The 126,458-nt window shown below is 40.6% G+C and overlaps 4 protein-coding genes and 1 long non-coding RNA gene across 8 annotated transcripts; 1 reads left to right on the forward strand and 4 right to left on the reverse strand.

Annotated features, from left to right (window-relative positions):
• Window positions 1-421: 421 nt before the first annotated feature.
• Window positions 422-31,135, reverse strand: LOC115576906 (complement C3-like). Of its 2 annotated transcripts, XM_030409536.1 has the most exons (40): window positions 31,027-31,135; window positions 29,874-30,069; window positions 29,512-29,674; window positions 29,233-29,327; window positions 28,949-29,037; window positions 26,141-26,223; window positions 25,960-26,047; window positions 24,689-24,791; window positions 24,334-24,454; window positions 24,030-24,145; window positions 23,622-23,768; window positions 21,312-21,411; window positions 21,092-21,180; window positions 20,769-20,960; window positions 20,456-20,611; window positions 20,208-20,334; window positions 18,960-19,007; window positions 17,249-17,369; window positions 16,314-16,402; window positions 16,041-16,180; window positions 14,956-15,174; window positions 14,196-14,259; window positions 14,001-14,090; window positions 13,652-13,858; window positions 13,436-13,511; window positions 13,143-13,299; window positions 12,445-12,540; window positions 11,671-11,821; window positions 9,601-9,686; window positions 9,092-9,169; window positions 8,833-8,988; window positions 8,633-8,695; window positions 5,383-5,464; window positions 4,977-5,025; window positions 4,661-4,751; window positions 4,455-4,544; window positions 4,261-4,363; window positions 1,939-2,028; window positions 695-784; window positions 422-585 (listed from the first exon to the last, which is right to left on the reverse strand). In XM_030409536.1, the coding sequence occupies exons 1-40, from the start codon at window positions 31,101-31,103 to the stop codon at window positions 440-442; spliced, it is 4,524 nt and encodes a 1,507-aa protein (XP_030265396.1). In that variant the 5' UTR covers window positions 31,104-31,135; the 3' UTR covers window positions 422-439. The 2 variants fall into 2 exon arrangements, with proteins under 2 accessions (XP_030265396.1, XP_030265397.1); XM_030409537.1 differs by lacking the exons at window positions 422-585; window positions 695-784; window positions 1,939-2,028 and having other exon boundaries at window positions 4,253-4,363; window positions 8,624-8,695.
• A 3,982-nt stretch (window positions 31,136-35,117) lies between these two features.
• Window positions 35,118-37,330, reverse strand: LOC115576909 (L-rhamnose-binding lectin CSL3-like). The gene is made up of 5 exons (XM_030409542.1): window positions 37,244-37,330; window positions 37,085-37,135; window positions 35,627-35,750; window positions 35,264-35,372; window positions 35,118-35,161 (listed from the first exon to the last, which is right to left on the reverse strand). Exons 1-5 carry the CDS (start codon window positions 37,317-37,319, stop codon window positions 35,147-35,149), a joined length of 375 nt encoding a protein of 124 aa, XP_030265402.1. The 5' UTR covers window positions 37,320-37,330; the 3' UTR covers window positions 35,118-35,146.
• A 7,033-nt stretch (window positions 37,331-44,363) lies between these two features.
• Window positions 44,364-91,419, reverse strand: LOC115576905 (complement C3-like). The gene is made up of 43 exons (XM_030409535.1): window positions 91,307-91,419; window positions 90,154-90,349; window positions 89,787-89,949; window positions 89,506-89,600; window positions 89,103-89,191; window positions 87,795-87,877; window positions 87,603-87,690; window positions 87,325-87,427; window positions 86,968-87,088; window positions 86,664-86,779; window positions 86,253-86,399; window positions 83,246-83,345; window positions 83,029-83,114; window positions 82,705-82,896; window positions 82,396-82,551; window positions 82,157-82,286; window positions 78,205-78,279; window positions 71,904-72,101; window positions 71,667-71,784; window positions 68,792-68,880; window positions 67,703-67,842; window positions 67,191-67,409; window positions 63,844-63,904; window positions 61,420-61,509; window positions 61,069-61,275; window positions 59,706-59,781; window positions 59,410-59,569; window positions 58,858-58,953; window positions 54,979-55,129; window positions 52,181-52,266; window positions 51,850-51,927; window positions 51,591-51,746; window positions 51,383-51,445; window positions 50,938-51,019; window positions 50,501-50,549; window positions 50,137-50,224; window positions 49,934-50,023; window positions 49,740-49,842; window positions 47,843-47,932; window positions 46,565-46,657; window positions 46,365-46,448; window positions 45,427-45,580; window positions 44,364-45,003 (listed from the first exon to the last, which is right to left on the reverse strand). Exons 1-43 carry the CDS (start codon window positions 91,381-91,383, stop codon window positions 44,865-44,867), a joined length of 4,977 nt encoding a protein of 1,658 aa, XP_030265395.1. The 5' UTR covers window positions 91,384-91,419; the 3' UTR covers window positions 44,364-44,864.
• Window positions 91,420-91,905: 486 nt separating this feature from the next.
• LOC115576910 (uncharacterized) lies at window positions 91,906-102,174 on the forward strand. 2 transcript variants are annotated; one of them, XR_003982968.1, is made up of 3 exons: window positions 91,906-93,067; window positions 99,980-100,274; window positions 101,802-102,174. It is a non-coding gene; the product is annotated as an uncharacterized LOC115576910 (long non-coding RNA). The 2 variants fall into 2 exon arrangements; XR_003982967.1 differs by having other exon boundaries at window positions 101,805-102,174.
• A 1,632-nt stretch (window positions 102,175-103,806) lies between these two features.
• Window positions 103,807-107,454, reverse strand: LOC115576908 (L-rhamnose-binding lectin CSL3-like). Of its 2 annotated transcripts, XM_030409540.1 has the most exons (9): window positions 107,322-107,451; window positions 107,199-107,231; window positions 106,910-106,960; window positions 106,613-106,751; window positions 106,002-106,123; window positions 105,843-105,893; window positions 104,404-104,527; window positions 104,041-104,149; window positions 103,807-103,931 (listed from the first exon to the last, which is right to left on the reverse strand). In XM_030409540.1, exons 1-9 carry the CDS (start codon window positions 107,350-107,352, stop codon window positions 103,917-103,919), a joined length of 675 nt encoding a protein of 224 aa, XP_030265400.1. In that variant the 5' UTR covers window positions 107,353-107,451; the 3' UTR covers window positions 103,807-103,916. The 2 variants fall into 2 exon arrangements, with proteins under 2 accessions (XP_030265400.1, XP_030265401.1); XM_030409541.1 differs by lacking the exon at window positions 106,910-106,960 and having other exon boundaries at window positions 107,322-107,454.
• Between the last annotated feature and the right edge of the window lie 19,004 nt (window positions 107,455-126,458).

Raw genomic sequence — 126,458 nt, forward strand, 5'->3', positions numbered from 1 at the left:
TATTATATTAATTATATGTATATGGTGTTATATATATTATTAAGTTGTGTGTATATATATGTGTATATATATATATGTTGTGTATATATATATATATATGTGTGTATATATATATATATATTTGTGTATATATATATATATATATATGTATATATAGCCACAGTTTCAACAGAGGTCCAACACCAATATGCATGATTTAACGAGAGAAATTGCAATTTCCGGGTGATGACTCCTTTAATGTAGTTAATGTAAAATATGTGAATGGTGTCATCTTCTCATCTATAGTATCTTTCTGCAAGAAAGGAAAAAATGTGTTTTCTAATGTCAAACATTTCCTTTGAATGACCAAGAATTTTTATGTCGAAATGGAAACAGTGTTGGCCATAAAATTTCAGAAAGAGACCTAAAATTGAGACGTCCCCTTCCTCTTCATGGCACCTTAGACACACTTAAGGGAAAACACAAGGGGATAATACAGACAGTTCAAACATGAATACCCACCTTTCTTGATGACTTCCAGTACCTGCATGGTGTAAATGTCAGTGGACTGACTGACTGTTAATTCTTCCATCCTCACTTTGTACACTGAAGACAGACAAGTTGCAGACTGTTAGCTCCCTTGCTTAACTCTCTGAAGCTTTGTTTTTGTATAATAGTACTCAATAAAATAAATGCAGATCATTTACGCTCTTACCAAAATCTGTTTTGCTGGTCTCTGTTCTCTCATAGACCTTAGCATTGCGATCTGCATTGCTCCTGTCCTTCTTCAGCTTTGTGCAGTTCTCTGGAAGTATACAACAGGGTTAGGGTTAATATAATTAATATAGTAATAATTAATAATGATTGAATAAGCATATTTGGATGTGATGTTGATGGATGGGGCGGCTTAATATTTTACATTTGGGTATGGTAAATGGACTTTCACAGACACATTCATACACTGATGGCAGAGGCTGCCATGCAAAGTGCCTATTGCACATCAGGAGCAATTTGGGGTTCAGTAACTTGCTCAAGGACACTTTGACATGCAGCTCAGCTCAGCCACGGGGAGCTGGGATTCGAAACAGCAACCTTCCAGTCACAGACGACCTGCCCCCTATGAGTTGTGAGTTATCCTTTAGCTCAACACAGTTCCATGACAATCTCCGTCACCAGACGGTAAACTGGTGCTTTACTGGTGGCATATCGTAAGATAAAATTAGTTTACCCATCACACGGAGCTCTATTTCTGAGAATACAGCTGTGTATTACCCTCTGAAGGCAGCTTTCAAGACTGAGAGAATGTAATCCTGGGGATGTCATCATGTCTGACCATTATTTTTAGCGATACCAGCTGCTTGGCTCTAATGACTCTAATAACTAATTGGCCAACCTGAGGCCGCAGGTGAGAGCCCTGCTAGACCCTCTGCAATTTTCTAATAATTTCTAATAATTTAGGTAATGCCCTGACTTTTCCTATTGCGCAACCAACAGGTTGACAACTTTTATTTAAATGACCAGTCTCTATTTGATGGATAGCAATAGTATTCAGTTCAGACATTAATGTTCACGGTACTTTGTAATCATCTCTGACTTTTGTCATGCCATCATGGTTTAAAAAACTTAATTTGGGCATTGTTTTAAAATAAAATGGTGACACGATACTGTCAAGTTGTTTGTAATGCCATAACACATTTAGCTTAAAGTGCTGCTGTGCATAGGTACAGACTCTCAGACTTAGTTCGTTCAGCTTTAGGTCACCCAATATTAATAAGGTACATTAATAAACTGCTGCAGTTTAGAGACAGTGCAGGACAATACACTTAACAACCAATTCTTTACCTCTATGAAGTACAATGTTGGTATTCTGATTATGTGTTTGTTAAAAAATTTCAGAAGTAACGCATTTATGTTAGCAGAAGATACATTAGGTCATCAGATAGACATCATCCTGTTTACCTTCAGCACATGTGCATTCATCACCTCTACACAGCCGCAGGAGCTTTCCAGCTACCCTCTCTGGACGGTAGAATTTCACACAAGGTGTCTCTGAAATTGTGAAAAACAGATATTAGAAAAACATCTAACTAATATGGAATGAATCTCTTCCTGCATATGTCTTTCCCTTGATCTTTCTAGACAGTTGCTCTACCTGTTGACTTCATATTTGATGGGTGTAATGCTTATGACCCAGGGAAATGCAGTGTTGAGTGTAAAACTGTTTGGATGAACAGTTCTTGAAAAAGCTGAGATTGGAAATACAGTCAGCTGCCAATAACACGTCACCTGACAGCATGGTTAGAATGCAGCAAACGTATGCAAATATGTTACATTGGAATACATTGAATTGATCTGTTTAATGGACCAAAAGTACCAGGATAGTTTTAGGTTAAGATCATGATTAATTAGCATGTTTATTATGGAGTACAATAATTCTGTAAATAATGTAGGTAAGTACTTGTTGTCAATGGACGATTGTAGGTTGAAGAACGACAAAGTCCAAGTAGGAAGGAGACTTTGGTTTGTTTCCCATGTGAAACCAAGCCTTTTTAACCAAAACCACAGTCTGTGTTTGACTTTCCTCAAGAAATAGAAATGTACTGTTGAGTGAGTGCTTAGCTGAAAAGATATTGTGTTTACATATCATCTGAGAACACTGTGTCATAAAAAAACTTCTCTGTAAGTAATTTTGATCAAAAGCTCGATTCAGAGGCTGTTCTGTAAATTGACCATATTCACACAGCAGCCATTTTCCTCTGAGACAGCTGTTTAAACAAGGAGTCTGAAAAATTGTTTCAATTTCACTACTTCCAGATTGATCAGCAACTAAAAAGAGATGTGTGTGTATATGTGTGTATATATATATAAACTCCCATTCTAGATCCAGCCCTATGAGCTATAAGTAACACCACATTAACAGCGTTGGTTCGCCAATTCTCCACCGTTGGGCGTTTACACAGAGGAAGCACTGCTGGAGTAAAGACGAACCGCTGTGTAATTCACACAGAAAGCCGGTGCTGCAGCTCCTAAAGAGACGTGATGGTACACATCATGATGATGTGTGTTCAAGGTGCTTCACAGGTGTCCCCCTGTCAATCTAAACCCGCGGATAGTTTATAATCACATGGATGCTATTTTAATGCGTCGTGATTGAGATCCTGACCCACTGAAGTTACGTTTTTTGTCCTAAATGACATAATTACATAATCGCCATCAGTGAGCAGGTCGCTGTCTTACTCTGTCACTCGCGAGGACAGAGGCTGTTTTCCGGGGAAAGTTCCCTGAAGTCTCAGTCAGGAGGGCTGACCGTCACGGTGATTTATTTTCATTACAAACACTCTGTGAGTTTAAGTTTTTTGCCGGTGACAGACGCTGTTTTTCGAGCAGAAATGTGACATGGAGTCTGTAGGACAGGTGTGAGGACAGATGCTTCGTACTCGTTGCCAAAGACAGTTACAGTTACTACGTTACCTTAGTTTGGTTCTGTAATGTTGCTTTGTGGGACATTTATCTGTATTAAGTTGAGTGAAGGACCTGTGTAGTTAACAGGCCATCCAGTAGACACGCCCTCCATACGCACAGCCAGCTCATCCTTTCACAGTGGTTCAGTTTCCCAATACTGCGCCTCTGATACTATCAGACGAGTATTATATACAGAAGTTATTGAAATGTTACATAAATAAAATGTTTGATTTAAAAAAATTATATAATATATTTGTATCGAACCATGGGTCAAAAATGTTGACCCAAGCAGAGAGTTGAACAGCGAACGGGATGTGAGATTATTCGCGTATCAGTAAGTTTAGAGGGGAAGTGTACTTTCTGCAGCTTGTGTGTTACAGTTGCCATCCTGTGGTGTACAGAGGATAAGACACTGAAGGACTGACAGACTGCACTCAGTCCTGGAAATAACATATTCAGATTTGATATGCCAGCTAGCGCATTGATTTACAGTGGTGAACAGACAATTTGACTGGAACTGCTTAGTAGGTGTCCATATTTCAGGGGTTAATGGACACCCTGCAGCCAATCACAATCGAGTATTCCCCCAGACCATGGTATAAATGCTAGTATTGGCTGTGCATTAGCCTGTGCATACAATGTAGAGGTACATAATAAATATTCCTAATGGCCTTAATTTTAACCTTAAAAATATGGATATTATTTTAATATAAAAGAAATGATGAATGAAATTTGAATGGGATTACAGAGAAAGATAGACAGCACTACAATTTATCCACTACCTTCATCTGTTATCCATTCTACTCTCACGTCACTCACGGTCATAGTACTCATAGACAGACACAGCAGCTGGTTGTAAGACGCCCACGTTAAACTGCTGATGGACCCTAAATGTAATCTCTTCTGGTCGTGTGTGAGAAACCTGCAGAGAAGCGTAAAGAAAAGGTGAGATAAAGAGAGAAGGAACACGGCAGAGAGAACAAATATAAAGGAAGCAGACACTGATGTCTTACCTTGTCCAGGTAGATGATGAGAGAGCCTCTTTCTGATAGGACTGTGTTCATCTCATAATTTGCAATTGTGCGAGCACGTCCTTTGGACAACTACACACACACACACACACACACACAAACATAAACAGACACACATCAGAAAACACGTCTCATTTCTTCACTTTTGAACCACATGTCAGTATGCCTGCATTAGTAAGAGCTCTTACTAAGTTCAGGTCTTCTGTGTTCGCGGTGAAGCCAGTTAACAAACCAATATCCAAGATAGACATGGTTGCATCACGCTCCTCGTCCTTATACCTGCACAGAAAATGGACAGCATAATGGGTATAAAAGCTCAATCAGAAGAAGATTATACAAGCATATTTTTCAGATTCAAAAAAGTATGACATGGGGGTGGATAACAGGGCAGGACAATTAAAAAGAACGTGAATAACAACAATAAGAAACAGAAAGGTTCAACAGCATTGGGCCTCATGCGCAACATTTTCTATCCAGATAGTTAGACTTATTGATTGTACTCACAAAACATCTATTCTCAGTTTATAGCTCTTCATGTCATCATCATTTCTATCTGCAGGAGAAAAAGATTTGATCCGTATTTAGTTTGTTTTTATCATAAAGCAAAAAACAAATACATGGCAGGTCGATGGATAGGCAGCAGGAAAAACATGCGTAGAGACAAGCAAACAAAATGACCAGGCTTCCTTGGAGGTCCAAGTCTGACACTTAGTTAGAGATCCCACAAATGTCACTTTAACCTTAAACAGGATAAACAGTGGTTTTTAGTTTAATGTTTTGAAATCAGTTTTTTACACCATAACCATCTGTTAGGCCCAGTCTGCCAATTTTGGCCTGCAGGCAACACCTTTGACAGAAAAAGACAGGCAATCAGACAAGCCGTTGAAATGACGACAAACAACAAAGTTACCTGGGATGAGCTGCACCGACACGTTAAACTTCTGACAGTCACTTTCCTTTTCAGTAGGCAGGGTGTAATAAAGAGACACCATCTATGACATAGATAAAGTGCATTTTATCATGTGAAAAGCTAACATTAGGGCCCGTAAAATAATAATACGATCATCTAAGCTTTAGGGCGATGCACAATATACATTTATATATGTATAAATCTCCTAAAAATCACTTTATAAATTCTAGGACTGAATGCCAAAATTTAATATCACAACATTTTTGAACAAATGATTTTAAGTCAATACCGACAATATTGTACGGATGGCTGTCGGTACTTTCACAAAGTATTAACACAATGACTTTTCGTTTTTTTTAAACATCTCATTATTGTATTTCAAGATAAGTAATATACATTGGCAGACATGATGGACAAAAAAGATAAATAAATAAATAAATACGCAAATAAGATATTAAATAAATAATGAAAAAGAAAACAAGACACACATCCAAAAACGCAACAAAACAAAAACAAAAAACAGCCATTTGCTCTCAATTCAGTTTGTCATTCCAAGCATCTATTTGTGTCTCATTCTGTTCCAAATAATTGTAAAAAATATGCCACATTTTCCTAAACTTATTCCACCGATAGATTGATTCTTCCATGAGCGTGCAATACACCTTTTGGCTTCAAGTAAGCAAATATTTAGCAGGGATCTTACATTGTTTGAAATAACGAAATCATCTGGGTAAATATTTAGAATGCATGTTCTAGGGTTACAGGGTACCTCTTTACCCATAATGAGACTCATAAGATCTAAAAACCTTTCCCCAAAAACCAATAATCTGAGGGCATTCCCACATACAATGGATCAGTGACCCCTTCTGATGATTACATTTAACACATGTGTCAGGAATATTGGGGTTAAAGTGATGTAATCTAGCCGGAGTAATGTACTGTCCACTTAACCACTTATATTGTAGCAATTTGGAGTAGTGATCCACCGATACATCGGCCGGCCTATTTTTTCCGCTGATTTTAGCGTTTTTTACGTGTAGCGGCAGATGTGGGCTGCTGTGTTCGCCGATCCGGCATTATTTACAGACAGGTGTCCAAAGGCAGCTCCGTGTTGCTGGAGACGCTGCAGTGAACGTGCAGACCATGCATAGCCCATCCCCCACTAGGAGAGTGCTGGAAGCCTGCTCTTCAACACAATGGTAAGTTTTAAACTTTCAAACTGTTTGGCAATATTTCAGCTAACTTAAACACGTTGAAAGTGGAAACACGAATGCCAAATGCAGGCTCTGTATGTTTTTGGTTTTTTTTGAAACTATAGCTAAGCAAGTTTGTGGGTCCAAATGGTAAACAGGAATGCCGAATGCCTCGTCTATAAAACTGCTTGCCATTGTGGCTATATGTATTCATACGGTAGCTGTTAGGAACATTGGTCATAGGATTAAGTAATGCTGATGTGGTTCTGTGGTTCCGTGGTGTTGTAGCAGTTTTATTTAGTGACCACCTAGCTGGAGGTTTGGACGCATGTGTGTGTGTGTTTCTCTCTCCCTCTCTCCCTGATTGGAGCGGGGCGGAGTTCCCTTGCCATCGCGGTGATATCATAGCACAACCCCCCCTCAAGAAGAGCTTTAATGATGAAAGACATGTTTTACACGTAGTTGAATATTAATTTGTGTTAACGTTTATCATGTACCAAACAAGTGCACTAGTGTACTAGTGTTTGAAGCCGTTTGCACACGTTAGCATTAGCAATCCAGTTCAATGGTGGTTAAGTTTTTCAGTCAGTGTCAGCTACCAAACAGAAGTTTGTGTGTGTGTGTTTGTGCGCGCGTCTCACTCAGTGGGATCACGCATCGCATCACAGCGATATATGAGAGTGCTGTGCCGACTGAAGGAGAGCTTTTAAAACTTTGAGAAGCAGTTTTATAGTTGGTTGAATATTTATTCCTGTTAACATTGATGCAGAAGAGAACCATGTACAGTTTGTTGCTTAATGCGCATCTGACATCACACTATTTACCTCTGCTAATTTATGTTCTGGGGTTGCCATTCTGGCAGCTTCTTTTACATTTTTGTTTAGACCTACTAGTGTGTTGACTTTGCATATTAGGTGACATAGTAGCATTAGACATGCCTATTTTATTTTATGTAGAGAAATCGAAACCATGGCAGTCTTAAATTACAAATCAAGCACTGTATTGCAATGGCTACTTATTTATTTGTTGTTTATTGTTTTCTTAAATTATCTAAATGTGTTAACAAAAGACATTTTGTGATGACTTGATTATATCTGTCTTATAATATGTCAGCAAGCAATGCATCATCAAGTCTGTGTTGTAGATGTGGAAGCCTTTTACCCTTGCACAGTTAACCAGATGCACACATAATGTGGGTGGTATGAGTGTAAGATGATTGCACAAGACTGACACTGATCTGTGTTTTTGTTTATTCATTTTAAAGAAATGGCGGAGCAGAAAACCAATCCAGTGTGGCAGCATTTCACAGAGCCTACTCCTGGAAATGCTCGTTCTACCTCACCTTTTTTCAATATTTGTTAAATATTGTTTACTTGTTCTTGTTCTACCTCACCTGTTTTCAATATTTGTTAAATAGTGTTTACTTGTTCTTGTTCTACCTCACCTGTTTTTAATATTTGTTAAATATTGTTTACTTGTTCTGGTTCAACCTCACCTTTTTTGATTTCAATAAATGTTCCTATTTTTAAAATTGAGACTCATTAACATTTGTTATCATCGTGTAATTTTTTTGATGTAAATTGAGGGAGCAAAAGTAGTAGGTTATCGGCTCAAGAAAATCGGCAGTCCGTAATAAGTCATCGGCTACGGCTGATGAAAAAAAAATCGGTATCGGCATCGGCCCTAAAAAGTCCATATCGGTCGATCCCTAATTTGGAGTGTGTGATCACAGTTTGGGCTGGACTAAGAGCAAGCCTCTGTCCATTCCTCTTCTGTTATATTCTCTGTTAAGTCCATCCTCCAGGCCTGTAGGATATTGTTTGAAGATTCTTTGCACTTGCTGACAAATAAATTATAATATTATCATATTACCATATGGTCACCTGCCCCCTGTTTTCAACACAACGAAATTTTTTGATCAGTGATGCCCAGCCCTAATCTGTCTTATACAGTCCACGCACAAGGTAAAAAATGCTTTCGACTTAATTTGTGATTTAAAGAGGACACATCAATAAATAACAAATAATAAATCTCAGAATAAAACATACATTACTTACTGTCACTGTTGCTTCTCCTGTGCCCGTGGCAGTCACTGTCACATTCTCATTGATACTATCGATCTGTGGGAATTTGAATACACACATAAACACAAACACACACACACACCCGGGTCAGTAGAAGAAAGATACGGAAAACAACAGGATTGATCAGATTAATGAACTGTTTTCTTTGTGTGCGAGAGTGTGTGTGTTCTCACTCTAGATGTTCTCGTGGTGTAGTGGTTGTCCCTGTTGAAGTTGTACTTTTCAGCTTTTGGCTTGCCTGGCAATAAAATGTCCACATTCAGATTATACTCTAGTTCTTCAGCATAAGCCCAGTACTCAGCTACAGCCTGGTACACCATTATAGTAGCCTGGAGAGAAAAACAGTGACATGGACTTAGGTTAACAGGTTATCAGCCCAGATGAACTAAAACGATCTGTGCTAAAAACAGCTAGAGGTGCAGTGTCTGTTACCTGAGTTGATCCATAGCCTCCTCCCACCTTCTGCTGCTTGATCAACCATCTTACGACAGGCTTAGCATCTTCCAATGCCTGTATTAACAGGAAACAAGTACATGTGTAAAATGTTGTGGGAAGTTGTGAATTTGTTAGTTTTACTTAGATCACAGCCTGTCAGTTTCTAAAAGCTATACTTTAAACTTCTACTGTAAATGAGTTTTCCATGATGGCACAGTTAAACTACAAATATTTGACACTTGTCTGATACAAGCCAGCTAGATGGTCAAACCTTTCTCTGGTTTGTAAACCTCAAGTCTAAGTCTTTGCAACCTTTGGGATTGGATGGTCCATAATGTTCTGAATGCGTCAAGCAGCTAGAAGGAATTAGCTCATTTAAAAAAGTGTACCACTTCACTGACATTTAGAGGAAGTACCATTTATAGACAAATGTTCTAAACCCCCCCCATCATGAATGATGTTCTGTAGCACGACATCCTGGTGAAACTCAAGAGGGACATGCTCACCTTGACCTTGACCAGAGCAAGAAGAGCGTAAGCTGTGGCCTCTAGTGTGTAAATATGTCCCTTTGGTACTGGCCAGTGGGACGACTCTTAGAAGGACACAAATAACTTCACATTAGTATGCTTTGGCTGGAACAATCTTAATTCACTACTAAGTCCCCACTCCCTTAATCTTAAAATATGAATCCTTAAGAAAAACAAAAGTTTTTCACGAAATACTCATTTGTGGCCACGAAATAGGTATAATATGCTCACGAAATACCTATTAATGATATCATTCCTGGACAGCTGGGTAAGAAAATCGGGTGCACCTTCTCTACAACCTGCAATAGCCTACGTGATGTCCTTAAGGTGAATGTCTTTTCTTATTCTGGTCAAGTCAATATCTTCTTATCCCGCATTTAGCCAGTTATTTAGTTATGCCTATAATATAGTGAACTTTTAATCTTCTGTGATTTTATTGAAGGACAAATGTCCAGAGAACACTACATACACCTTCAGTAGTTCAGTCAGAGCCACAACAACCTGCAAACCAATATCAACTAGATTCTGACCACTGATAGGCTACAGGTTCCTTGGCAACCCTATACATATAGTGAGTGCTACTGTAACCGCACGACTGCGTTCGGTGCCATCATTAAATGCTTCGGCTCATATAGCCTCTGTATTCCCTGAGCTGAGAGTCTGACACACACGATGCTACTTTCAAAGGAGATGATCAGTGAAAGGCACTGCCTAAATGCAGGATAACAAGATATTGACTAGAAGAGAATAAGACGCTCAACTTCAGGACATCACGTAGGCAGGTTGTAGAGAAGGTGCGCTCGATTTGCTTGCCCCGCTGTCCAGGAATGATATTAATACTATTAATCGGTATTTCGTGTGTATGTTATACTTATTTTGTGGCCACAAATTAGTATTTTGTGGCCACAAGTATTTTACTAATTAGTATTTTGTGGCCACAAATTAGTATTTTGTGGCCACAAATTAGTATTTTGTGGCCATGAATTGGTATTTTGTGCGCACGTTATAGCTATATTGTGGCCACAATTAATTTTTTTTTTGACCATGTCATGTCTGGGGATCCGCACATTTGTATTAACACGAGAGCCCAACTAATAAATTATTTCATGGCCAAAAAAAGATACGATACAGAAATAAAAAAATAAAAAAAAATGTTTCAACATAAGCACTTAACATAAACAAGCATTTCTGATAACATCCCTTATAGTACTACTTTAGTTGTACAAAAGTTGTTGGCAACTGAACAGGTTGAGAAAGGCTGGACAATCTAAATGAGAAAAGGTCCATGTGTTGAGGTTGGTCAGGTCACATGCAATAATACTGTAATATTCAAAACAAACTGTCCTTTTCATTCAAAACAACAAAAATACGAACTGAAATAATTTTGACCGATTAAAATAGTTGAATAATTTCAAGTCTCTGAGCACTTTGTTTTTTGTTGTTGTGTCATAGATGTGACAAGAATCCTGCTTGCAGCTTGATATGACGATTTCAGCGCATTTATTTTTGTTATTCTTACCTCTGAATTTTGAGGAAATGTCTCTTCAAAATTCCTATGCTTCATCTCATAATGCCGTTTCAAATTGGAAATCTTCATCACAGCTATAGTCTCCTGGCGTATTAAGCACATGGGTCTTGTGCTGGTTGGATGGAGAATGACTGCACATTTTCAGTCCATTCTTCTTTGAATTGCTGATTTTCACTGTCCACTTTTCTTTGAGCAATGAACTTGGAACATGCCATTTTCATGCAATCTAGGGGCTCCTATAGCTGGAAAATGTAAAAATGCGAACTGCTCCAAAAAACGAAAGTGAAAGTTAAAAATTGTGCTCGCAGCAGTGAGTAACCCAACTGTCTGTGTATCGATGGCATGGAGACAAGTCCCGGTATACATGTGCTGACCCAACCAAAACACATGGTGAAGGAATAACAGTTCGGGTGCTACAACTAGGAGAACCATTGCACTATAGTAATTAATCACAGATTCTGAATCTTTACACCTTTGGACCATTACTGAATTAGTTTGAGAATATTTATGTGTGACAACACCTGGGGAAACAAAGTTTTTGAGGATCTCTAGGTTCAGTTTGTTTTCATTGGCCAGAGCGTATGAAGTCATGGCAACAGCATATGGGTTGGTGAGGGCAGGCAGACGCCTCTCCAGGTAGGCCACTGCTCTGTCTATACTGGCTTGCAGACGCTGGACAGAAGGGGAAAAAATATGGGAGAGTGGGAATGAGTGGGAGAGAACAGTGTTACCATAAAAGATAAATGTCATATTTGTATGGTGATTGTAATCCATCTGTTTTGAATATACACTTCTGTTCAGGAATGCTGTAGAATTTATGAGCTGAATCGATCTGTGTATGGTGACAGCATTTTGTTCGTGGTTTCAAAGTTCCTAAAAGGTGTTCCCCCAGAAATGTTGAAAATGAAAACATGTCCAAAAATCTGAACAAATGTAGCTAAAGCAGCAGATTAGAATGAAACAGGTACATTGCACTACAGTATCCTTTTCAACCAGAACATGGAACATGTTAGCTTAATTAGGTATCAAGCAACAGCTGACAAATCACTGATTCAAAAATTCTTAAGAACTTCAAGTATTAAATCTGCTTCTGTTACTGTTGTAAATTGCATTTTCTGCCCTGAATGAACGGACAGCTTGATGGTAGCAGCCACACGGGGGGCAGGATCAGCAAATCAGTTGCTTCATTGGTTCGGTGTTACACAAAGCTTTGTTTCGCCCATTACTAGTTGAAGTCATTGCATAAAGAAATAAAAGGGGAGGGATAAAATGAAATAATAAGGTTAGGTACTTACATTAACGGTGGCTTCACATAGTGAACGTGACTCCTGCATGGCAATGAGGCAGAAGGCCGTCATGGAGGCGCCTGAATCTGTGCCCCGCACATCACCCTACATGTGCACACACATGAACATGTTTTGGAACACATGACAGTTAATGACCTGTTACTGTATTCAACTCAAGTTGCTACTTTATCAGCATTTACTTAAAGGGGCAGTAGTTTTGAGGAGGAAATTCTCAGAGTTTTAATATTTACAATATGAATAAGGTAATAATATGAACTTATAGATGTTCTCAGAGGGAAACTGTGTTACCCTGTAAAACAAAATTCTCGCCAAAATGCAACCTAGGCTTTTTTTGTGAATGTACCCGAGTCAAACCTTCATATAAAAGCATAATTACGACGAAAGAGCCACTTTTAAGATTTGCCATATTTTCATTTTTGGGTCACACTCATTTTCAATGGGAGTGCTACGGGCAACTTTCATGATATCATCAAAATCTCTATTTTTAAAACACTAAGAGGGCTCGACACAACATGAACAGCAACACTAGAGCGGTCCGGGGGCATTTTGGCGTGAGTTTAAGGTCAGTTTGTTTCGAATTAAAAAATCAGTCAATGAAAAATCGTTCTTTTCTAATTAAACTTTCTTCCCTAAAACTACAGATTGCACCTTTAATGAAGTGATATTGACGAAATCAGTGCACATACAGTCATCTCTCCGTGGATGACAACTCCAACTTCTCTAAACATGCCATCATCTTGCTGTGCGTTGATCAGAAACTTGACAGCGTCACAGATGAGGTCAGGTTGCACTGCCACCAGATTGTTGGCCATGGCAAACACCTTGGCAACATAAGCTGTCAGCCTTTGAGAGAAGAAGAGAGGCTGTCATAGTATAATTTCATTTATTTGCACATGAAATACACCCATAGTCAGGATCTAAGTTAGAGGATGATGTGCAAATATTAATCTGTGAATTCATGAAGGTCTTGGTGCCTCACCAGGTGCTGCTATCGTGATGGGCCCACTGAGCAAAAGACCCGTCATCTTTACGGTACTTAAGCTGATTCACGTAACCTGGGCAAGAACAAAACACTCATTTTTATGGACTACCATTAAACTGAATCTTTATTTTTTTTTTTACAATTTACAATCCATACAGAGGGCCATTAAGATTCATGTTATTTGTCCTAATGAATACATCTTGGTGTGCTTACCGGTCTTGATGTTATCCAAGGCTTCGCCACGTTTCTGAGGGCCCACAGCTTCCCACTGATTGGTTTTGTCCAAATATGTGACTGCAATGACAGGTAGCGTCATGCCGATCATGTTTTGCTCTCCACAGCCTCCGGGCTGTTGGATCAGAGTACCCATTGATTGTCCACTAATGGCGTTCTCCACCAGTGCAGATACGTGTTCTCTCCCTGCATGTACACACAGAAACAGAGAAATTAAATTGTTGTAAAACTAATGTAAAGAAACAACTAAACTAACAGGCAAAGATCATTTTTTAAGGCTTAGAGCCATATTTCACCTAACAAGCCTAAATATAACATTATATCTCACCTGTCACAGAGATCTCTGTGTTCCTGGGCGTTTTGGGAGCCATTAATTTTCTAGAAATTCCACTGTTCATGACTACTTTTTGGATACCACCTAAAGGAATAAACAGTGGACACATTAAGAGATCAGTTAACAAGTGATAAATACATAGTATTTTCAAGTTGTGCAAAAACTTAGCAATGTAATGGGTGTGCTCACCTACTCCTTCCTTAGCTGGGTCAAGATTTACAATCTGAGCATCATTAACCAGCACACCTGGAGGCTGGTGAATGAACAGTTAGGACACAACTTTAGAAAACAAATCTATGTCATTTGCGTCAAAGTTAAGCCCCGATAGATGGCTTTTTATCTACTAGTGCAGTGCCTGTAAGAAAAATGTATGTATATGTATATTTAGTATTTTTATTTATATATATCTATATATATAGATATATATAAAAAAACATTTATAAACATATATGTAAACATACATAAACACACACACATACACACACATATATATATATATATATATATATATATATATATATATATATATATAGCCTTAATTACATTGTTGTATATGTGTTTTCCTCATAATAGCGATCGAGGGTAATGTAATCAAAATGTAAAACTTTCAGACATGAGACTGATTCATTTGATGATAGGATTTCTCCTCCTAATTAATTCAATCAATGGGGGTCATGAACCTTCTACTAAATTCTGGAATTTCCTAGCTCAACTGAAGCATTTGGCCTTAATGTTTACTCTCATGAGAAGTGGTGAAAAAATATAACACTCGTCCTCTGAGCTGACTACAAGACTTGCATTCTTAATTCAGCAATCTCAGTATCTGTGATGAAGTTGCTTCTCTAATTCTTTGTGAACTAAGATTGATGTGTTGATTTTCTGATGGTGTGGTCATGCTTTGGATACAACTGATTCTCTGCACTGCCCCCTTAGTAACTTTTATTCTTACCACCACCCGCAGCATCTTCCTGATCCCATCACTGAGTGCAGAGTCTTTAACAACTGCTTTGACCTCTATGGGGTGTTGTCCTTGCTTCATTGGAATAATGATGTAGGGTACAGATCGTGTAGTTTCAGGCCCAACGTTGACTTCCTGACGGTACTTTCCACGTTTAGATGCTGAACTGCACACAGCTGACTGTGGAGTCTCAATCAGATCCACCCGCACCTTTAAAACAACATGAGAAAAAAGATAGAGAAAGTGACTGAGGAGGAATGTGTAGCTGATCAAAGATGAAGACCCCTCATAGAGTGGATAGTGTGGATCACAATCATCAGTTTTGCTTTAGGTCATCTAATGATTTACTTTGAAGAAATGCAATGTTGTACATTGTTTCCTAGAGAGTGATGGAATGTCACTAAGTACATTAACTCAAATATTGTACTTAGGTGTATTTTTGAGATACTTATACTGCATTCTATTTCAATTTTATTTTCATTTTCTGCTACTTTACAGTAGCAGATTGAATAATGCATTCGAGCCATTGTTTTGTTAATTGATTTATATTATTGACAGTTGGATTGAAACAAACACTGATAACAATAATCGGAGAAAAACTGCATTTTAAAATTAACTATGTGTCCTTTGGATGCTGAAGTACATTTTTTGCCAGGAAATTTGTGTTTTTAAACTAATGTACGAGTGCTTGCATAGCGAGTGACCCATGTAACTGTCAAATAAACGCTAAACAGCACAAATATAATCTTGAAAAATAAAAATTGAAAAGTAAAAAGTACATTTATTATTAGATGCTAAAACTTACTCATGTGTACTCACTTACTCACGCATTTGTATGGGTGACTTTCTCTAATACCAATTGACTTTAAAGTCCTTTAGATAACTTGAATGGAAAGGAACATGTTGTAGTAAGGTTACCGCAGTTCTGGGGCCGCTCTCGATTTGAGCTGCTATTAAGCTTATCAAAGCCTGGAGAAAGGATTTAATTTCTTCTCTTTTCTGCGACAATTTGTATGTCAGTACAGTCTTATAGGTTCTGCCCTAAAACATAGTAAAAAAATATCACCCGAACTTACAGTGACAGGATCAGGGCTGTAGTTGTGGAGGATTGCCTTGATTTCTATCTGCTCTCCTCGGACAGCTGAGTAGGGCAGTCTGAGATCAATGAAGAATTCCTTCCGGACAATTACCTCTAATGGTTCGCCCACACATATACCTTAAAGACGACAGAGATATAAAGAGTGATGAAAAGAGAAGGAAAAATAAAAGGTGTGGTGTGGTTTTAATCAGTAGCCCAATTCACACTACCCCTTCAGCGCAAGCCTTCACTGAGGCTACTGAACCCTCACCGTTAGTTTGTGACAGACTAATTCCAGTGAACTGCCAGGTTGTGATTGAGTCTTTCAAAGGAAAAGATTGCTGTACTGTCGTTGTGTCACTGAAACAAAAGAAAAGAGTTGGCAAAATGAAATGCGTGATATGTAATTTCTGTCACTAAAGGTCTCTCTATTAATAAAAAAAAAAAAGATGTTTTCACAGTGATGTGCAGGGAGGGCGAGGAGGAGTGGGTGGGCAGATACACTGCTAAGCTGGTCAGAGCCAACCAACATTGGAAGAGAGAGTTGGGTGCAGAGCTAGAACTTTGTGAGGAATAAACACTTGGAGTTACACTGCATCCTGCTATGATCTGGAGCTACTTAGAGGAGAGCTCAGAGACCACTTTTTCAACTTTTTGGATTAAGGAGCAGAAAATTTGCTCCTGTTTATCAACCTGACTGCAGCAGTAATCTGTGGATCCATCCATCAGACAGTCAAATCAGTGTTCATGTTCTGTAATGCTGAATGCCGACTGGAGCGGAAAGAAAAATGTTCTTCACATCATGAATGTAACATTACAGCAAGGAAGGGGAGAAACAAGGGAGAGAACCAGAGTCTCTGGTGAGTGCTAAGTTTAGTGAGAGGTTGACCTGAATTCACACACATACACATATCCTCAGTGTGTTGTGTTACTTACTAGCTAACGGCTAATGTACAGTCAAGAAATAAAGAATGTGGGGGCTAGTAAACATGTCTGAGTAACACAAATACACCCAACTGATCCCATGGCCATTATTCATTTAAATTAAATGAATAATGGCTCCCTGCTGGTTAGCAAACCAATAAACAACCACCATTGCTGATTAAAATTTGAATCTGAATGTTCACAGACGAGGTCATTTTACATCATTGTGTCTTTAAATGATAGTGGCATCATTAATGTGCATACAGGTTTCAGTTATCTCACCAGTTTGGTGTTTGTTGAGGGCAAGCAGGCAGTCTGATATCTGACCACAGCCAACTTTCAGGGAACTGGGTGCGAGAAGTGACATCCCCACTGTCAGCGTAACTGTCGTCATCTTCTTCACCTTTAGTGTCATTAATAAGGTTATGATATTACATTGGAAGGCAGTGATTATTTACTAACTACTAGTATGACCATGGGTAGAAACCACCCTCCCTCTGTCCCTTGTCCCCATCTCTTACTTCGGGCCAGTTTGAGGCTTTCCTCATGTCTGTCAGCTAGCTGGCTTTCCATCTCCTTAATATTAACGATAATTGCAAAAACAGGAAGTGTTGCATATCTCCACATTGGTGTGTGTGATTGACACAAAACTTCAATCAATACTTCCCCATGACTGCCTCGAAGCTCTGTGCAAAATTCTGTGCAACTCGGCCTCAAGGGGGTGCTTTTATTGCAAAATAACCCAAAAAACACTCTGCTGGCATTTCACCGAAATCAGTGAGCACGTACATCATGACCAGATGCACAAATGTCCTATTGGACCAACAACCCAAAGCCAACAGGAAGTCAGATATTGTCAATTTAGTGGTGACTTTTAGTGATTAGCAAAAAATCACACAAAAATGCCAAAGTAGCGAGAAACAAGCTGGGTTGGAGTTCTCTCTAAGTTAGCATACTTTGTCTCAAACAAAAGAGGACAATTGTCATCTACAAAAGCCTCCTTATTCAGGGTTCTCACTTGATTCACAATCTATGTAAAACAGGTTTACAAATTTCTACAATGGCCTTTTTGCCCAGCCACACAAGTGCCCTCTCACAGGGTTTGTTGGGAACAGCAAAGTGACAAAAGAATTTCCCATGCCATCACTGTAATTAAGACAAAGTACACGCACACACCGCACAGCACGCAGCAGGCCACAATTGCTGCACACCGTGACAGCAGTACTCGCTCACACGTGTGGACTGCAAGGGCCCGTTCATCACTGCTTGCAGCTTTAATTATTATTATTACTTGCTGTAGTCTACTCCTTTGCTACAGCTGCTTCCCCATACAGTTCTGGCAAATCAATCATTGCTGGCTGAGTTAAAACACATCACCACCCATGCACCAGCATGGTAATGTCACCACGGACACCACATTTAAAATATCTGTTACTGCAAACTACAATATCATTATTATACAGGACAGGCTTATCCAGCACAGCTTGTTGTTGGGCAAGGGCTTGAATGTAACCATGTTCATTCATTTGAATAGTTTCACAGTCCAGCTTTAAAAGAGGAAACTGAGAAATATAATTTTTTCGTCTTGTTAAAGCTCACATTTGTTAGACAGTTGATTTTTGAGTCTCCTTCCAAACTCCTCGCATTTGGTTGGCAGCCGATCCAAATTACAATTCCAAAAATCAACTTAGACTCAATAATCAACTAAATCTTACAAATAGGAGCCATAAGTCAAGTCAATTTTAGTAACCTCCCCGTTAACATAGAAAGAACAGAAATATACAGAGTAAGAACTGCTGAAGGACGAGAAAAGAAAGATCCCTCTTGTTAGAAACTGAATAAGGAAAATTTCAGCTCATTTGTATCTTTTCAATAATATATGGCACTGGAAAGAAATCCTTGAAGAAGTCAAAACATTTCCAGAGAGAGAGCATGTACTGTGAGGAAGAATATGACTGAATATGTGGTTATTGGCTAGAGCTGTGGTTCTTACCTAAGGATCGTTTCCTCCTGCTCCCGCTGGGGGTCGGACATTTAAATTCTGGAAACACAACAGAGACTGGATCTTAAACAGAACCCAACAAGTTTATACCCAGACTTTGGTTTTGCATAGTATAGTTGATGCGTGGCTCTTAAATGTCCAGTATAAAGAATGTTGTCAGTATCTATAGGCAGAAATGGAATATAATATTTAGAATGATGTTTACACTTGTTTCTCGGAAAAACTACGTCTCGTTGTGCTTTCAGGATGAACGGACTCCTAGATAACATCCACAAGGACAACTTGATACTTAAAGGGTAACTCCACCAATTTGACACATTAACACAACATTATGAAGCTTGGTGATAGTCTGACAACTTCAGAGTTAACTCCCACATTCCGGCCAGTGCATTGCTGTCAGCTCCAGGGAATGGCTGGCCCTTGGAGTCGAGTGATTTGATGGTGGGTCCAGTGAGTGGAGAAGATAGAGTTGAATAATAATCAAATCCTGTAAAAACGGGTATTCTATGAATTACAGATCTTTTGACTTTTTGCCGGGGGATGGCAAACTAATCGACAATCACCCTCAGGATTGTCTGGACCTCTTTCAGTGATAACTAAAGACGCATTTTCTGAATTTATCAATATTCTACCGACTAGATGGTAAATTTGGCAGGCTGGGAGACAGTGTTGTGAGGCGAGGGGTATTCAATTGGTTGCGATCCGAACACACTGGACCTTTTATAATCAAATCAGGTCATTTATCTGGTTGTTCACCTGGACCTAGTGTGGGTAGGAAGAAAAATGGATGTACAATAGCACACTTCATTTGTTGAAATTGCAGTACATTGTGTTTTTGCAACATTTACATGTTAGTTCAGAAAAAATGTTAGAGCTTTCGTCATCACACCCCTCACAAAATGGTCAGTTCATTATCTCACATAACTCTTAGTGGTATTTTGCAGATTTTTTCATTTCAGTGTGCCCAAAGTATATTGTTTCTGGCCCCCAAAACAAAAGAGCCAATGGAACTTTGTTTGTGGTACTCACAATACTGAAACATTACACTAAAAGATTGAACAGTTATAAGTCATTTCAGGAACAGTGTCCCTGACACTATCTGAATGACATTATGTCAGCCATTAGACGCTTATACCTGGAAAAAAAGGGAAAAAAATAATTCAACAGCTCCTTCTCCTTACAAGTTATATTTCAAAGCCTAAAGAACGGTACGTTCAGTGGAGGGAAGGGTGAAGTCACCTTGTCTGATGGGAGTCCCAGAGGCCTCAGACTCAAACATCAGCCCAGCATCGTAGAATACACTCATAGCGTCTCTTCCTCCACCTGGTGTGCAGCCTGTATCAGACTTCTCTACAATGTCCCACACCTGAGCAAAGAAATAGAAAAAGACAGCAAATAGTTACCCTACAAACAGACACATCTGTAAACTCACATGATTGATTTGATATGAATTTAGAAACATGAAAATAAAAATAAAAATAAAATGCCTTTTTCTGAGTGAGGCGGTGTTTGTTGTTTAGGATGTAGACGCCTTTGTCAACTGCAACCAGTCCCACTGTGGCCTCTGGGTCTCCTGTGACCTTCAGACGAAACATTCTGCGAGGTTCATACGATGGAGCAGGTCTGGCTGGTTCCAGCTTCAACTAGATGTGAAGGGGAGACAATGAATGAGACGCGCAATTTTTAAATTATTAAAAGCAGATTTATGCGTAGAAACTACATGTCAAAGAAATATACAAATAACTTTATTGTGCATGGGTGTATCGAATGCTCAAACTTGGCTACATCAGTGTGTCTCACCGAGCCCATGCAAGAGTCCTTGACATCCACCCAAACAGAGTCTGATACCACTTCGTTGTCATCTGTGTGGTAGTAGGCTATGATGCGGAATGATGGCAGCATTTCTTTGGTAATGGGAACCATCAGGGGATTGAGTGCTTGGCCTCTTGTGCGGTATCTGCCTTTTTTCACCAGCTGACCTCTGCTCAGGATCTGGGGACAACGAATCATACATCAGCCCCTTACCAATATTAGCATATCTTTATAATCACCTGCTGAAAGCAACACAAACATTCCTTCATGTGCACAAATACACACATATACAAATGTTAAACATGTCTCACCAAGTATGTGATGTCTTGATGTAACTGCTTTTTGAAGTAAAGGTGGACTTTCAGGTTGTCTCCTAATGCCAACACACTCGTACCCACACCTGCAAAAATGACATGTTGCTATGAGTGCTAGACACTGAAAAGATCTAGTGCATGGCACATGCCGTACTTTGCCACTTCCACCACCATCACAACTTTTTATTATATGCTGTCATGTCAGGATGTCCCTCACCTATGTGGATGTAGTTGTTGCTACCAGAGGTATATGGGAGAGCTGTCATGGATGTTGATGCTTGCCTCTCAGGTGTAATAAGGGGATCATTGGTCCTTGCCTGCAATCAAGGACACACACAGGAAAGCATGCACAAAGAGGTCTCAAGTCTATTATATACTCAATTTCACAGTATCTTGCAAAGTACAACAAATAGCTGGTCATCATTGCCAAAAGCTTAATTACATTGCTGTATTAGATGTATTTGTTTTATTTAAATTGAGGTAAGGCAATTAAAATGAACATCTATTAGGCTGCATTCAGACCAAATCCTGCAGTGCGGCACACCACAGTGTTGTGCAGCAGTGTGAGAGTGTCTCCATGGTGGTCCGTGTGTGTGAAGTGTTGTGAATTTTAACCATCCCCACGAGCTGTTTGCCAGGACTAAGTTGTTATGTTTTTATGCTACCCTTTGAGTGATTGTCTGTCCACAACGGATCAGAAATAACAATAAACAACCAGGATGTTAGGCAGATCATTACTGTATTACTAAATAGCATGCCTTGCTACTGACATTTTCTGCTCTGCTTATTATCTCTATTCATGCCTCATGTCAGTAGGTTAAACCTGCCACTGTTAAAATGATCGTTCACATCAACATGTAAAAAAAAAAGTGTTTTAAACAGGTGCACAATGCCAAACTGAGCGAATACACATGACATGACTAAAACATATTTGAGTGAAGAATGGCATTGACTGCAGTGATAAACCTGCATTATAGTAGTTCCGACCAAGCAATCTGATTGGTCAACAAGACATTTTGACCGTGCTCAAATCAGCATGACAGCACGCCTGACTCATTACTCAAAATATTACTCCGCCAAGTCTGTGGCAATAGTTTATCCATCTCCATGGCAACATAATAACTGTCAGAGCTGGAGCAAAAAAAAAAAAAATTACGGCTTGAAATTAAAACTTTGTGACGTAAAATATGCAGAGGAAAAGTCGGGAGAAGCAGCCGCTAGACATTTCTCTGTCGACCCAAAGAGAGTGAGAGATTGGCGATAAAAAAGAAATAAACAGAGCTGTCCGAGGAGGACATCAACAGGGCCAGGCTGCCTGCTGGAGGGAGGAAGAAGGCTAGTGAGGAGCTTGAGATAAACATGCGGGGATGAGTTATCAGCAAACGGCCACGCCACGAGAGAGTGTCTCGCAAAATGATCAGGGCGATGGAGAAACAAATGTACGCCACCGTGAGTGACAGCAGAGATGAGGAATTATCTGCGAGTGCTGGTCAGCTGAATCTTTTCCTCCGCCGCAACAACTTCACCTGCAGAAGACAACTATTGCCCAATTCACCGAGAAGCTGGCGAAGTTTGTGACATTTTCATCAAGGATTTTTGAGAGGAAGGAATTAAACGCCTGTCCCAAATTGCCCCCTGGTCCCAAATAAACGCCTGGTCTGTTCAGTGATTGAAACAAATAAACACCCCGGCTATTATTTATTTTCCCTTAAGTGTGAGAGACACTATTGTGACTGCGGTGCAAACGTTTTATAAAAAGTATAAAAGAAAAAAAAAATCTTTGTTATAACTTAGGCGATTTTATTTGTGTTGGTATTAGTTGTATAATCGCAATATTACCCTCGAGGGTGTGCTTTAACATCATTTGAGCACTTCAGTGCTGCTTGCGGACCGCATCACTGTCATGCTCAAATGACGTTAAAGCACACCCTCAAGGGTAATATTGCTTAATTATTTGATTTCTGGCTACCAGGGGGCAAAAAAAAAGAATATACAGAGCATACACTGTGTCAGTGGCTGACATCTTCTTCTTTCCTCTCACTGACTTATGTCTAATGACCACCTGACAAACTGGTGGTGAAATCCAAAATTCACTCTTTTTTTAGTTTAGTTTTGGTATCCACTGACTTTTCAGTGAGATATCTTGTATTTTGACTCAAAGGAACACTATGTAGTTTTGGAAAAGACATTTTAACTTTGAATATTCAAATATTTAAATGTATGGTGGCCTAATATATCTTTACAGGTAATAACACAAGTTCTGAATTTTTTTTCTTTCCATCACTAAATAAACAAGCTGTTCTCAGAGGAACAGAAGATTCTCAGAACACCGATCGAAGCTCTAAATGTGGCAGGACAGAACCATCTTTCTGAACCACAATAATCAGCTAAGGAAACTAACAACCTGCAGTGGAACCACTGCCTGATTTCATCTCTACAAACTAATATCAAAAACGCTGATTAAGATTTAAGCTTCCACTTACCAATGGATGATAATGCAAAAAGACAAACGATGTCACTGACTCACAGTGATTGTAAGGCTGTCAATGTTTTCCTCCGTAGAGATGGTAAGCTTAATCATGCCATTGTCATCAGTCAAACCCTCCACCTGGCCAGGATCGACCGCCACTAGAACACCTTTAGCAGGAGTGTCATCAGGATTCACGACTTCAACCTGCCATCAGAGATACAAACAGATGAACTATCAGAGTGCCTTTGCATCATAATGAAAATACATGAAAACATTGCACAAATCAATTAGTTTTTAAAGGAGCATTAAACAGCATGTCTCTAATACATAATACAGATATACAGTTAACAAAGAGTGACTGTACTTCAGTATAGTGGAATCTTTTCTGTAAAGGATCTTTTGTCAGTGTAGAAATGTAGCTATACTTTTTGCTGTCAGTTATGTAAATGTGAATAAGTACTTTACCACAACAGTAAAGGGCATTCCTGGTTTGAAGTGTCTGGCTGTTTTCCTTAAGTGGATAGTATACGGTGAGGTGACTATCTTGATTCCTCTTGACTCAGCCTCCACCATTTCACTACCTGTGTGTTGATGCAGAAACATGAATGCGTTCACACACAAACTGATGATGCAAAGTTATATGCTTGTATTGAAAAAGTTACATTTTTGTCTCTTCCTCTCGTTTTTGTAAGGGAAATGTTACACCCATTGAATTTGTATGAATCACATATGACTAAACACACACAAACACACATTTTTTCTCTCTTACCGCTCTCCGTCAACACACTGACAGATACATATATGGAGCTCCCAACCAGGTCGAGGATGTTTTGGAAGGTCTCTGTAATGTGCTCTCGCTTCAGAGTGACCTGCCCATCACCTTTTGCAATCTAATGTGATATGATACAAAAAAGTGCCTTGTGAACACCTGCAGGTACTTTAATCAATGTGTAAATTTCTCGCTCATTCTGGTTGGCCTAAGAAGTACAATATAATTATCAATTGTAAATAGAAACGAAACATTTAACAAAAATAACTCGGAATGAATGAGACATTAATCATGTTTCAAGTGTCTTGCAGACTTTGTGGCACAGAGCTGCTAATGAGTGTATGTAACAACTCACCTGCACTCTCTGAAGAGAACCTGGAAAGCTCCTTTTGGTACCATCTTGAACAACCCCAAATACCACGTATGCCACCCCATTCACCTCTTCACCAAAAATATACCTAAGACCACAGCGACATTTTTGAGCCAACAACGAAGTAAAACAGGACAATCAAAAACACAAAACAGACTAAAAGAGCCCCAACACAACCTCTGAATAACAGCTTCTGTTTTCTGCTCAGTCTACCAGTGAAACCTGGGCTCGTATTCCTAAAGATTCTGAGAATCCTCTCAGAGAGCTCCTAACTTAACCTAAAAATTCCTAGCAAGGAGTCTTAGCTTAGGAGTGATTCCAGAACATTCTCAGAGAACTCTGAGCAAGGAATGGACAGAAACTCCTATCTTAGTGAGGAGGTGTGGTTGACCCCGTTGCTAGGTATGAGTCATCATTTCAAAAGCTGTGATTGGTTGATCAAAAAAGCTTGATAAAAAATATACTTTTGGTGATAATGGGCAAAGGATAGACCCTCGATAAACCTTAATCATAGAATCTAATCTCATGAAGACTGTGTAATTGTAAGTAATATTATATATTAAATAATAATAATCAGTTAAATGAATAGTAAGCTATATTTTAAAATTATCCTACAAAATGTGTGAAAACTTAGGCCCAGTTGCACAGAATTCACAGAGTGAAGTAATTTATTTGCTTATATTAATTGCCATGCTGGTAATTTTTGCACTTTCAACAATTCAACTCAATTTGGTATTAACGAGGGTAAAATGGCTCAGCTTTCATCAATGTCTGTGATTGCTGACCCGCCTATAAGAAGCAGTGTTGTGATGACTTTCATTATGGGTGGTATTGCATTGTGGCTTTGTTTTGGAGAAGTAAGTGCATCTCTAATGAGATAAACCACAAACATGATTCCTGCACAATCCAATCTGTAGCGTTAATTCACTGTCATCCAGTGTTTGGAGAATATCTCTCCTGCCTCTTCCGTCTGCGATTTTGTCCTCTGCTTAGGGAACTCCTAAGCCGCTTAAAAGTCCTCTTCCCTGCTCTTAACAGATCTCACCTTAGGAGCTCTCTTAAGAGCTAGGATTCTTTAGGAATAGCTTTTATCTTTACTAGAATCTAATCTTCACTTTTAGGGGAAATTCTAAGAAAACGTCATGATTCTAAGAATTTTCTTAGAATTCGGCCACTAGGAGCAACTCTTTGCACTAATAATCTTTAGGAATACGGCCCCTGATCTCTTGAGCCACAAAATAAAAACCTTCACATACGTAGCTCTGATGTTGACGGTGAGCTCTGGACTGTCCACGTAGAAGAAGGGCCTCTCAGGTGTCAGCTTCACCTCTAAACTGGGCAGCACTGAAAATTTTAAAAAGTTTTATTGCATTTTCAATAAAGGTAAAAGTATATGAATATAGAAGGTTTGGAAGAAGAAAAAAACGAGGGATTTACCATGTTCTCTGACTTCGAACTCTGCAGAGAAGCTCTGCTGTGGGACGTTGGAGAACTTGGCCACCACCTTCCACAGTCCGAAACTAAAACACAGACACACACAGAAAGCATATTCCAGTAATCAAGTAATCAATTCAAATATTCATAATATTTTGAGAATGAAGGTGACACATGACTCAGACTTCAGATTTCATGAAGTTAATTACATCTTACTTGATTGAGCCTGAAAGCAATTGTTTAATTATCCCATAGAAAGCAGTAACTACAGAAAGGGGTTAAAACTGTCAGGTTGGCCAGCAAACTGTACAATAGTTATAATGGTTGTACCTTTATTGTAAGCCTTTTAAGTCTGATCAATTCAGTTTATTGACGTATATATTTTAACATGTCCGTCTGTCAATTTAGAATTAAAGTTTATATCTAAACAGAGACGCTCTAGATTAATCTATGTAGCTATCAGGCTTATACACTTTAGTTTCTTTGTTTAGAATTTCTGAATTAGATTGTGTGTCTATGAATGAACGCTTACATCATCTAGTTTGTAAGTCTGGCCCTATTAAGTGTTGGGCATCGCATTACACAAGGCCTGGTTAAGGAGTGTTTAACAACAATAAAAGGGGGATTTAGGTAAGATTTGGCTATCAATAATAGTAATATAATAATGATTATTTGGGATAATTATTAATTATGATAAATAATATGATCCAATTTGGATTAGATTTCCCTGGGGCACCACCCATGGAGAAGGGAAAATATATAAATTTTACTAAATCAGTCTTATAAAAATGTACTGAACTGTTATAACTCTGGTTAATAATTAACTTAATAACTACAACCAAACTTACCATAACAGCTAGTAATGGTTGAAGGATTTTGGAGTTCTTGACAGTGTAGAGGCAACATTCACTCTTGTACAATATTAGATAGACAGCAAGAAGGTTCAAAAGTCTTTATTCAACACAAAGGTGTGTGTGTGTGTCTGTGTCTGTGTCCCTGTGTGTGTGTGTGTGTGTGTGTGATGTGGTGGCAAACTACCAATAACTTGACTTCACGATAACACCAAAACATTGAACAAACACATAAATTAAACACATTACATCAACCAGAGTTCAAAATCCTGTGCTTAGCCGTGCTATGGTTTGCTATCTAAGCCCAATCAACGTTACCAGTGAAAATGAAGGCAGAGTTAAAAACAGCAACCTAGTAACCTAGCTCAAACCTGAATTTTGCACCTAGGTGTGAAGAATGGGGAATTCTGGGACACTGAGTTCAGTTCAGAGTCCATTTTGAAAATCCACAATGAATGACTTCATCTGTGGGTCCCAACATAAGCAGACTTGCCAACCTGTACGCATTTTGCGTAGCAAGTACGCAATTTGACATCTAAATACGCTGGTACGACTTGCCCCTCTAAACTACGCAAAAAGCTGCGGACATGTGAGTTCTGTGGCAAATGTGCACGTGCGGTACTCATGTCTGAAAACACGATGCAGAAGCGTGGTGAAGCAGTTTCAGCCAATCATTGTAGAAAAGCGGAGAATGAAGAGTCTACTGCAGCTATAGCGTAACATCCCCGCCCCCCTCCTCCCTGCCTCCTCCTGCCCTCTGCCTCCCTCTCTGTCCTCCGTTCCCAGTCGCTGCAGTTGCCGCTTAAAAAGGTTAAGTGTGTGTGTGTGTGTGTGTCTGCGGACATGCCAGCTTTTGGTAAATGTGTTACTAAATGTGTTATTAAATGTGTAATGTTACTTTCACTGTGGAAACATTCGAGCCGAAGTCTAAGTGAAAAAAAGAAACAAAAAAAAAGATTTGCGAGGTGTTTTGTTCTTGGCAAATCTATCGATCTTGTTCCCCTAATGACCCCAATGCATCGTCATAGAAAAAAGAGAAAGAAGAGGCAGCGGTTCATCTGTGTGTGTGTGTGTCTGTGTGTGTGTGTGTGTGTATTTTAGCCTTTATACATATCCATTGCAGATAGAGTAGGCCTGTATATAAGGAGCAATGTAATTATTTATACAGTTTAAACATGTAGCCAACAAATCTTTTGCAGCAAGTTTTGCAACCACTGTCATGGCAGATGAGGGAGACGAAAACAGGGAGGGACAGGGCAGCAGACCTGCCAAAAAGAAGAGGGTCCATGTCCCCTAGAAGTTTTTAATGAATATCAACAACAGTGGCCATGCTTGCAACCTGTGTCTATATTTTCTTTATTAAAAGTATTGTAATCAAAAATATAGGTTTTATTGTTTTTTTTTAAGACCGATTTCCAGCCAGTGAATGGGGAAATTACTGCATGCAAAGGTTGGCAGGTCTGCATAAGTTACAGCGTAGCCAACAAACAGCTGTGCTTATGATTCGTCATTTCATTACAACTATAATGTATTGTCTTATATTTCTCAGCTAAACAAGCAGATAGTTTAAGGATTGTAACACTTTGGTTCACTGAAATGTGCACAGGGTTCCCTTTATGCCTTGGAGAAATAATTATACTACAGTGGGACATTTCCCAATGAATTGTTCAAGAGTTTACATTGCGTGATTTTAAATGATTCAAGGTATTATTACCAGCCAGTAATGTTTTCAGTTAGTGAGTCTGTGCGCGTGTGTGTGTCATCATCGCAAAATGCAGTCCTGGTGACACCTGCTGTCGCTGGGAATATCACAGAAGCAATTAATATTTTGCCAGGTGTTCATATGTCTGTCTTTCTGTGGACTGATTTTTGTCAGTGAAATAGTGTCATGAGACCTCAGAGGTCTGATGAAAAATCAAATGAAAATGAAAGCAGAGTTAAAAAAACAGCAACGACTCACCTGACAACTTCACCAAGTCTGTAACTTCCAGAGTGGATCCCCAATCTCAGAGTGACTGCATCAAGTGGTAAAATGATGCCTTCAGGGGTCTACAAAGAAACAATATTGAACCACCATCAACAGTGACCTCTGCCAGTTTAGAAAATTAATTTGGCAAAGCAATGCTTTGAATTTGTCTGCAATCCGTGAGCCACTATGACCCACTATTAAGCAGTTGTGGTGTCATCTCATTAAGAGGCTTTTTGCTTATTAATTCTGTACTTATTAAAGATAAAACACAATACCACAATCTCAATGGCAAAAGAAGCCTCCAAATTGGTTTCCTCATCCCTCTCGACAGGCTCCATTTGAGGTGTCACTGCAAACATCCTGTAAAACACTGACACAAAGAGTCATGTGACTGTTGGCAACTTTCTGACTTCACTTCAGGATACTTTCAAAATAATGGTTCATTTGACTGTATTTTATTGGCAGTCATTCATTTAAAAAAATAAATCAAAAGTGTGATATTTATATTTTCTATTGTAAAATATTGCTTACTAATGTAGAGACGTTGAACTCACCTGTGCTTCCGGGGGTGTAGAGGGTCTTGTCAGTCTGGATGAAGATGTACCCCGACTGGAAGGACACTAAGACGATTTGCTCCAACAGTTTGCCAGGGAAATTAGCTTGCAGGAATACGTACTGCTTTATGTTGGGATCTTTACTGAAGTAGCCAGCAGGAATCTGAAACCACATGCACAGACAACAGCAGAGCATTAGCAGCAGAGTGCAGCCTTTAATGTGTATTTCTGGATGCTACATCCCTTGTTTATGGTCATTTTTTATTTTATTTAATCTTGGCCTTTAATTAATAGTATCACCAATGTATTTTGGTAATAAACCCATGTTACAGAAATAAGCTTTTTTAGAACTTCAACATCACCTTAATTTGTGCCAGCTCCTGGAACTGGTTTCTTCTAGTGAGGGTCACAGTTGTGGATGCCAGCCTTTGGGTTTTTGTTGGAAAGTTCATCACAACAATTTCAACCCTTATGTCTTCTCCTGGGTAATCTTGATACTCCACAAAGATGTTTTCTGTTGTTCCTACCCGCAACCAGTTGGGGGCAGACATCACCTGCCTGCAGAGCAGAGAAAGATGGAGAATAGAAGTAGTCACTGTGCAGAAAACACACTTGCTGTTAAGGATTGCCAATCCGATCCAAATATATTAACAACAGTAGTTGGCCAAAGTGCTGCACAGTCAAAAATAACATTAGATTAGAATTAAATGAAAGAACATGTTCTTTCTTGTTGTATGCATTTAAGGCGTTATAATCAAACACAAATAATGAAGTGTTTTAGGACTGATCTGATAAAGAAGTGATTCCAACCTCCTTTGGGTGTGCACCCTGAAAATGAAGAACAAGTGCTTGTCACAGAGGACTTGAACAGGAGTTTACCTTTGAACCTTATTGAAATGATGACATCGCTGTGTGCCTGCAGGAGGGAAATATTTAAAGTATTTCCCCAAAACGTAAGACTTACTTATCTTTCTACTCGTCTATTCAACATTCAGGTTTATCTTGGGACCCTTTGGGGTTTCTTGAGCCCCATGTTGAGAACCACTACCTGAGAGCTTGTGTGTTAAAGTTTCAATTCACCCAAATTGCCAAAGACAAACAAACAAACAACAAAAAGCATGAGCTCCATGACCCTGAGCTCCAGCACGGACTTCATACTCAATGAGTGATCCATTGATTGCCTTGATTTCCAGCACTGGATCAATGCAACATTTCATCACAGGTTCTTTTGCTGTGACTGTGCAGACTCCACCTTGATGTTGCCTTACTGGAATAATTTGAATAACCACATTACCTTGACTTGAAGACAATTGTGAAATGAAACCGTGTTAAACTGACATCGATCGAATTACTCTGTCATTTGATTATGAATGCAGAGAACCTCTGATATTGCTGTTGCTCCAGTTATTGAACATGAAAATCACCGGGATTAACAAACAAACAAACTGTTTGTTTTAGCACCGTTTTCTCTGAGTTAATTCAAGCTCAGGGGTGGTGGAACGCTGTTCTACTTACAATGGAGCTCCATCAGCCAGAGGAGTGAGAGAAGCAAAGGCCAGATAGGCCCCCAGCCACAGCAGAGTCCTCCCCATCCTCCTGTCAGATCCTCATCTGCTGTCAATGCAAACTGACGCTCTGCAGCACCTCCTTTTATCTGCATGCCTCCCTCCTCCCGTACCTCCAGTTCACCTTGGTGCAATCTCCCTCGTCCCCCCTGTGTTTCTGTACATAATAACACATGATTTCCCAGCAGCAGTTAGATAAAAGGTAAACAGTGGAAAGTCAATGAGGGTTTACCTGTCTGACGAACTTTTGAGGACACCGTTTAGTGCAAAATACAAACAGCTATCCTGCATTTAAGATGTTTTCTGATATGACACCTTGGTTTTCATTCTTTCATAAATTCAATGAATTATATTCTTAGTATTATCTTTTTAATTCACGTCTTGAACCATATATGTTGAAATTACTGAGATCTTTTTACGGCTCAGTGAATTCAATGATTTGAAGGGATTTTGCCATGTGCTCTGTCATCTTTTCACTGAATGTCTAAATTTACTAAAAGATGGATCCCAGTTTTTTAATCATTATACTGAAATATTTTTCGTAGTAAATACCTTTATTCTCTTGGGACAGATGGTAATCAAATGCGTTTCAGCTCATGGTCGCCACCGGCCAAGATGGTGCTGCAAGATCGACAGGTGTGTGTGTGTGTGTGTGTGTGTGTGTCTGGAAGAACAAATGGTAGCGAGGGTCCAGAGTACCACGCGGCATGGCAAGGACAAGGAAAGTCTTCAAACAAATGGCTTATCAAAAGGGACTACGAGATGTCTGTTCTGATGAAAGACTGCATGTGTAGAAACTGATCACTCCTTTCCTTTGCAAGGATAGCAGCTCAGTGCTAACTTGCTTCGTGTTCCGTGGATTGTGTAGTTAGCTGGTAAGCTTTCCGTTGCAGCTGCTGGCACTAACTAAGCTGGAGTACTATCAGGACCTTGCATCGCTGCTGTGAGGAGAAGTTCTTCGGGCCTGCTGGAAATGCAGCTGGCAACTCTCGGCAGCAGAAGAATCCAGAAGAAGAGATCTTGAGGGCAGGTGGCCCCGTGAGAAGAGAGGTGGAGAGGAGAGAGAACAAAGGAAGGTGCTGGAGTTTAGACTCTCTGGTCAGAGAGGGGTCTGTCACACTGACCAATAGTAGCTGAAGGCTGAATTTGCAACTGGGTGTAAAGACTGGGGAATTCTGGGAAACTGAGTTCAGAGTCAATTTAGAAATCCGCAGTGAACGACTTCATCTGTGGTTCCCAACACTCAATGCTGATATAAACTGATTATTGTTGTATCCCGTGTGTAGATAATACAGATTTCCACAAAAGGATGTGTCCCGGCACAGAATAGATCCCACTCACTTTTGGGGCAGATCCAGATAAAGGGACAGTACCGGGGATTTTTCTACCACTGTCTTTGGCATTATCATAAATCTCTCAGGTAAAGATGCATGGATCCTGATGAATAGAATTAGGCATATTATTTGACGTGGATCCTAATAAAAGTCTGGATCCGGGAGATTTAAATATGTTTTCATAAAGGGTAGTCATTTTCATTGTCCTGGTGGTTGCCTGTTAAAGATCTGGACAGCTAAAATTTGGGCCACTTATGGGCGGTTTAAATTTAGAGTGACACAGGGCTATCAAGTTGCTTGTTGGGTATGCTTGATTCAATCAAAGGGGACTGTTTGGCCTGGGTGGAGGTATGCGCTCTAGTTTTTTATCATGAATTTAGTGATATCATTATATACTGGCCGTTTCACCTTTTTGAAGTCTTTTCTCACACGAAGGCAGGAGGTAGAACGATGGTTTCCTTATTGAATGGTCGTTAATTTGAATCCAACCCCTACAGTCTACATGTTGAAGTGTCTATGGGAAAGATATTGATCTATGTGGGAGTGTGCGTGTAATTGGTTATCGCTGCGGACAATGATTGAGGAGCAGCTGACAAACTGCACGTTAGCCCTTGCCACCAGTGTACGGATATGTGCGTGAATGAGTGAATTTTGACTCGAGATTTGTTTTTCTCAGCAGTGATGTAGTTCTGGACTTACCTGTGCTGCCGGGGGTGTAGACGGTCTTGTCAGTCTGGATGAAGATGTTGCCCGAATGGAAGGACACCAAGACGACTTCCTCAAGTTGATGGTCAGGGAACTGAGCTTGCAGGTACACATACAACTTTATGTTGTGATCCTTACTGAATTCAATAGCAAGGATCTTTGTATAAAGAGACAAAGCATACGTAAGCGCAGGATGGGGGATAACAGTTGATACTGATTAAGATCTGAAAATCTATGATTTCTCTTGTTTGCTGTTTTCTGTTTCCTGTGGTCAAAATACAATTCTGATGAAAAAATAGATTGTTGCATTAAATAAAAAAGGCATTTGACCAAATGAAAACAGGATTAAGTTTCCACATGCATCTATCTTTTGTCGACTGTACATTTACATAACACATTGAGACAGTATTTTTCAGCATGGAACTAGACGGGGGTTCCCCTCTCTTCTCATTATTATTCTCCAGAGGGAGTAGACAATAGCCACACCAATATGTCACAATTTGCACAAAGAAGGAATGATACATGTATTCAAGAACATAAGTTTCATTATATCCAGACGATATGCTTCTTTGTATATAAAAACCTATGTCATGTCTACTGAAGTTCTATGAAGAACTGGAGAGATGTCATCATATTTCAGGCTGTAAGGTTAACTTAGAGAAAAGCATCTCTATATGTTGTGTTGTTTCATACAGAAAAAAATATTTTTTTTAATTTGAATTTTGTAAGAGGCTACTGCACGTGCTGCATCGCAGTCCTTCTTGCTAAACTAGTTTAGCCAAATAAAACCACATCATTTCACTTACACAAAGTTAACATTTTTATTTGCATAGTGATTTCACAAAAGCTTAAACTGCCTCCTTCACTATCGATACAATTGCATTTATTGATTTGTATGAGCTGTCATATATTCTGTGTCATAGCAGATTTGAAATTTGACTCATTTTAAATGTATCAAACTTTCTGTGCATCACTCAGTGACCTTTACATTATTACACTTTATTAAACCCCAGCATACAGTAGACAGTCTTGGTCTAACTTTCCTTTAGGGCTGGGCAATATATGTATATGTTATCTGTTGTTATGAGACTATGTACCATCTGAGATTTCTTATCAGTGATGGGACGAACTTCGGACCAATGTCAGGACAGCAGAATCAGTCGCCATCTTCCGCAAAAGACTCAAAACTCATTTGCTCAGACTTCACCTCAAACCCCCATAGCATGACTGTGGGGGAATTAACTCACTACCAGCAGAATATGCATGTATTAAAATGTGCTTGTAATAATTAATTAGTAATATGATCGGCTGTTCTCCATAATGAGTAATTGTGCTATTGACAATTTAAAGGTGCTATTCTTATACAGGTAGATTATAGTATGCAATCTGAAAGTAACATGTACTGTATTTACCAGAAGATGGCAGTGACACATCACCAAATGTGTGTTTCATGCCACTGACTTGAGACGGTTTAGCCAAAACACAGCACATGTAGAAGAAATACTTTGCATGATTCAGTCTAGTCCACTGATTCCACTCATATTTCAACTGTAACTGGTCATGAACTGTTGTCTCATTATAACGTTGATGAATGGAAAAGCCTTACTATAACTGAGTAAAGGAAAACTCAGCATTATTACATGGGTTGCAAATAATTCCCTGGAACATTTACTTTTGCTTACATTTTGTTGAAACACCAGTTAATGTAAGAAAACACAATGAATACGTCAAAGGAAATCCTGATTGGTTGAGTGCAGAATAACTCCTGCTGATCAGGCAAAAAAAATATCATATTACTGTATATATAAATAGAATTTACTTACATCTTAGATTTGGCATCACGGGATACCTTAAGCTTAACTTCAAAATAAGATAACAGCAGAATTGACTTTCACACAAAAAAAGAAAACAAAAACTCAATGATTAGTTGCACTTGTTTAATAATTCATCCAATCATATCTTGGATGGACATATCTTCTTGATATGCGACTGTTGAAAAGAGTGTCAGCGTTCCTCTCTGGGATGCAGTTGTCAGTGGCAGTTGCGCTAAAAATTACAAAAACATTAACATCCACAGTTATTACATGGCACGTCAAGAGGTTTAACTCTTTGCAGAAACATCCACAGCACATTATTTATTCTGCTCACCTGACAAACATAATCCACATTAAGGTACTTTGGAAGAGCATCGCAGTTCTGAGGGTTTCCCAGCGTTTTAGCGACGGCTTTAATATTACACACTTTTGTCTTGTTACACCTGTGGATAGATTCAAAAGAAAAACATTAAATCAAAAATAAATTCCACATTGAAAAATACACCAGCAATTTTGATCCACTGACTCGTCGTAATGATACAGAGAGAAGTGTTACTACTGCTACTCTTCTGTTTACTTGACACAATTATTATTGTATAACAGAAAAATGACATTCAAGACAAAACACAGTTTTGTACAAATACCTTATTCCCTTTGCCACAACTGAAAAGCTTTTGTCTTATGATTAAATACGCACGTCTTTCTGACGTATGCATCAGCTGTGTAACTTGTACAGAATGTCATCTTGGTAGGGGTGTTGTTGCAGGTTGTCTCATCATGACGTCCAAAATAGGCTTTGATAACCTTTATGCATCCTTTGTCTGAGGGAGATGAAGACAAATGTGTAATAATATGGATAAGACTCACTCAAGCTGAAATAACCAGTTAAGAGTAGTGTTGGGTACTGAAGTCTGTACTCGAGACAACGTAACCCCTGCAGCTTGTTCAAGTCACAGGGAGTCATGGCAATGGCAAGCTGAAAGCGGGCACAAGTGGGGTTATACATTTTAAATTGTATAACACCCTTCTAACACTTCGAATCTGTAGAAACACCTGATTGGAGACAACATGTATCTGTGTTTGATAACCTGAAAGTTGAATCCCCAAGCCGCCAGGAAGAAGGAAATTTGCATAATGCCCAAAAAGTGGAATTGCGACATCACGTGATCCACAAGGGCCCAAAAAGTTTTTTTCCCCACAAGCTTACATTGTGAATGAAGCGGCTGTGGATACATTTTTCAGAGTTTTGCTTGCAAGTCCCCCTCAGCAAAGACAGCTAACGTTAGCATGGCTGTGACACCTTTATGTAATTAATTAGCTAGTCGGGCAGGCTGTTGGTGGAAAGAATTGTTTTTTATTTCACTATCTAGGTCGACATTAGCTTGGAATTCTTACTAACATTAGGCAGCACTCCAAAATCCAGAAAGTTTGGATGTGTTTTTTACAACAGAAATTACATTGTTGTTAAAGACGAAGTACAAATGTTGAACAACTTCATCAAATCATCTTATGACTGTCTGATTTCTCACACCACGCTACAGTCTGCTCACATATAGCCACTAAAAAACTGCCTAATACATGTACATTTCTACAAATTGTTTAACGGGGCCCCTTTAACTAAACCACACCATTGTATTGAGTATATTCCATTTATGTTATTTTATCGGTGCTTGACATGTCATAGCTTGCAATGAAGGATACTACCTGTATTGCAATATGACATGGTAAAGTATGTTGAGTCAACGCATCTTTTCATTCACAATCTAACTATAAAGCTTCCACTGACAACTTCATGAAGGAAACATATTTACAATTATATATGTATATATATATATATATATATTTATATATATATATATATATATATATATATATATATATATATATATATACGTATAGACTATATTATGTTATACAAATGTACATTTTAATGTCTCCAACCTTTATGTGTTTCAAAAACCACAGATCTATATTTGATCAAAAAAGATTTCCTGCTGTAAATCTGAATTATAACATTTTACACTAGATTTGTGTAACATATCCTGCCGATTCTCAGGATAAAAGTGTATTTATCAAGAACATCATGAAGAGATTTGTGATCCTTTTCCAATAGCCAAACATTTCCGTGCAGACAGGATTACAGACACATTCTTACCACACTTCATCTGGGCATCCCGTCCTTCACAGGCAACAGCGTTATACACATCTGTCAAAACATCAGGATATAAGGTGAGATCTCACGGCACCTTCACTGACATCTGCAGAATCAAAATACCTACACCAGAAAGTTATTTAGTGTGTTAAAAGTACTCACCAGCTCTGTTTTTGTGGCAGTTGTAGTGGACCTGAATAAACTGTGTTTTTGGGTCACCGCAATTTGGTTTAAACATCCTCGCATTGGGCTTGGACTTTATATACAGTTAGGTAGATTGGTTTCCAAACTGGAGGTCAGGAACCCTCCACAAGGAAAAAACAAGATAAACCTAAGAAGCTATTGGATGATTTCTTCATATTATTTGGAATTTTTAAGAATCTTTGCTTTTTTTTGTGCAGTGTTTGCAATTTGACCTCTTCCGGCCTCAATGACCATTAAAACCATTGTAAAAGTTTGTTTATTAGAACTATTAATAACTTATAGACATAAATCTTTCAATTAACTAACAACAATTGTAAAGTTAAGAATAATTGGTTGGCCGATATATAGAGAGGTTTTGAAATATATGTTGGCTAATATTAAACTTTGTTGTTTAGAGAGTGTGATGCAGAAAAAGATGGTTATGGTGATTTATAATTAATTACATTCCTAGTTAAGTTTACTGTTTCAGTGCACTGAGGTCATTTTTAAAATTACATTTTTCGTTTTCCACATGTGATATATGCTTGATTTGAGTTTACTAAATGTAACTTTTGCTCCAACACAGTCCACAAGATGAACATCCACAATAAAGTAAAAAAAACAAAACTCTTACATCAGCTTGAACCAAGTCTGCAACCTGCGTTGGAAGCAGTTCATTCTAGGGGTCTGGGTACGCTTGTTTCTGGCCGCGCAGATTTTAGTGCTTTGGGAACCATGGTTTATGTACCATATGTCAATCTTAGATCCTTCAGCTGAACAGACAAAAAAATGGATGAATAAAGTAAAGCAGAAACAATGTGTGAAGGACTGAGAGGGAAGAAAGCAACCTGAAGTCTGAGAGAATAAGGACGGTGGTGAGAATGACGGCATTTCGTAATTTTTTTAAAATCTCAATAAATAACAGAATACATACGACATCCCAGCTCGTTGTTAACTCCAGGACATGCGATATCGACTCTGAGTCCTGCAGAAAAAAAGAAGGGGTAGATGTAGAAGTGCTTTAGTTGACAAACATCAGCGCTTACCTTGCTGTTTATTCACATTTTCCTCTACTATTTGCATATTTCTGGTGAGTGGATGAATGATTTGATTACTTCAGTAAATTTCTTGACATTGAAAAAGTTAAGTTGAACAAGAAACCGATTTAAACAAAATCAAACAATTCAAGGAAATGCAAGATCGTAGAAATTGTAATAACTTACCGGCAGTGATGTGCACAGTCGCAGTCGCCCCCCCCTCGTGGCCCAATTGTTGACAAACGCGCGCTAAAGTGCCCTCTTGGGAGCCAAAAAAGCATGCCAAAGTGCCCTCTTGGTTGGCAAAAACACTAAACACTAAACTGCCCCCTTGGCTGGTTAAAACATGATAAACTGCCCTCTTGGGAGCCAAAACACGTGCTAAAGTGCCCTCTTGGGAGCCAAAACACTTGTAAAGTGCCCTCTTGGGAGCCAAAACGTGCGCTAAAGTGCCCTTCTTTTCGCCCCTGCCCTTCAAAAAGTCTATGCACGCCACTGCTTACCGGTAATTGCCGGAGACCAATTGGCAGTCAGGACTGAAAGATCCAGAACAATTAAACAAGGGCATTGATTCAATAAAGAGCTTAATAAAATAATTAAGTTACTCTTACAAATTAGTGTCCGACCGATAATAATAGCCGATATTAAAGGGGGTGCAATCACCGATAGCCGATATGCAACCGATATAGTGAGTTTTTTAGCTGGAATGAAAACAGGCCTTGGATTGTGCATAGATTTTGCACCGATATGATTATGCAATAGTACAGTCACAGTGACAGTAGTACAGGCAGATGTTTTCTTAAACCAGTGTCTTTATTCAAGACTTTTAACATTCAACAGCCTTCTTTAAATCACATTTAACATTTGAACTTGTTCAGTCAAGCTGAGAAAAAGTGCAGATTGGCACACAAACAAAAATAAAATAAATAATGTAGCAGAACTGACGGCACAGCGACCTCAGCTGCCTACAGCTGCTGCTGTAATTGTTTTAAACAAAGACGAAAACAGCGCTTGATTGCTGAAAGGCAAAGCCCGTGTGGCGCTGGCAGCAGCCACAAATAAGAGACACCAGCGTTGATGAGGAAATGATGCGGCACACTCGTAGCCTTGATGTTAAATATGCCTGACGTTACTTAATTTATTGTGTTATCAAACATAACATATTTACCAATGTAATAGAAAACAAGACAATAAGTGGGTTATTAATTAGTGACATCACTGACCACCTTCCAGTATTCACGGTATATGACAACAATTATAGAATTGGCCTAAGAACCGTCCGACGCGCAGCGGAGGACCGTTGCCTCCGCGAAGTCCATTAACTTCTGTTTATGGACACCTCGAAGGGCATTATCCCGCTTATACCATGGTCACTTGCCAAAGAAATGAAATTCGGACCATTAATTTACATTTTCATGCGTTTTACAATCAAAATATAAAGTTTTTCACAAGCCATAACTTAGTTTCCCTGGTAACGCCTGAGGGTTTGACTAATACCTGGAACAATCATTACTCTCCCATAAGATTCTTATGCAACGGAAGCGTTGTTCACTCCTCCAGTAAATAGGACGGATCATAGATACGACTTGGAACTTCAGATATTCTAGTCCGCTCAGCGATGAGCCAGAAAGCTAACGCTATGCTAGCAAGATTCAAAGTCAATAACATTGCATACGATTGACAAACAGTAAATATAATTTGACAGTATGCTAGCTAACACGATTAGCTAGCTAACCAGTCATGTCATTGTCCCCAAATCAATAGCAAGATTTTCACGAACAAATGACCGGCCGTGTGTAACGTTACTGTGGCCGCAGCCTGAAGTAGAGAGTTGAACAGCGTATTCGCGTAGCAGTAAGTTTAGAGGGGAAGTGAACTTTCTGCAGCTTGTGTGTTACAGTCGCCACCCTGTGGTGTTCAGAGGATAAGACACTGAAGGACTGACAGTCAGACTGCACTCAGTGCTGGAAATAAATTATTAAGATTTGATACGCCAGCTAGCGCATTAATTTACAGCAGTGAACAGTCAATTTGACTGGAACTACTTAGTAGGTGTCCATATATCAGGGGTTAATGGACACCCTGCAGCCAATCAGAATCGAGTATTCCCCCAGACCATGGTATAACTAATATTATAAGATTAAGCAAAAAAGAATACTATAAAAACAAATTAGAAGATAACAGAAACAATATGAAAGGGATATGGTACATGCTAAACAATATTATTATAGATGGTGCTGAACAAAACAATTTACCTAAATATTTTGTTATAAATAATAACAAAAATTATAATATGGATGAGGTGGCAAATAGTTTTAATCAGTTCTTTGTAGATGTTGGTCCTGAGCTAGCAGAAAACGTCCCAAATCCAGGGCCGGATGGAGACTACATGGATAAACTAATAATAAGGAATCCCCACTCAATGTTCCTGAAAGGAATAGAGGAAAATGAAATTATCAACATAGTATAAACGTGTAAAAATAAAGCATTTACAGATTACAATGGCATTGATATGTCATTAATTAAACAGGTCATCGAAGGGGTATCAAAGCCATTAGCACACATCTGCAATTTGTCTTTTCAAACTGGTACATTTCCAAACCAGATGAAATTGCTAAAGTCATTTGCTATATAAAACTGGGAGCAAGCACAACTTTACAAACTATAGACCTGTCTCAATACTGCCACAACTCTCAAAAATATTGGAAAAGCTTTTTAACAATAGAATGGATGCATTTTTGGAAAAACACAAATTATTTTCAGAGAGTCAGTATGGGTTTAGGGTTAACAGATCAACATCACAGACAATAATGGAATCAATAGAGGAAATCACAGATGCAATAGACAACAAAAAACATGCAATGGGAGTATTCATCGATCTTAAAAAAGTGTTTGATACAATTAATCATAACATACTATTCAACAAACTGGAAAAATATGGGATAAGCGGACTGGTATTAGACTGGATAAAGAGTTATTTGAAAGGACGGCAACAGTTTGTAAAGTTGGGTAATCACTGCTCGAGATATTTGGACATTGCTTGCGGGGTCCCCCAGGGGTCAGTATTGGGCCCCAAATTGTTTATCCTGTATATCAATGATATGTGTAAAGTATCTAGGTGGTTAACATTGGTCAATTTCGCGGATGACACAAATATTTTTGGTTCAGGAGAAAACATTAAACAAGTGGAAACAGTTATAAACGAGGAAATGAAAAACTAAAGACATGGTTTGACTGGAATAAATTATCATTAAATGTAAGTCAGACTAAGTTCATGTTGTTTGGCAAATGCATATGGAACACAAAGGTGCGAATAGAATTAGATGGGGTTGAAATTGAAAGGGTGCATGAAAACAGATTTCTTGGGGTCATAGTAGATGACAGACTGAGTTGGAAACCACACATCAAACATGTTCAGTCCAAAGTTTCAAGAAGCATTGCAGTCATACACAAAGCAAAATAATTACTGGATCATAATTCTCTTCGCACACCCTACTGTTCACTGGTCTTGCCATATATACATTACTGCGCTGAGATTTGGGGAAACACTTACAAAACCTCATTATGGTCACTTACTATCCTGCAGAAAAAAGCAATAAGGACTATTCACAAGGTCAGCTACTTGGAACATACAAATCCACTTTTTATACAATCAAAACTACTGAAATTCACTGACATTGTATCTTACCAAACAGCAATTATCATGTACAAGGCAAAAAACAGACAATTACTAGAAAATATACAAAATGTATTTAGAAATCCTGAGGAAGGTTATCAATTAAGAGGCGAACATAACTTCAAAAGATTAAACAGACGAACAACCTTGAAAAGTTTCTGTATATCTATTTCTGGTGTCAAGCTATGGAACAACCTGAGTGAGGAACTCAAGCAAAGTCCAAATATCAACCAGTTCAAGAAAATGTACAAACACATGTTATTTAGCGGGTACAATGGATAATGGTCATTAATGATTATTGGTGATTATCACTTATTAATTGATGTGGCATGGTGATGAGAGGCAGAGAATGTGAACGTGTGTGTATGTGTGTATGTATGTATGTGTATTTTTGTGTGTATGTATATATACGTATATAAACGCATGTATATGTGGGTGTGTATATGTGTATGTAGATATATATATTAATTTCATTTAGACAAAGGGGTGAGAGCTAACAAGCTATGCTTCTTCTCACTCCTTTTCGAATATGTCATTTATTGTACTTTTTATCATTATTATTTTGCTTCCTCAAAATCTTCATTTCCATATTATGTTGTGTAAATAATTTGTTAAATAGCAATCAGGAAGCCGTGTTCCATTTTGCATATTCGAAATAAAAATAATAAAAAAAAATAAAAAAAACAGACGTTGCCAACGTTTCGGCCTGGAGGTCTTCATCAGGGCAAAATAACAAAGCAAAGTGACGGAGTTTAAATAGATGCGGGTGGCGAGTTGATGCGGTGGTTGTGTCCACACACCCGGGTTTGTTTATGTGACTAAAGGGGACATTTCGGCGCAGGAGGGAGCGGAGCGTGAATGCGATCTCCTTCAACCATGCACAGAAAAGGGGAATGATAGGAAAGGTTTTTCTAATGTATTGAGAAACAATGCCCAGGTCAGCAATGCATGCCAAAAAACATGTCGTTCATTCGTCCCCTCCATAAACCAACCCAGCTGTGGACACACACAATCAAACCAAGCCAAAATGACGACGATAAAATAAAAGTGATCCCGCGTCATGTCGGGGAGACTAGTGCTTACTTGGTTCAATCCTTTTAGCATTGTATTTGTATTAAACTGTACCCTTCGGTGCTTTATTGCAGACTTTTAATAACATATTCAATCAATCAAAAGTTACTATAGCAAGCGTGTAGTGGGGAGTGTTCCGCGTTGTCTCACAAACATGGGGAAATGAACACAGGACAATCCAGTCCACAATTATACAGCAATGGCATGTCATGTGTTGGGCTGTTTTTACTGTTTTGCTGCTCAAACATGTACTGTGCCCTTCATTATGCTAACGTCACTCATGTAGGCTAATGCTACTACTGAACATCTGCAATGATATGAAAATTGCCTCGCAGTTATTAATTACACAGGGGATCTTGGCCGGGGATACTTTTGAAAGGGGCAATGAAATGTGGCCTATAATTGTTGTTCCATGATGTTTTCATGTTTACAGTTACTTTTTTCATGAACTAACTTACCGTGGCTTGTGGATAAGGGGGAAAAGTCCGCTGGTTGATCGGCTGACTGGTCGGGAGGTTTCGTGGTGTAGAGTAGGGGAGGGACTTCACTGAAGTGTTAGCTGAGCCGTCTCTGGCTGAGCTCAGCGCACCCCACTGGACAAAATAAATCACCAGCGCATGCTTTTGTCATTGTCACACTTTTTTTTCTATTGGCTCAACATTTCACCGATACGATAGAACCCCCGATAGAAATTGGGCTGTTCTATCAGGCCCCGATATATCGGTGGCTGATAATTGGTCGGTCACTACTAGCTACCATTAAGCAACAGCTAACTTTAGCATTCAGCCACCTTCCGCCTAACTGTTTGGTAGTGTTGCTCGATGCAGTCGGCATATAGAACACAGATGTATGACATAATCCCAGCAGTCAGGCTTACCACCCTGAGCACGTCAGAACAATACTGACCACCATGTGAATATGGTCTATGGCCTGTATGCCTCTTCTCTATAACTATTTCCCTTGTGTTGCTTTTATATACTGTATGATTCCTAACAAGCGTAATTATTTATTAGAAACTACTCATGTTGCTGCCTTGACAAGGACTAACTGGAAGAAGAGCTCTTGAATCTCAGTAGGACCTTTCTGGCTAAATAAAGGATAAATACAATCAACTGTCTCTGCAACTCAGCAGCAATAAGTGTTTTTTAAACAAGAAAAAATGATTTGACTTTTATATCAGTCGACATATTGACAGATATGAACATTTTCATCATTGTTACATTTTTGGCAATATTGCCCAGCCACGTGAAGGGTTCGTGACATTGTGTGTATGTGTGTGCGTTGCAATGCATGAACGCAGGAACTGACATTGTGAGATTTTTTTCAGTGATTTTATTTACGTCAAGAGAAGGCATTTGACCAAATAAAAACAGGATTAAGGTTCCATATGCATCTACCTTTTGGCGACTGTACACATAATACATCGTGACAGTATTTTTCAGCATGGAACTAGACAGGGGTTCCCCTCTCTTCTCATTATTATTCTAATTTCACTTACACATAGTAAAAACATTTATTTGCAAAGTGGTTTCACAAAAGCTCACTAAAGTGCCTTTACTCCTGATACAGTTGCATTAATTGATCTGTATGAGCTGTCATATATTCTGAATCACAGCAGATTTGAAATTTGACTCATTTAAAATGTATTAAACTTCCTTTGCATCACTCAGTGACCTTAACATTATTAAAATGTATTATATCCCAACTTCTTGTTGAACTTATCAAAAATCTGTTTACAATGATCAACTTACCAGTAGACCAGTAGTGGTCTGACTTTCTTTAAGGGCTGGGCAATATATGTGATATTAATCTGTTGTTATAATTTACATCCAGTCAGTGCATGCTGCTTGACCTCCTCCATGCCGGAACAAGTAGGTTTGTATATGTCAGTCTCACACTCTGGTTCTGTGGGCCAGTACTCAATCCAGGTTTTCTCTCCGAGTACATACTGAAATCTGACGATAACAAAGGGAAAAACACATGGGGTCTTTGTGTGGTCTTTAACATACTGGGTGGCTGTGGCTCAGGATAGAGCCAGCGTCTTGTAGGTCACTGGTTGAATTCCCCTGGTCTACATGTCAAAATATCCTTGGGCAAAATACTGAACCCAAAACTGTTCCCCTGCTGGTCAGCACCTTGCATGGCAGCCACCGCCATCGGTGTATGAATGTATGAATAACTGTAAGTTGCTCTGGACAGAAGAGTCTGCTAAATCCCCTAAAGGTAAAAGAAAAAACCTCCCACAAAAACCGTGCCTTTAATCACCCTGACTGACTTCAATTCAAAAGCAGTAAAACATACATAGTTCAGATGGAGCCAATATTATGATGGGATGCACTAACACCACACATGCACATTCACTCAAAGAACAAACTTACGAATCATCTTGGTGATCTCTGTAAATATCGTCGGATGTCCCCATGAGAAGGTAGGTTTTTCCTTCTTTCAGATCTAAAGACGCCCTACAGTGCTGATAACTGAGGAATGAACGCGTTTGATTTTGTCCATCCTGGAGAACCACACGCTCACTTCCTGAGATTAAAATATAGAACAAGAGAGATTAGATGCTTGAGGATTAAATGCATCACTAGAGGTGCATATCCACATATAAATTAAATCTCATTTAAAAACATGGTTCAACATTTAGTAAATAAGAAGTTACAGCCAGCAGCTGGCTAACTTAGCTTAACATGAAGACTGGAAACATTTAGCTCGACTCTGTCCAAAGATAACAAATCTAAACTTGTTTGTTTAACGCATACAAATAATTAACTTTTGGGGCATCCTTGTCGCTCTGTTAAAATAGCATGCACCCCACGTACAGAGGCTGCAGGGTTTGAATCCGAACTGTGGCCCACTGCTGCATTTCATCCCCCATTTCCTATCATCTCTATAATCGCCTTAATAAAGCCATTGGAAATCACAATTCACCATTCATGGGTGGTTATGTTTGGACTATTTCGTGGTCAGGACCAGTAAATTAGTTGAGTGTCCACTGGTTATCTGTGATGGAGTCTAGCTCGCAGCAAGCGACAGCTTTTTAATGTAGGTAATGTAAAATATGTGAATGGTGTCATCTTCTCATCTACAGTATCTTTCTGCAAATAAGGAAAAAAATGTGTTTTCTAAAATGTCAAACGTTTCCTTTGGAATGACCAAGAATTTTTATTTCTAAATGGAAACATTGTTGGCCATAATATTTCAGGAAGAGACCAAAAATTGAGACGTCACCTTCCTCTTCATAGCACCTTAGAAACACTTAAGGGAAAACATAAGGGGATAGTACATATAAGACAGTTCAAACATGAATACCCACCTTCCTTGATGACATCCAGTACTTGCATGGTGTAAATATCAGTGGACTGACTGTCTTTTAATTTTTCCAGCCTCACTTTGTACACTGAAGAGAGACAAGTTGCAGACTGTTAGCTCACTTGCTCCCTTGCTTAACTCTCTGAAGCATTGTTTTTGTATAATAGTACTCAATAAATAAATGCAGATCATTTACACTCTTACCAAAATCTGTTTTGCTGGTCTCTGTACTTTCACAGACCTTAGCTGTGCGCTCTTCATTGCTGATTTTGCCCTTCTTCTGCTTTGTGCAGTCCTCTGGAAGTGTACAATAGTGTTAGGGTTAATATAATTAATAGTGATTGAATAAGCGGATGTGATGTTGATGGATAAGGGCGGCATTATATAAGTTACATTTGGGTATGTTATGGTAAATGGACTTTCACAGACACATTCATACACTGATGGCAGAGGCTTCCATGCAAAGTGCCTATTGCACATCAGGAGCAATTTGGGGTGTAGTAACTTGCTTAAGGACACTTTGACATGCAGCTCAGCTCAGCCACAAGGAGCTGGGATTTGAGCCAGCGACCTTCCTATCACTAGACAACCCGCCCCCAATGAGTTATGAGTTATCCTTTAGCTCAACACAGTTCCATGACAATCTCCGTCACCAGATGTTAAACTGGCGCTTTACTGGTGGCATATAGAAAGATAAGATTAGTTTACCCATCAGAAGGAGCTCTATTTCTGAGAATACAGCTGTATATTACCCTCTGAGCAGCTTTCTAGACTGAGAGAATGTAATCCTGGGGATGTCATCATGTCTGACCATTATTTTTAGCAATACCAGCTGCTTGGCTCTAATGATGGCATTTTATTTCTATTGATCTGTCAGTGGCTCAACCACTTTGGTCCAGACTAACATCTCAACAAGTAATTGTTATATTTTTATGACTATGGTAGAGATGGGATCAGTTCTAATAATTTAGGTAATGCCCTGACCTTTCCTCTTAAGCAACCAACAGGTTGACACTGACCAGTCTCTATTTGATGGATAGCAATATAATTCAGTTCAGACATTAATGTTCAGGGTACTTTGTAATCACCTCTGACTTTTGTCATGCCATCATTGTTTAAATAACTTAATTTGGGCATCATTTTAAAATAAGATGGTGACACGATACTGTCAAGTTGTTAGTATTGCCATAACACATTTAGCTTAACGTGATGCTGTGCATAGGTACAGCCTCTCAGAGCCAATGCTATGCAAATAAACTCTTAGTTCTTTCAGCTTTAGGTCACCCAATATTGATAAGGTACATTAATAAACTGCTGCAGTTTATAGACAGTGCAGGACAATAAGCTTAACAACCAATTCTTTACCTCTATGAAGTACAACGTTGGTATTCTGATTATGTGTTTGTTAAAAAATTCCAGAAGTAACGCATTTATGTTAGCAGAAGATACATTAGGTCATCAGATAGACATCATCCTGTTTACCTTCAGCACATGTGCATTCATCTCCTCTACAAAGCCGCAGGAGCTCTCCAGCTACCCTCTCTGGACGGTAGAATTTCACACAAGGTGTCTCTGAAATTGGGGAAAAACAGATATATGAACAACATCTAACTAATATGGAATGAATCTCTGTCTGTATCTGTGTCTCTCCCTTGATCTTTCTAGACAATTACTCTTCCTACTGACTTCACATTTGGTGGGTGTAATGCTTATGACCCAGGGAAATGCAGTATTGAGTGTAAAGCTGTTTGGATGAGCAGTTCTCGAAAAAGCTGAGATTAGAAATACAGTCAGTTGCCAAGAAAACGTCACCTGACAGCATGGTGAGAATGCAGCTAACGTAGGCAAGTTATGTTACATAGGAATACATTGAATTGATCTGTTTAAGGGACCAAAAGTACCAGGATAGTTTTAGGTAAAGATCATGATTAATTAGCATGTTAATTATGGAGTACAATAATTCTGTAAATAATGTAGGTAAGTACTAGTTGACAATGGACGTAGGTTGAAGAACGACAAAGTCCAGGTAGGAAGGAGACTTGGGTTTGTTTCCCATGTGAAACCAAGCCTTTTTAACCAAAACCACAGTCTTTGTGTTTGACTTTTCTCGAGAAATAGAAATGTACTGTTGAGTGAATGCTTAGCTGAAAAGATATCGATGTACTGTTTACATATCATCTGAGTACACTGTGTCAGTTTCAGTTCTCGTGATTAAAGAATGTTTCTTCAGGGGGAGCTGACTTAAGTTTATTGATTCAAGTTTATAAAAAACTTGCTCTGTCAGTAATTTTGATCAAAAGCTGGATTCGGAGGCTGTTCTGTAAATTGACCATATTCCCACAGCAGCCATTTTCCTCTGACACAGCTGTGTTCAAGATTGCAAGCTGTTTAAACAGGGAGTCTGAAAAATTGTTTTAATTTCACTACTTCCAGATTGATCAGCAACTAAAAAGAATGGAAAATGAAAATCCAGAGGGACAATAGCTTCTGATAGACAACAGCTAATGTTAGCATTCAACCACTTTTTAGCTAATATTACTGTTTGATAGTGTTACACAACACAATAGGAAATGATAGTGTTAACCGGATGTTATATTGTTTCAGTGACTTCCTGTCTGATCTCTGCTGAATTCAGCTGAATTGCTGAGTCGTGCTCCGGAAAAAATAGAATCCCTGCGTATCTGATCCGGAGGGCTCCGGACGGCCGGAGCTGGGACAGAGTAGATATGCAGTGCAGCAGACCCGGTGGAAGTTAACACATGGACTAAAATGAAACCTATCAGCCCCGCTGCCGTGGCGGAGCTGTGAAAGGTGGAATCAAGGCGTAATAAAAGCACAACCATCATCAGTAACTTTCAGTATCTGATCTGCCGTCATGGCAGACAAAAAGTGTTGATCCCCGAGTGCGACCTAACAGGCAGGCTTGAGGAGCGTTCCACCATTACTCTGCTGCCTGTTAGGTCGACACTTTTTGTCTGCCATGACGGTGGCACGCTGGAGTTGCTACTGCTAACGTGAGTTGTCCAAAAACTTTCTTTTTAGCAAACTCTGTGTACACAAACAAACAAAATGTTCTCAATGCTCGTGTTCACAAGTAGAGACCCTGGTGATACTATGAGCAAAGTTTCGTGTTGTGTCGAGCATTCTTAATGTTTTAAAAATAGAGATTTTGATGCTAGCGTAAAAGTGCCCCTGCACCCCATTGAAAATTAGCTTGCCCAAAAACGAAACTACGGTAAATCTTAAAAGTGCCTCTTTCGTCGTAATTATGCTTTTGCATGATGGTTTGACTCATATTCAATCACAAATAAAGCCTTGGTTGCTTTTTGGCGAGAGTTTCACTTTAATCCATTATCCATTCTACTCTCGCGTTACTCACGGTCATAGTACTCATAGACAGACACAGCAGCTGGTTGTAAGACACCCACGTCAAACTTCTGATGGATCCTAAATGTAATCTCTTCTGGTCGTTTGTGAGAAACCTATAGAGAAGTGTAAAGAAAAGGTGAGATAAAGAGAGAAGGAACACAGCAGAGAGAACAAATGTAAAGGAAGCAGACACTGATGTCTTACCTTGTCCAGGTAGATGATGAGAGAGCCTCTTTCTGATAGGACTGTGTTCATCTCATAATTTGCAATTGTGCGGGCATGTCCTTTGGACAACTACACACACACACACACACACACACACAAACAGACACACATCAGAAAACACATCTCATTTCTTCACTTTTGAACCACATGTGGGTATTGCCTGCATTAGTAAGAGCTCTTACTAAGTTCAGGTCGTCTGTGTTTGCGGTGAAGCCAGTTAACAAACCAATATCCAAGATAGACATGGTTGCATCACGCATGTCCTTATACCTGCACAGAAAATGGACAACATAATCGAGATCAATTTTGGCCAGCTGGAATAGGTGTGAAAGCTCAATCAGAACAAGCATATTTTTCAGATTCAAATACAGTATGACATGGGGGTGGATAACAGGGCAGGACAATTTAAAAGGACGTGAATAACAACAATAAGAAACAGAAAGGCAAGGAAGTAAAGCAATGTAGGGGCCTTTCTGGATTCAACAACATTGGGCCTCATGCGCAACATTTTCTATTCAGATAGTTAGACTTATTGATTGTACTCACAAAACATCTATTCTCAGTTTATAGCTCTTCATGTCATCATCATTTCTATCTGTAGGAGAAAAAGATTTGATCCGCATTTAGTTTGTTTTTTCTCATAAAGCAAAAAACAAATACATGGCAGGTAGATGGATAAGCAGCAGGAAAAACAGACATAAAGACAAGAAAAAAAAATGACCAGGCTTTTTTCCGTGGAGGTCAAAGTCTGACACTTGATGGTAAGCGATAATTAGTTGAAGAGCCCAAAAATGTCAATTTTACCTTTACCAACAGAGTGGTTTTTAGTTTCATGTTTTGAAATCAGTGTTTTAATTTTTTTTTACACCATAACCATCTGGTGGGCCCAGTCTGCCAATTTTGGCCTGCAGGCAACACCTTTGTCAGAAGAAGACAGAGGCAATCAGACAAGCCGTAAAAATTACAACAAACAACAAAGTTACCTTGGATGAGCTGCACTGACACGTTAAACTTCTGACAGTCACTCTCTTTTTCAGTAGGCAGGGTGTAATAAAGAGACACCATCTATGACATAGATAAAGTGCATTTTAAATTGTGAAAAGCTAACATACACAATATACATTTCTATATTTTTAAATCTCCTCAGAATCACTTTAATAATTCTAGGACTGAATACCCAAATTTAATATCACAATATTTTTGAACAAATAATTTTGAATCAATAGCAACAATATTGTACGGATGGCTATCGGTACTTTCACAAAGTATTAATACAGTGACATTTTTGATCAGTGATGCCCAGCCGTAATCTGTCTTGATTATACAGTCCACGCACGAGGTAAAAAAAATGCTTTCGACTTAATTTGTGATTTAAAGAGGACACATGAATAAATAATAAATCTCAGAACAAAAATATAAGTTACTTACTGTCACTGTTGCTTCTCCTGTGCCTGTGGCAGTCACTGTCACATTCTCATTGATATTATTGATCTGTAGGAATTTGAATATACACATAAACACACACACACACAAACACACACACACACGGGTCAGTAGAAGAAAGATACGGAAAACAACAGGATTGACCACATTAATCAGCTGTTTTCTTTGTGTGTGTGAGTGTGTGTGTTCTCACTCTAGATGTTCTCGTGGTGTAGTGGTTGTCCCTGTTGAAGTTGTACTTCTCAGGTTTTGACCTGCCTGGCAATGAAATGTCCACATTCAGATTATACTCTGGTTCTTTAGCATAAGCCCAGTACTCAGCTACAGCCTGGTACACCATTATAGTAGCCTGGAGAGAAAAACAGTGACATGGACTTAGGTTAACAGGTTATCAGCCCAGATGAACTAAAACGATCTGTGCTAAAAACAGCTAGAGGTGCCTTGTCTGTTACCTGAGTTGATCCATAGCCTCCTCCCACCTTCTGTTGCTTGATGAACCATCTTACGACAGGCTTAGCATCTTCAAGTGCCTTTATTAACAGGAAACAAGTGCATGTGTAAAATGTTATACATTAAAAATTGAGGTAAGTTGTGAATTTGTTAGTTTTACTTTAGAAGGAATTAGCTCATTTAAAAAAGTGTATCACTTCACTGACATTTAGAGGAAGTACCATTTATAAGACAAATGTCACCTTTTGTTTCTAAACCCTCTGCTCTTTTAGTGAGGCAGAATGATGTTCTGTAGTAGGACATCCTGGTGAAACTCAAGTGGGACATGCTCACCTTGACCTTGACCAGAGCAAGAAGAGCGTAAGCTGTGGCCTCCAGTGTGTAAATATGTCCCCTTGGTACTGGCCAGTGGGACGACTCTTAGGACACACACAAATAACTTCAGATTAGTATGCTTTGGCTGGAACAATCTTAATTCACTACTAAGTCCCCACCCCCTTAATCTTAAAATATGAATCCTTAAGAAAAACAAAGAGGAGAAGAGAATGTAGAATGTGTTCTCTTTTGAGAATTTTAACTAATCTTTCTGTCCTTGTAAGTTCATTTGGATTCATGTGAGAGCCCAAAGAATAAATTATTTTATGGCCAAAAACAGATATCAATTATTGGGAGAGATAAAAAAACAAACATGTTTGAACATAAGCGCTTAACATAAACAAGCATGTCTGATAAACATCCCTTATAGAAGTACTTTAGTTGTAAAAAAGTTGTTGGCAACTGAACAGGTTGAGAAATTACACTGTCAGTTCTGGTGGGCGATGTAAATGAGACTTTGTTTAAAAAATAAATGAATAAATAAAACATGTCTGGCATTTTTTTACTCGGTGAACACCGTCTCAAAATTTAGATTGTACCAAATGTTGGCTCTGTTGGGAGCCACAGATGAAGTCGCTCAATTTTGCGCTCATCAGGCACACACCAGCTCTCCATCCCTCACACCAAACTACAAACCTTTGGTGACAGAGCCTTCTGTGTGACAGCCCCCACTCTCTGGAACACTCTCCCAGCTGAAATCCGCAAACAGACTTCTCTGGAGACTTTCAAAAGAGACTTAAAAACCCATCTTTTTAATAAGGCCAATCAGCTCTAGATCCAGCCAAATCAATCAACTTTTCTATTTTTATCTTTTATGTATTTTTTGTTTATCCATTTATTCTTTCTTTTGTTTGTTCCATTTTGTTAAGTGTCTTTGGGTACCCTGAAAGGCGCTATAAAAAATAAATTATCATGATTATTATTATTATTATTATTATTACTAGTGCATTGCCCGTAGGAAGCATGTATTCCTATAGAAAAGTGGGAGGTTAAGTAGCTTTTTCATGGATGGCCAAATGAGGCTGTGTTTGAAGGTGGGACGTCAGGGATACAATTGGCTGTTATTGACTACTTTTGATTATACCATTATATTTCACCTTAAAAACTATTTACCTTGCCTTACTTGGTGTAATTATTTTTAGCACAACCTCACATGTGTGACTGTACAGTTATTTTTTCATTTTTAGGTACTATATTAACACTATGGACCTAAAATCACAAAATAACATAAAATCAGAGTAGAAAAAGTTAGTTTTTTTACTGTGAAAACCACAAATATGTTTAATGAACCAATTGCATTAGTTAAAATGCAAATATAAATTGTTGTTTACTAAATTGGTGCATAAGTTTTTGAAATTTACAAAGTTATGTGTAACTATTTACATTTAAATGCAGGCAATGCCTCAGGCTCCTCAGCTCATTCCTGCCTGTTCCACATTCAGCCGTCTCCTCCTTGGTTTGCCTCACAACACGACTCCACTACTCACTAAACACACCACACCAAACACTACATAACACACTAACTATACACTCCAAACACGCTATATGTCACAAATCTCTCAACTCTCAAAACTCGCTATCTCTGTCGCCGTCTCCAACACATCACTGCTGCTGTCAATCATCCGCCGATGTCCCTCCCACATCTTCCTGTTCCTCAACAACCAAACTTGCTGCTTGGACACTTTCGTGACAAAAGCAAATTTTTCTGTTTCTTCTTGCACCAGACATAAAGCAAACGTGACGGCAATGTTCGCGACAAAGCATGGCGGACATTATTAACCCTAGGTCCGGTTTTGGACGTGACGGTGCCGTCTCCGGATCTGCTCAGACCCCAACAGACTCGGTCTGGACTTGTTTAATCTCATTACAATCCACAACAGTCAGTTTAGATGCACAGAACGGAACCGAACCGCCGGCAAAATCCCGGTCCAGCTCGCGCAGCTGCAGGTATAAATCCGCTTGTTTTTTAAGGTATGTCGTGGGCTTGAGCTCTGCAGTGGTTGGCTCTGGTGCGCACGTGACTGTAGTGGCTCCGGTGGACAATGCTTGCAGAATTTGTAAAGCATTTATGAAATAATTTATTCACATTATCATTGCAGTCAAAGCAAATGCTTAGTTGCACACCCTTGAACCACGCAGCAGCCATGTTGAAAGTCTCAGGTCAGTCTGATCCTGATCCGCAGAGATATATTTGAGGAACACACACACACACACACACACACACACACACACAGACAGACAGAGATTTCTCACTTTTATAGGGAGATTATTATTTTGGATTTCAAAAATGGACTCTGAACCGAACTCAGTTTGGGTGTTATTGTGATCTCAGGTCAGGTTATTGGTAGTTTGCTTTCCTAGACAGCGAATTTGACGTTAGTTGAATGATGCTTCACACAGAGTCTTTGCATGCAACTAATCATCTTTTCTAACCTGGCAACACATCACACACACACACACACACACACACACACACCCTTCTTTAAGGGTGGTGCCCCGAGGTGATCTAATGTAAATTGGATCATATTATTTATCATAATTAATGATTATCCCTGATAATCATTCATTCTTTTTGATAGCCAAATTTAACCCAGACTCCCTTTTTATGCTCCATGAGTAATACATAATTGTGCCTTGTATGATGAGGTGCACAACAGCTCTAATGAACCCACTTTAGTAATTAATCACAGATTCAGAGTCCTTACACCTTCGGACCATTGCTGAATTAGTCGAATAATATTTATGTGTGAAGACACCTGAGGAAACAAAGTTTTTGAGGATCTCCAGGTTCAGTTTGTTTTCATTGGCCAGAGCGTATGAAGTTATGGCAACAGCATATGGGTTGGTGAGGTCAGGCAGACGCCTTTCCAGGTAGGCCACTGCTCTGTCTATACTGGCTTGCAGGTGCTGGACAGAAGGGGAAAAAAATATGGGAAAACGGGAAGAAGGAGAGAACAGTGTTACCATAAAAGACATGTCATATTTGTACGGTGATTGTAATCCATCTGTTTTAAATATACACTTCTGTTCAGGAATGCTGTACAACTTATGAGCCGAATCGATCTGAGTGTATGGTGACAGCATTTTGTCCGTGGTTTCAAAGTTCCTAAAAGGTGTTTCTCTAGAAATGTTGAAAATGACCAAAAATCTGCACAAATGTAATTTCAAGTGTTAAATCTGCTTCTGTTACTTTTGAAAATTGCAAAAAGCCAAACAGTGTCTATCTATCTTCGTTTCGCCCATCACTTGAAGTATTCAAAGGACTAAAAGGTGAGGGATGAAGATGAAATAATTCAAAGAAGTTAGGGTTTCCGCTAGAAAAAACTGGCACCGGACAATGTGACCAGCAGGTTTTCAATTTACCAGACAAATGTTTGAAATTCCGGTCAAATACCTATCCAAATTTATTGAGCTTAAAATTAGAAATGATATGCAGGATATATAAGAATGATATCAAAGCATGTCAATAAATAATAATTTTTCTTGTAAAGTATTGGCTGTATCAAATAAAATGAGTGCCGTCAATTGACTCACGTGTGTAACTTCTAAAATAAATATTGCACAATGCGCTCTTTTAACATGAACATAAAGTAACTGAAGGTCTGTTTTCAGATAAAACAATTTTCAAAAAAAACCACATCTGGACTTGCTTATACCAATTTAATAACGCGGTGTGCTGCCAACTTGAAATTAAAAAAACAAATTAAAAAAAGTCTGTTCACTATATACTTATATAAATATATATGCAGTTAAAACTCTATAAACAACATCTCTTTACATGTTTCAGGCTTTTTTTTTTTTTTTGTCGTTTTACGCATTTTCGCTGCAGCAAAGAGTGCAGTGTCTCTCCGCAACTTGCAATGCGCATCAGTTTTGTCACCTTGTTCTCCCCGAGGCGACTTCGCGGTGCTGTTTTGATGTGGCTCTGCACACTGGAGACGGGGATCACGCAGGCTATTTTGGCCAGTTTAGCCCACTTGGGATAGATTTTGCTTAAGTCTCGGTTGAGTGCTCGGTTTGAGAACTTCGCAGGCTGTTGAGAAGTTCAAGCCTCCATAACCGTGGAGCGCTGTCATTACAGCGATGGCGTCTCGTTGCGCACAAGTGGCATCAATGAGCGGGGCTTTAGCTGCCGCTGACTCGTCCTCACTTAAATAAGATTCAAATTGTGCTTGGATAGGGTCTGAAATTAACACCCGCCAAGTGCCAATGGCGGGTGTTAATTTCGAACCCTGTCCAAGCACAATTTGAAATTTGAAAGTAAATCGCAGAGGTTATCTGCCACACTGGCGGTAAATGTTTGTACCACAATAGTACGTAAAACTAAGATTGCATTTTGGGACGCACGCGCACACACACACACACACACACACACACACACACACACACACACAAAACAGTGTGAAGACCCGCCCGAACTCTGCTCTGACCCTGACCCTGAATTTCCACTGGATACGTGTCCGCTGTGTTACAGCACCGAGCCGGTTTTGCTCCGCTGTCCGGTAACCCCCACTGGTTGCGTTTTGAGACCGCCACGGCGCAGTACGTCAGACAACTGGTGTCGTGAGGCTGAGGAGTACCCGCGATTATCACATGATCACTCGCAACCGCAGTTATAGGTCTGTGTTATACAAACAACAGCAGTAAGTGTTCTTGACTGAAGGATTAGCAGAAGAGATTGTGTTTGTCTGTTTTTTAAGATTTGTGTGCTGGTGTCAACACGGAGTGTTTTATTTTGAAAAGCAACCGGATGTTAAATTGTTATTTCCGTGCTCGACTTCCTGTCTGCTCGGTGCTAAATTCAGCGGAATTGCTGCGTTGTGTTCCAAAATCCGCCAGATATAGATTTCCTTAGTGAAAACTTAGCTTCTCTCAAATTATTGTCACTGTCATATGTAACCCGTTAGGAAGCACATGTGTAAAATGAAAATGCAATCCCACAATAGCGTTGAAATTTTCCACTTGAGTATCATTTGTATCATAATGAAAATGAAAATTCAATAATCAATGACCACCTTTTACAATTATTTTGCTGAGAACATTCACACATTTTCTGCTGTGTATAAAGTAATGTTACATGCAGAAAATTAGAAAAGTAACAGCTATATTGAATAACATGATTGTAAGTTAAATTTTTTATTAAATAACAGTTTTTTGACTTTTGCAGTTTGGATGAAAAGAAAGGACTCACTCTGGGCTCAACATATAATTGAAAAGCAGGCCAAAGAGTTCATGCACCACATTGCGGAGGTGGAGAAGGTATAATAAATAAATAATAAATAAAAATAATTATGTTTCAACTAGGGGTGAAAAGGTATACCGTATTTCGGTATACCACGGTGGTGTAAAGCCACGGTGGTGACACCGTGAGATATCCAAGCTCACGGTGACGGTAATTAATTAATTATTTTAATATTATGCAGCGCTGCCGGCGCAACTCCGCTTACGCGAGAAGGGAACTCACAAATAAAACATTTCACTTCACGTTCACATTAAGGTCAGTGGTGGTCAGTCGTCACTCAGTCACATTATAATCTAATTTTAAAGCTGCAGCAGTAGATTGAAAAAGCGTTTCCTACCTGTGTGCTGCTCCAATCAAAAAAGGTAGTTTTCGTAAACACACGCAAGACCCACATGATCCAGGAAGCTAGAAAAAAGCATGGCATGATGATGGCAGACTCCGAACCAGAGGCAGATTTAACCGCGGGCCCGGTTGACCTGATGTCCCCTACTTCACCACCTCTTTATCCTCCAGCCAAGCGACTCCGTTCATTTGTTTGGGAGTTTTTTGGCTACTCAAAACAACCGGATGGATCCATAAAGGAAGACGGAGAGCCGACTTGCAAACTATGCAACAGGAAAGTAGTTGCAAGATCGGCGAATACATCTAACATGATGTCCCATCTCCGCAAGTGGCATAAAAAAGAATATGCACAGCTTAAGTCCAAGCAGGTAAGATGAATCATTATAAATCCCACTGTAGCCGGTCTATGATGTTTCATTCAAAGAGCATGGTTATTGTTGTTGTACGTCGCTTTCATTCTCCGTGGAACGGCATGGTCTTGTTGTCTACAGAATATGCAGATCTACAAGGCATCAGTACGTCGCTTTGCAACGCTTTGTTCACTTGTGGATTAGTTGTTTGTTTGGCGCATGGCAGTGACATTATGCCAAAGGAAAAAAAAAGACGAAAGAAAGAAAGAGAGAGAAAAAAAATAAAATACCGTCACCGTGAAATACTGCGGTATACTGTACTAACACCGTCACCGTACCGTACTGTAAAATCCAATACCGTTACACCCCTAGTTTCAACTTTGTTCTGGCCTCTTCTTTAAGTTTGTAGTCAACATAATACTTTATCTCAAAGAAATGTATGGAAATTAATGTATATGTAACACAAAAAGGCAATTTATTATTTTGGCCGGTAAAAAATATGCTTGGCCGGTGGATTTTTTCATCTACACGTCCACTTGGCTGGTGAGTCAAAAAGTTAATTTCGGACCCTGTGCTTGGAGGAAATATTTTCACCAGACATTTTGACCGGCGGGGTTAAAAAATACCGGACTTAGGCAGATTTTAACAGTCAAAGTCCGGTAATAATCAGATAAAGGAAACCCAGGAAGTGAGGTACTCACATCAACGGTGGCATCACATAGTGCACGTGACTCCTGCATGGCAATGAGGCAGAAGGCCGTCATGGAGGCGCCTGAATCTGGGCCACGCACACCACCCTACACATGCACACACATTAACATGTTTTGGAGTATATGACCTGTTACTGTGTTCAACTCAACTTGCTACTTTATCAGCATTTAGTTAAAGGGGCACTATGTAGTTTTTGAGAAGAAATTCGAACTCAGAGTTTTAATATTTACAATATTAGTGAGGTAATAATGCAAACTCAGAGATGTGTATTTAATACATAACTGAATGAACAAGCTGTTCTCAGAGGAAAATAATGTCCCAGAACACTGTTTGAAGCTAGAAAGGTTGCAGGGTTCGCCCCATATAAATGGAGTAAAACGGTATGAAACTGTGTCGCCCTTTAAGGTCAGTTTGTTTATTCAGTTTGTTTTGGATTAAAAAATCAGTCAATGAAAAATCTTTCTCTGCTGATTAAACTTTCTTCCCCAGAACTACAGATTGCACCTGTGATGAAGTGATATTGATGAAATCATTGCACATACCATCATCTGTCCATCGTCGACCTCTCCAACTTCTCTAAACCTGCCGTCATTTTGCTGTGCGTTGACAATCAGAAACCTGACAGCGTCACAGATGAGGTCATGTTGCACTGCCACCAGATTGTTGGCCATGGCAAACACCTTGGCAACATAAGCTGTCAGCCTTTGAGAGAAGAAGAGAGGCTGTCATAGTACAATTTCATTTATTTGCATATGAAATACATCTTTAGTCAGGATGTAAGTTAGAGGAAGATGTGCAAACATTAATCTGTGAGTTCATGAAGGTCTGGATGCCTCACCAGGTGCTGCCGTCGCGATAAGGCCACACAGCAAAAGACCCGTCATCTTTACGGTACTTAAGCTGATTCACGTAACCTGGACAAGAACAAAACACACATTTTTATGGACTGCCATTCAACTGAATCTTAGTGTCCCTTGGTCGCCAGAAGTTCAGAAACTTTACAATCCATACAAAGGGCCATTAAGATTTATTTTATTTGTGCTAATGAATACATCTTGGTGTGTGTTGCGGCGATCTCCTGGGAGGTTTGCCTGCGAACGGGTGCATGTGACGACGGTCTTGCCACTGCATGCACGTAACAGCGAGCGTACAGCTCCGCAGCGCAACTCAACAGGTGAACGCAGTTGGACTAATTAACAACACACGCCAGAAACCCCAGAACAAAGAAACAATGTGTGTTTGTTCAGTGGGTTTGCAACGCAACTGACGGAAGCCGAGGAAAAGAGGAATCACCAAAGTATCACGGAATTAAAACGCATGGGAAAAGGAAAAGATCAAAGAGGCTACCGGTAAGGTCACGTCTTTTTACTGGACTGAAATGTGATCGCTGGCTGTGTAGTAATCTGTGTCTGAACAAACTAAATGTCTGTTAATATAAATGTGCTGCCTGCTGATAGACTGATAAAGTTAAAACATTGCTTGACAAAACTTAGCGGCTGCCAGGGTAGTTGGCTTAAATGTTTGTTGGGTTATCAAGCTGTTTAGGCTATTTGGTTATCTTTGGTTGAAGTTACACGCATTCATTCATTCATTCATTCATACATACAAGTCCTATACATTGATTGAGCCTATAAGTATTGATTAGAGTGCCGAATTTTGCTTGTTGAAATACAAGGAGTAATGTTTAGTTTGTGTAAGGAGATTAAGAATATTTCTGTTCAGAAAGCATTATACTAATTCATCTACAGTAAAATCGTTTGAAATGCTTGATTTCATTTAGATTAAAATTATGAGTAAAAATACATGTCGTGTACAATCTGTTTAATGATTTGGGTGAAAACATAAGGTAAAACCGAGTTAATTTAAAAGTAAATGGATCCAAAAGTAGAACTGGTTTTCTGTTTATTCAGTGCTTGATTTACACAGTATTTGCCTATCTGCCTTGTTTGATATAAATAATGGAATAATATGTTTTAATATACTTACCTTTTGCCCAATTTAAATGTACTTTGTTGTATTTAATGAAAAGTACTGAACTTAATTTGCATTGTTTTATTTTTTGTATTTTTTGTAGGTTTTTCACCTTCCTTGAACTGGTCAAATAAATTGAAGACTGAGTGAAATCCTGAGTCTGGTCAAGTCCTTCCCTTTTCAAGTGTGGGAAGCCATGATGTTTTAAATACACTTGCCAGTGTGCTTACCGGTTTTGATGTGTTCGAAGGCTTTGTCACGTTTCTGAAGGCCCACAGCTTCCCACTGATTGGTTTTGTCCAAATATGTGACTGCAATGACAGTTAGCGTCATGCCGATCATGTTCTGCTCTCCACAGCCCTTGGGCTGTCGTATCAGAGTACCCATTGATTGTCCACTAATGGCGTTCTCGACCAGTGCAGAAACGTGTTCTCTTCCTGCATGTACACACAGAAACAGAGAAATTAAATTGTTGTAAAACAAATGGAAAGAAACAACCTAAACTAGACAGGCAAAGATATTTTTTTAAGGACTAGAGCCATATTTCACCTAACAAGCCTTAATATAACATTGTATCTCACCTGTCACAGAGATCTCTGTGCTCCTGGGTGTTTTTGGAGCCATTAATTTTCTAGCAATTCCACTGTTCATAACTTCTTTTTGGATACCACCTAAAGGGATAAACAGTGGACATGTTGAGACATTAGTTAACAAGTGATAAATACAAACCCCAATTCCAATGAAGTTGTGACCTTGTTTAAAACGTAAATAAAAACAGAATACAATGATTTGCAAATCCTTTTCAACTTAAATTCAATTGAATACACTAAAAAGACATGATATTTAATGTTCAAACTGAAACTTTATTGTTTTTGTGCACATATTCACTCATTGAATTGGAGGCCTGCAACACGTTCCAAAATAGCTTGGACAGCGGCAACAAAAGACTGGGAAAGTTGACAAAGCGAAAGCCATCAACAACATCCAGAAATGTCGCTGGCTTCTCTGGGCTCGAGCTCATCTGAGATGGACTGAAGCAAAGTGGAAAAGTGTTCTGTAGGTGTAATATCGCGGGCGAATAGTGAATTTAAGTTGCACACAGTGAAAGCACTACACCCTATCTTGTCTTGAAATCGATTATTATTGTCATTACTGCTATTTGTATAATTTCTACAAGTCACCGTTTAAGTTGAGTGACTGAAATCCTCGTCATCCTATTCAAAGGCTGCAGCAGGCGACTCGTTGACCGGGGTGAAGTTAGTTTCAGGTTGGATTACTGGCGGATATTCACTTGGGTCCAGCCGCGACTTTACTGAGGTTCACCCAGTGTGAGCAGCAGGAGGACGGTCAGCTCACCTCCCAGAGCCTCGCGCTGAACCACTGAGAGAAGCCGTTTTTAGACAGAGCACCGAGCCGCCAATTTGCCCGTCCTTTTGGCGGCTCGGTCCGTGGTTTTAGACAGAGGCCGGCAAATTGGGGGTCTGTTTTGGTCCGCCAATTTTCCTACTCGGAGGGTACACTTATTTCCGCCTCGCCTGCTATCTAAAAACGAGGCGGCAGTGTGCCGGCCTCTGCATGAGGTGGGCGGAGGTGTCGATGACCTGCGCTGTTGTGCAACCCACAGCCGGGGGGTTTTAAAACCAGGGAACAGCTGATCACAGCAGTCAGTCCATCACTTCATCCGCGGACGTCAAGATGAACAACTGGACAGCCGCTGAGATCCAGGAGATGCAGCGTCTCCTCAGTCTCTGTAGCTGTTTGGTTGTGTTAGCTTGTTGTTGTGTCGGCAAGCTAAGGACGGTCGCTACTGTCAAATTAAAAGCCCCCCGCTAAGCACCCAGTTCTAAACTCCAATGGGGTGCAATGTAAAGCTCTTATTTTGAAGTCAAATTAGTTGTCATTGTTCACAGCCCAACTTCAAGCTTCACGTCACGTCACATGTTTACGCCTACCTCAGAGGCGGCTTTCGGAAAAGGAGGAATATTATGCCTCCAATTTAGAAAGACAGGCCGGCACATTGCCGTTCTTACCTTGGAGCAAATGTGCCGCCTTTTCTATCTAAAAAGGGCTACTGATTTAGGGACCGTCATTGAATTACTTAACATAAATATATAATACAAAATAATTGTTTTTTCAATATCTTCCATGTCATGTGACTCAGTGACTCCAGCAGCAGATTGTATTAGTAAACTGGACGAATGAGACACAGCTCTTTTTATTGTATTTTAGTGCTTCCTCTGTTTTATATGAATATTGATATGCAGAAATTATGATTTTTTTACTCAATAGCCTTCATGTCATGTGGCCCACTGACTCTTAGAGGTTAACATATTTTCAAGTTGCAATGTCAGCTTCTACACTATGTTTCTTGTCTTAGATTCTGAAATTCTGAAAATGATATTTTTTTTTTTTTTCAAAATATCTCACCAGTAGTCACCATTTAAAGGGTTATTTTTCAAAATGTTCTTCCGGGGCGGTAGCCCCTGGTCCCCCCTAATGTTGCTAGGTTACAGACTCAGAGCACCGCTGCTACAAAAAATCTTGGGGAAACACTGTTCTAAGAATTTTGGACATGTGGGGCGAACTATTTCTTTCTTAGCTGAAGCCAACAATGGGACAACATAAATGTAAAGAGAGACATAGTGGAGCCGTATATTTTCCTGCTTTTTTGTCCTTTGCCAATCACTCCTAGGATTAAGATGTGTCTGTAGTTTGATTTAGAGGCACCGATTTTCGGTCAATGAAAGGTTATGGAGAAGTCATTGAAAAGTCATGGAAAACTATTGCTAAAAAAGTGCACGAACCCTGAATAAAGTTTATCAGTTTGAACATTAAATACCTTGTCTTTGTAGTGTATCCAATTGAACATAAGTTGAAAAGGATTTGCAAATCGTATTCTGTTTTTATTTACATTTTACACAATGTCCCAACTTCATAGGAATAGGGGTTTGTACATCATATTTTCAAGTTATGTAACAATTTAGCAATGTAATGGGTGAACTCACCTACTCTATTAGCTGGGTCGAGAGTTACAATCTGAGGAAAATTAACCAGCACACCTGGAGGCTGGAAAATGAACAGTTAGGACACAACTTTACAAAACAAATCTGTCATTTGCATCAAAGTTAAGCCCCAGTAGATGGTTCTTTATCTATTTTGACTTTAAAACCAAACGACAATCAATTATGTTAATTTTAAAGCACTTATTACTAGGGGTGTAACGGTACAGGTTCGGTACAACGGAAGAAAAACAAAAACATATGAAAGACTGTCTTTTTTTCATTTATTTTGAACAGACACCAATTGACGGCAAAATAAAAAAACATCTCCTGTTATAAAAGTAAAAAATAAATAGAATAACACATAAAACAAATGTATTGGAGGGTTCTCATCTCTCTATAAAAGCAAGGAATCTGTGTGTGTGTGTGTGTGTGTGTGTGTGTGTGTGTGTGTGTGTGTGCCTCAAATATCTCTGCAGATCAGGATCAGACTGATCTGAGATTTTCAACATGGGTGCTGCATGGTTCAGTGGTGTGCAACGTCAGATTTGTTTGGACTACAATGATACCGTCAATAAATGATTTCATAAATGATTTACGAATTCTGCTAGCATTGTCAACCGTAGCCACCATAGCCACGTGCACACCAGAGCCAATCACTGCACACCATAGCCACGTGCACACCAGAGCCAATCACTGCAGAGCCCACCCCAGCGGTTTGGTCCTGTTCTGTGCATCTAAACTGACTGTTGTGGATTAATGAGACTAAGCGAGTCGGGTCTGAGGAGAACTTGATTTGGTTGCTGAGGAACAGGGGGAAGTTGTGGGAGGGACGGCGGCGGGAGAGTGATAGTAGCAGTGACGTGAGAGTTGAGAGATTTGTGACATATAGCGTGTTTGGAGTGTATAGTTAGTGTGTTATGTAGTGTTTGGTGTAGTGTGTTTAGTGTGTAGTGTAGTTGTTTTTTTGTTTAATGAGTCAAAACAAGGAGGAGACTGTTGAATGTGGAGCAGGCAGGGAGGAGCTGGGAGCCCTGAGCCTGAGGCATTGCCGCATTTAAATGTAAATAGCTATATATAACTTCGTACATTTCAAAAACTCATGCACAAATTTAGCAAACAACAATTTATATTTGCATTATAAGTAATAGAGATGGTTCGTTAAACATATTTGTCGTTTTCACAGTAAAAAATGTAACTTTTTTGTGATTTTAGGTTCATTGTGTTAATAGTGTGTCAAAATGAAAAAAATAACTGTACAGTTACACATGTGAGGTTGTGCTGAAAATAATGACACCAAACAAGGCAAGATAAATAGTTTTTACGGTGAAATATAATGGCAAAATCAAAAGTAGTCAAAAACGGCCCCTGACGTCCCACCTTCAAACACAGCCTCATTTGGCCATCAATGAAAAAGCTACTTAACCTCCCACTTTTCTATAGGAATACATGCCTCCTGCGGGCAATGCACTAGTTCTGTTAATACAGAGGAAAAGATAGACTGAGGTAGTCAGGTAGCACTTCTTGCCAACTGGCAACTTTGTCAACATCATTATAAGAAACATGTTCAATGTTGAATTGCAACAGCTTGTGCAGGAGACAGCTCATGCTCAAGCCCTGCTCGGGCACCCTTGTAAATGGCAGGGACCACAGACTGGCTGATGTGCGCACAGGATGGGACACTGTAGCACCTTTAATAAATACTTGAAGCCGGGCTCCTCTATTACAGCATATGGGCGCATAGATGTTGATATGTATATGCCAATTGCTTCTGTGATGTTGTTGGCAATGTCATTGTTAATGTCAAGAGGTGGCTTAAAAGCAGCGGGGATAAGTTGTTGCACAAAAGACGTTTTTCTCGTCGCACCAGTGACAGATATGTCAGGGTGATGCCGTCTTATGTGGGTTAGCATGTTTGAGGTGTTGCCAGCGACATACCGCACCTCTGTGAAACATCGCTGGCAGACAGTCTTTGTCCGGTCCCCCACTCGCGTGCCATCACCATTATATTGTACTGGGAAGCTAAAGTGCTCCCAAACAGCTGATTTAAATGAAGCCAGCGGCTCCTCCAACTCCACACTTTCCATCACTTTCCTTTTTCATCCTTTTTTGTAACTACTTCTTGTTCTTCTTCTGTAATGACTGTGTCTGGCAGCTTTTAGGCTCATTACCGCCACCTGCAGTAAAGTGAGGACTCAACTTTCTTTTTAAACTCACTCAGACATGTTCGTCGTATGACTGGATGCACCGTACCATGACGGCACGGGACATATACCAATACCGTTACACCCCTATTTATTACAGAACATTAACTATACAGTTAGAACTGCTATGACGATGACGCTCATGTTACCTTAACTGAGTAATATTTTTCACCCAAACAACGCTTATTTTTATCCCAAATATTTTTTTATTTTTTATTTTTTTTTAAGTATATTTTTTTTGGCCTTTATATGGCTTTATTGATAGAACAGTTAAAAATACAACAGGAAACAGGACGAGAGAGAGGGGGAGTGACATGCAGCAAAGGGCTCCAGGCCGGGACTTGAACCCGGGGTCGCCTCAGCATGACAAAGCCAAAACATTTTGTGCATAAAGCCAACCAAAACTTAAATTAAAACTTATTTTGGACGGCCTGCTCAGAGAGAGGTTAGATCAGATGCAACTAGTTCTTAGATCATTTTTGCTTTTATTCATCTTGGTTAAGCATTCCCATATTTGTGTTTTTAATCATTTTGATAACATAAATGTATTCATTCATTCATTCATTCATTCATTCTATCAGAAATTATTTGTTGATTAATTTAAATATTCATTCATGCCTTATCATACAGCCACACACAATACACACACACACACACACACACACACACACACAGATATGTCAATGTCCATGTCCCTTTTAGTTTAATTAAGTTGTTGTATTTGGGTTTTCCTTTATAATAGCGACGGAGGGTAATGTAATCAAAATGTAAAACTTACAGACATAAGACTGATTCATTTGATGTTAAGATTTCTCCTCCTAATTAATTCAATGGGGGTCATGCCCCTTCTACTAAATTCTGGAATTTCTTAGCCCACCCGAATCATTTGGCTTTAATGTTTACTCTCATGAGAAGTGGTGAAAAAAACCAGCACTCGTCCTCTGAGCCCACTACAAGACAGCCTTCTGTTGACAGTGCTTTTGCTGATTGGAGTCTTACATTCTTTATTTAGCCAACTCTGTATCTGTGATGAAGTTGCTTTCTAACTCTTAGCGAACTAAGATTGATGTGTTGATCCTCTGATGGTGTGGTCATGCTTTGGATACAACTGATTCTCTGCACTGCCCCCTTAGTAACTTTTGGTCTTACCACCACCCGCAGCATCTTCTTGATCCAGTCATTGAGATGAGAGTTTTTAACAACTGCTTTGACCTCTATGGGGTGTTGTCCTTGCTTCATTGGAATAATGATGTAGGGTACAGATCGTGTAGTTTCAGGCCCAACGTTGACTTCCTGACGATACTTTCTACGTTTAGATGCTGAACTGCACACAGCTGACTCTGGCGTCTCAATCAGATCCAAACGCACCTTTAAAACGACATGAGGAGAAAGATCGAGAAAGTGACTGAGGAGGTATGTGTAGCCGATCAAAGATGAAGATATGGTTACATTTGAAGAAATGTAATGCTTTACATTGTTTCCTAGAGAGTGATGGAATGTAACTAAGTACATTAACTCAGGTACTGTACTTAGGTATATTTTTGAGATACTTATACTTCATTCTATCTCCATTTAATTTTCATTTTCCGTCACAATTTGTATATCAGTCCAGTCTCATAGGTTCTGGCCTAAAATATAGTAAAAGAATAGCCCAGACTTACAGTGACAGGATCAGGGCTGTAGTTGTGGAGGATCGCCTTGATTTCTATCTGCTCTCCTCGGACAGCTGAGTAGGGCAGTCTGAGATCAATGAAGAAATCCTTCCGGACAATTGCCTCTAATGGTTCGCCAACACATATACCTTAAAGATGACAGAGATATAAAGAGTGATGAAAAGAGAAGGAAAAATAAAAGGTGTGGTGTAGGGCTGCAGCTATCGAATATTTTTAGAATCGAGTATTCTACCGATTATCCCATCGATTAATCGAGTAATCTTATAAAAAATAATTTTGCATTATTAAACAATAATACCAAATAATAACGTAACGAAAATGACAGGCCTGTTGAATAGACCAAGCTATTGGCTTTTATTCCTGAAAAAAAAACATACAGGTATTTATTCCAACTATTCCTAACACCAGGAGTAAAGGTGTGTGTTTGTTTATGTGTGCACCCGTGCGTGAGCGAGAGTGAGACAGACGAGAGGTGTGTGTGGGGGGGAATCTACAGCGACATCAGGCTACAGCCTCCGCAAATACCATACGCCCTAACTAGCGATGCTAGGCTCTGTTATATAAGCTAACATCAATGTTTACGTTAGCTTGTGTTGGCGACGCTTGGTGAGCTGGTGTTAACAGCAGGATGCTTTCGGTTCAGATGTGGAATCATTGTTGACGTGCTGTTGTGGTACTCCAGTTCTACTTTGCAGTAGACACATTGCACTTTGTCATCTTCTTTTTTAAGTGTGAAATGATTCCCAAACTTCGGACATTCTCTGACTTTTACGGACGGTTTCTTGGCTCTCCGCCATCGCCCTAACTCAATTCTGAATGTAGCGGTGTATGTCCGCAATTACAGTCCGTGTGGAAAAATGATCCCTGAGCTAAGCAGGCCACATAACGCGGGTGATAGGAATTAAACGAAGCCTCGAGGCAGAGATTTTGCCTCGACCATCTTTTGTAATTGAATTATTTGAGTTAAACGAGTAATCGTTGCAGCCCTAGTGTGGTGTGGGAGAAAGGTTTTAATCAGTAGCCCCATTCACACTGCCCCCTCAGTGCGAGCCTTCACTGCGGCTACTGAATCCTCACCGTTAGTTCGTGACAGACTAATTCCAGTGAACTGCCAGGTTGTGATTGAGTCTTTCAAAGGAAAACGTTTCTCAAATGTTGTTGTGTAACTGAAACAAAAGAAAGAGTTGGCAAAATTAAATGCACGATATGTAATTTCTGTCACTAAGGGTCTCTCTATTAAAACAAAACAAAAGACGTTTGCACAGTGTTGGGGAAGGCAAGAAGGAATGGGTAGGCAGATAAGCTGCTCAGCTGGTCAGAGCCGACCAACACTGGAGGAGAGAGTTGGGTGCAGTGCTAGAGCTTTGGGAGGAATAAACACCCGGAGATACACTGGATCCTGTTATGATCTGGAGTAGGCCTGCACGATATGAGGAAAATCTGCGATGTGCGATAACACTATTCAGTATTGCGATGACGATATAACTTGCGATAAATAAACAAACATTGAAGTTTGCATATTAATAACTATACAGTTAATGCGTCTCTCCTGAATCCATATTAAGTCCATATAGCAGTGTGACAGAGGAGCTCCGTCACTAATTGTGGGCAGCGCATATCCACACACATGGCATATTTCTCTGTGGTGTCGCTGGCTGCAAGCAGCACACACACACACCCGCCCGACACACGGCTCGCCGACACACACACACCCGCCTGACACACGGATCTCCGACACACACACACACACACACCCGCCCGACACACGGCTCGCCGACACACACACACCCGCCTGACAGACGGATCTCCGACACACACACACGCGCCCGACACAGCTCTCTGTCCCGTTCACGTCGGAGTTAAAAACATCCCGTAATTCATTCCCTTAACTGTTTAGTAGCGTGATCAAGGGTGCACACTTGTTCGTCCTACTATGTCCTGGATACATACATACATACTCACACAATCAGCACACACTCAGTGCTGTTTCTTTTCACCACAAGGTGTTCGTCGACCCTTTTCAACGCTTTTCTCTCCTCCCTCAGCCATCATAACCCGGCAATCACCACCAAACTTATGCCAATTAATTTTGCTAACGGCAAGCTGGGGCTTCATCTGATTGGCCCTTGCATCCAGGGCTCCATCTGATAGGCTAAATGTTGGCATGCTCACGGTGCATGCATGGCGCATGGAAACAAAATTATTTTTCTTATTCATCGCGTGTCAGGCAGTCTTTTGCATTATGTTTATCGCGCATGTTCATATCAGGATGACGATGAAAATTTGATTTATCGGGCAGCCCTATTCTGGAGCTGCTTAGAGGAGAACATTTGCTCCTGTTCATCAACTTGACTGCAGCAGCAATCTGTGGAGGTGACATCCAACAGACACTCAAATCAGCGTCCATGTTCTGTAATGCTGACTGCCGACTGGTGCTGAAAGAAAAATATTATTTACATCATGACTGTAACATTACAGCGAGGAAGGTGGGAAACAAGGGGGAGAACCAGAGTCTCTGGTGAGTGCTAAGTTTAGTGAAAGGTTAACCTGAATTCACACACCGATACACATATCCTCAGCGTGTTGTGTTACTTACTAGCTTAAGGCTAATGTACAGTCAAGGAATAAAGAATTTGGGGGCTAGTAAACACTTGCCTGAGTAACACGAATACACACAACTGATCCCATGGTTAAAATTGCATGATTAATGGCTCCCTGCTGGTGAACAAACCAATAAACAACCACCAATGCTGATGAAAATCTATCTGAATGTTCACAGAAGAGGTAATTTAGTCATGTTTGCTGATTTCCATATCACAGAATGGGCAACCAAATAAAATGCACTGTTAGCTTTAGTGAACTTGTGCATTTGGGGGGTAGGTTTGAACATTGTTGGAAACATTCTAGTCATTTTGACATTTTAATACAGAAATGTTTCATCATTGTGTCTTCAAATGATAGTGGCGTAATTACAGTTTTTTCCAGTTGCTAACACACTAAAATGACATGCATAGCACACATATTTAAACTGACATACAGAGAGCAAACCCTCTTCTCAAGTCTCCAAAACTTTAAACACATTTTCTGCTTTACACACTTTTTGCAATTCAAAATGGCACTTTTTAAATGCACTAAACAAGGTTCTCTGCATAAGACACAACAATCTGACATAAAGTCACATGTTTGCCATTTCAAAACACTGCCATTTAAAATGACACCACATTAGCTAACTGGCCACTACATGTGGCACCTGGCCAAACAATTGTTACCGTAATTGTTACCACTTCAATCAGGCAGTCAGCACTAAAAGACCACAGGTGAGCTTTTTTTTTCCCCCCAACAACAATGGAAGATGTTGCAGAGAGAGGAAGAGAAGAGGGAGGGTGAGAATGAGAGGGGGAGGAAGAGTAAGAGGTAGAGCTGGTAGAGGAGGTCATGGCCAAAGAAGACAACAACTTTCAAATGAAATCAGAGCAACCTTAGTTGATCATGTCATCAACCATGGGCTGAGACTGCGAGAGGCTGGAGAGAGAATGTTGTACTGACTTGTTTGCAGAAAAATAAAAAAATAAATATTTCAGTAGTATGTGTAATATTTCTGTGCATGTAAATAATCTGAAGAATTCGCTACAGTTTGAACTATGTTAGTATTATGGCAAAGCTAAAGATGAGAGTGCTTTTCATTATGCCCAACAGTGTGTAGTTCGTTAGACAAAAATCTGTAATATGAATGAAGTGTTTGCCATCTGGTGCAAACGTTTGATTTTGATAATGCTATATGTCGTTTTGGTTGCAGTGCTTCATTTTGCAGGATATATGAGGTATTTTGCAGTTTGGGTGTGTGGTTTTTTGAATTGTGTTAAGTATTTTGATAAAACCACCCTAGTTTGCAAGATTGTGTTTTAGCAATCGGAAAAAACTGTAATGTGCCTACAGATTTCAGTTATCTCACCAGTTTGGTGTGTGTGGAGGGCAAGCAGGCAGTTTGATATCTGACCACAGCCAACTTTCAGGAAACTGGGTGCGAATATTCATGTCCTCACTGTCGTAACTGTTGTCATCTTCTTCACCTATAGTGTCATTGAAAAGATTATGATATTACATTGGAAGGCAGTGATTATTTTCTAACTCGCAGTATGACCCATGGGTAGAAACCACCCTCCCTCTGTCCCTTGTCCCCGTCTCTTACTTCGTGCCAGTTTGAGGTTTTCCTCATGTCTGTCAGCTAGCTGGCTTTCCATCTCCTTGCAGCAGTACAGGAAGGCGTCGACACAGGCTGCACCGTCCACAATGTACTCACTGCGTGTCTCACAGGTGTATGAAAGGGGAGTTTTCTTCATGCCATCCAAACAACACTCACGCTGCATTTGGTCTCCAAATTTAGTCACTAGAGAGAAAGACGGTTGTGGGGAGAGACAGAGCATTTATTTTCTCTCCGCCTGATTACTTGGACTCTCCTCTCACCTGTCTCCGCAAGACTTCCTTTAAATGCTAAGTGGTCCATAATTAGGCTGCCAAGCTCCTGACCAGGTCCGCCAAAGGATCTCATGTCACAGCAGTCCTTATGTCTTTACACTGGCTGCCTATCAAATTCATTTTAAGATCTGTGTAATCACATTTAGAGCCTTGCACACTCAGACACCTGCCATATTAAATAGCTACAGCTGTCATATAGCCAAATTAGGATTCTGAGGTCCTCTGATGGGTCTGTGAACTGTTCCTTGCTCCTGGCTTCTCCTATTGGACCTGCACTCTGTAGACACAGCTTTAAAAATCAGCCTTGCTTTTTCATTATTGTTTTTTTTTGTGTGTGTTGCCTGCTGTTTTTAGCTGATTGTTTGCTTTTAATGTCTTTTACTCTGTCTTTTTTTTGCTTTTTGTTTTTTGTATTTCTTTTTGTGTAGTACTTTGTTCTTGAAAAGTGCTGTATAAAACATTATTATTATTATTATCTTTATCATTATTATTATTACGGCCTGAGAACTCACTTTATGACATTCAATGCTTGTTTTCTACACATCATACATTACAACAATACATGCAAGCAGGGGCGCTGCCAGGGACTTTGGGCCCCATGAAAAGAAATGTAATTGGGCCCTTGTATAGGCGGGCAAAAAAAATGTGGCGTTGTTTATGCATTTTAATGATATTTTTTACTTTCATTCCCATATTTGTGAAAAGAACAACATGACAGTAACTTGGTTACTGCTCACTGTCAAATTAAACTGCAGCCTAATGGTAGGTCAATTTTCTAACACAATTTAACCATCCAAATGTGAAAAACAGAACAACATATTAATTTATTAATTATACTCTGCCTCATTGATCACCATGATCTTAAAGTTGGAATTATTCTCATCCTCAGTTCTTGGCTTTCCTGGCCCCCTTTTAACCCTCTGAAAATGATGGTGGATCATCTGGCATTAACATAACTGTCTTCTGAAGGACGTCATGGGCTCAGTTTTCAAGATTTGTTTGAGCCATGAGTATCATAGAAATATTGAAATTGAAATGAATCTGCTGATACCAAACATGTCATGCTAGCTTACTAGGAAAGGTCCACGACCTCAATGTGAAATGATTACTTATAATAATAACATTCAGTCACCACTTAATGAGAGATGAGATGAGGATGAGGAACTTGATTCATGGCTGTCTGACTGCCTTCAGTCTTTCCAAGTGCTGATATTATTATTAGCTTAAACTGCTCAAACTGTGTTAGCTGTGAACTGTACTCACCTTTCTTTTGAAAGAAATGCGTGAGGAGTTGTCTTCCCTTTCCTTGCTTTCTTTCCCTTTCTGCCTTTTCCTTTTGTTTAAGGCTCCCTGATTTTGCTTTCTTGGGGAAAGACATGTCTTGATAAGCAGCAGCCGTTCCACTCCTTAAAGTGAAACTCTTGCCAAAAAGCAACCAAGGCTTTATTTGTGATTGAATATGAGTGAGACCTTCGTGTAAAAGCATAATTATGACGAAAGAGGCACTTTTAAGATTTACCGTAGTTTCGTTTTCAGGCAAGCTATTTTTCAATGGAGTGCATGGGGCACTGGCACGCTAGCTTCAAAATCTCTGTAAAACACTAAGAAGGCTCGACACAACATGAAACTTTGCTCGTAGTATCACCAGAGTCTCCACACATGAACACGAGCATTGAGAACATTGTTTGTGTACGCGGAGTTTACTATGAAGAAGGTTTTTTGAACTACTCACCGTAGGAGCTGGATCTCCGGCGGCGCCATCATGGCAGACAAAAAGTGACGATCCCCAAGTACGACCTATCACATATCTCGCGTCCTGGGCTAGCCAGCTAAACTGTCCACAGGCGGCTCTTATTTAGCTTTTGTCGGCGGGCGCTACTAGCCTTGGATATATTTTCTTTTTCTGCTTCGTCGGTCACACCAGATTGAACCCAGGGCTTTCGTTGCCCTCGACAGCTTGGTCACCACTGTCCTTGACGCCCCACCACGGTAGTTCGAGCACCGAGCATTAGCACCAGCTAACTGCCTCTACTCCCTGCCTGCACACCAGCTCGTGAGGAATGGAGGCTAAAACCCCTCACACCAGAGGGCACGGAGGCTCTGGGGCCAGACTCTGTCATTGCGGGAATAAGATATCGAGTAAGGATCCACACCAGGTCTGCTCGAGCTGCCTGGGGCTGGAACACGCCCGGCTAGCTTTCGACGTCCCCAGCTCGTGTCAGTGCTGTGCGGTGTTCACCGTCAAGAGTCTCCGCAGACGGCTAGCCCGCTAAGCTAGTTTGTCTGGACATGACCCCTATCTCCCTTCCGACGGAGCCAGAGAACAGACGGAGGTCGCTGCAGTGGCGACACCGGAGGCTAGCGCCAGCTAGGGCTCCCAGCTCGATCTAGCCACGGTTCCCCCGCAGGAGGAAGATGTCCTTGAGCTGGACTATGGGGACGATGAAGATGGCGCCTTGGAACTCATATCAGAGGATGAAGAAGAGGATGATATCTTCATCACTCCGGCCCGGACTGCGCAGCCCGCGGCCTCCGACGCCTCTCGGGATGTAGATGAGAGTAGCACACCAGCTTCTCCCTTCCCCAGCTTGGACATGTTGGACGTGTGCAAACGCAGCACTGCCCGGCTGGCCATCCCCGCCCCGCTGTCATAGCTGAGACCACCAGATCCCGCTATGAGGGGAAGAAATTGCCCCCTCTTGGCCAAGAGTGCGACGAAGCAACCTCTCCCCGTCTTCTCAAAGCTGCTGGATGATGTGGCACACTCATGGATAGACTGCCCTTACAGCAGCAGGAGCCTGATTTCCGGAGCCTCGTCCCTCGACTGTGTAGTGATGGAGAGCCTGGGTCTGCTCCGCATGCCGCCGTTGGAGCCACTCGTTGTCGGCACCTTCACCCCCAGCTGTCAGAGGTGTCCTCCCAGAGCCCTAGCCTGCCATCCAAGTCTGACCATTTTCAGTTAGCTCTGAATGAAAAGGCTTACAAGGCGGCAGCGCTTTTGGCCAGAGCATTCAATGTCCTCTCCCTGCTCATGGCTTATCAGGCTGAGTTATGCAAGGACCCAAACTCAGGACCCAGCCACATGGGAAGAGATACTGGTCATCACCGACCTGTGTCTCCGTGTCCAATGCTGCGCAGTCCAGGCCACGGGAAGAGCAATGGGGACTATGGTTCTGCAGGAATGAGCGCGGTGGCTCAACCTCGCCAACCTGTCCGACAGTGAGAAGGACGACATCCTGGACATGCCCATTGTCCCGGAGGGGATTTTTGGTTCCGTGATGACCTCGATGCAACGGCTGTGTGAAGCCAAAAAGAAGGAGGACAAAGCTCGCCAGCTCTGCCTCCCTCGGAAGCCCCCAGCTCCCTCTCCGCCTGCACAGCGCAAAACTTTCGCACAGGCTGCTTACCAAGGTTTGCGGTTTAAAGTACCTAAACTGTCAAAGCCCCAGCATGCCCCACCTTCCCTGCCCGGTCGGGCCAGCTGGTACAAGAAACCCCAGGCCCCGGCTGCAGCTCCACGCAAGCTGCCCCAACCAGGCCAGGAAGAAGAAGAGGGTGACCTGACCGCCCCTCTCTCCACTGGTGATGCAGCTGGAAGTTACCCGTTCTCCAGCTTCACCTGTTTGGCTTTTGAGCGTGCACCCAGGGGGGCCCCCCACGCCCCATCTCCCAGCTTCCACAGACTGTGCCAGAGCGAGCCGGGAGAGATGGACATTTGATGGCAGAGGGTTCAGCGGTTCCCCCTTTCTCATGTTCAAAAGCATGCACACACATACACACGTTTCACAAAGACAATAAAATCTGTCCCGCTGCCGCATCCAGGCCGAGTGTCGAGGGCACAGCTAATAACAAAAGCCAAAACTATCTAATTAAGCAGCGCGGTGGCGACATCCACTGTCCCTCCTCGGAGGAAAGCTGCGGTCTTTCCCGGGGCAGGGGCTGTGAGGTACCCGCTGCTGCGCTGTCCTCCCGGGCAAAAGTGCACAGCGTCACTCGGGGGCCGTATCACTATTCCACCAAGAATGCGAGAGATGGGCCGCGCTTGCAGCTCCACCTTTGGTGTTAAGGATGATCTTGAGGGGATACAGGCTGCAGTTTGCCGCTGTCCCTCCGCGATTTGCCGGTATAATTCACTCCCAGGCTCAGGGAGGGTCAGCTTGCGTTTTAGAGGAGGAAATCTTCTCACTGTTAAACAAAGGAGCAATTTGTGTCATCCCTCCCACACAGTGTCAGAGCGGGTTTTACTCCAGGTATTTTCTGGTCCCCAAACGGGGGGGCGGTATTCGCCCTATCCTGGATCTACGTGCTCTGAACAAATATCTCAGGAAATACAAGTTCAGGATGCTCACGCATGCATCCCTGCTGCGTCCTGTGTGACAGAACGATTGGTTCACTTCTGTCGATCTGAAAGACGCGTATTTCCACACCCCAATCTATGCTCCACACAGAAAGTATCTGAGATTCACTGTTGGCACAGTCGGAGCAGGAAGCCAGGGCGCACACGCGTATTCTCATACGACACCTATTCAATCTGGGTTTCATGATAAACGCGGAAGAGAGCATGCTGTCTCCAGCACAGGACATAATCTTTCTGGGATTATCCCTGGACTCTGTGACTTTCACAGCACGCCTCTTTGCAAAATGAGTGAAAACTTTCAGGGCATGACTTGTGCTTTTTCATCCAGGCAAATCTGTTCAATTCAGATTGTGTCTTCGATTACTCGGGCCTCTGCCATTCTCGTACTCCATCTCGGTCGCCTCCACGTGAGGAAATTCCAACTTTGGGTGGCCTCATACGGGCTGGATCCTGTGTGTTATGGCGCACGGAGAGTGCTGGTCACACCGGGGTACGCCAGGGCGCTGCGCCACTGGCGAGACACGTCCTTTCTGACACACGGGGTGCCCATGGGCTCCGTCCTGTGCAGAAAGGTGGTCACTACGGACGCGAGCCTGACAGGTTGGGGCGGAATTCACAAGGGACGGTCTGTGAGGGGCCACTGGAGTGTGAACCTCCAGCATTTTCACATACATTTTCTGGAACTTTCAGTGGTGTCCCTCTCCCTGAAACATTTCCTTCCGTCTCTCATGGGTCATCATGTCCTGGTGAGGACGACGACGGTGGCGTACATCAACCGTCAGGGGGGGTTATGCTCCCGTCAGTTGCACATGCTGGCACGCAAACTGATCCTGTGGAGCTGTGGTCGTCTCCTCTCCCTGAGAGCGACGCACGTCCTGTTAGCCCTGAACATGAGCGCGGACCTGTTGTCCAGGGGCTCTTCCCGGGGGATGTAAGGATGATTTTGAAGTCCAACCCGGCTTCTGTACCTAAGGTGGTGGGCTCATGTTCTCCTATTGACCTTGTGGCTTTTGCTGCTTCACCAGAAGACCAGCGGTCGCATGCGTTGTGTCCAGTCTGTGCAGTGCGCACTTACATGGATAGGACAAAGGGCTTCAGGAGGAGCGATCAGCTATTCGTCTCCTGGGCTAATCCTCATAGGGGAAAACCTATTACAAACACGCACCTATCCCACTAGGTGGTAGAGGTGATTGCTTTGGCCTATACAAGTCAGGGTTTGCAGCCACCTGTGGGCCTGCAAGTCGCTCGACTCGGGGCTTGGCTGCATCCTTAGCCTTATTCAGGGGAGTTTCTGTTCATGACATCTGTGCTGCATCGAGTTGGTCCTCGCCTCTCACTTTTTTTCCGTTTCTATATGCTGGACGTCTCCGCTCCGTGTGTGGCATGCGCGGTTTTGCTGTCCTGATTGGAACAGAGTACTTTCCCTGTGGGTTGGTGGACGCTAGATAGCTTGTCTGGCAATACGGGAGCTATTACTCAGAGAACTGGGGCTATGTAAATAACCTAAAGTTTCAGCTCACTTGTATCTTTTCAATAATATGGCACTGGAAAGAAATTCTTGGGGTAGTCAAAACATTTCTAGAGAGAGAGCATGGACTGTGAGGTAGAAGATGACTGAATATGTGGTTATTGGCTAGTTTAGAGCCATGGTTCTTACCTAAGGTGGATGTAATGTTCATTATTGTGTTGGATCGTTTCCTCCTGCTCCCGGTGGGGGTCGGACATTTCAATTCTGGAAACACAACAGAGACTAGTTCTTAAACAGAACCCAACAAGTTTATACCCAGACTTTTTGCATAGTATAGTTGATGTGATGCTCTTAAATGTCCAGTGTGTAGAATGTTATCAGGATCTATAGGCAGAAATGGAATATGATATTTAGAATCACGTTTTCACTTGTTTCTTGGGAAAACTACAACTTGTGTGCTTCCAGGATGAACGGACTCCTAGATAACATCCACAAGGACAACTTGATACTTAAGGGTAACACTAATAAAATAACAGCTTCAAAATCATGTTGATTGTACGGTGTCTCTGTCTCAGCCACTCCACCTCCCTATCACTTGTTTCTGCACTATGTAGCTTCAGTGAGAGGGTCGGATCACAGCATTACATACATATTTACTTCAAGATACAAGTTTGAGGTAACGTCAGAGTTACCTCCCACATTCCGGCCAGTACACTGCTGTCAGCTCCAGGGAATGGCTGGCCCTAGGTGTCAAGTGATTTGATGGTGGGTCCAGGGAGTTGAGAAGATAGAGTTGGATAATAATCAAATTCTTTAAAAACGTGTAGTCTATGGATTACAGATCTTTTGGCTTGTTGCCTGGGGATGGCAAGCTCATCAACAATCACCCTCGGGGTAGTCTGGACCTCTTTTAGCGATAAGTAAAGAGGCATTTTCTGAATTTATAAATACTCTGCCAGTAAATTTGGCAGGCTGGGAGACAGTCACCTTCCCACATGTTTGGAAGGGGAGTTGTGAGGCGAGGGGTATTCAGTTGGTTGCTGAATCCTTATCACATGTAGCTGAATCCTACACACTGGACCTTTATAATCAAATTAGGTCATTGATCTGGTTGTTCACCTGGACCTAGTGTGGGTAGGAAGAAAAATGGATGTGCACACCCAGTGTTTCCCCTATATGCACCTAGCAGCGGCAGACCGCCACTGCTGGAATATGACCGCCAGTGCTGATTTTTTTTTTTTTTCTTTTTTTTTAACGAGCAGAGAGGAGAGGTGGAGAGTGGGCTCAGTCTTGTCTTTTTAGAAACTATCGTTATATCATTTTGCACTATGGACGCTTCATATCCAGGTCAATTACACACCTGTTTGAAACGATTTATGAAAATAAATCACAAACCACAGTGGGCCACCTATAGAGTCTATTTAGCCTGTTACACTGTTTCTTACAGCTGTTAGAATAATGTTTAATATAACTATTTCGGCCGCCAGTATCCGTTGTTCTATTGTCATATTATGCTTGGCAACTATCATTGTAATTGTCTCTATACCGTTACCGGTTGATGCAGGTGATGCGCCGCGCTAAACTCCGCTATTCCGTGCAGTGCCATGCCGTGCTGCGCCGTCTCTCAGCATACACCACAACGGAGATAACGTTAGCGTCACGTTTGGAGAAGGTGCAACATGAAACTTTGAGTTTACTTGATAATGTCAGCACAACGATTTTAACAAGCACCGGGTTGATGTCAACCATGAAGCAAGCAACACTGATCACGGATTCAGGATTATCATTCGGGCTAGATGGATTTGTGCTGAGTTCACATGTAAGGACTCTGACTTTGAGTGGCAGTCCAGTGTACTTTTTCTAGTAGGAGGTCGGAAAATTCCTACTGTCTTGAACACAGCATTACTATGTGCGAGGGCCACTGTGACGTGCAAAAACTGTCAATCTCAAGTAACTGACAGATTACTTCACAGAGGCACAGACCTTTTGGATTGTTCTAGTATTTGTGTTATGTGAGTTAACTGTATATGGTTGGTTGTAGGGGTGGGACGATACGGGTAACTCACGATTCGATACTGTGACGATATTTGGCCCACTATAATGATAATATCACGATACACGATATCTGCAATATTCGATATATTGCAAGAAATTTCATCAACGATATATCACAATATGTGACTGAAAAAGAAAAACGTCTATGCATCTATTGCATTTATTTTATTTTATTTTCTATAAATTTAATATGCCTTGATGTGTCCAGGTTGACCCAAAGCACTTTAATGTTCCCACTTCCCAGGTACTGGATTGGTGAACATAACTCTGCACATAATTGGTTGCATACTGAAATGTGCCCAATATTTCATTTAATTTTTATGTTATTCCCCCCCCCCGATGACGGTGATAACGACCGCACCAGTATTCTCCCGTCATCTGTCTCGTAAAAGCCAAAGTGGGTCCACACTTTAGAGTGGAAACTTGCAGGTGGGTCTTTGATTTGTTTTTCGTTGTTCGTATCTTCCGCCATTCTTGCATCTGTTCTTCTTCCGTTGGTAACTCGTCTTCTTCACTGGCCGCTGCTTACGCCTACTTTACCCTCATTTAGGGGATTAGCGCCCCAACAAACAGGACAGGAGAGATTAAGTACTGACGGTGACAACGGGGTAAATCCATAATGTGTGTTGTAATAAAATATCGATATTTGCTGTCAGTATATCGATTATTTATTGCGACAGAGAGCACAACAATATATTGCAATATCACTTTTTTTTCCCACCTCTAGTTGGTTGTTAATATATATATTTTTTTAATTATTGTCAATAATTGTCTTAAAGATCATACTTTTATTGTGTTCAATGAAAGTGTATTTTCCTAAAGCTTGATACACCTCATATGTAAGCTAGACAGACATTTCCCCTGCTCCTTACTGTGCACAAATGTACTGTTATGTACTTGAGCCTAAAGAGCCTCTATGGTGCCGGCAGACACATAGAAACCTCCCAGCAGGGTGCACTTTGCACTTTGATTTTGCACGTGGGCGAACACTCACCTCCACAGCTACAACTCCATCCTAGGGGAAACACTGACACCTCATTTGTTGAAATTGCAGTACATTGTGTTTTTGCAACATTTACATATGTTAATTCAGAAAATTTAAAAAGCTATTGTCATAACACCCCCTACAAAATGGTCAGTTCATTATCTCACTTAACTCCTGCTGGTCATTTTTGGTGTGTGAGTTACAGGGGCCATTCTATAGCACCTCTATGAATTTAATTTCCATAAGTGTTATGGTGTGGGCACAGTGCCAAATATTAAATTAGACAGCCACCAGAGCGCCACCTAGTGGCGGATCGGTAAACCCTTTGTCAGCTGTCCTTAGGAGGGCACTGACAATAAATGTACAAAGTTTCGTGTTAATTCGATGAACCGTTGTGGAGATATAAAATACTTCAATTTAAAGAGCGCCACCTTGTGGTCATCGCCTAAAATTTTGCACAGGGGCTCTTGTGGAAGTAGTAACCTGAGTTTCTTGTCATTAGACCACACCAATGTGGAGATATGCAACACTTGCTGTTTTGAACCAAATCTGCAGGAAGCTATTATTTAATAACTTTAAAATTAATTGTCCTATTAAAAGTCTTTTGATAACTTTTTGTCAGGAGGGTCCACAGATGCTGTGTGCCAAGGAAGTAGGTTTTCGACATTTTGAGAATTTGCAGCAAAAAAAAAAAGGAGGCGGAAATGGCCGTGGCCTATACCACGAGACTCAGCACAATTCACTGAACGTGTGGATATAAGGTTTTTGAATGTGTGGAAAAGTATATGGTAGTTATTAGCCAAAACGCACTTTCCTTAATAACAACCCCACCTAGTGGTGGAAATTCAGGACAACAATAGATTATAACATTTTCGCCAGGTTTGACTTATATTCCAAGTTTGGTGAGTTTTGGTGTATGTTCAGGCAGTGAAAAATACGATCATTTGGGACAAAGAAAAAAAAAATGAATCATTTGAAAAACAAAAGGGTCCTTGTAGGTTCCCTGCTCGGGCCCTAATAATTCAACACCTACTTCTCCTTACAAGTTATATTTCAAAGCCTAGAGAGTGGTCTGTTCAGTGGAGGGAAGGGACAAGTCACCTTGTCTGAATGGAGTCCCAGAGGCCCTGTTCGACTCAAACATCAGCCCAGCATCGTAGAATACACTCATAGCGTCTCTTCCCCCACCTGGTGTGCAGCCTGTATCGGACTTCTCTACAATGTCCCACACCTGAGCAAAGAAACAGAAAAGGACAGCAAATAGAGTTACCCTACAAACAGACACATCTGTAAACTCACATGATGGTTTTGATATGAATTTAGAAACATTTATAAAATGCCTTTTTCTGAGTGAGGCGATGCTTGTTGTTTAGGATGTAGACGCCTTTGTCAACTGCAACCAGTCCCACTGTGGCCTCTGGGTCTCCTGTGACCTTCAGAGGAAACATCTTGCCAGGTTCATACGATGGAGTAGGTCTGGCTGGTTCCAGCTTCAACTAGATGTGAAGGGGAGACAATGAATGAGACATGCAATTTCTAAATTGTTAAAAGAAGATTTATGCGTAGAACCTACATATGTCCAAGAAAAATAACTTTATCGTGCATCAGTGTATCGAATGCTCAAACCTGGCTACATCAGTGTGTCTCACCGAGCCCATGCAGGAGTCCTTGACATCCACCCAAACAGAGTCTGATACCACTTCGTTGTCATCTGTGTGGTAGTAGGCTATGATGCGGAATGATGGCAGCATTTCTTTGGTAATGAGAACCATCAGGAGATTGATTACTTGGCCTCTTCGGCGGTATCTGCCTTTTTTCACCAGCTGACCTCTGCTCAGGATCTGGGGACAGCAGATTACACATCAGTCCCTTACCAATATTAGCATATCTATATAATCACCTGCTGAAAGCAACACAAACACTCCTGCATGTGCACAAGCACACGCATATACAAATATTTGAACATGTCTCACCAAGTATGTGATGTCTTGATGTAACTGCTCTAAGTAAAGGTTGACTTTCAGGTTGTCTCCTAATGCCAACACACTCGCATCCACACCTGCAAAAGTGACATGTTGCTATGAGTGCTAGACACTGAAAAGATCGAGTGCATGGCACATACCGTACTTTGCCACTGCCACCACCATCACAACTTTTTATTATCTGCTGTCATTTCAGGATGTCCCTCACCTATGTGGATGTAGTTGTTGCTGCCAGAGGTATATGGGAGAGCTGTCAGGGATGCTGATGCTTGCCTCTCAGGTGTGATTTTAGGATCTTTGGTCCTTGCCTGCAATCATGGACACACACAGGAAAGCATGCACAAAGAGTTAAATGAAGTCTCAAGTCTTTCCTGTCGTAACGAAGCCTTGACTGGTGTAACTTAGCCAACAAATAAAAGACTGGAATAACAAAATAACAAAAAAATGTATAACCTGACAAGAAATTATACTCATTTTCACAGTTGCTTAACAAAGTACAACAAAAAGCTGGTCATCGTTGCCAAATGCTAAATGTCAGTGCTGTATTAGATGTATTTGTTTTATTTAAATTGAGGTAAGGCAATTAAAATGAACATCTATTAGGCTGCATTCAGATCAAATCCTGCAGTGCGACACACCACAGTGTTGTGCAGCAGTGTGAGAGTGTCTCCATGGTGGTCTGTGTGTGTGACGTGTTGTTAACTTTTACCATCCCCGTGATCTGTTTGCCAAGACTAAGTTGTTACATTTTTATGCTACCCTTTGAGTGATCATCTGTCCACAATGGATCAAAAATAATAATAAACAACCAGGATGTTAGGCAGATCCTTAATGTATTACTAAATAGCATGCCTTGCTACTGACCTTTTCTGCTCTGCTTATTATCTCTATTCATGCTTCATGCCAGAGTAGGTCAAGCTTGCCACTGTTAAGGTGATCGTCCACATCGAAATGTGAAAAAAAAAGTGTTTTAAACCGGTGCACAATGCCAAACTGAGCGAATACACATGACATTTGATTGCCAACTTTTGTGAATGGCCACTGCAACGTGACGTTGGGCTGCGTTTCTGCACAAGTTGAATCTGTTTAAATTTTTTCGCCGCAGCCAGCTAGGGCTTCAACAATTAGTCGACGTAATCAATTACGTCGACAATAAAAATTTGTCGACACGAAATTGATGTGTCGTATTTATCATTATTATTATTTATCATCATAAAAAAAGAGAGATTTGAGCCAGAGAAAATCGCTTTAGCACTGCTACTAGAATGCGCACCACAGTGTGGCATAGAAGAAGAAGACGGTTCCGTAGAAGAAGAAGAATATGAATGATGGCGAACATGTTGAGGAGAGCAGGAAAGCGAAACCAAACACGTCCAAAGTTTGGGAACATTTTCGGGTGGTAACCTCCCATCTTCAATATATGACATTAAATTTACGTGTGACTCTGTAGTAGAGTTCAGATCGAGCCAAAAAACATCAAACTCGACTCGACCCTGTGCACGTTGAGTCCTGGCCCGGCCCGGCCTCAGTAACGAGTAATCTACCGCGTAAATATTTCCATACAAGTAATCAGATTAAAGTTACTTACTCAAGTCACTGTGCGTTACTATTATTTTGTCATTTTCCTCAGTAAAAATATATATTTTTGCTTTTTTCTTGCGTCTCGAGGAGTGATGTCACGTGTGCGAAAAGTCACGTTTTAAGCACGAGGAGAACTCATGTGTAACACCACGCAGCGACAACACAACAATGGAGGGAGGAGAGAGATTTGCCCTTTTGTAGCTGGAAATACAATCATTATTTTGAGTTATTTAAAAAAAAAAATAGCCTACAAACCTACAAGCAAATCAAACTGAAATGGATTTGCATTTTTTAGACATATTCATCCATTAGTGTGCAACCAAAAAGTGATTTATTAAAGTTCATAGTTATTAAAAATGCAACGGATCTCGAATGACAACAAGTGTGGTTGTGCTGCCCCAAGTGTCATCAGACAAGAGGCCAGCTGGAGACAAGCTCTTTAATACATTCATTGGCTTATAATGTGTACAGATGTGAAGGGTGGCCAGTAAAATGATTCTAAAAAAATAAGTCAAATTTGCAAATAAGAGGTTTCTGTCTGACAGCAGTGATATCAGTAATAATTCATGTGTAGGATATTAAGACAGTAAACAGTAATAATATAAACTGGATAAAACACTGAATAGTAAACCTCCACTTAATGCAATGATTTATAACATAATAATTCATTTGTAAGATATGTAATCAATTAAAAACTGTAATAATTAGTATTAATTAGTTCAGTTGACATATTAAAAATCCAGTTGTGTTTTCAAATGCATGTTTCATGGGTTTTTAATTTGCTCTGAGAATATGAGGTAAAGTCAAAGTAGAAACAGATGCTGCCAAAATAATCATGACTAATCGACTAATCGTAAAAATAATCGATAGATTAGTCGACAACCAAAATAATCATTAGTTGCAGCCCTACAGCCAGCTATGTTTTTTTTCTTTTTCTTTTTTTTTGAACTCCCTGCGGTCACCACTGTTTTCACTGGATCACCAGTTTTTGTGTGAACGTAACGTAGGCATAACCTCAAACTAAAACACAAGTAGAGTGAAGAATGGCACTGACTGCAGTGATAAACCTGCATTTGATATATCACTTAAAGCTGCGTTATTAGATTTTTGGCCACCAGGGGGCAGAAAAAAGAATATACAGAGCATCCCCTACACTGTGTCACTCACTGACAACATCTTCCGAAAACTGACAGACTGGTTGTGAAAACCAAAATTCACTTTTGTTTTAGTTTTGTTTTGGTATCCACTGACTTTTATATATTTCCTATATCTTGTATTTTGACTCAAAGGAACACTATGTAGTTTTAGAGAAGAAATTTTAGCTTTAAATTTTAAAATATTTAAATATTTGGTGACTTAATACATAAATATTTACAGGTAATAATACAAACTCTGTTTTTTTTTCTTTCCATAACTAAATAAAGATTCTCAGAACACTGGTTGAAGCTGGAATGGTGGCAGGACAGAACCATCTTTCTGAACCACAACAATCAGCTAAGGAAACTAACAAATTGCAGTGGAACCACTGCCTGATTTCATCTCTACAAACTAATATCAAAAACGCTGATTAAGGTTTAAGCTTCCACTTGCCAATGGAGGATAACGCAAAAAGACAAACAATGTTACTGACTCACAGTGATTGTAAGGCTGTTAATGTTTTCCTCCGTAGAGATGGTAAGCTTAACCATGCCATTGTCAGCAGTGGAACCCTCCATCTGGGCTCCATCGACCGCTACTAGAATACCTTTTGCAGGACTGTCATCAGGATTCACGACTTCAACCTGCCATCAGAGATACAAACAGATGAGCTATCAGAGTGCCTTTGCATCATAATGAAAATACATGAAAACATTGCACTAATCAATTAGAGTTATTAAAGGAGCATTAAACAGCATGTCACTAATACACTTTTGAAGTTATACAGTTTACAAAGAGTGACTGTACTTCAGTATAGTGGAATCTTTTCTGTAAAGGATCTTTTGTCAGTGTAGAAATGTAGCTATACTTTTTGCTGTCAGTTATGTAAATGTGAATAAGTACTTTACCACAACAGTAAAGGGCATTCCTGGTTTGAAGTATCTGGCTGTTTTCCTTAAGTGGATAGTATACGGTGAGGTGACTATCTGGATACCTCTTGACTCCGCCTCCACCATTTCACTACCTGTGTGTTGATGCAGAAACACAAACACGTTCACACACAAACTGATGATGCAAAATGACATCCTTATATTGAAAAAGTTACACTTTTGTCTCTTCCTCTTGTTTTTGTAAGGGAAATTTTACACCCATTGAATTTGTATGAATCACATCTGACTAAACACCCCCGAACACACATTCTCTCTCTCTTACCGCTCTCCGTCAACACACTGACAGATACATATATGGAGCTCCCAACCAGGTCGAGGATGTTTTCGAAGGTCTCTGTGATGTGCTCTCGCTTCAGGGTGACCTGCCCATCACCTTTTGCAATCTAATGTGATATGATACAAAAAAGTGCCTTGTGAACACCTGCAGGTACTTTAATTAAGGTGTGAATTCCTCGCTCATTCTGAACGGCAGGTACAATAAAATTATCAATTGTAAATAGGAATGTAACAATTTAAAGAAAATAACTAAATCTTAGACATTAATCATGTTTCAAGAGTCTTGCAGATTTTGTTGCACAGAGCTCCCAATCAGCTGGCAAAAGTGTATGTAACGACTCACCTGCACTCTCTGAAGAGAACCTGGAAAGCTCCTTTTGGTACCATCTTGAACAACCCCAAATACCACGTACGCCACCCCATTCACCTCTTCACCAAAAGTATACCTAAGACCACAACAACGTTTTTAAGCCAACAACGAAGTAAAACAGGACAATCAAAAACACAAAACAGACTAAAAGAGCCCCAACAATCTCTGAATGACAGCTTCTATTTTCTCCCCCAGTTAATCTACCAGTCAAACCTGATCTTTTGAGCCACAAAATAAAAACCTTCACATACGTAGCTCTGATGTTGACGGTGAGCTCTGGACTGTCCACGTAGAAGAAGGACCTTACAGGTGTCAGCTTCACCTCAAAACTGGGCAGCACTGAACATTTTAGAAAGTTTTATTGCATTCTCAATAAAGATGAAAGTATATAAATATAGAAGGTTTGGGGGAAAAAAAAGCAGTACAGGTAATGAGGGACTTACCATATTCTCTGACTTCGAACTCTGCAGAGAAGCTCTGCTGTGGGACGTTGGAGAACTTGGCCACCACCTTCCACAGTCCGAAACTAAAACACAGACACACATAGAAAGCATATTCCAGTAATCAAGTAATTAATTCAAATATTCATAACATTTTGAGACTGAAGGTGACACATGACTCAGACTTCAGATTTCATGAAGTTAATTACATCTTACTCGATTGAGCTTGAAAGCAATTGTTTAATTATCCCATAGAAAGCAGTAACTACAGAAACAGTGAAGTCTAGAAGGGGTTAATATTGTCAGGTTGGCCAGCAAACTGTACAATAGATAGAATGGTTGTACATTTATTGTAAGCCTTTTAAGTCTGATCATTTCAGTATATAGACGTATTTATTTAAACATGCCTGTCGGTCAATTTAGAATTAAAGTTTATATCTAACAAGAGACGCTCTAGATTAATCTATGTACCTATCGAGCTTATACACTTTAGTTTCTTTCTTTAGAATTTCTGAATTCTGAATTCTGAAGATTGTGTGTCTATGGATGAACGCTTACATTATCTAGTTTGTAAGTCTGGCCCTATTAAGATACAGCTTAGCCAACAAACATTTGCCTTCAATAATGCTAGCTAGATAGCACTCCCTTTTATATCCAGTGTAGGCTAAAAATTTAGCTAGCTGTGCTTATGATTTGTCATTTCATTACAACTATACATTTTCTTATATTATCTCAGCTAAACAAGCGAGATAGTGTAAGGATTGTAACACTTTGGTTCACTGAAATGTGCACAAGGTTCCCTTTATGCCTTGGAGAAATAGTTATACTACAGTGGGACATGTCCCACCCACTTTTAGAAGAAAATGCATCAGTCCATTCACTCTGAGTTCTTTTCAGAGCACTGCCAGTTCTTATAGAATCCATATCAAATGGGAAAATTGACAAATGAATGAAATTGCCTACCACGCTTTCACAGCTACCTTGTACCTTGGCAGATTGACACATTGCATGAAAATGAATTGTTTAAAAGAGTTTACATTGCATGATTTTAAATGATTTAAGGTATTGTTACCAGTTTTCAATTTGTGACTTTGTGCGCGTGTGTGTGTGTGTGTCATCATCGCAAAATGTAGTCCTGGTGACATCTATTGTTGCTGGGACTATCACAGAAGCAGTTAGTATTTTGCCAGGTGTTCATATGTCTGTCTTTCTGTCGACAGATTTTTGTCAGTGAAATAGTCATGAGACCTCAATGGTCTGATGAAAATCAAGTCAAAATGAAGGCAGAGTTAAAAACAGCAGGCGACTCACCTGACAACTTCACCAAGTTTGAATCCATCAGAATGGATCCCCGATTTCAGAGTGACTGCATCACGTGGTAAAATGATGCCTTCAGGGGTCTAGAAACAAACAATATTGAGCCACCATCAACAGTGACCTCTGCCAGTTTACAGATTAATTTAGCAAAGTAATGTTTTTAATTTGTAGCTCAACCACTAGAGGGAGGCATGCATTTATTATTGTAGTGAGTGGGAGGACAGGTGTCTCTGAATATACACACCAAAGCTAACATTGACACACGGCGTGCCACATGTGTTTCTGTTTTTCTGGTAATTTGTAGGCAAGTGACCCACTATTAAGCAGTTGTGGTGTCATCTCATTATGAGGCTTTTTGCTTATCAATTCTGTACTTATTAAAGATAAAACACAATACCACGATCTCAATGGCAATAGAAGGCAACGAATTGGTTCCCTCGTCCCTCTCTACAGGCTTCATTTGAGGTGTCACTGCAAACATCCTGTAATGAACTGACACAGAGAGTCATGTGAGTGTAAACAACTTTCTGACTTCACTTCATTATACTTGTTTCAAAATAACGGTTCATTTGACTGTATTTTATTGGCAGTCACCCATTTTTAAAAAAATAATCAAAAGTGTGATATATATTTTCTATTGTAAAATATTGCTTACTAATGTAGAGACATTGAACTCACCTGTGCTTCCGGGGGTGTAGAGGGTCTTGTCAGTTTGGATGAAGATGTACCCCGACTGGAAGGACACTAAGACGACTTGCTCCAATACTCGTCCAGGAAAATGAGCTTGCAGGGACACGTACTGCTTCCTGTTGGGATCTTTACTGAAGTCACCAGCAGGAATCTAAAACCACATGCAGAGACAACAGCAGAGCATGAGCAGCAGAGTGCAGCCTTTAATATGTATTTCTGGATGCTACGTCCCTTATTTATGGTCATTGTAGAAAACATTTTATTTGATCTTGGCCTTTAATTAATAGTATTTCCAATGTATTTTGGTAATAAAACCATGTTACAGAAATGAGCTTTTTTAGAACTTCAACATTACCTTAATTTGTGCCAGCTCCTGGAACTGGTTTCCACTAGTGAGGGTCACATCTGTGAATGCCAGCCTTCGGGTTTTTGTTGGAAAGTTCATCACAACGATCTCAACCCTTATGTCTTCTCCTGTGCAATCTTGACACTCCACAAAGATGTTTTCTGTTGTTCCTACCCGCAACCAGTTGGGGGCAGACATCACCTGGCTGCAGAGCAGAGAAAGATGGAGAATAGATGTAGTCACTGTGCAGAAAACACACTTGCTGTTAAGGATTGCCAATCTGATCCAAATGTATTAACAACAGCAGTTGGCCAAAGTGCTGCACAGTCAAAAATAGCATTAGATTAGAATTTAATGAAAGAACATGTTCTTTCTTGTTGTATGCATTTAAGGCGTTATAATCAAACACAAATAATGAAGTGTTTTAGGACTGATATGTTAAAGAAGTGATTCCAACCTCCTTTGGGTGTGCACCCTGAAAATGAAGAACAAGTGCTTGTCACAGAGGACTTGAACAGGAGTTTACCTTTGAACCTTATTGAAATGATGACATCGCTGTGTGCCTTCAGGAGGGAAATATTTAAAGTATTTCCCAAAACGTAAGACTTACTTATCTTTCTGCTCGTCTATTCAACATTCAGGTTTATCTTAGGACCCTTTGGGGTTTCTTGAGCCCCATGTTGAGAACCACTACCTGAGAGCTTGTGTGTTAAAGTTTCAATTCACCCAAATTGCCAAAGACAAACAAACATACAACAAAAAGCATGAGCTCCATGACCCTGAGCTCCAGCACGGACTTCATACTCAATGAGTGATCCATTGATTGCCTTGATTTCCAGCACTGGATCAATGCAACATTTCATCACAGGTTATTTCGCTGTGACTGTGCAAACTCCACCTTGATGTTGCCTTACTGGAATAATTTGAATAACCACATGACCTTGACTTGAAGACAATTGTGAAATAAAACTGTGTTAAACTGACATCGATCGAATTACTCTGTCATTTGATTATGAATGCAGAGAACCTCTGATATTGCTGTTGCTCCAGTTATTGAACATGAAAATCACCGGGATTAACAAACAAACAAACTGTTTGTTTTAGCACCATTTTTCTCTGAGTTAATTCAAGCTCAGGGGTGGTGGAACGCTGTTCTACTTACAATGGAGCTCCATCAGCCAGAGGAGTGAGAGAAGCAAAGGCCAGATAGGCTCCCAGCCACAGCAGAGTCCTCCCCATCCTCCTGTCAGATCCTCATCTGCTGTCAATGCAAACTGACGCTCTGCAGCACCTCCTTTTATCTACACGCCTCCCTCCTCCCATACCTCCAGTTCACCTCGGTGCAATCTCCCTCATCCCCCCTGTGTTTCTGTACATAATAACACATGATTTCCCAGCAGCAGTCAGATAAAAGGTAAACAGTGGAAAGTCAATGAGGGTTTACATGTCTGACAAACTTAAGAGCACACCGTTTATTGCAAAATACAAACAGCTATCCTGCATTTAAGATGTTTTCTGATATGACGCCTTTGTTTTCATTCTTTCATAAATTCAATGAATTATATTCATAGTATTATGTTTTTAATTCATGTCTTGAACCATATATGTTCATTGAAATTACTGAGATCTTTTTACGGCTCAGTGAATTCAGTGATTTAAAGGGATTTTGTCATGTGCACTGTCATCTTTTCACTGAATGTCTAAATTTACTAAAAGATGGATCCCATTGTTTGATATTTACACTGAAATATTTTTCAGCAGCTGCTGGCACTAACTAAGCTGGAGAACTAGCAGGACCTTGCGTCGCTGCTGTGGGAAGAAGTTCTTTGGGCCTGCTGGAAATGCAGCTGGCAGCTCTCAGCAGCAGAAGAATCCAGAAGAAGAGATCTTGAGGGCAGGTGGCCCCGTGAGAAGAGAGGTGGAGAGGAGAGAGAACAAAGTAAGGTGCTGGAGTTTAGACTCTCTGGTCAGAGAGGGGTCTGTCACCCTGACCAATAGTAGCTGAAGGCTGAATTTGCAACTGGGTGTAAAGACTGGGGAATTCTGGGAACTGAGTTCAGAGTCAATTTTGAAATCCGCAGTGAACGACTTCATCTGTGGGTTCCAACACACTCAACGCTGATGTAAACAGATTGTTGTTGTATCCTGTGTGTAGATAATACAGATTTCCACAAAAGGATGTGTCCCGGCACAGAATAGATCCCACTCACTTTTGGGGCAGATCCAGATAAAGGGACAGTACCGGGGATTTTTCTACCACTGTCTTTGGCATTATCATAAATTTCTCAGGTAAAGATGCATGGATCTTGATGAATAGAATTAGGCATATTATTTGACGTGGATCCTAATAAAAGTCTGGATCCGGGAGATTTAAATGTACTGCTCTGATAAATATCAGTTGTATTTATTTGGATTTGTGTCCTGGGAAGTTAAACTTTGCATAAATAATACTTTGAGACTAATAAGATGTTAAAATGTATAAATGATTTTTTGGTTCAGATGTTCGATTTTGAAATATGATTTCATGTTGTCTGAATGCATTTAAAGTTAAAAGGTCATTCTCATCACGTGTGAAAGTTCATGAACTTTGAGAGTTTTTTTGCACTTCCGGGTTCCCGGTAAAGAAGGAGAGAGCGGAGCCTCGTGGGCTAACCGGGGAGAAGCTAGCGGACGAGGGTTTGTTGTTGCTGGAGAGAGAGACAGAGCTTCTTGCTGCTACCGAGAGAGACAGAGCTTCTTGCTGTTGCTGAGGGTGACGGAGTTCTTTCGCCGCTGCTGAGTGAGACGGAGTTCTTGCTGCTGCTGCCGTAGGGGACCGGAGTTTCTCGCTGAGAGCTGCTGGGTGCGGAGACGGCCGCCAACGCGACGAGGGAGCGAGTCATCAGCCGCAACCGGGTCCGGCTAACTGCACAGATACACGGAGGTACTGCTAGCAAGAAGGGTTTCTTTCATGAGCTCCAACTAAGCGCGCCAACGAACTAATTAAGAGTGCACTCAAACAAAATAGACAGTTGAGATATAAGAAAACTTATTATTACCCGGGTCTTTCCCCCCCCCCCCCTTTTTTTAATGTTTCTCTGGTTCATACCTAAGATGTATGTGTTATCATGCACATGTTTAATACATTGTCTGAAATCGCTAATCTGAGTTTGTGTGATTCAATTGTGTTAATTATTTGAGTATTTGAGTCTGTATTGAGTGTTTTCAGGTCAAGGTGTGTTCCCACTTGTCTACACATAGTTGCTATTGAGTGTGAGGATCATACGTCACCCTAGACAGTTATTTACTATTGAAATGTCTCTTTTACCATAAGATATTGAAGAAGAGTGAGGCTTCATCTTACAGTAAGGTGGGTTTCTTAATACATGAGCCGGTGGTAAAAGGGTTACATTTTTGGGGGCTCGTCCGGGATTTATTTTTGTTATGACTGACCTGTTTTTCCTGGAAAAAATTTTTTTGAGACAACTTATGTCTTTTGCTAATAACGAAAAGTACTAAGGTAGCTACATTTACTGTGAAGTTTTTTTTACTGTTTTGAGTTAAGAAAAATGGAAGCAGTTGAAATTGATGCCTGGTGTAAAAGGAAGCAGTTGGCTTATGGAAACACTGTCGTTTTAAGTGGTGTTAACCCAGATGCCACCGATGCAGTTTTGCTAACAGCTTTGAATCAAGTTAAAGCATTTGGTAATCCTGAGATAGTTGATCGCCGTCTTGATGTAGCTTCTAAAACACAGTTTATACTGATTAAGACCTCTACTGACTTGACTAATCAAACCGTTCCTAACGTTGTTGGACTTCCTGGGGAGGCTGGTCCATGGCCTGCTCATGTGCTCACTGCTCCTGCAGACAGTGGAGGGTTTCAAGCTAAACTAATGTCATTTCTGAAGAATGAAGGTAAAACTCTCACTGATGTCAGTGGCATACTCAGCCCTTCACCCCTTGACATGAACACTGCGCTAATACATGCTATCAGCTCCCTAGTGGATAAATGTAACACTACATCGGCTGATTCCCAGAGTTATCGCTAGCTCCGCATGTTCTCTGGTGTGAAACCTACGCCCAGTGCGGAGGAAGAGTATGATGCTTGGGCGGAGCAGACAGCGCATTTGCTAGAAGAGTGGCAGTGCAGTGACAACATAAAAAAACAGGATAGTAGAAAGCCTGACAGGTCCAGCTGTTGACATTGTGAGATTTTTGAGAGTACAGAAGCCCACTGCAACTTCATATGACTACATGCACGCTTTGGAAACAGCTTTTGGAACCACTGAGAGTGCATCTGATCTCCTGGTAAAATTTAGACACACATATCAAAATGTTGGTGAAAAACTGTCTACTTACCTGTTGAGGTTGGATAAACTGTTGCACTGTATTTTCAGGAAAGAAGGTGTGGCACTCTCTGACATGAATCAATTACGCATTGAGCAGGTTGTAAGAGGGGCACTGCAACAAGACATGATTGCTCTCCGCCTCCGTATGACCCACAAGCTGCGAGAACCTCCTTCTTTCAATGAGTTGCTGAAAGAGGTGAGGGAGGAGGAAGATTTGCTCCAGAGCAGAAATGATGTCAGGAACCCAGTAATGTCACAGTCTGTAACTCCTGTTGCCAAGCCTGCACCTGAAACAGAAGTTGATTGTGAAGTAGAACAGCTAAGAAAAGAGATCAGTGTCATGAGAGCTGAAATGATTAATCTTAAAGCTGCTACAGTTGCATCACATTCAAACACCCAGAGTCCACCACTCGAAATCCCTGCCAAGACAAAATATAAAACAAATGCTACCCCACAAAGGTCTGGATATCGAGAGGATAGACCTGGGATATTTTGCTATAGATGTGGGGAGGATGGACACTTTAAGAGAGAATGTGGAGGTGAAGAAAATCTCCTCAAAGTCAATAAGCGTCTCATTAAACTGTCAAAGAAATCGGGAAACTACCGCGGGGTCCAGTAGAGGAACGGCCTGGTATCCCGGTGGTTGCAACACGTTCCACCAAGTGCAGAAACACAGATAGGAAAGTGGATGACACTATACCTGAAGGCTTAGTGGGCCCTAGCTCTGTCGTGTCTGTACAGATTGAAGGCATCTACTCTAAAGCCGTACTCGATTCTGGTTCTCAAGTAACTTTGCTGTACAGATCCTTCTACGACAGATATTTGACACACCTGCCATTGACATCCATCAGCACTTTGCAGATATGGGGTCTTAGTCCTGCTGAATACCCTTATGATGGCTATTTGTCACTTAAGCTGGAGTTTTTGGAAGCTGACGTAGGAGTGAGTGAGACCATTGATGCACTTGCGTTGGTGTGTCCCGACCTGGTTTCGAAAGGTGAAGCTTCTATGCTTGTTGGCACAAACACACCCACTGTGAGACGACTGCTTAGCCACTGTAGAGAAAAGGGAGGAGAAAACTTTGTGAGAACTCTGCACATTCACCCAGCTTTCAGAAAAGTTTTCGATGAGATCTCATATCTGCCACCGGACTCTGACAACAACAAGAGAGGAACTGTGTGGTTCACTCAAACCAAACCTGTCACCTTACGGCCGGGAGGAGTCGCCAAGGTGACAGGTGCGCCAAAGTTTCAGGGAGTGCCAAGCACTCAGGCCCTCCTCGTGGACTCACCTGATGACCCTGCAGATGAACCACGGTTTCCAGAGGAGCTCCTGGTAAGACCAGAGTTGCAGGCATCCACTGGTGTGATGGCTAAGAGAATCACTGTCCTAGTCAGAAACATGTCAGCACGAGAAATTACTTTGACCAGAGGAATGCCGATAGCTCATCTGTTTCCAGTCGACGTTGTGTCATCACCTCCTGGAGAGAAAGAGTTTGATGTGGAGTCACCTGGAAGGTTGACCCCGTCCTCTTTCAACTTTGGAGACTCACCAGTCCCTAAGGAATGGAAAGAAAGATTAGTGACAAAAATGATGGAAAGGAGCGAGGTTTTCTCTCTGCATGAGTTTGATGTAGGATGCAGTAAAAGCACCCAGCACACTATCAAAACCACAGATGACAAACCATTTCGTGAGAGATCTCGTCGACTGCCACCTGCCGATGTGGAGGCAGTGAGGCAGCATCTGTCGCAGTTGAAAAATGCTGGTGTCATTACAGAGTCACGGAGTCCTTATGCCTCACCCATTGTGGTCGTGAGGAAGAAGAATGGGAAAATAAGCATGTGTGTGGACTTCAGGACTCTAAATCGCTGCACTGTTCCTGACCAATACACAGTGCCAAGAATTGAAGATGCTTTGGCCTGTCTCAGTGGAAGCAAGTGGTTTAGTGGGCTTGATCTTCGCAGCGGATACTATCAAGTGCCTATGGCAGACTCCGATAAAGAGAAGACAGCTTTCATCTGCCCGGCTGGATTCTTCCAATTTGAAAGAATGCCACAAGGAGTGACAGGGGCTCCCGCTACGTTTCAGAGAATAATGGAACATACTGTCGGAGATATGAACTTGCTTGAAGTCTTGGTCTATCTTGATGATCTCATTGTGTTTGGAGCTACACTAGAAGAGCATGAAACCAGATTGTTAAAGGTGCTTGACCGTTTGAGGGATGAAGGACTTAAGTTAACACTGGATAAATGCCAGTTTTGTCAGCCATCAGTCACCTATGTAGGACACATTATATCTCAAGAAGGGGTATCCACTTATCCAAAAAAGACTGAAGCCGTGACTACATGGCCCAGACCAAGCACTGTGACTGCTTTGCGTTCATTTCTTGGATTCTGTGGGTACTACCGGCGCTTTGTAAAGGATTATTCCAAGGTGGCGCACCCGTTGAACCAACTGTTGTCCGGTTACCCACCAGCTGCAAAGACATGCAAAGGGAAGCAGGAGACCCCTTACCTGAACCCCTCAGAGCCTTTTGGCAGTCGGTGGGACGACCAATGTGAAGCAGCGTTTGAGGAGTTGAAGCGACAGCTTACTCAAGCCCCTGTGCTAGCTTTTGCAAACCCTCAGCTACCTTATGTGCTGCATGTAGATGCTAGTCGAGAGGGGCTAGGAGGAGTGTTGTACCAGGATCAGGGTGAAGGATTTAGACCCGTGGCTTTCATCAGTCGAAGCTTGACTCTTTCAGAGAAAAATTACCCTGCCCATAAATTGGAATTTTTGCCGCTGAAGTGGGCGGTAGTAGATAAGCTGCATGACTATCTGTATGGGATCAAGTTTGAGGTGCGGACAGACAACAACCCATTGACATACGTATTGACGTCTGCCAAGCTGGATGCAACGGGTCACCGTTGGCTTGCTGCGCTGTCTACCTATGACTTCAGTCTCAGATACAGATCAGGAGTCCAGAATATTGATGCTGATGCTCTCTCTCGTCGCCCACATCCCAGCCCAATACAAACATCAGAGTGGAAAGACATCCCTGCAGCAGGTGTGAGAGCCATATGCCAGATGTCTGAGGTGGCAAAACAGAGAAGCCCACAGTCTGGAAGAGCCATTGACCTTTTGGGGATTTCTCCACAATCTATTCCACAAGTCTATTGCAATCTGGCTTCTTTGAGTGTCAAAATTATGCCTGTTTTGAGTTTCATGGAGTTGTCAATCGCTCAGCAGGAAGACCCTGGCATAGGACAAGTGTGGTCAGCTCTGAGAAATGGCAATATCACCCAAGTTGACAAGACAAAACATCGAGATTGCTCTTTGCTGTTAAGAGAGTGGCGTAGATTAAAGATGCAGAAGGGAGTGATGTATCGAATTGTAAATCCACCAGGAAAATCCCGCTGTTCTCAGTTAGTACTACCAGCAAAGTATAGAAACACCGTAATGAAATCACTGCATGATGACTCAGGTCATCTGGGCCTCGACAAAACGTATGGCTTGATCAAAGATCGATTCTACTGGCCTCGGATGAAGTCAGAGATGGAAGAGTATTGCCAGTCTTGTGTCAGGTGCATAAAAAGAAAGACTTTACCCAAAAGAGTTGCCCCATTGTCTCATTTGCAAAGTGATGGGCCATTGGACCTTGTTTGTATGGACTTTCTGTCTATTGAACCAGATTTGAGCAACACAGAAAATGTCCTAGTCATCACTGATCACTACACCCGCTACGCTCAAGCTTTTCCAACAAAGGACCAAAAAGCCTCTACAGTGGCAAAAGTGTTGCTGGGAAAATATTTTGTCCATTATGGATTGCCCAAGAGGATGCACAGTGATCAGGGGAGAGATTTTGAGAGTCGCCTTGTCCATGAGGTATTGAGTTCACTGGGAGTTGAAAAATCAAGAACGACGCCCTATCACCCTCAAGGGGACCCCCAACCTGAGAGGTTTAATAGGACATTGTTGGACATGTTGGGAACTCTGGAGCCAACCAGGAAGAGAAAATGGAGTCAGCACATTGCACATTTGGTCCACGCCTATAATTGCACTCCGAATGAAGCCACAGGGTTTTCGCCCTATTTTCTCATATTTGGGCCGGAAGCCCGACTACCTGTGGATCTATGTTTTGAGATTTCCAGAGATGGCACACAACAGAAAACTTACCTCAAGTATGTTTCCGACATGAGGAAGGAGTTGAAGGCTGCCTATGAACTAGCAGAGTCCATTGCTGCCAAGCAAAATAATAACAATAAGCAGAGGTACGACAAAAGAATCAGATTTTCACAGTTGTTGCCTGGAGATAGAGTCTTGCTACGGAACCTTGGATTACAAGGGAAGCATAAACTGGCAGATCGCTGGGCATCAAACCCATACATTGTAGAAAGCCAGATGCCAAACTTACCAGTGTTCCGGTTGAAACCAGAAGATGGCAAGGGTCCAATCAAAATCCTCCATCGAAATCACCTCCTGCCTCTTGGGGAGAGGATATGTCCCGATCCTGTATCTAATACAGATCCTATACCTACAAGGAGAGTGCTTCGACGGAAAAGACGAAAAGAGTGCGCAGACGAGCCTGAAAAGGAAAAGGCATCACGGAAAGCGCCGGATAAAGACTTTGAGAGAGGGGAGGTTGGACCCAGAGATTTTGTTGAAAAAGAGAACACAGACTCAGAAGATGAGGGCTATGGACTATGTTATGATCCAACTATTGAACCTCTCAGGAATAACATGGATGATGATTCGCTGGAACCATTCAGCATGGATTTGGATATTTCCAGTGATCTGACTGGACAACCAGAAGTGGTTGAGCCCGCAGTAACACCAGAATCTGTGGAAGAATCTGAAATGGACAGTAGAAAGGAACCAGAGTCTACTGAGACAACAGAATCTGAGTTGCAAGAGACAGATGGGATCCATGAAGAGACTGAAAGAGACGAAACACTGACTGATGACATTCCCTTGCAACAAGAAGATATTGACCCTGACTCTGAGACTGACGCTGACTTTGACACTAAGACCCGACGACCCCAGAGACTAAAGAGGGCTCCTTTAAGGTTCACTTATGACATCCCAGGTTATCCAAGTGTCATAGCAGCCCCTAGAGTGAAGTATGTTTCTTGTATTTACAAGGGGCTAGGTACGCCCATTATTGCTTGATTATGTGTTTTTTTTGTGCTTCAATCACCAGATGTGCCATGGTTGGTTATGTTTTTTTCAATGGTGCAAAGTCATGAGGGCATGCTTTTATTTTGGTGAGGGGAGAGTGTAATGCTCTGATAAATATCAGTTGTATTTATTTGGATTTGTGTCCTGGGAAGTTAAACTTTGCATAAATAATACTTTGAGACTAATAAGATGTTAAAATGTATAAATGATTTTTTGGTTCAGATGTTCGATTTTGAAATATGATTTCATGTTGTCTGAATGCATTTAAAGTTAAAAGGTCATTCTCATCACGTGTGAAAGTTCATGAACTTTGAGAGTTTTTTTGCACTTCTGGGTTCCCGGTAAAGAAGGAGAGAGCGGAGCCTCGTGGGCTAACCGGGGAGAAGCTAGCGGACGAGGGTTTGTTGTTGCTGGAGAGAGAGACAGAGCTTCTTGCTGCTACCGAGAGAGACGTTCTTGCTGCTGCTGAGGGTGACGGAGTTCTTTCGCCGCTGCTGAGTGAGATGGAGTTCTTGCTGCTGCTGCCGTAGGGGACCGGAGTTTCTCGCTGAGAGCTGCTGGGTGCGGAGACGGCCGCCAACGCGACGAGGGAGCGAGTCATCAGCCGCAACCGGGTCCGGCTAACTGCACAGATACACGGAGGTACTGCTAGCAAGAAGGGTTTCTTTCATGAGGTCCAACTAAGTGCGCCAACGAACTAATTAAGAGTGCACTCAAACAAAATAGACAGTTGAGATATAAGAAACCTTTTTATTACCCGGGTCTTTTCTCCCCCCCCCCCCCCACCTTTTTTTATGTTTCTCTGTTTCATACCTAAGATGTATGTGTTATCATGCACATGTTTAATACATTGTCTGAAATCGCTAATCTGAGTTTGTGTGATTCAATTGTGTTAATTATTTGAGTATTTGAGTCTGTATTGAGTGTTTTCAGGTCAAGGTGTGTTCCCACTTGTCTACACATAGTTGCTATTGAGAGTGAGGATCATACGTCACCCTAGACAGTTATTTACTATTGAAATGTCTCTTTTACCATAAGATATTGAAGAAGAGTGAGGCTTCATCTTACAGTAAGGTGGGTTTCTTAATACATGAGCCGGTGGTAAAAGGGTTACATAAATATGTTTTCATAAAGGGTAGTCATTTTCATTGTCCTGGTAGTTGCCTGTTAAAGATCTGGACAGCTAAAATTTAGGTCACTTATGGGCGGTTTAAATACGATTTGGGGTCGTTTTTTGTTTTTCTTAAGGTTTTTTGTGTTTTCCACACTTTTTTCTGCCTTTATCCCGGTCGAGAATTATGGAGGCTGCATTGGGAATTATAAATTAAAGTCTTGACAGTATTTTGGGTGCAAATTCAGGAGGCTCATCAGAAGAGCGAAATCTCGTTATTGCGTCCCTCACCAATTCAACCTGTCACTCAACAACTTCAATCCCTTCACAGTCCATCCAACATCGTTTTAATAATTCCCTGTCATTTAGCGTCTCCAAAACATTCGGCTGTGACCAGGTCTTAGCGAGTTAGGAGTCCTCTGGACTACTTCTAAGGTCTCCCAGACTTAGGTGCTACTTTTAGGCTTAAAATGTTTTGTGAATAACTCGTATTTTCAAAAATTAGGAGTCCTAAAGTTACGACTGACACGCCCATTATTTTTAGGAGTTATTCCTAAATTCGCCTGTTAGGAGCTACTTTTAGCCTTAAGATTCTTTGTGAATACGAGCCCTGGACAGCTAAAATTTAGGCCACTTATGGGCGGTTTAAATTTAGAGTGACACAGGGCTATCGAGTTGCTTGTTGGGTATGCTTGATTCAATCAAAGGGGACTGTTTGGCCTGGGTGGAGGTATGCGCTCTAGTTTTTTATCATGAATTTAGTGATATCATTATATACTGGCCGTTTCACCTTTTTGAAGTCTTTTCTCACACGAAGGCAGGAGGTAGAATGATGGTTTACTGATTGAATGGTCGTTAATTTGAATCCAACCCCTACAGTCTACATGTTGAAGTGTCTATGGGTAAGATATTGATCTATGTGGGAGTGTGCTTGTAATTGGTTATCACTGCGGACAATGATTGAGGAGCAGCTGACAAATTGCACGTTAGCCCTTGCCACCAGTATACAGATATGTACGTGAATGAGTGAATTTTGACTCGAGATTTGTTTTTCTCAGCAGTGATGTAGTTCTGGACTTACCTGTGCTGCCGGGGGTGTAGACGGTCTTGTCAGTCTGGATGAAGATGTTGCCTGAATTGAAGGACACCAAGACGACTTCCTCAAGTTGATGGTCAGGGAACTGAGCTTGCAGGTACACATACAACTTTATGTTGTGATCCTTACTGAATTCAATAGCAAGGATCTTTGTCTAAAGAGAAGAAGCATACGTGAGAGCAGGATGGGGATAACAGTTGATACTGATTAAGATCTGAAAATCTATGATTTCTCTTGTTTGCTGTTTTCTGTTTCCTGTGGTCAAAATACAATTCTGATGAAAAAAAAGATTGTTGCATTGAATAAAAAAGGCATTTGACCAAATGAAAACAGGATTAAGTTTCCACATGCATCTATCTTTTGTTGACTGTACATATACATAGCACATTGAGACAGTATTTTTCAGCATGGAACTAGATGGGGGTTCCCCTCTCTTCTCATTATTATTCTCCAGAGGGAGGAGACAATAGCCACACCAATATGTCACAATTTGCACAAAGGAGGACTGATACATGTATTCAAGAACATAAGTTTCATTATATCCAGACGATATGCTTCTTTGTATATAAAAACCTATGTCATGTCTACTGAAGTTCTATGAAGAACTGGAGAGATTTCGTCATATTTCAGGCTGTAAGGTTAACTTAGAAAAAAGCATCTCTATATGTTGTGTTGTTTCATACAGAAAATTTTAATTTTTTTAATTAGAATTTTGTAAGAGGCTACTGCACGTGCTGCATCGCAGTCCTTCTTGCTAAACTAGTTTAGCCAATAAAACCACATCATTTCACTTACACAAAGTTAACATTTTTATTTGCATAGTGATTTCACAAAAGCTTAAACTGCCTCCTTCACTATTGATACAATTGCATTTATTGATTTGTATGAGCTGTCATATATTCTGTGTCATAGCAGATTTGAAATTTGACTCATTTTAAATGTATTAAACTTTCTGTGCATCACTCAGTTAAACCCCAGCATACAGTAGACAGTCTTGGTCTAACTTTCCTTTAGGGCTGGGCAATATATGTATATGTTATTTGTTGTTATGAGACTATGTACCATCTGAGATTTCTTATCAGTGGTGGGACGAACTCCGGACCAATGTCAGGACAGCAGAATCAGTCGCCATCTTCCGCAAAAGACTCAAAACTCATTTGATCAGACTTCACCTCAAACCCCCATAGCATGACTGTGGGGGAATTAACTCACTACCAGCAGAATATGCATGTATTAAAATGTGCTTGTAATGATGACTTAGTAATATGATATACTTTATATTATTCTTGAATCGGCTGTTCTACAGAATCAGTAATTTTGCTGTTGACCCTTTAAAGGTGCTTTTCTTATACAGGTAGATTATAGTATGCAATCTGAAAGTAACATGTACTGTATTTACCAGAAGATGGCAGTGAAACATCACCATCATCATGCCTCTGACATGAGACAGGTTTTAGCCAAAGCACAGCACATGTAGAAGAAATACTTTGCATGATTCAGTCTAGTCCACTGATTCCACTCATATTTCATCTGTAACTGGTCATGAACTCTTGTACCATTATAACGTTGATGAATGAACTGTCTTACGCTAACTGAGTGAAGGATTATTACATGTGTTGCTTATAATTCCCTCAATATTGGAACATTTCCTTTAGCTTACATCTTCTTGGAACACCATTTAATGTAAGAAAACATAATGAATATGTCAGAGGAAATCCTGATTGGTTGAGTACAGAAACTCCTGCTGATCAGGCTCAACAATTATTGTGTGTGTGTATATATCTATATATATCTATATATCTATCTATCGATAGATAGATAGATAGATAGATAGATAGATAGATAGATAGATAGATATAAAATGTACTTACATCTTAGATTTTGCATCACGGGATACCTTAAGCTTAACTTAAAAATAAGATAACAGCAGAATTGACTTTCAAACATAAAAAGAAAACAAAAACACTGTTTAGTTGCACTCGTTTAATAATTCACGCAATCATATCTTGGATAGACATATCTTCTTGATATGTGACCGCTGAAAAGAGTGTCAGCGTTCCTCTCTGGGATGCTGGTGTCAGCGGCAGTTTTGCTAAAAATGAGAACAACAACAAAAATAAACATCCACAGTTATTACATGGCACGTCAAGAGGTTTAACTCTTTGCAGAAACATCCACAGCACATTATTTATTCTGCTCACCTGACAAACATAATCCACATTAAGGTACTTTGGAAGAGCATCACAGTTCTGAGGGTTTCCCAGCGTTTTAGCGACGGCTTTAATATTACACACTTTTGTCTTGTTACACCTGTGGATAGATTCAAAAGAAAAACATTAAATCAAAAATCAATTCCACATTGAAAAATACACCAGCAATTTTGATCCATTGACTCGTCGTAATGATACAGAGAGAAGTGTTACTACTGCTACTCCTCTGTTTACTTGACACAATTATTATTGTATAACTGAAAAATGACATTCAAGACAAAACAAAGTTTTGTACAAAAACCTTATTCCCTTTGCCACAACTGAAAAGCTTTTGTCTTATGATTAAATACGCACGTCTTTCTTACGTATGCATCAGCTGTGTAACTTGTACAGAATGTCATCTTGGTAGGGGTGTTGTTGCAGGTTGTCTCATCATGACGTCCAAAGTAGGCTTTGATAACCTTTATGCATCCTTTGTCTGAGGGAGATGAAGACAAATGTGTCATAATATGGATAAGACTCACTCAAGCTGAAATACCCAGTTAAGAACTGAAGTCTGTACTCGAGACAACGTAACCTCTGCAGCTTGTTCAAGTCACAGGGAGTCATAGCAATGGCAAGCTGAAAGCGGGCACAAGTGGGGTTATACATTTTAAATTGTATAACACCCTTCTAACACTTCGAATCTGTAGAAACACCTGGTTGGAGACAACATGTGTCTGTGTTTAATAACCTGAAAGCTGAATCCGCAAGCCACCAGGAAGAAGGAAATTCGCATAATGGCCAAAAAGTGGACTTACGGCATCACGTGATCCACAAGGGCCCAAAAAGTTTTTTTTCCCATAAGCTTACATTGTGAATGAAGCAGCTGTGGATACATTCAGATTCAGAGCTTCGCTTGCAAGTCCCCCTCAGCAAAGACAGCTAACGTTAGCATGGCTGTGACACCTTTAAGTAATTAATTAGCTAGTCGGGCAGGCTGTTGGTGGAAAGAATTGTTTTTTATTTCACTATCTAGGTCGACATTAGCTTGGAATTCTTACTAGCATTAACCAGCACTCCAAACTCCAGAAAGTTTGGATGTGTTTTTTACAACAGAAATTACATTGTTGTTAAAGACAAAGTACAAATGTTGAGCAACTTCAACAAATCATCTTATGACTGTATGATTTCTCACACCACGTTACAGTCTGCTCACAAATAGCCACTAAAAAACTGCCTAATACATGTACATTTTTACAAATTGTTTAACAGGGCCCCTTTAACTAAACCATACCATTGTAACTGAGTATATTCCATGTATGTTATTTTATCGGTGCTTGACATATCATAGCTTGCAATGAAGGATACTACCTGTATTGCAATATAACACAGTAAAGTATGTTGAGTCAACGCATCTTTTCATTCACAATCTAACTATAAAGCTTCCACTGACAACTTCATGAAGGAAACATATTTACAATTATATATATATATGTATAGACTATATCATGTTATACAAATCTACATTTTAATGTCTCCAAGCTTTGTGTTTCAAAAACCACAGATCTATATTTGATCAAAAAAGATTTACCATTCTGTTAATCTGAATTTTGTACATTTATTTTTTTTATAAATAATTGAACCATCCTGCTGTAAATCTGAATTATAACATTTCACACTAAATTTGTGTAACATATCCTGCCGATTCTCAGGATAAAAGTGTATTCATCAAGAACATCATGAAGAGATTTGTGATCCTTTTCCAATAGCCAAACATTTCCGTGCAGACAGGATTATAGAAACATTCTTACCACACTTCACCTGGGCATCCCGTCCTTCACAGGCAACAGCGTTATACACATCTGTCAAAACATCAGGATATAAGGTGAGATCTCACAGCAGCTTCACTGACATCTGCAGAATCAAAATGCTTACACCAGAAAGTAATTTAGTGTGTTAAAAGTACTCACCAGCTCTGTTTTTGTGGCAGTTGTAGTGGACCTGAATAAACTGTGTTTTTGGGTCACCACAATTTGATTTAAACATCCTCGCATTGGGCTTGGGCAGTCGGCAGTGTTGGGTTTTGTCACAGCTAGAGAAACATTAGAAAAAGGTCATGTCAGCTCGAGGTGGAGTAAGTTTTACTACGACTTTATATACAGTATATACAGATTTGTTTCCAAACTGGAGGTCACGCACCCTCCACAGTTTGACAATTTTGACAAGTTTGTTTATTAGAACTATTAATAATTTATGGACATAAATCTTTAATTAACTAATAACCATTGTAAAATTAAGAATAATTGGTTGGCCGATAGAGGATTTGAAGTATATGTTGGCTGATATTAAACTTGTTGTTTAGAGAGTGTGATGCAGAAAACAATGGTTATGGTAATTTATAATTAATTACATTCCTAGTTAAGTTTACTGTTTCAGTACACTGAGGTCATTTTTTAAAATTAAATTTTTCATTTTCCACATGTGATATATGCTTGGTTTGAGTACTAAATTTAACTTTTGCTCCCACACAGTCCACAAGATGAACATCCATAATAAAGTAAAAAAAAAAAAAAACTCTTACATCAGCTTGAACCAAGTCTGCAACCTGGGTTGGAAGCAGTTCATTCTAGGGGTCCGGGCACGCTTGTTTCTGGCAGCGCAGATTTTAGTGCTTTGGGAACCATGGTTTATGTACCGTATGTCAATCTTAGATCCTTCAGCTGAACACACACAAAAAATGGATGAATAAAGTAAAGCAGAAACAATGTGTGAAGGACTGAGAGGGAAGAAAGGAACCTGAAGCCTGAGAGAATAAGGATGGGGGTGAGAATGACTGCATTTCGTATTTTTTTTTAAATTTCAATAACAGAATACATACGACATCGCAGCTCATTGTTAACTCCAGGACATGCGATATCGACCCTGAGTCCTGCAGAAAAAAAGAAGGGGTAGTTGTAGAAGTGCTTTAGTTGACAAACATCAGCGCTTACCTTGCTGTTTATTCACATTTTCCTCTAATATTTGCATATTTCTGGTGAATGGATGAATTATTTGATCACTTCGGGAAATTTCTTGACATTGAAAAAGTTAAGTTGAACAAGCAACCGATTTAAACAAAATCAAATAATTCAATGAAATGCAAGATCATAGAAATTGTAATAACTTACCGGTAATTGCCGGAGCCCAAGCAGCAGCTAGTACTGAAAGATCCAGAACAATTGAACAAAGAAATCGATTCAGTAAAGAGCTTAATAAAATAATTAAGTTACTATTATAAATCATATACTCACAGGCCAAGATTGTCAATTTGATGGCAAGCATGTTGACAGTGTTGTCCTGGTTTCCTCAGATTGCACGAATAGTACGCTACAGATCTGGAATACGCCAATACAACAACAGTTCTCCCAGCATCAGTTTTTAAAGCCTAATTTCTTCTCCCCCTCCAAGGTTAGAATGCGTCTGATTGGTTATGAATTACACATGTTTAATCACTTGAAGGCGTTGGCACAAAGGAGTCATGGGACAAATCTGTTTGCCTGAACCTTTTGCCTAGAGGGCAAGAAGAGTCTCCAAACACAGATAGTCCTGTTTCTATCAATGGTCCTCAGGCTGTAAACCATTACTTTTAACCCAGTAACCAGGCAGTTTGTGAATTAGTGATGAAAATGTAATCTTTAGGATTTGTGTAAATGGGCACAAATTGTCTATTTTGTAGCGACGCACATGACCGGAGGCATGATGTTTTCGACTTGTCCGTCTTTCTGTCCATTCCATTCTTGTGAGCGGCGTATCTCAAGAACGGAATTTATTTGAATTTGGTTTGGTTCACTTTAGATGCCAATTAGATTTAAGTGGCCAAAGATCAAAGGTCAAGGTGACAATAAAGAAATGCAGTGAGGGAAGTTATTCAAATTGGGTACAAACCTCCACTGTGACTCATGAAGAAATGAACTAATTAGAATTTGGTGGCCAGAAGTCAAAGGACAAGATTTCTGTGACCTCACATAACTCAAGAAATTATGCAATAATTACAATAATATTTTACGCAAGTGTCGTAACAGGATAACATGATCAAGTTGTGACATTTGATATCCAAAATGTCTAAGGTTAACTTCACTGTGACATAATAATGTTCTGTAATAATAATATTTTATCCATCATTCAACGCCATAGCTCTGGAAAAGCAACTTGACTGGTGCGCAGAGGCAGCAACTCTAATTATTGACATCTTATTGAAATCTGGATTTTTCCCAAACCTTAAAGGACCTTTTTGTAAGAAAGATAGATTTATGAGTCTCCTTCCCAACTCGTCAAATACTGAAGCACAGGAATGGTGGCTGACCTGCCCTACAATCCCAAAGCGCCAGTATTTGATGAGCTGGGAAGGAGACTCAAAATCACCTTTCAATACAAATAGGACCTTTTAAGATAACATGGATCCTTTAGATTAAATTCCGATGGGAACCCTGGATTCTGCCGTGACAGTCCTGGCCTTTGGACGCCCACACTCCTCCCTTATGACTTTAGCTTGGTTTATAAAAATTGTGTTTCATTCAGTCAAAGAAACGTGATGCTGAGGGCCACAACATTTTTTTCATGTAGGTTTTGTTTCAGGACAGTTTCATAGACTGCAGTGGTTTGGCTATGGTGTTACTTTTCAGGTGATTATAGACGCATTAAAAGATACTTAATCACAAAAATTGCTCAGATGATTGTAAGGCAAACTTGAAACTTATTTTCTCACTCGTGTCATTCAGTTCACACCCTAAAACTCCTCAAGTGATAATCAATGTTTAACTTCAAAGAGAACATCAAATATGTCATATGTTACTCATGCTTGATTAAACACTGTCCTGTACGCACTGTACAGTACTGTACATTGGAAGAAAAAACATTGGAAGAAACTGTGAAAGACACCTCACATTGTGAGGAAAACACTGTTTGCCATATTCTTTATTAACTAACATCTATCTGTATCTAATAACTTCAAGGCTGAACCACACTGATATAATTTCCATGGCCAAAATTACTGACTCTCGAAGTTCAAGGCAGTCAATTTGATGTAAAATTGTCCAGTCTGCCAGCCCCACACTGTGAACATTATTTAACTTAATGTATTTTGAGTGTATGTAAGTCAGAGCTGACTTTTGGTACAATTGCACTCTGATATTAAAAAGACGACCACTAATTGCTGGACAAGGGTTGGTCTTTACTACATAATCCAAATTTAGATCCTATAAAATTATCTGAATGTGTGAGGTTTAGAGTGACACAGAAATCTTCAAAAACATTTTAAATTACATCAACGAAGGTAATCTCGATATCAAACTCTGTACCTAATGGTTATGTTGGACTGACCGACAAAATTAGCCAGTTTTGACACGTTGGCATCATCTCTTATGTTTCTCTCTGTTAAAAAACATGACAGCTGAGAGCAACAGTATCAATAAAGTAATACGCCCGGTGTTGTATTAAGAATATGTTATTTGGTTTTGCTCAATATTAGCACACCTAAGGGTCCAACGGCTCAGTGGAGCCAGGAGTAAACATTGTTGAGGAAAAATTGTGACAATATAGGCCAACCCAGACACTGTGGATATTTGAACTCTTGATACAGAGAGCAGAACATTGGGTATTTGCTCATTTTCTGATCTGGACCCGTTTTTCAGCACACCTTAACACCTAAGTACAACAAAATTTTAAAAAGCCAGTAGTATAATGCCGTTTGTATCCACTGACACTGAAGTGTGACTCTTCCCTGCTCTACACTGAAGTAACCATGTACATCACTGCGACACATGGACCATGATGATTTTTGCACAAAGTAGGAGGGAGTTTAACATATAACACATGCCGAATTTAAAAGAAGGCCCAAATAATTAAGAATTTGTCAGGCAAAAAGTTTCATAATGTTCATAAAGTTTCTCCTCACTTGACAACTCACAAAATTGAGAGATTTTATAAGGGAGTCTAGGGAATTTCTCTCCCTCTTCATCTCCTTGCTGTTGTTGACCGTTGTTGATGTGGCTGCTTTGACCTATAGTATGCTGGTGTTCAAAGTTTGCTGTCTGCTGTGAAGCAAAACACTCAAATTGTAGGAAATTATTGTTTGTTAGGATTACATATAAGCCATTCTTATACATATAAAAACAAGAAGCTCGTGCAGCATTTAAAAAACACTATTATAAAAACTGATGCTTAGACTGATTCCACCAGGTAGGGTGCTATCATGTTTTTTACATTGTCAGTGCATTTGGATTCATATTTATATGTACTGCTGCCTTATATCACAGAATAAAGCACATAGCTCAATGTAACAAAGCTTATAATCAGTATATTTAACTAAAGACAATAACAAATAGAAAGAAGAAAAGAATCGAAAATGTATAAATTTAGCAATGAAAACAATACAGATATTCAGTTGCTCTCACACTATGAATGAGCTGCTTAAATTGTTTGTTAAACATTTTCTATTGTTTCTGCTGCAATTGTTCCACTTATATTACATTGTATTGTTATATCACTGCCTTACAGTTGTATGAATCACTAAGTCCTGTCGTTATTCTTAGACTTTCTTTTTATAGCAACTCCAACTGTCACACGCACGCCGTCTCTGCCTGTCTCGCACACACACATTTTGGTTGATAAGCTTATCTAAGGGCTGGGGGTGTGATAGTGTGTGTGTGTGTGTGTGTGTGTGTGTGTGTGTGTGTGTGTGTGTGTGTGTGTGTGTGTGTGTGTGTGTGTGTGTGTGTGTAGGTCAGACATGGCAGCCCAAGAAATGTGACCTATCCACGGTGGTGCAGCTGTCGTTCCCAACCTGAGGGAGTTGGGGGTGAGGCAGTGAGATGGGAGGGAGAGAGACAGATAACATGAGCTGAGTTAAGTCTAAGAAGCCTACAAAGGTTAAAAGTGTATTTTTTAAAAAGATACTCAAATGTAGCTACTGAACAACACACTGCAGCAGAAGGCCTGAGTGGTTTGACATTCAGGCAAAAGAATCCCTCTCTCCGTCTCACCACTCTTCAGCAGGGTTAAAGCTGTTGAAAGGGACCATGGTGGTGGCTGCTAATGCTACATGATCTAGGGTGGACTTACACCTACAGCCCGTGCTCGCTAAAGGACACACAGAGACGCGGGCTTTAGCAAATGATTTGAGATGAAATATTTTGCTCGATGGATCTTGTTACCTTCACTTGGACTTCGCGGGGATGTCCAAAGGGATTCCTTTCGGCTTTACTGGCAAAAGTGAGGTAAGCTGCATTTCTCTCTGTTGTCGGGTAATGTCTATTTTAGGCAACTCTTTGGATCAGCACATTAGCGGAATAACATCAATTAGCATATGCAGCTAATGAAAAGTCTTACATATTCTTTAATCAGTATCTTTCCATTTATTCCATTTTGAGTAGTTATTTGCTTATTTTACTTGAAAATAATTAAAGACCTAAAATGATGGACGTGGTCGCTTGTCATTGGACTTGAGCTGTTTCACATGACCTTTTTGCTGATGGCACAAAGACCACAGCAATACTTTGTTTTTCAACATTTAGAAGGACAACATGCTTAAGATCAGGAAAAGGTTGTCAAAGTTGCTGTAATTGTGGTAGATAGGATGAAAATCCCGGCCTTTAGTGCAAATTCCTTTATTTGACCATCCTACAACCTTCTTCTTAAGACTTTTTGTAAGACCACACAGCAGCAGGGTCTTGACATGCTTTTGAATAGTTTGAGTTATCAGGACAAGCCTTCTTCACTCCTCAGATCACATCCTGGCTACCGTGCCTTGGCTACTTCTTCTGCCTCTATGGCTCGTTAGGTGTGTACTACTGGCATCAAAATGAAGACAGCTGGTGTGTCTAAGATAAGTTATTGCATTGTCAAAGAGTACTCTAACATTAAGTACCCCTCATAAGTTTTGGAAGACTTGCAAGAGACTTGACACAAGAGCCAGAGACATCTAAACTCGTAGCTTGGTATGGGTCAAACTCCAAAAAGCCCTCGGTCCTACACACCCATAGTCTAACTTTATAGTATCTCTAATGAGGCTGCACCACCCCTTTTATCTAAATTCAATTGGTGACATCATTAAGAATTTGTAGTCTCCAAGCCAAAGTTGCGATACCAGACAAAACAGATATTATGCAACAGTTTTCACAGGCTGAGTCGTACTTGGGTGGTTTACCCCTTGTTGTATTAGTTTCCAAATACAATGCTGTCATTTGTATGGATGGAAAGTTGTTGATGCACTTTTGAGAAAATGAACAATGTTTTTCCCAATGAGCACATTCAGTCTGTAGTCAAACTGTGAAATGTCTAAACTTTGATGTCATTCTGATTTATGTCATTACATTCCCCAGTGCAACAGCCAAGGTCAAACATCCTCTGTGAGCACAGAGACTTCTGAACTAATGGAGTCTTTTAGAAGAGGCCTTCAGTAACTGCAGCTCATCTTGACACCCCAATCAATTACCACATAAAAAGTACAGTCAGTAAAGGGTTGAAGTGTTCAAGAAATCAAGATGGGTGAAGTCCCTGGATCCAGTCCCTGCATCCCTTCCAAGAGGCCCAAAGTCATCAAGGACCATGTTGCATCTGAAGAACCCACGCCGCCAGTTTTCACCCGTAAACTCCGTAAAGCAGCAGTGGGAACAGGTTGCGATATCCGACTGAGGGTGTCTGTGACGGGATTTCCAAAACCTTCGCTGACCTGGTACCACAACGATGAGCTCCTTCCACCATCAGAGGCCCAGGACTCAGGAGGGCTGTGGATACGGGACTGCCGCACGAGTGACGCTGGCTTGTATGCCTGCATGGCGATCAATGAGCTGGGAGAGGCAAGCTGCAGCGCCGTCTTGGCAATTATGGACCTTGGCGAAGGTAATCACACCAAGCTGAAACTTTAACTTTCTTTTACAGGTTGACCGAAGTCATGAGCTTCAGTCACACAACGCTGCAACAAGCATTTCTGGGGAAAGACAGTTGATTGGTGATCTCATTTCCGGATCGTCAAATAAAGTCGTTTTGGGTTATTAGTAAGGTTGGGTGGTGTTGACATTGCAGACATAGAAAAACTAGCCAGTAGCTGAGTGTTGGCTAATGCCAGCAAACGTGCTAAGAAAATGTCAACCAAAAGGGTAAAAAAAGTCCAGTTATCTCCAGTTAGCTTAGCAATTACCTCGAGATGTCAATGAATGTTTCGATGCCTGACTTAAGGTTTCGCTATTCATAAAGGGATTTAAGCTGCCATTAACGAGCCCCGTGCTGGCTGGAGGCATGCCAACATCAGCTGTGGACACTGTTGTGAAGGTGTTTGACTAGGGGCTACCTTAGGTTTGACATGCTGACTTGGTCTGATTTTTACATTACAGATATTGCAGGGGAATGTTGCTCCGACTTACTGGGACTTGTTGCAAGGGTTAGGTCTTGTCCGTTATTTTCCTTTCTATACTCTAAAGGTTTGCTAAGAGGAACCAAACTTTGGTTTGATTTATTGTGAAATGTTACTTGGCAAAATCAACATACTTAAGTCGGTACGCGTAAAATAACCAAATTTGGTACAGGACCCTTGTTGGTAGGTTGGGACAAGAATAAACCCAAAGTATCAGCATTTGACACCCTATAATTGAGACTCTACAATCAACTATCTTGCAGATTGTGTTCTTTGGTAATGAAATTTGGTCTTGAAATTCTATGACCTAAAATGGACCAATTAACTCACACTGATGTTGCATTTCCTTTATAGTCTACAGAATACGGGTTGAGTTATGACAAACACTGGGACACCAGTATATTTATCATTAAAAGATTCTACAAACTAATTGCCATTCTCAACTTTGTCTTTTCGAATTAGTATTACATGCTTTGAAACATTACCCCAGTCAGTTAAAGCTCCCCCAGACAAAACAACTGCAGATCCAAGATGCTGTTTTGATCATCAGACAGAAACCCTGTATTCCGTGTCTGCAGAGCAGCACTGGGAGATACTTAAAATTAGCCCGTGGATGTAAATAGAGTCTCAGATTTGTCAGTGTCACCTGCCGTTGCTTTCTATTAGCTACACAGCTGCACCTTTTAGATGTTGTTTGTTGTGTGTACTAAGCTCAGGAAGTTGGGATTTGGGCTTCTGGTAGAATCATTGTCACTCTGAAGATATGTTGGAGCTCATTTAAGTCAGGAAACATGAGAAATCCCATTAGCTTGGGAAAAGTCTCTTTTAAGCGTATGAAAAATCATTAAACTGTCTACAGCTCTGTACGTGATTTAGTAGTTGTTTTGGTGATCACTCATGAGTTGTATCACCAGTCTGAAAGCTTGCAGCTGCTGTATTGTAACATGGCACAAACAGCACAATGATATTATAATAAGGTTGTCAACATGATACAAAAAGGTCAGATAACTGCAAATAGATGTCAGCTGTGAGAGTTGAGGCTCTGGTACTTGCCTCGGCTGTTGGTGCGATGTTGATTTTCTTGCGACAGCTCAAAAAGCACAATAATAAGATACACTTTTTATACTATTGATTCAGCGTTCATAGTATTGTGGCGCCTAGTTTCTATTGCCATGTTGGGGGAGCGGCAGAAGTGAAGCTAGCTTACACTGAAAAACAATCCAATCGAGAGAGCTCTTTAGTTGGTAGGAAAATAAGGAATTCATGGTATGTGTTAAGTTATTTTGTCTACTGATTGTGCAGAATTAACATTTGTAAGCGGGAGGTTGCCAACTGATTGAACTACACAATTAGATCATGATTAGGCTGTAAAGATTAGCTCAGTCTATTTCTGCCATTGCGGCTCCTTGACTCAGTTTCGCTTGGGGTGGTCGTTCTGTCAGCATAAATTCAGAAAGCCACAAAGACATAAAAGAGACATAAATGTAAGACATAAATTTATCTTTTTGAAAGGCCTCCACACCGTCGCTCGCTCACTCCTCTCAAAATTGTTTTCCTTGCCCTTTCACTTGCTTTTTTGTAATAGTTCAATAATAGAAGTACTCTCTTCAGAGTCTGGATATGCTTAATAAGGTCTTGGTCAAGGACACTTAAGCACGATGTATAGATTGTCTCTTAATTCCCAGTTTGTCTTACCACCTCTCCCCTTGCAGAGATAAGGATAGCACTCGTCAGTGTCGCTTCTGTGGCTTTTTTAAGCTAAACTCTGCTCCATGCCCTGGCAACTAACAGATATGGGTTGACAGAGGAGCCATACTCCCTGTGAACTAATTGATACGTCTAGTAATGATTTAGTAGATTAGATCCATTAAACCTACAGAAAACATGCAATTTGGCTGAGAGAAACCAAAAACAAAACTCAACTTTTTGATGTAATGAAAGAAAAAACCTTAAATTATTTGGTATTTGTAAGAGAAGTTGAAGTTTAGTCCTAACTTCTCAAACACTAACACTTTGGGACTCATAGGTTGGATTGGCCACAATCCTTGGGAATGAACAATCAGCTTTTCTCACAAAAAGGACATTTACTGTTCACATGTTGACTAAATGAAGTCATCCAATAATGTGTTTTAATGTCTCAGAGCAACGAATCAGTATATTTCTGACATGCTCAAAATGTTTTTGCCAGCTGTGAAGCGTCTTAACCGCAGAAAAACATGACAACAATAGATGAACTACAAAGTACTCGTAAATTCTTGTGATACTTCTGATAAAAGGTGTAATATGTTTGAATTTGGGGGGAAGAAAAAAAAAGTGCTGACATTATATCATACATGTATATGTATTGTGCTTCAGAGACATCTATTAATGTTAGCATGCTAAGCAGCTAGCCCCAGGCCACTTTGTACCTCAAGAGGTGACCGTTCGATGGTAAACAACGCGAACCCCGCTCAGCTAATAAGACTGCTGGCTGCATGGTTAACTGGGCTTATACCATGGTCTGGGGGAATACTCGATTCTGATTGGCTGCAGGGTGTCCATTAACCCCTGATATACGGACACCTACTAAGTAGTTCCAGTCAAATTGACTGTTCACCGCTGTAAATGAATGCGCTAGCTGGCGTATCAAATCTGAATATTTTATTTCCAGCACTGAGTGCTGTGTATCAGTCCTTCAGTATCCTCTGAACACCACAGGGTGGCGACTGTAACACACAAGCTGCAGAAAGTTCACTTCCCCTCTAAATTTACTGATACGCGAATAATCTCTCATCCCGTTCGCTGATAAACTCTCTGCTTCAGGCTGCGGTTACAGTAACGTTACACACGGCCGGTCATTTGTTCGTGAAAATCTTGCTATTGATTTGGGGACAATGACATGACTGGTTAGCGAGCTAATCGTGTTAGCTAGCATACTGTCACATTATATTTACTGTTTGTCAACCGTGCGCAATGTTATTGACTTTGAATCTTGCTAGCATAGCGTTAGCTTGCTGACACATCGCTGAGCGGACTAGAATATCTCCCGTTGCCAAGTCGTATCTATGGTCCGTCCTATTTACTGGAGGAGTGAACAACGTCTCCGTTGCATAAGAACCTTATGGGAGGGTAATGATTGTTTCAGGTATTAGTCAAACCCTCAGGCGTTACCAGGGAAACTAAGTTCCGGCTTGTAAAAAACTTATTTATTATATATTTTGACTGTAAAACGCAAGAAAATGTAAAGTAATGGTCCAAATTTCTTTTCTTTGGCAAGTGACCATGGTATAAGCGGGATAATGCCCTTCGAGGTGTCCATAAACAGGAGTTAAAGGCCTCCGCGTCGTCCATTAACTCCTGTTTATGGACACCTCGTCGGGCATTATCCCTTACTTATTAGCAAAAAGCAGCTACAGTGAGCAGCAGTTAGCGAGCAGTAATTGTTCCTCCTACTTGTGTGGCTTATAAATTGAACAAATTAGCCAGTTCTTACATTTTGCAGCTTTCAACAAAGCAACAATTATTTGAACTAAATTTAAACTTTTATAGGCTGCTGATTGACGTGGCTAAACAAGGTATTTTTCCAATTATGAGTGGAATATTAACCTTCATGTAAACACAGATAGTGTTTATCCAGTACCACTGTCTCTTTTCTTTCTTAAGTGACGTCTATATTTACAGTTTCTCAAACATATGTGGCTCACTTAAAAAGCAGCTGGAATAATCTTATGCCATAGTTTCTAATGATAAATGAAGTCTTGTTTCACTTTAGATTAAAAGATAAATTCATGCACAGTTGGGTCTAATTGCGTTGCAGTTGCACTGTGTTACAGTCCTTTGAAAGCGCAGTCACTCATATTCTGTCGAGTGGTGATTTTCTGCTTTGTTAAATTATCGCACAAGTGATTTGGAGAGCTCAGTGGGACAAAACCACAGCACTCAACTGTTTTTTACAGGGATAACAACATCACATTTGATGATATAAATACTCCTGACTTGTTTGCGTCACCCATTTGAGTGACATTGAGTCCCTCATACGGAGCAAGGTTTTCAGTGAGATCACTGCTCGGTAGATTCGATCGTGGTCTTGGTTCTTCGCCCCGCGGAGAAAGTTGACGGTCGAGCTCACATGTCAGCAGCTCTCACACTCTGAGCTGGCACTCGCGGTCCAGCTGGCCTATCACTCACCACCTCTCTGTGTCGCCCTCCTGGTTTTGATCCTCTCACTTCAATCGTGCGTCAGTTTCTACTTTTTGACCCCGTCCTCATTACCTATTCCTGCTCTCTGTTTCTCTCTCCTCATCTGTCTCCCACTGTCTCTTCTTTTGTCTCTCTGCTAATTTCAGATTACTGAAGTCACTATTCAAATTAGCTCACAGCACAGATGCTTTTTTGTCCATCTTTTGTCTTTTTTTTTGGTCCCCATCTGAGCTGGATATTTGACACTCGGACTCAAAAATGAAGAGTTGACACTTCACTTGGACTTGACTGTTGTGAGACCTGACTCACTTGAGACCTGACCCTCCAAACATCCAAAGCGTTGCCCTTGTAAAACCCTGGAACAATGAAAAATAAATAAGACAGCAGCCGGCTGGCTTTGCAGAGCAGTGAACCTGCAGTGAATGCATTGCAGGACTGTATATGTAAGAGATATATTAAGGCACTATTAACACAGCTTTTAAACCTGACAATGACTTAAACGAGAGCCTACTTGAACTTACTAAAAAACATAAAATCAACAACAAAGCCTCTTTGTTTTTATTGCCTAACTTGTACTCGATTAATGTTAACAACCAGTAGAACAGCACATTTTTTCCCCACTGCACTATATTTCTGTCCATTTTCTGGGTCCTCTCTGTCTCGCTATCTCTCTGACCTCTGCCTCCCTCTCACGTCTCCCCTCCTCTCTCTCCCCTTGTGGTTATTTATGGCCCAGTATGTGCCGTGCCGACCGGAGGGCTCGTGCTCTAGTGATGTGTGGATGCCGCCGGCCCCCTTCTCCGATTGCACCAGCAGACATCACAGATAATTATAGCATCACCACGGTCAAGACGCGGCGCTGTCACACTCAATCACGGTCAGCGTGATGAAAGAGAGGCGGAGGAGGGGAGTGAATGTGTGTTTGCTTGGCTGTGTGTTAGTGTGTTTGCTCACGTGTGCGGTAAGTTTTAATGGCTGTTCTGGCTGCTTTTGAGCCTCACTCAGTGAGTCAGACAGACACTCAGGTCTGTCACTTTAAGATATCACCCTGAGAGATCAGACCAACCAGAAACCAGAGTAGTGCTGTGTCACAGGTCTAGACTACTTTATTGACGTCACCCTCCGGCGTATAGCTGTTATTAACATACTGTCAGGCATCTAAAGGTTGGATAAGCAGTGTGATCGACGCTTTGAAAAGCAGCACATCTTTCACTGCTGGTATTTTAAGCCACTTTTATAATAAAAGATCATTGTTGTTTTGTGACGCAGGAGCATGGACGTCCCAGACGTGACTTGCAGTAGCTCGTAACATTTGAAAAGGTCTTTGTTTTGCGTCTTGGAGGCAGCAGTGTCAAATCCCATAAGGGCTCGAAAAGGTGTGGGAACGCTGTGATGAATAACAGCGTGGAGGAGCAGAAAGAAAAACAATTATGCCTCTTTTTGAATGGGTAGTATGAGTTATTAGTTTAATAACTATGAGTTTAATAATATGAAGCAGGTTTGAGCATTGAGGACGGGTGGATGTGAGGAAGAGGGTGAAAGTAGGAGGAGGAAGTTGTTGGGTTGAGCTGGTCTTGACATTTCTGATGGAAAAGCGACTCAGTGAAGCGGAACAGTCATTGTTGTTACGTCACTCAATCCTATTATAAACCCAAGATGGTACCTGGAGAGGGAGACAGGAGAGGTCTGCAAGGAATTGAAAAGAGAGTGGATGACATTGATCTGTGTTGGTGTCTGTGTCTTTTGGTTGGTTGGTTCGTCAGCATGATTGCACAAAAACTACTGAACTAATTTCCACGAAACTTAAAAGGAGGATTCGTCCCAGGGTAGACCCAATTATCCAAATTAGTTTGGATCCAGAAAAAGGGACAGTACCAGGAAATTTTTTTCTCACGTTCTGCCAAGGTTTTACGCCCACACACAGACATTTTGCTGACAGTGAAGGCACGAAGAGCGACCGGAGGTTCAGCTTGGAAGATTTGGGCTTTTGAAATTGAAGATGATGCTTTTGCTTGTTTGCAAGAATACATTTAGAAGTTGGCACCTACAACGTCCATGAGGAAGACCGAAAGAGACAGAACAGCTGTGGTCAAGTGAGCGACAGAGTTAATGAAGAGAGGGCACAGAATGGAATAGAATAATATAGATGAATTAGGAAAGGGGGTAACTCACCCCCACCGGAGACGGCGTCCACGTCTTACATCACTTTACACTCAAGCACTTGCATATATTATAACCCATGCGACCCCCTCGGTGGATCAGTTATGCATTAGTACATCCTGCTTTCCAAACTGTGATCAACCAGACCCTTCAGCACAATGGCTGCCAGTCTAGTTCCTATATATTTCTATAGGGAGGATATTTGACACTTTTGTCCAAACGGCTTCAGACAAAAATCCAAATATAGCGGAATTAAACATCTTTAATTTGATACTGGATCTGGCTTGATTGGATTTAAGTGGACTCTCGGGACTTGGCAGAGATTTACCCTCTACCTACTCTCAATCTAGGTCCTGGCAACATGTTTCAAGTTGGTGCAGGTTAATTGGAAACAGATCATAGTATCATGGTTGGGTATGAAAGGGGAATCCTTGATTGGTGCAGTTGTTCACAAGTACTGATGGGCCGCGGTTCGCCACTTTTTGAAACACACAATCGAAATTAAAGGTAGGTGAGGCAATTCTGGAGAAAGACGATTCTCCTTCTTAGTTCGTCAAATAGCGACACTTTGTATTTTACTACATGGGCTCAGGAACACTTCGCAAATCCCAGTAAACACACTTTGCTTGACACTGACTGCATTCTTTCTTAGAGATGTAGTTTTACAGCTGCTAGACGGTCTGTTGCATCACCCGAACACATCTACCAAGAAGAGTGACAGGCGGACACAGAAGTTAAAGAGGAATCGGCTCTCAAAATACTTGCAAACAGACTGCGGTTGACATTTTGATCTATAATCACATTCATATTTAGATTAAACTGAATCCCACACAGGAACACTTGTTGTCATATATTCATTTACGTCACACAGTCTGACGTTGGTCTTTAACTCATTCAAGGCTGCACTGTTGTTTTCCCCCCTCCAGCTCCAAGGTTTATGAGCACTATCTGAAATAGATCCGCATCACTCCGACTGCTGTCCCTGCAACTGCCTCATCCGCCCATAATGTCTGTGCACTTGTCGCATATCATTAATGGTGTATCGCAACATGTCTGCCGTGTACTAGAGTTTCAAAACTCCCCGTAGTCCGAGCAGAGCAGAGCGACCCACCGAGGACAGCAAAGGTCGTCCGGTTCGGTTTAATCTCCTGCTATAGCTGGGCTCTCTGAAAGGGGGTGCAGAGGGAAAGTACAGTGCGACTGAAGGGGTTGTACTATGCAAGACTGGAAATAGACCGCTGAAGTTGGCAGTCGAGGTTAGGGAGGACTGGGGGAAGACAGGGAGAGGGCAAGAAAGTGAGACATGGGCTGAGGAAGAAGAAGAAGTCTTGAGGTCCAACTTGAGACATAACATAACATAATTTGCTGTAGTAGGCCTGTCTGTTGGTGTCATTTCGAGGAAGCTCCCTTGTTTTTTAGCGGTGTGTCTCGATGGAGGAGACTTGTACTCTGCAGAGAAGCTTTTCTTGGCAGATGTAGCCATCTATTTGGTTGTAGAAAATATATATATATATTTTTAAAAAAAAGGACGACGAGTGTCATGTTGCGGAAGGAGCTGCTCGATGCACGGAAAGCTTTGAGAGGTGTTCGGGAAGGCGTGAGTGGGCCGAGAAGCAAGAAGCAAAGAGGTGAGTGGGAGCCGGTATCAATACAAAACACACACTACACTGGCATAAAATGGGTTGTTGGGAATCCTTGAGCGGGCTGAAGTAAGAGAAGGATCACTCTGCGGCAGGGAATTATAAAATGCATACTCAATTAAGTGGAACAGCTGTAATGGAAATGAAAACAAGGTAATACACTCGAGGCCACTATTATTGTTGCTTAATTGGATTCACTTTGTCTCCACTATGCTTCGCCCTGTTTCAACAAAGCCACAGCTACACCCTTGGATAATGTGTTTTATTTGACCTTAGGGCACAGAAATCTTGTTTGTATTGTGCAAATATTGATACGGTTGTCCCTAAACTCTCGAGGTATCTGGTGTTTTCTCTTAACTGGATCAAATTTAAGTCTTAATAATGGTTATGGCCTCTCTGGGATATCCTCTTTACTCAAGAGCTAGCCTGGAACTAGCATATCCATCTTTTTCTGAGCCCCCATGAAAATGATTATTTACGACTTCCGGCTTGCTCCCAGAACCAGCATTTTCCCTCGTAACAGGACGCTAAGCCTCTTTCTCTGAACTATTGCAGTGTGTCATTCATTCACGACGGTCTAGTTTACCGACTTTATTGAGTGAATACTACTAACGCTGTTATTAATGCTAAGCCGATTCCACGCCGAGTCAGACCATGCCACCCTGATTTGCTTTTACATTACCTGTTTTACAGCATCAAGTTGAACCGTGCCGCGTTGAGGTCTCCCAACTGCAGCCAACCCATGATGGCGATAGTCAACTCAACTTGTTTGTAGATTCCCATAATCAATCGATGACAGTAGGGATGCAAACAAGCAGAATATAGCTAGTCTTAATCAAAACTGTCCTGTGTGAACCTACTAAACTACAGAGATCCCCTTTAACTCCATCACTTGGTGACCCAAATGTAAGCAAAGGGATCGTCCCAAATCTAGAGCACAAGAGTTGAAATCAGACTCTCCTAAGACTAATGACAAGTGTTAAAATACACGAACTAACAACCAGTGCGTGCCAGATATTTATGAAACTTTTAAACTTTGGTTTCCATCAGTACTGTATTAACCGAATTAAAACAGGCTTAACAACATGTTTTTATTGAGTCAGACTGAACATTTTCATGCAAAAGAACCTGAAATTTAGATGGTTTAAATTGGGACTTTTTAGGAAACATAGAAAATAAAAAAAACTTTTTACATTGAAACTTTAGAAATCTCATTAATTTAATGGACAAATGTGCTGCAGTTGAACCTTAAACCCATTTGCCTGCTCGGTCTGTGTCTGTTTTAGACCAAACATAGCACGCCGTTCCTGCTCTCGCCACTTCTTATTGACCTCGTCCTCCCGTCTGGACTGTCGGCCTACATTGGCATACCGGTGCAGAGATAATCTATAGCCGCTTGATGATTTCACATTCTCTAAATGTTACGTTCAAGTGGATTAAGGATACAGTTCAATTAATTAGGTTCTCTATTCTCACGAGGCAGCTGAGGCAATATGTGAGGGTGAAGCCAACGCTGTTTCCCTGGTGTTTGGTCTGGCAGAGGGTGTGTTTGTGTTCCATCCCGCTGGTACACAGTCATTCACAGGAACCCTCTGGGATTTGGTCAGGATTAGGTGGTAGGATCAGGTTGCAGTGTGACTGTCAACATTGGCCACTGTCATTTCGGATTTCACAAACCAGCTCACCCATGAACTGACCGACATATTGCCATTTAGGTTTGCTTTTAAATTGTTTTGGGTGACAAAATATTGAAGAGTTTAGAGTTCAGCTTTATTGTAGTTTTTCTCATTCGTTCAGATGGATGGCCAAAAAGATGTAGGGTCAAAAAGTCTCAGACCACAAGTCCAAATACTTCAATTTGGGGAAGTATATAAAGTGGAATCTTTGAAAAACGTCTTTGAAAAATGAAAACATGCACTCAAGCTGGCATCGACCCCACAAGTTTGTGCAAAACCTGATGAATTGTGGAACTTGTGGAGTCCATACCAGCTTAAGTGCAGGTTACCTTAGATAAACTGGTGACGATTTGGTCACGACTGCGAGGTTCGTGCCTGAGGGAGGAGAGAATTTCAGAATGTCTTGGTATTTGGTATGTTACATTTCGCTTCAATGACAGCATGCACATGAGCTGGCATGGACCACACAAGTTTGCGCAAAACCTCATGATTCATTTGAACTTGTGGCGTCGGGGAATAGTGCCATAGTATTTGTTATCCCCCTGTCCCTGGTTGTGACTGCGAGATTAGCAGGGAGGCAAAAATATAATGTTTCAAAGTGAAATATTTGTTTATTGAACGATGTTAGCTCACATTGCAGTTTCTCATTCTCCTGTCACGCTGGCCTATTTATATGCAGGTCTCTCTTGGGAGAAGACTGGTGGCGAATGTGACGTAGACTCACATGATATGGAAGGTCTGACAGGACCTGGTCTGCACTGAGAAAGAGAAACGGTGCGATCACAGCGTGATGTAACAGCAGCAGAATCTGTTTTCTGTTGCAGAGAGATTATGCCAGACTTGCTGCTGATAAAGCTGTATGCCTGGAAGGCATCCATCAAGGCTGCTCCATAGAACGCAGCCTCTGTCACAAAATCAATGGGTTTCCGTGAAGTCTGCTTACTCTGTTGTTGTTGTTTTAGGCTAATTAAACTATAGCATGCTCTGAATTTCATCTGCCCCAAAGTCTTTTTTAATGCTTGTGATTTCAATATTGAGATTGCAGATGTCAAAATTTGCATCTGTGGGTCGGGCTGCTTCAACAGAGGCATTTAAATCCAACCTGGAGTAAAAAAAAACAAGCCTATGTTTTGTTTGTAGAGGCGTGTCTGATGTCAAAAATTAGGATTTGCTGAAGGCAAAGTCTGTGTTTACCGCCGTAGGACATTTTAGTCTCCTGAAGCATCAAATAAAACCAGATTCGAAGCAAGATAAATGACAAGCACCAATAAAACCTAATAATCTTCTCTTAATGGCTGATATTTCATGAAATCACAACCAGTTTTGGCTTTTAGAGAGCAAACAAGCAAAACAAAATCCTCACGAGAGATATTTCCAAGCAGCATGAAATGGAAGCTTCACCGCTGTATCTGATGATGGCCATGGAATCTTGTATTATGATGGGCTTATTGATCCGGGGGCGTTTGAACTGTTACTTGGGGGTGTATCCCGTATCACGCATAAAGCATCAGTATTGATCGCTGCACTTTCTGCCGGACCGAGTGCCTCTCACTGGTGATGGATGGAGGAGGAGTGCGAGGCGGGCGACGGGTGAAGAGAGGGAGGTTTGTTAAAATAACAATTGCGAACTGCGAATCCGAAGAATCGAGGACGACTGTTTAAATTTAAATCTGTTTCTGATCATCTTTAGGATAAAAACCAAAAAATACCACTTGAAACTGGGTGATTATCATTTAGAGAGAAAAGAAGTAATGACGTGAATAACTCCTGATTCATGGCAGGAGTAAATCTCACATATTGATCCGGTGTTTACAAGGCCGTAAACATTCACATGCCTCGCTTAATGACACTAAAAAGCACATTGTTAGCGAAGCAAGAAGAGCTGAGCTGGAATCTGGACAAGGATTTCTTGGCGCTCTGGGGTCCATCTGTAATTATTATTAGATTCATTAGATGGATGTGGTGTGGAGAGCACAGGTGTGTCTGGAAGAACAATTATTGGAGCCCGAGATAGAGACTGACGGGGTCGACGGAGGAGGGAGGCAGGTGGGTGGTGGGAAGCGATTAAATATTCCCGTCACGTTTGCTCAACAAATCAGACATCCAGGAGGAGAGTGTTCCTTCATATCTTCTTTGTCTGATTTATTCAGTAGTGACAGTAGAAGTATATCAATAATAATTCAGTGAGTGGAGCAAAACCTTTTAGTTCTGCTTCGCTAAGAAAACGTGCCAGATTTGTTTTCCAAATGTAATCAACCTCAAACGGCTCTCATCAATATTTCAGATCCGCTATCGATTAAACGACTGCGTGTTGTGTGAATGGTGTTACTTTAACGACGTTTAGACTTGTGGAAGCAGGTGGAGTTTTATGATGTTGTTATATCACCACAGTAACCACCAAGTGATGCTAACTGTGGCTGCTGGTAGCTGCGTTAGCTCCATTAGCTGTGCAGTTAGCAGTCTGGACTGGGAGCTAAGAGTTGTATTGCAAAACAATATGTGCTTTGGCTAGCTGGTTAGCATGCTGACCTGAGCAGAAATCTCTGGAACATAATACACAGACATCAAAACTATTATTTCCTCACTTCCTGTTGATCATTTTAGTAATTCTTTAATGTTTAAACCACAATTCTTACATTTTCCCCTCAGCTCTACAGGGCTTTTTAGCATCTTTCAGCTCAGCAAATTGGAAAAAAGGCCAAAATAAATCGAGCTAATGCTAATTACCTATCTTGTAATAGCAAACAGACAAACATAGCAACGAGCGGGTGGATATTTTGGAGCATTTGGCAACTAAAGAGGCTTGAAATAGTCCTGAAGTTTCCTGGAAAATAAATAAATATCCAGCAGTTTCAGGCTTACAAATGTTGAAACGCAGTCTTGAACGACGGTCAGAGGCTTCTCGCCTGTAACTCTACCACCATGTCCTCCAACCTCTAATCATTCAAGTCATTTATTTAGCCTGCAGATGTCTTTTTTTTTCTTTGCTTTGACCTGCCGAAGGGACTACAGACGCAAATTAGCTTGAAGCTCTAATCTGGTACGTGTGAGAATGGTGACATTTCTGTTTGAGCAGCACACTGTCGACATTGTTTACGGCACATGTGGGCTTTAAAACATATTTACGACGTTTCACGGGGCTTTTGCAGTATTTTTTACATAAAAACATGCATCACTGTGTAATCCAGGTGGGAGGGAAACGTGTGTTTGCTCTTGCAGGCCAAATCGCCATCAGCTGCTCGAGGCTGTTGCTACCTTGACCCCTATCACTGGTTAACGCTAACAGACATGGATATAGATAAATAATTGATGGCTCAGGGGTTTTGCTGAGGGGCTGCTACCTTGCTGAGAGAGAGGAAAACAGAGAAAACAGGAGAACGGAGG

The sequence above is a fragment of the Sparus aurata genome, chromosome 24 (genome assembly GCF_900880675.1).
Source record: "Sparus aurata chromosome 24, fSpaAur1.1, whole genome shotgun sequence".
Classification (NCBI taxonomy): domain Eukaryota; kingdom Metazoa; phylum Chordata; class Actinopteri; order Spariformes; family Sparidae; genus Sparus; species Sparus aurata.

Excerpts from the sequence above, each read along its gene's own strand:
- LOC115576909 (XM_030409542.1), bottom strand. The coding sequence starts at position 37,319 with ATGTTTAAACCAAATTGCGGTGACCCAAAAACACAGTTTATTCAGGTC. Across the intron at positions 37,136-37,243 it reads CTGCCACAAAAACAGAGCTG|ATGTGTATAACGCTGTTGCC; the intron begins GTGAGTACTTTT and ends ATGTTTTGACAG. Across the intron at positions 35,751-37,084 it reads GGATGCCCAGATGAAGTGTG|ACAAAGGATGCATAAAGGTT; the intron begins GTAAGAATGTGT and ends CATCTCCCTCAG.
- LOC115576908 (XM_030409540.1), bottom strand. The coding sequence starts at position 107,352 with ATGCTTGCCATCAAATTGACAATCTTGGCCT. Across the intron at positions 107,232-107,321 it reads CAAATTGACAATCTTGGCCT|TACTAGCTGCTGCTTGGGCT; the intron begins GTGAGTATATGA and ends TGGATCTTTCAG. Across the intron at positions 105,894-106,001 it reads CTGCCACAAAAACAGAGCTG|ATGTGTATAACGCTGTTGCC; the intron begins GTGAGTACTTTT and ends ATGTTTTGACAG.
- LOC115576905 (XM_030409535.1), bottom strand. The coding sequence starts at position 91,383 with ATGGGGAGGACTCTGCTGTGGCTGGGAGCCTATCTGGCCTTTGCTTCT. Across the intron at positions 51,928-52,180 it reads TTGCTCTGGTCAAGGTCAAG|GCACTTGAAGATGCTAAGCC; the intron begins GTGAGCATGTCC and ends CTGTTAATAAAG. Across the intron at positions 51,020-51,382 it reads CAGGAGAAGCAACAGTGACA|ATGGTGTCTCTTTATTACAC; the intron begins GTAAGTAACTTA and ends TCTATGTCATAG.
- LOC115576906 (XM_030409536.1), bottom strand. The coding sequence starts at position 31,103 with ATGGGGAGGACTCTGCTGTGGCTGGGGGCCTATCTGGCCTTTGCTTCT. Across the intron at positions 9,687-11,670 it reads CAAAAACTTTGTTTCCCCAG|AGTCGTCCCACTGGCCAGTA; the intron begins GTGTTGTCACAC and ends TGTCCTTCTAAG. Across the intron at positions 8,696-8,832 it reads ACACCACGAGAACATCTAGA|ATCGATAGTATCAATGAGAA; the intron begins GTGAGAACACAC and ends AAATTCCCACAG.